The 113,074-nt window shown below is 65.3% G+C and overlaps 4 protein-coding genes across 12 annotated transcripts in view; 2 read left to right on the top strand and 2 right to left on the bottom strand.

The window, feature by feature from the left end:
• The window catches only part of S1PR5 (sphingosine-1-phosphate receptor 5), an 8,736-nt gene extending 7,267 nt beyond the window's left edge, over positions 1–1,469 (top strand). The window contains exon 2 of the mRNA XM_074979766.1: positions 1–1,469. This exon is cut by the window's left edge and continues 228 nt beyond it. Within this exon, the coding sequence (XP_074835867.1) occupies positions 141–1,061 (921 nt within the window). The 5' untranslated portion in view covers positions 1–140 and the 3' untranslated portion in view covers positions 1,062–1,469.
• Positions 1,470–6,192: 4,723 nt separating this feature from the next.
• Positions 6,193–13,573, top strand: KEAP1 (kelch like ECH associated protein 1). Of its 2 annotated transcripts, XM_074980016.1 has the most exons (6): positions 6,193–6,284; positions 8,462–9,110; positions 11,158–11,843; positions 12,113–12,318; positions 12,559–12,735; positions 12,811–13,573. In XM_074980016.1, the coding sequence occupies exons 1-6, from the start codon at positions 6,247–6,249 to the stop codon at positions 12,972–12,974; spliced, it is 1,920 nt and encodes a 639-aa protein (XP_074836117.1). In that variant the 5' UTR covers positions 6,193–6,246; the 3' UTR covers positions 12,975–13,573. The 2 variants fall into 2 exon arrangements, with proteins under 2 accessions (XP_074836117.1, XP_074836116.1); XM_074980015.1 differs by having other exon boundaries at positions 12,559–13,573.
• On the bottom strand, positions 13,506–17,584 carry SPC24 (SPC24 component of NDC80 kinetochore complex). Of its 3 annotated transcripts, none has more exons than XM_074980017.1 (6): positions 17,388–17,584; positions 15,930–16,119; positions 15,319–15,463; positions 14,161–14,250; positions 13,851–13,927; positions 13,506–13,776 (listed from the first exon to the last, which is right to left on the bottom strand). In XM_074980017.1, exons 2-6 carry the CDS (start codon positions 16,093–16,095, stop codon positions 13,670–13,672), a joined length of 585 nt encoding a protein of 194 aa, XP_074836118.1. In that variant the 5' UTR covers positions 16,096–16,119; positions 17,388–17,584; the 3' UTR covers positions 13,506–13,669. The 3 variants fall into 3 exon arrangements, with proteins under 3 accessions (XP_074836118.1, XP_074836119.1, XP_074836121.1); XM_074980018.1 differs by lacking the exon at positions 17,388–17,584 and adding an exon at positions 16,716–17,049 and having other exon boundaries at positions 15,930–16,143; XM_074980020.1 differs by lacking the exon at positions 17,388–17,584 and adding an exon at positions 16,716–17,049.
• A 1,286-nt stretch (positions 17,585–18,870) lies between these two features.
• PDE4A (phosphodiesterase 4A) lies at positions 18,871–98,936 on the bottom strand. Of its 6 annotated transcripts, none has more exons than XM_074980363.1 (15): positions 98,327–98,936; positions 37,093–37,278; positions 36,542–36,578; positions 35,962–36,035; positions 35,655–35,701; positions 35,110–35,222; positions 28,311–28,404; positions 26,687–26,865; positions 26,306–26,404; positions 25,699–25,863; positions 25,235–25,334; positions 24,117–24,271; positions 23,692–23,814; positions 23,116–23,298; positions 18,871–21,698 (listed from the first exon to the last, which is right to left on the bottom strand). In XM_074980363.1, the coding sequence occupies exons 1-15, from the start codon at positions 98,611–98,613 to the stop codon at positions 21,336–21,338; spliced, it is 2,205 nt and encodes a 734-aa protein (XP_074836464.1). In that variant the 5' UTR covers positions 98,614–98,936; the 3' UTR covers positions 18,871–21,335. The 6 variants fall into 6 exon arrangements, with proteins under 6 accessions (XP_074836464.1, XP_074836465.1, XP_074836466.1 ...); XM_074980364.1 differs by lacking the exon at positions 98,327–98,936 and adding an exon at positions 52,452–52,888; XM_074980365.1 differs by lacking the exon at positions 98,327–98,936 and adding an exon at positions 45,964–46,943.
• Positions 98,937–113,074: the final 14,138 nt, after the last annotated feature.

The following is a 113,074-nucleotide window of genomic DNA, read 5'->3' as shown; positions in this document are numbered from 1 at the left end:
CAGGGAAGCTGCAGGCCAGCAGGTACCAGGGGGGGCTGAAGGCGGAGGCGGTGGCCTTCCTGGTCGTCTGCGTGCTCATCGTGCTGGAGAACCTGGTGGTGCTGCTGGTCATCTGGCGCAACAAGAAGTTCCACTCGCCCATGTTCTACCTGCTGGGCAACCTGACCCTGTCGGACCTGCTGGCTGGCCTGGCCTACACGGCCAACATCCTCATGTCGGGCGCCCGCACCCTGCAGCTCACCCCCCTGCTGTGGTTCCTGCGGGAGGGCGGTGTCTTCATCACGCTGGCCGCCTCCGTCCTCAGCCTGCTGGCCATCGCCATCGAGAGGCACATCACCATGAGCCGCATGAAGCTTCACCACGGCGACAAGAAGGGCCGCATGGTCCTGCTGGTGGGGGCCACCTGGGCAGCCTCGGTGCTGCTGGGGGCGCTGCCCATCCTGGGCTGGAACTGCCTGGAGGAGCTGGCTGCCTGCTCCACCGTCCTGCCGCTCTACGCCAAGAGCTACGTGCTCTTCTGCATCTCTGTCTTCCTGGCCATCCTGGTGTCCATCACTGTGCTCTACGCCCGCGTCTTCTGCATGGTGAAGGGCAGCAGCCCCCGCCCGGGCAGCCTGCGCAAGGGGATGCTGAAGCGCTCGCAGAAGTACATGGCCTTGCTCAAGACGCTCAGCATCGTGGTGAGCACCTTCGCGGTGTGCTGGCTGCCCCTCTTCCTGCTGCTGCTGCTGGATGTGGGGTGCGAGGCGCAGGCCTGCGGGGTGCTCTACAAAGCCGACTACTTCCTGGGCTTGGCCATGATCAACTCCCTGCTCAACCCCATCATCTACACGCTGACCAGCAAGGACATCCGCCGCGCCATCCTCAAGCTGCTCTGCTGCCTGCTGGCCCGGCCGGCTGAGGACAGCCCGGCCCAGCGCTTCGGGATCCCCATCCTGGAGTGCAGCACCAGCAAGTCGGAGCGCTCGTCCCACCGGCCTGAGGGGCCCGACACCAGCCTGTCCGCTGGCAACGGGACGCCCACAACCATCGAGGCGCTGGTGCCCGCCCCCGAGGACTGAACCCCTGCAATTCAGGGGGCAGGAGGCCTGGCTGCCCGGGAGGCAGGGACCCTGCAGGGGACAGAGTATGCCCACCAGAGGGACGCTGCCCCGGCGTACCCCCGGCTGGCCTCTATGAAGCTCGTTGCTGGTCTGGGCAGCGTATCCGGGCGCGCGCAGTGTTAGCGCCCGGAGGGGGACCCAGTGCAGCCGCCCCAGTGCCGATCCTGGACCCTGCTCAGAGGCCCAGCACAGCCCACTCTGGACGAGGGCTGAGAAGCTCCTCTGCTGCACAGGCCGGGCCCCTCGCTCAGGGCGCTGCAGGGGGCTCTGGCCGGCCTTGTGCCTGCCTCGCTGTCCCTGCGCTCGGGCCTCGCAGCACCACCTTTAGTCGCCTTTTTTAAAACTTGTTTCTAATAAAAATCTTCTGCAGAGCTCCCTGCACCGTCCTGCCTTTAACCCCTTCCCCGCTGGCACTTCCTGGGTGCCACGTCCCATGGGCAGCCGCCACTTAGTTATTGCCACCGGGGAGGGGTTAGGGGACAGCCCAGCATGCGGGGCAGGGGCACCAGCCTGTGTCCAGCTTGGGGGCGATCATGTCACCCCAGTGAGTGGCAGGGCATGTGGCGGGGGGCGTTGCCCGGCCCGCGCAGGGCGTGGTAACCGAGGCAGGACATAACCGTTTCCTTAGGAAACCGCCTCTCCCTGCAGGCTCCGCTTTGCAGATGGTGCTCGGTGCCGAACCCCGACTGTGTCATGGCTGTGGGGAGGGAGCTTGGGGGATCAGCCCCCCCAGCTCCCTGGTGGTGGCTATTTCTGGGCCCTTCCGGGAGTCTTGGCTGGGGGAGAAAAACCCCATGTGTGGCGTGGGACCTTGTGGGGCGCAAGGGGCGGAGGCTCAGCGGGGGGCTGTGGGCTGCAGCAGGGGCAGGAGCTCGGCAGGTGTGTGGGCTGGTAACCCGCATCTGTGCCCTTCCACGCAGCCGGGTCCTCCAGCCTGGCAGGCAGCTCAGCCGGACCCAGCCGGGGACACGCCCCCCCAGGCTGGCGGGCAGGGTGAGGGGCCTGGCGGAGGGGAGTGGGGGAGCCCGCGCTGGGCCCGCCCTGCGGGGCAGCAGCAGAACGGGGGGGTGCCAGAATGCAGCAGCCTGAGGGGACCCCCCCCCCGCCCATGAGTAACGTGCCCCCACGCTCACACCCCATGGCTATAGCAGGGCTCGCGGCGCCCTCTGGTGGCGAGCCGAGGAATTGCACCGGGGTCTGTGCACTGCGGTCCCCGGGGTCGGGGCCACCCACTTCTCAGCCGCCCGACGGAGGGTTCACCCGCCCCCCCGCAAGATCCCGTCCCCGCCCATCGAGGCACCTTCGCCACGCTGCAGGGAGTGGGGGGGGGGGTCAGCAGCGAGCGCTGTGCCACAGGTAACGGGGCGGGGGGGGCTCAGCAGGGGGGCCCTGTGCCACAGGTAACAGGGCGGGGGGGGCTCAGCAGGGGGCGCTGTGCCACAGGTAACAGGGCGGGGGGGCTCAGCAGGGGGCGCTGTGCCACAGGTAACAGGGCGGGGGGGGCTCAGCAGGGGGCGCTGTGCCACAGGTAACAGGGCGGGGGGGGGGCTCAGCAGGGGGCGCTGTGCCACAGGTAGTGGGGGGCTCAGCAGGGGGCGCTGTGCCACAGGTAACAGGGCCGGGGGGCTCAGCAGGGGGCGCTGTGCCACAGGTAACAGGGCGGGGGGGGGCTCAGCAGGGGGCGCTGTGCCACAGGTAGTGGGGGGCTCAGCAGGGGGCGCTGTGCCACAGGTAACAGGGCGGGGGGGGCTCAGCAGGGGGCGCTGTGCCACAGGTAGTGGGGGGCTCAGCAGGGGGCGCTGTGCCACAGGTAACAGGGCGGGGGGGGGCTCAGCAGGGGGCGCTGTGCCACAGGTAGTGGGGGGCTCAGCAGGGGGCGCTGTGCCACAGGTAGTGGGGGGCTCAGCAGGGGGCGCTGTGCCACAGGTAACAGGGCGGGGGGGGGGCTCAGCAGGGAGCGCTGTGCCACAGGTAGTGGGGGGCTCAGCAGGGGGCGCTGTGCCACAGGTAGTGGGGGGCTCAACAGGGGGCGCTGTGCCACAGGTAACAGGGCGGGGGGGAGCTCAGCAGGGAGCGCTGTGCCACAGGTAGTGGGGGGCTCAGCAGGGGGCGCTGTGCCACAGGTAACAGGGCGGGGGGGGCTCAGCAGGGGGCGCTGTGCCACAGGTAACAGGGCCGGGGGGCTCAGCAGGGGGCGCTGTGCCACAGGTAACAGGGCGGGGGGCTCAACAGGGGGCGCTGTGCCACAGGTAACAGGGCCGGGGGGCTCAGCAGGGGGCGCTGTGCCACAGGTAACAGGGCCGGGGGGCTCAGCAGGGGGCGCTGTGCCACAGGTAACAGGGCGGGGGGGGCTCAGCAGGGGGCGCTGTGCCACAGGTAACAGGGCCGGGGGGCTCAGCAGGGGGCGCTGTGCCACAGGTAACAGGGCCGGGGGGCTCAGCAGGGGGCGCTGTGCCACAGGTAACAGGGCGGGGGGGGCTCAGCAGGGGGCGCTGTGCCACAGGTAGTGGGGGGCTCAGCAGGGGGCGCTGTGCCACAGGTAACAGGGCGGGGGCTCAGCAGGGGGCGCTGTGCCACAGGTAGTGGGGGGCTCAGCAGGGGGCGCTGTGCCACAGGTAACAGGGCGGGGGGCTGAGCAGCAGGCACACTCCTCACAGAATCAATACTGACTCCACTGTACTTGCCCTTTTGGTAGGACAGCTTCAGCCCAGGCCATTGTTAGGAGATTGGGGTCCCCACACCCCACTTGGCCCTGGGCAGACAGGGCAGGAGCTGCTACCGTGGTGGAACTATCTCCTTAATCCCACACCCCTCCTGCCTGACCCAGCACTGCTCGCACTCACCTTGCAGCTTCCATCCTGCACCCCCTGCCCCTGTTAGCTCTGCAAAGCCCACAGAGACACAGGCTGCTGGGGAACCAGACCCAGCTGGCCAGCTCAGCTAGTGGTGCCATTCAGAGGCAGGAGTCAAACCCATCTGGCTTCCACCTTGTACCAAAAGGCTTCCACTTCTGTGGTAACCGAGGGGACACGCCCTCCCTCCAGCCTCGGGTCAGGTCAGGTCAGTAGCACCACCCCATTGAAAATGAAAGGGAAACTCCCCCAAACTGACTGGCGCTCTGGGTCCTCCCCACCCAGAGCCATTGCATTTCCTGTTTCTGCTGTCATAACAGCAGGTTCCTTGGGATTCCAGGGTCACTTACAGGGCTCTCCGGCCTGGTGCAGCACCTAGTGCCGGCTGAGTTCCTGGCAGGCACCCAGAGAGCTGGGGTGCTCCTGGGAAGCAGCCTGGAGGCAGCAGCTGGCACCATTAGTAGGGAGGCTCCAGACCCCCAGGTGGCCTGGGCGGGTGGTCGCTGAGCGCTGCTGTCCTCATCCTGGGGCTGAGCTGAGTTGGGGCGATGCAAGAGGTGGGGGCAGCTAGGTGGGTTTTGAGCTCCATGGCTATTTCTAGCGCATCGCTCAGAGCCCAGCACAGAGGCAAGTATGAAATCCATATCACATGGCCTTCCGGTCACCCAGTGAGATGGCGTTTAATGGAACTCCAGAGTCGTGGCTCCCAGCCCCTCTCCCTCCAGCCACTAGACCCCACTCGCTTTCATGTGACCTGCTACCTCAGCCAATAGTGGCTGGAAATGGCTCCTGCCGCCCTGGCACCTGCTGTCCAGAGTGGGCAGCTGTCACACCAGAGTGCTGTCTACACTACTTCCTCCACTGGGATACAGCCATATACTGCAGTCATCACCCAGTGCTGAGGTGCAGGTGTCATTCTTTCCACCACTGGTACAGTGAGGGCCTGAGTTAAGGCCCCAACCCCTTTCCACCCTGCTCCAGGTACAGCTGGCTTGAGGACAAAGTGCAGGAGCAGCTGGCTCTCATCTCAGTGACTGGGGTCACTCCGCTGCCAGCAGGGTTATTGGGAAGCTACCCTGGAGGACAGGCCAGAGGCCAAGGGTGGAAGAAGGGGCCCAGCTGGCAGGCTGCACACACAGCACAGCCCCAGGACAGCCCAGCCCCAGGCACCTGCTTGGAACCCAAAGGGTGTTAGACCCACCATGGCCCTGGGGCAGGGTCTGGGGGGAGGGGCAGCATCCCAGCTGCTCACCTTTGCTCCCCACCCCTTCAGTCACGTGACAGGCAGCACTGGTGGGGGGCGAGAAGTCTGACAGCCTCAGTTCCTCTCTGGGGGAGGGGGCTCCCTCTTCCTGGCTCATTCAGCCTCCAGTGGAGCAAGCCAATGGCCACTGTACCGGATGTGCTGGGAATGAGACTGAGGCCTTGCAAACTCGTTTCATGTGGGCCTGCAGACAGACGCAAAGGCCAGGCACAGGGTGAGAGCCAAAGCCGCACCCTAAGGGGAAGGCCTCGTTCTCCGTCCTGGACGCGGGTCCCACCAGAAGGGCCAGGTCTTGTGGCCCCTTCCCTCAGCGAGCCAGCTGGGGGGGTTTGGGAACGCAGGCTGCAGGCCTGTCCCAGTACAAAGTCCCCTTACCGGCAGCGGACCAGGACCACCCACGCCACACCAGGGAGCACCGCGGGCGCCGCCCGAGGGAGCTCAGAGCCGGGGAGGGGCTTGAGGGGACCAGGAACCAGGCAGAAGCGAAACCCGCCCCCCAACAGACAAGTTAGGGATCAGCTGGAAGGGCAGGCAGGGGGCCCTACAACCCAGCCCTTTACTCCCCTTCCTGCAATCTTCCCCCTCCGCCCCCCACTCGCCCCCCTGCGTCTCCCCACCTATCCCTCCTCTCTGGTCCCAGGTCTCCCTCCCGCCTCTGCCCCTATGTTCGCCCCACTTCAACACCATTGGACTCCCCCCAGCTCGGCACTCCCACCCCACGCCTCTTCCCCCATTCATTCTCCCCACCCTCCCTCTCTGCCGCCCCGCAGCTCAGCACTCCCGCATCCCTCCCTCCTCCCCCCGGAGCGGATGCGTAGCTTCCGCGCCCCGATCTAGAACCCGAACGCCGGGGCCGCCGCGTTCCATCCGGCGCGTGGCGGGGGTGGGAAATCCGGGGACTCTTATTCTGACAGCGGCCGGGCTGTGCTTAGTCATGGTGACTCCCCCCCTCGCCCTGCTCCCTCCCCCGGCCCCTCCCCCCTGCCCCCGCCTGCGCCATGGAGGAGCCGAGCTGGGCCCGGCCGGGATGAGCGGGCGAACCAGGAGGGCCGGGGCCATGGCTGGGTTAGTGACCCCCCCGCTTTCGCCACCCCCCGGGCTCCGGAACCAGCTACCCCGCCCCCCTCTGCACAAGCCCCCCCCCCCATCCGTCTTCTATCTTGCCCCCCTCCATGGCCGGGCCCCAGATCCCGAGCGGGGGCCGGGAAATTGTGGGTGCGCCACGGAGCTGCGGGGTGGGGTGGGGGGGGGGCTGCGTGGCTGAGCTCCCCCCGCCCAGGTGGCGCTTTGTCTCGGTAGCTGTAGTAGTTGGCGGCGGGGGGAGGGGCCTGCGCGTGTGTTCCCACGGGGGGACCCCCCGGAGCCTCTCTCCTTCGCGCTCGGCGGGCGTGCCAAGGGGCTGCGGGCTCTCGGCCCGGGGTGGGGGGGGGCGGCTGCCGTCGGGGTGGGAGGGGGGATCGTTCCTGGACTGGGTTAACCGATCCCCCTCTCCCCGCCCGCACGCGCATCCGGTGGGGGAGGGGGCGAGGAAATAGCTACGTGGGAGCTGAGCGGGGGAGTGGCGGGAGGCCGAGTCTCTGGCTTTAAGGGGGGACGGAGAGAACCAAGCTTAGGGGTGCGGGGGGCTCAGCCCTGTCCCCCGGACTGGGGCCTTGCTCAGAGCCACCCTGGCCACTCGCCGGGTCCCCGCGGGGGGGCGGGCTGGTTAATGTTTTCCATTTCTGGCCGCATCGGTGACATTAGAACACGTTTCCGTGGCGGGTTGGGCTCCCGGCGTGCCCCCCCGCCGGGCTGCTTCCCCCCCAGCCTGGGGGTGTGTGTGTCGAGCAAGGAAGGGACAAGGAGTCCAGATTTTGGGGTATTCTGGGCGGTGTTGGGCTGGGAGCCAGGATTTCTGGGTCCTGTACCAGAAGCTTATCAGCGCGTTTCCCTTGCTGTGCCTCAGTTTCCCCATCTGTATAGTGAGGGTCATGGTGCTGTGCTAGAGTGTGTGAGGGGGGATCAGGGACACAGAACAGCTCAGCTGGATCGTAGGCCCCACACTGATAGCACGGAATGGAGAGTTCCCTATCGAGGAAGCAGGAGCCCTGCAGAGTGCCCATGTGGCAGGCTGGATGTGACTGGATGCGGCTCCTGTCAGAACTGTGCTGCAGTTTCTCTGGATCGATCACTTCCCTCCTGTCCTGGGAGGTGCAGACCCAGCAGAGACCAGTGCACCCAGCATGGCCTAGTGACTAGGCCAATGGGCTGGGACTCAGGACACCTGGGTTCTGTCCCCAGATCTGCCACCTGCTGCCTGTCCGAACTGTGAGCTCTTTGGGGCGGAGACTATCACTCACATATGAGCTAGGCAGCACCCAGCATGGCAGGGGCCTGGTCTCAGTTGGGGTCTGGGCAGCTCCTGGCACAATGGGGCCCTGGTCTGGGTGGCATCTGGCCATGATGGGGCCTTGATCTCAGCTGTGTTCTAGTCAGCTCCCAGCATGCTGAGGCCCTGATCTTGGCTGGGGTTTCCAAATACAACCATAATGCACAAAGGTGACCTGAAGTAGGGGACAAACTTGCTTCTGAGCCCCTATGTGTAGGCAAAGTTGCGCTGCCAGCTAGCACTGGGTAGTTCTGGGGCCGGGGCTGCCAGGGATGGGATGGACATGGAGAGAACAGAAATGAAATTGTGAGTGAGGGGGATGCTCAACCTGGTCTGAGGTAGGAGGCATTTATCAGTATATGAAGGGAGCTCCTGGGGCCCATGGTGCTAGATGCTGTACGTTATTAGTGTAATACGGTAGGTCCCAGGCAAGGTACTGTACATTATTAGGTGTATTACGGTAGTCCCTGCCTCCCTGCCCCATGTTGCAGGCCTTGTGGTGCAAGGCCCTGTACATTATTAAGTGTATTATGGGAGCTCCCAGGTCTTGTGGTGCTAGGTGCTGTAGCTGTTGGGTGGGTGGGGAACTGCCTGGGGGCTTTGCTAGGGGCAGGGGAGGCAGCACGCAGGACTTCTGGAGGCAGGATGGCCTGTTGGTGTTGGGGTGGCTGGGAGGGGTGGAGCTGTGGCCCTGCAACCTTTTTCTGCACCCCACTCAGGGCTGTGGCTGGCTGTGGGGGGCTCCGCGGAAGTGGAGGGGATCAGGCTGCTGCTGGTCCCATGCAGAGAGAGCCCCCTGGTTCCAGTGGGTGGGATGTGGGGCTGAACTGCGGGTTGCAGGCTCCTCCTAAGCCCGGGTCTCCCTCCTGTGCAGGTGTGGCATTACTGCAGTGTCCCAGGGCTCAGTAGCGCCCCCGGCTGCGGCAAAGCCCCTGCCCTCGGCTCAGTCCCCCTGTGATGCGCCCGGGCCAGCCACAGTGATGTATGCGCCAGAGTGCAAGGCAGAGGTAACGCCCTCCCACCACGGGCACCGCTCCTTCAGCTACACCCTGGAGGAGCACACCAAGCAGGCCTTCAGCATCATGAACCAGCTGCGGCTCAGCCAGCAGCTGTGCGATGTCACCCTGCGGGTGCGGTACCGGGATGCCCCCCCGGCTGACTTCCAGGCCCACAAGGTGGTGCTGGCCTCCTCCAGCCCCGTCTTCAAGGCCATGTTCACCACGGGGCTGCGGGAGCAGGCCATGGAGGTGGTGCCCATCGAGGGGATCCACCCCAAGGTGATGGAGCGGCTGATTGAGTTCGCCTACACGGCCTCCATCTCGGTGGGCGAGAAGTGCGTGGTGCATGTCATGAACGGGGCCGTCATGTACCAGATCGACAGCGTGGTCAAGGCCTGCTGCGACTTCCTGGTGCAGCAGCTGGACCCCAGCAACGCCATCGGCATCGCCAACTTTGCTGAGGAGATCGGCTGCACCGAGCTGCACCAGCGGGCGCGCGAGTACATCTACATGAACTTTGGGGAGGTGAGGAGGGGGAGCACCCCCAGATGGCCCTGGGAGGAGCCCTTGGGGGGCCACACTCCTGGGAGCTATTATCCCTGCAGGGCTGGCCACACAGGCCCCCCCCCCCCCCCCCCCCCCGCCACCTCTAGGCCCTGCCCTGCTGCTGCCAGACGCCAGGGCTGCCAGTGACCCCGGCCAGGCTCCTGGGGCAGAGCAGGGTTCATGTCCCCACCCCAGGAGGGGCCTGTGTGCAGCTGAGCCAGGGCTCGTCCTGGCCAAGCTGCGGCGGGCTCTGTCAGGGCTAGGGCTCCGGCTCCGGTTCAGGTGAGAGCTGCTGAGCCCTCAGGCAGGCTCATCCTCAGCCCCCGCTGGCCTGTCCTGGCCTTGCCCCTCTGGCTGGACTGTACGTGAGCTCCCTCTAAGCTGCGCAGCCGTGCCAAAGCCTATCAGGGTTGCGCATGTGCTCAGGGCTGCAGTGGGGGTGGGGGGAGGGCCCGCTCTCCCCTCTACAGTCACAGCCCCCCCCGCCCCCGAACCCTCATCCCTGCTCCCCATCCTGTCTGCCCTGTAAGCGGAGCACTTGCGTGGCCGTCCAGGAGGGATTCAGCTGCCCCCCAGCTGATTGGCAGAATCCATGACCAGCAGACTGTGTTTCTATGGCTGGTGCACATAGGAACATTTACTCTGCACATGGCTAGAGAAAAGTAGAGGGCCCTTTGGCAGCCCCCCGCCCCCTGGCATCGCCCAGGCCATTATTCGCTTCTGCTGAGCCCTGCCGGGCCTCAGCCTGGGTCCCTCTCCTGCCTGGCCCCAGGAGTGGTGGTGTAACGCTTCCGTATCCCTACAGTCCTGTCCCGCGCACTCCTCCAGCCACTCCCTGCATGGTCGCCCCAGCTATCGGAGAATTCCCACTTTGCCCCTCTCTTCCCCAGCGGGGATGGAGCTGGGCCCCAGACCTACTTGTCCTGCCTGGCCCCCTGCCCTGCCTGCTGCACCGTTCAGAGCAGCAGAGCGGCCTCCCTCCGGGCCAGGAGATGGCCCCAGCACAGGGCGCAGGGAGTTCTGTGGCCCTGTACACGCTGGCCGCTCCCAAAACCTTTGGGTTTGAAACCAGGCTCCTGGAGTCCCCTCCCGCCCGCTCCCCACTGCCCTGCCTGGGTTCTGCTGCCCCTGCTGGCCCAGGAGGGCCTTGGGCCCAGCACCACTCATCAGGGAGGTGCTGCATAGGCCAGGTGACTCACACCTCCCTGTGGAGCTGCGTGGGGGGCCACCTCCCCCTCCAGCCCGCCCAGGGCTGGTGCCCTGCCTTAAACTGCCTTTCCCAGTCCCAGGCCGGGGACCCCTCCCAGCCAGCTGAGCTATTTGCATTTTGGCTGGTGCCCCACTCCCTGGCAGGGCTTGTCCGGCCCAAGGCTCTGCCAGGGAGTGACTCGCTGCAGCTCCGGGGGTGGGTGCCCAGTGTGCAGAGCTGGAGGGCACAGGGTCTGCGAGGGCACGCGCTGGCCCAGGCTTGCTCGTTCCGCTCCAGCACAGTCTGAGCGCAGGAGCCCATTCGCTGGGGCCCAGCAGCATTGGCCATATGGCTGCTCTGCCCCCGGCAGTCAGACCTGTGGGGCCCAGGGAGGGTGAGCTGCCTGCCCATGCCGTGTCCTACCAGGGCTGCCCCAGGGGTCTTTGAGCTCTTTTGGGGAGTGGGGGTTGGGGGTCGTCTGCTCCCCCCATTTCTGGCCAGCTGCTAGTGCTGGGGCTTTGGGCCCACGTGGGGGGGGGGGGTGTCAGCGAGCTGGGCTGGGCCGGGGGCGAGTGAGGCGTATCCCAGGGCTGAGGGGAGAAGGGGGAAGCTGAGGGGCAACCAGCGGCTGGAGCAGGGATCTGGCCCTGGCGGAGGGAACTCCCCCCCCCCGACATATGGAGGCCTCCCCCAGGCCTGTGGCTGACGGGGGGCCCTTAGCACCTGCTCCCTCTCTGGGCAGACTGCAGCCCCCACAGCTGTTAGCAGAGGATCCCTTGTTGTAGCGGAGGCTCAGCCGCGCCCTCTCATGGCTGCAGCTCCCCCCTCCCCCCGCAGGTGGTGAAGCAGGAGGAGTTTTTCAACCTCTCGCACTGCCAGCTGGTGACGCTGATCAGCCGGGACGAGCTGAACGTGCGCTGCGAGTCCGAGGTCTTCCACGCCTGCATCAACTGGGTGAAGTACGACTGTGCCAGCCGGCGGCTCTACGTGCAGGCGCTGCTGCAGGCCGTGCGCTGCCACTCGCTCACCCCCCACTTCCTGCAGACCCAGCTGCAGAAGTGCGAGATCCTGCAGGCCGACGCCCGCTGCAAGGACTACCTGGCCCAGATCTTCCAGGAGCTGACGCTGCACAAGCCCACCCAGGGCCGGCCCACCCGCGCCCCCAAGGTGGGCCAGCTCATCTACACGGCGGGCGGCTACTACCGCCAGTCGCTCAGCTACCTGGAGGCCTACAACCCCTGCGATGGCTCCTGGCTGCGGCTGGCTGACCTGCAGGTGCCCCGCAGCGGACTGGCCGGCTGCGTGGTCGGGGGGCTCTTCTACGCCGTTGGGGGGAGGAACAACTCTCCCGATGGCAACACGGACTCCAACGCCATTGACTGCTACAACCCCATGACCAACCAGTGGTCACCCTGCGCCCCCATGAGCGTGCCCCGCAACCGCATTGGCGTGGGCGTCATCGACGGGCTGATCTACGCCGTGGGCGGCTCACACGGCTGCATCCACCACAGCAGCGTGGAGAGGTGAGGCGCACTGCCGCCAGGGCCCCGCCGGAGTCCTGGCCTGAGTCGCTGCTGCTGCCGGAGGGGGTTGGTGGGTCCCTGCCACGATCACGGCCTGGCCAGAGGCACGGAGGGGCAAAGGGACTTGCCCAGGTCTCCCCCAGGAGCAGTGGCAGAGCATCCCCAATGCTGCTCCAGCCCCCAGGCTGCCTGCCCCCTTTGACAGGGCCTTGTGCGTCCCCGGGGCAGGTGGCTGGAGCCATTTCCCACACTGGCCTCTGGCTCCCCAGGTACGAGCCGGAGCGGGACGAGTGGCAGCTGGTGGCGCCAATGCTGACGCGCAGGATCGGGGTGGGGGTGGCTGTGCTGAACCGCCTCCTCTACGCCGTGGGCGGCTTTGACGGCACCTGCCGGCTCAGCTCAGCCGAGTGCTACTACCCAGAGCTGGACGAGTGGCGCATGATCGCCCCCATGCAGACCATCCGGAGCGGAGCAGGTAAGCTGGGGCCAGGGCCTGGTGCCAGTTGGGCACCTCCCAGGCAGGGCCTGGCCTGGGGGTGCCAGCAGGCTGGGGAAGGGCCCCCATTCCCAGCTGATGTCAGCCCTTGGCCTGCTAGCCCCCGTGCAGCTGGGGGTGGGGTGTGCCGATCCCTGCACCTCCCTGCTCTGCGGTGGCTGGGATCAGCACGCACGGTCCCTGCCCTCTCCCACTCGGCTGCCCCATGTTCCCACCCAGGGGTCTGTGCCCTTAACAACTGCATCTACGCCATGGGTGGCTACGACGGCACCAACCAGCTCAGCAGTGTGGAGCGCTATGACGTGGAGAGCGACAGCTGGGCCTCCGTCGCCCCCATGGGGCACCGGCGCAGCGCGCTGGGCGTCACCGTGCACCAGGGCAAGATCTACGTGCTGGGTGAGTGCAGCCCTCCCGCCAGCACCAGGCGTGGCCCAAGCGCCTTGCTGCTAACGGCCCTTCTCTCCTCGGCAGGCGGCTATGACGGCCACACCTTCTTGGACAGCGTGGAGTGCTACGACCCCGCCACGGACGTGTGGACTGAGGTGACACGCATGACGTCCGGGCGCAGCGGCGTGGGCGTGGCCATCACCATGGAGCCGTGCCGCAAGCAGGTGGACCAGCTTGACCATTGCTAGCACTGGGACGGCGCCTGACACAGCTTGCAGCTGACCTGGGCGGCTGCTCGCATCCTGCCGGGGGAGGGGAGAGCCCCTCCCAAGTGCCAAGGGGGTGGGGCAGGGAAGTCCTGCCCTGGCCCAGCAATGCGCCCGCCTCCCTAGGCTGGCTCCCAAGTGGGTCATCCAAGCTGCCTCCCTCCTCAGGAGATGGGCTGGCCCCACAGGAGCCGCTGTGCGTCTCTTCGGTGATTCGTCCCTGCCTCCCCTCCACTGGGCAGCTGCCCTGCTGGGCTCAGGGGGCGCCAGCAGCCCCAGAGCCCGGCCTGTTCTCTGGTGTCCTGAGGCCCATTGCCCTGGTGGAGTAGGGGAAGGAGCTCTCCCACAGCTGGGAACACCTGGCCCCTAGGGCAGCCCACCTGTGGCAGGAGGAACCGGGATGCAGACCCAGCAGGCCTGGACTGGTTGAAAGGCCCGGCGGTGACTGACTGGCCATCCGAGCGCCATTACGCTGTCTGGTATCTCCTCTGACCGACGCTACTACAGCCCAAGCGGGGAGATTGGTTTTAATTATTGCAGATGCTGATTGTGACATGAATAAAATGCCTTTGTGATTAGCAGCTGGGGCAGGCTTGCCTGGGCTGGGCCTTTCACCCCTCGCTGCCAGCCCAAGCTGGGCCGCATCCATCTAACCCCACGGGCCAGCTGGGGCGGGCTCACCAGGCTGTGTCCACCAGGCTCCACAGGTAGTCGCTGACAAAGCACTTGGAGTGCTGGCTGCCGTCGAGGTTGATGGGCTGAGCAATGGCCGGGCCGTGATGGACTGGGGAGAGACAGCTAAGGAAAGTGACAGCACTGCAGCTGCCCTTCTTGCCTCCCCCCCGCAAAAAAGGATACTGCCTTTGATCTGCGAGTGCTTGCACTCATAGTCCCAGTCGATTCGGCTGATCTTGTAGTACAGCTGTGCCACGTACCTGCAGGACACTGCTGTGAGCGCCTCCTGCCTGCACGGCCCCAGCTGGTTCCACGCACACAGGCTGGGTCCTGTTTATGTGGGACGCCCACCCAGCACTGCCATGGTGGAGGGAGCCAGGCTCTCGAAGGGAGGCTTAGTGCAGCACAGAGGGACCCCAGAGCAGCTGGCTGAGCTGTGCAGTGCAGGACCCCACCCTGCAGGCAGAGCAGCACTGGCCAGACCCACACTCACACTGCAGAACTGACAGCATCACCGTCGTCCTCCACCTCCTCCAGTCGCCGGAGCTCGGCCCTCATTTCCTCCAGCTCTCTCCTCAAGGCGGTACAGCAAGCAGTGAAGGAACCTTGGCTCTGATTGGCTCCCTCCCCACCCTCCAAGCCAGTCGGTGCCTATCCCAGGCCAGGGCCTACTGCCACCCACCGACCCTGGGAGCTCCTGGTGCCTGGGCATGAGCCTCAGGGGTCAGCCAGGGGTGCGCTAGGCTGTGATATTAGCTGGAGACTGTGGCTGGGTGAGCTGGCACTCAGGCTGCCAGGCAGGGAAGGGGATCTGGCGTCAGCCCTCAGGCTGGGTGAGCTGGCACTCAGGCTGCCAGGCAGGGAAGGGGATCTGGCGTCAGCCCTCAGGCTGGGTGAGCTGGCACTCAGGCTGCCAGGCAGGGAAGGGGATCTGGCGTCAGCCCTCAGGCTGGGTGAGCTGGCACTCAGGCTGCCAGGCAGGGAAGGGGATCTGGCGTCAGCCCTCAGGCTGGGTGAGCTGGCACTCAGGCTGCCAGGCAGGGAAGGATATCTGGTGTCAGCCCTCAGGCTGGGTGAGCTGGCACTCAGGCTGCCAGGCAGGGAAGGATATCTGGTGTCAGCCCTCAGGCTGAGTGAGCTGGCACTCAGGCTGCCAGGCAGGGAAGGATATCTGGTGTCAGCCCTCAGGCTGGGTGAGCTGGCACTCAGGCTGCCAGGCAGGGAAGGATATCTGGTGTCAGCCCTCAGGCTGGGTGAGCTGGCACTCAGGCTGCCAGGCAGGGAAGGGGATCTGGCGTCAGCCCTCAGGCTGGGTGAGCTGGCACTCAGGCTGCCAGGCAGGGAAGGATATCTGGTGTCAGCCCTCAGGCTGGGTGAGCTGGCACTCAGGCTGCCAGGCAGGGAAGGATATCTGGTGTCAGCCCTCAGGCTGGGTGAGCTGGCACTCAGGCTGCCAGGCAGGGAAGGGGATCTGGCGTCAGCCCTCAGGCTGGGTGAGCTGGCACTCAGGCTGCCAGGCAGGGAAGGGGATCTGGCGTCAGCCCTCAGGCTGGGTGAGCTGGCACTCAGGCTGCCAGGCAGGGAAGGGGATCTGGCGTCAGCCCTCAGGCTGGGTGAGCTGGCACTCAGGCTGCCAGGCAGGGAAGGATATCTGGTGTCAGCCCTCAGGCTGGCATCATCCACACTGGCTCTCTGTAGTGCCTCTTCCATCGCCTGCACTTTCTGGAGGCGGCTCTGCAGCTCCTCTTCTCCAGCCAGGAGCTTCTGGGCCACCTTCTCCTCCGCTGCCATGAGATCTGCCGTGGAAGAGAGGCAGTTGGTGCCCAGATGACCCTGAGCTACCCCAGGCAACCCACGTGGCTCCTTCTACCCACTGAGGGAGGCACCTCTCTGCAGATAGCCCAGGATCATCTTGGGGGGGAAGCCCTTGGCTCCAGACTGAGGCTGTGCTACCCAGCTGGGATTACTGGTGGCCCACTCCAGGGGTTTTAGTTCTGCAGGGAACGGATCTGATCAGATTCCCTCCTTGTGAGCAGTGAGCGCGCGAGTCTGTTCCTCGGGGGGTGCGGGCCAGAGGGGCTGGATTTCAGCCTGAGGGACAGTAGCAGAGAGAGAACTGTAGCCCCGGAATCCTGGATTGGAAGCCCCCCCTCCCCCATGAGAGGCCCATGTGTGGGGCTGGGGGGAGCCGGCATTAACTGCAGCGAGGACAATGCCTCCAAACCGCTGGGCTCCCAGGGAACAAAAAGCAGCAGCACTTACCTTTAACCAGCTGCTGTGTGGTCAGCTGTGTATCCAGGAGCTTGTCAAACATCTTCTCCTGTTTGTCCAGGCTTCTCTTGAGCAGGTTCCCAGCCCCACCTGCTGCCAGCACCTTCAGCAGCTCCTTGCTCACCTCCTCCATCTCCTGCATTTTTTCGTTCGGCATGGCTGGTGGTGGTCACTCCCCAGACTCAGAAGAACAGCAACAAAAGAGCTGGGTGTGTGAGAGCCCTGTACCCTCTCACCTTTGGTTCCTTTACCTTTGGTTTCCTTTGGTCCTTGCAGGCCTGAGCCACTCCCCAAACCCTCCTGAACTCATGTCAGGGCCTCCTTGATTCCCCCCGCACACCCCAGGCTGTATTGTTCTCAAAATGGCAGGTACGACGCTGCTCCAGTAGGGAAAGCATCCCTGGCTTAGCAAGAGGCAGGAAGCAGCACACACCCTGCCCACAGCTGTGCCCTACCGAGGGTCTCTAGCTCAGTGATAAATCAGGGTCGAGGGGGGCTTTCCTCCTCTGGCGTTAAGCAGCTGCAGCCCTCACTGCAAAGCAAGCTGGTTCCAGCCCTGGTGCTAACCACTCCCCCAGCTGGGTCAGCCAGCCCAGGCTTAAAGCACTGAGATTCTGCTGTGGGGGGAGCTGGTGAGAAGTTAGCCTGACCGCCAGGGTTACCTGGGCAGTGAAGACATACCCCGGGGAGGCAGCATGATCCGGCTATCTGGCCCTACCCCATACCAGTGGATGGGCAGCTGCCTTCACATCAGCCCATAGCCATTAGGTTGCCCACCTCAGCTCGCAGGCACTTTCCAGTGAGTGGCAGGCGGGAAAAGCTGTGCCCGAGTCCTGGCAGCGGCTGTGTCTGCTCCAGGCGGGTTCCTGCCAGGCTGCTGCTGGCCCAGCAGAGCGCAGAGGCCTGCGGTGCGCCAGCCTGCGCGGGCGAGGGCTGCAGGAGCCTTGCCAGGCCCGAGCCAGTCACCCGCCCGCCTGGGCACACAGACGAGGTGGCGGACTGGCCCTGGGGCGCCTCCAGGAGCTGGACACAACTGCACCCAGGCCCGGCCCGCAGGGACCCCCCCCCAGCCGGGCTGTGCCCCCACAGGCTCCCTGTACACGTCTCCCCAGCGCAGGCCAGTGGCCGCCCCACGGGGGGGGGGGGGGGGGGTGTTAGGCTGGGAGGAAAGGCGTGGGGGGGCAGGGTGATGGGCGGGGCTCGTTGGGTTGGGGGCGGGGATGAGGCAAGGGGCGGGGCCAGGGGCGTGGTTAGTCACGGAAGGTCGGGGGCGGGGCTATGCCAGGGGAAGGGCTAGTTCAGAGTGACGGGGCGGGGCTAAACTGGGTCGCGGGGGGCCGAGGCCAGGCTGGCGCGTGAGGGGGCGGAGCTGTGACGGGGCGGGGGGACAGGACCGGGGGGGAGTGGGGGGAGGGGTCCCGGCCCGGCTGCGCCCGGACCCGCGCTCACCTCACGCCCATTCGATCGCGCAGTTCCTCGCTCGCTCGCTCAGCTATGCGGAGGCGGGACTTAGCCGCCCCCTCTTGTCCCGCCCACCCCCGTCGCCACTGGCCTCCGAGGCCGCTACTCGCCGCGGATTGGGCGAGACGCTCCACTCCGCCCAATCGGAATCCGCCCAGCCGGTGCGCGCCAGTTTTGACAAAAGAGCGGTGGCTGGTGATTTTGCGCACGCGCAGCAGGGGGAAACTGCTGCCTTCGCTCCGCCCCCCCCCCCGACCACCGCGCATGCGCCTGTTTCGGTGCCTTCTTCCTGCGTGCTGCTGGTCTGAACCCGCGCCGCCAGCAGGTGGCAGCAGAGAGCGGGCAGAGCGCGCGCCCGCGGGGCCCTGTGCAACTGGGGGCGGGGCTGCGGAGGGGCAGGACCGAGGGGTCTGTGCAGCTGGAGGCGGGGTGAGGGGCAGGATGCGGGGGGGGGGCTGTGCAGTTTGGGGCGGGGCCGGGGTGGAAGGCGAGCTGGCAAGGGGCTCTGTGCACGTGGGGGGCGGGGGGAGGGATTTGGGGGGGCTGTGCAGCTCAGTGGCGGGGCGGCATGTGGCGGGGGGTGTTTAGCTGGCGGGCGGGGCCGGGGGCGGGATTGGGGGCTGTGCACCTGGGGGACGCGGCGGGATGGGGGGGGCTGTGCAGCTCGGGGGTGGGGCCGGGGGAGGATTGGGGGCTGTGCAGCTCGGCGGCTGGGTGGCATGGGGGGGCAGGGCCGGGGGCCGGATTGGGGGCTGTGCAGCTCGGGAGTGGGGCGGCATGGGGGGGGGGGGTTGTGCAGCTGGGGGGCGGGGCCGGGGGCGGGACTGGGGGCTGTGCAGCTCGGGGGTGGGGCGGCATTGGGGGGGGGTTGTGCAGCTGGGGGGCGGGGCCGGGGGCGGGACTGGGGGCTGTGCATCTCGAGGGTTGGAGCGGCATGGGGGTGTGTTTAGCTGGGGGGGGCCGGGCCGGGATTGGGGGCTGTGCACCTGGGGGGCTCGGCGGAATGGGGGGGGCTGTGCAGCTCGGGGGCGGGGGAGGGGGAGGATTGGGGGCTGTGCAGTGGCAGCTGCACCCCTCCCCCCAGGCTGCACAGGGCCTTCTGTTCTGGGCCCATCCCCAGGGCCTTGACACCCCACATGCCCCGTGGGCGGCTGCCCCGTCCCTGTGCGCGAGGGGAGCGGAGCGCGCGTGGCGTGGCCTGGCCTGGGTTGGGGGGCCTGGCCAGGGCAGGCTGATGCAGGCCCAGCATCACCAGCCCTCGTGGGTTTGCGGCCCTGGGAAGAGGGTCCCCAGCAGCCGGGCACGCCAGCTGCAGCCCGGCCCGCTTTGTGCTGCACGGTGGGTGTCCGGCTCTGCAAGCCAAGGGCCCCCTCCTCCCTCCAGCTCTGGCCTGCAGACCTGCCCCCCCCGGCGCACTACCACCCCCCCGCCACCCAGCCCCCCACGTCCCATACAGAGGCCAGAGGCAGGTCCCTTCTGGTTTTATTGTGAGCTCTGCAGCCGGACGGCCGACTGGGCAAGGCGAAGAGGAACAGGCCCAGGCTATGGCCAAGGGGCTTTGTTACACCACATACACGTGGGGGAGCGGGAGCTCAGATCCGGGGAGGGGGGCTCAGCCCCCCCCCAACCACCCTGGCCCACCCGGAGGAATGGGCTGTCTCCGCAGAGGTGGGGGGAGAGTCTTAGGGTCGCTATTCACAGTATGTACAGAACAAACCCGACCCGAGCGACGCACCGAACCGAACCAAAGCGCGTACAAAAATAAAGGCTCTAGGAGGGCGGGCACCACCGGTGCCCCCACCCACGCCCCGGCTGGCAGAAAAGAGATCGATTGCTACAGTACAGGGTCCCGGCGCAGCCCCACCCAGCGCTGGCTGGGGCGACCTGCGTGGCTCACACCTGCCCCAACCAGCCTGCTCGGGTGGGCCCGCCCAGGTGTACCTGCGCCCCTGCCCCTGCCTGCCGAGGGCTTTGGTTGGAGAGCTGGCTGGAGGGGTCACCTCACTCATTATTGCTTCTCTCCTCGTGGGGGGCATGGCAGGGTAACAGTGTGGCCCAGGCCAGCCTGGCCTGCTCCCCACTCCTGCCCTCTCTCACCCCCAGGGAGGGCCCCTTTGCTATAAACCTGCCCCCCACTCAGCGGGGAGAGACACGTTTCTGGGGTTGGGGCTGCGGTGGAGGGGGCCTGGGAGCCATCCTCAGGGCAAGGCCAGAGCTCACCCTTCTGGAGGAGCCCAGGGCCCTGGCCAACAGAACCGGACAGGGGCAGACACAGCTCCTGGGCTGGGGCCAGGCAGCTGCTCTCCCCCGCCAGCCCCCTTAGAGAAAATGGCTCCAAAGCCTCAACTCCACTTGGGGTGCAGGGCTGTGGGGGGCAGCTGGAGCAGCCCAGCCGCCCCGGGGAAGGCAGTGCCAGTGGGCCCAGCTCCCCCATTCCCATCTGCCAGGGCAGCCGTGTTGCCCAGCACAGGGAGCCCTGGGGATGGTTAAAAGCCTCGGGAGCTGGGTGCTCTGGCTTCCCGGCTGCCTCTCGTAGGGCCGAGGCCCTGGAACCGCTGACTCCCACCTGGGTGCCAGGCAGCTGGGGCTCAGGTAGCACCAAACCCTAGGGGGCCTGTGGTCCCTGGCTCCTTTTCCCAGCTCTGGGAGGCCTCCCAGTAACTGCCAGCATGCAGGGTTGGCTCAGGCAGCAGCCAAGCTGGGCCCTGAGGGGGCGGTGGCAGGCACGCTGCTGGCAGAGACCAGCCAGCCAGGTGGCTGTGGTGCCAGGAAGTGCAAACCCAGAGAGTGGCTGCTTATTTGGGGGTGTGGCACATTGCCATGGGGTGCGCCATTACCTGCCACCCGCCCGGGAAGGGGGACTATGCCGTCAGCAGGGGGAGGGGAAGGTTATAGCCAGGCCATCCCAAGGGGGTGGTGGGAGCTGTGGCAACGCCCTCTCCCAGTGCCCAGGCTTGGGGCACCCCCCCACACCATGCCGCAGGCCCTGCACAGTGGAGAAGGGGGTGCAGCGGGATGGGAGGGGGGCACAGCAGGGTGGAGCAGGCTGAAGAGGCCTCCCACGTGCCAGGCTCCCCCATAATCCCCCACCCTTCCCGTCCACAGGACAGTTGGGGCAGCCACACCACCGCGGCCTATGGCTGGGATGGCTCTGGTTATGGCATCCATGGGGCAGGGACGGGGGCACTGAAATGAACCCCGAAAGGATGGGGGAAAGAATCCGATTACAGAAAAATAAAAACTTCTCTTCCCCCCCCAACCTCAACTTTCCAAAAATAATAATTAATGTACAATAAATTACCAGGTGCTTTAAAAACAACCCACAAACCTGCCCCCCGCCCCGCCCCGCAACAATAAATTAAAACAACCCCGACCATGGTCACGCAGTGGGGGCAGCCAGCGGCGCATGCGGCTGGGCGCAGGGCACTGGAGGGGCTGCCCCCTTGTGCTCCCATTCCACTCTGTCTTCGTTCCCAATTGTTTAAAAAAATATATCTATAAAGGTCTGTGGGTGCGAGACCCGAACGGAAGGCGAAAAGCAACCCGCGGCACTGCCCGGCCCCCGGCCTCTGCCCACCCACTCGCCCGCCGGCTGCTCCAAATAAAAAAGAATCCGAATGAATCCGTAAAAAAGCCGGCAGCCCCCCGAGAATTGACATCGCAGTGTCCAGAGGGCCTGGGTGGGGCCATGGCCGGGGGCCTGACCCGCTTCTACAGTGCTGTGTTTTCCCTTTTTCGTGGTTTGCGTTTTTCAAAGTTTTTTTTCCTTTTTTTTTTTTTTTGTAAAAAATACAATAGAAATCCCCCCAATGAACCCAAAATTAAATTAAATGTCATTTTTTGTGGGGCCCCCCTGGAAAGACTCCACGGTGGGGGGGTTGGGTGTGTGTGGCTTGAGTTTCGTATGCCGTGGTGCGGCTGAGATGCAGCCCAGAGTCACGGTGCCACAGGGGCTGTGTTATGTGCCGGTCCATGGTGCCTGCCCCCCTCCTCCAAGGACAGGCAGGGGGGCTGCTCCTCGTCGGCGGGGTCCCCAGGGCCAGGGCTGCTCCCATCCTGCTCCGACTGATCCGACTCCTCACCCTCCTCCTCCAGCGTCAGTTCGAACTGGAATTTCTCCAGGCAGGCCTCCTCGTCCTTGTCGCCCTCGTCGGGAGGCGGCGAAGGGCTCTGTGGGATCATGCTGTGGTACCAGTCCCGGTTGTCCTCCAGGGTGTCCAGGATCTCCTGGGCGTCGGGGTGCACCAGGTCGGCCCACGTCTCCCACAGGGGGTGAACAATGTAGTCAATGAAGCCAACCTGAAAGGCAGAGCCAAAGGGTGAGAACTGGAGAAGCTGGGGTCTGCAGCACCCAGCCTGATGGGGCCCTGATCTCGGCCGGGGTCTGGGCAGTGCCTGGCACAATGGGCCCTGATCTCGGCCGGGGTCTGGGCAGTGGCTCGCACAATGGGCCCTGATTTCGGCTGGGGTCTGGGCAGTGCCTGGCACAATGGGCCCTGATTTCGGCTGGGGTCTGGGCAGTGCCCACCCTGATGGGGCCCTGATCTTGCCCATGGCCTGGGCAGCACCTGGCACAAGAGTCCAGGCTGGAGTTGTAACATTCTTGGATTCCGACACGAACGTGCAAAAAGTTGCAGCCACTGTTCTCTGTTTGCACCAAATCTGGTACAATATGGGCCAAGCGAGGGGCTGTCGGAAGCTGGTGATTCGCCAGTCCTTTCTCTGCTGCTCATATGCAGGTCTGGTGCTGGTATCTGAGCTCATATTTCAAACGTCCGCTTTCAGGAGACCTCAGCAGAAGGCCGGGCAACTCCTCTACTTGGCTGACAAAGGGCCGCAATAGGTGCCAATCCACACCTGAAGACTGCTGGGAGCGCTGAGGCCAGCAGTCAGGCGAGGGCTGACAGCCTAAGGAGGACTTGGACAGGTGACCTACTCATGGGACTTCCGCACCACGAGAACAAAGGGATCCCTCCACAAGGGCCAGGGTCCCAAAGGGACCCTGAGGTGCCTCCACCTTTGTCTTTACTCTGGCCCATCCCTCCTGGAGCAGCTCTGCTCTGAGCTTGGGCTCAGAAGGGTCCACCACTGACCCGGCCTAACAGCAGACATGTTGCAGGGACTTTAAGGCAGCCGCTTGCTCCACTTCTGCGGAGAGCCTGGACCGAGAGCTTTGCCGGCGGCGTGTGGAATTCGGGGGTTTGAACTGTTTTACTCTCCCCAATAACCCCGGGGGTGTTGGATGCTGCAGGCCGGGCCCGGCTGCGCTGTGGGTCAGGCCTGAGCTACCCGTTGACCTGGGGCTGGGGCTGCTCCTTTGGGACCAGAGGAACCTGTGTGGATTCGGTGCGACTGGTTTTCAGACCCTCCCGCTGTGCGGAGGGGAAGCAGGGGGACGTGCGTGTGTGATGCTGGCTGGCCAGGGTGGCGACAGAGGTGCTGGGTTACGGTGGAGGATCCGCAGTTGGGGCTGTGGGCAGCCCTGTGCTAAGGGATTTGCCCTGGTCTGGCTCTCAGCTGTGCCTGGAGAAACCTGCGATGTCACAGGAGTGTCTGGGTGCTCCGGTCCTGGGGCCAGGAGCGGCGCCGAGCTCGGCGTCAGTGGGGACACCGCAAGTGGCATGAGAGCGGCTAAGCGGAGGGCCCGGTGGCAGCTGTCGCCTGCATTCGGGGCTGGGTGCCGTGGGCCCCTCCCCTGGAACAGACCCCCCCGCACCTGGGACTTCTCCACGGAGGCAGTGTGCTTGTCACACATGGGGCTGATCTCCATGCCCCGCTCGCGCTCCTTGTCGCCCTGCCGGAAGAACTCCTCCATGATGCGCTCGGTCCACTGGCGGTACAGCTGCAGCGGCTTGGTGGGGTTGCTGAGGTCGGCACAGTGCACCATGTTGCGCAGGACCTGGGGCGGGAGAATGAGCACTGTGGGGATGGGGCAGCCCCATTGCAGCCAGTCCGGCCACCCCCCATGGGGCAGCCCCATTGCCCTGTGACCCATTGCAGCCAGTCCGGCCACCCCCCATGGGGCAGCCCCATTGCCCTGCGCCCCATTGCAGCCACTCCGGCCACCCCCCATGGGGCAGCCCCATTGCCCTGTGACCCATGGCAGCCCCATTGCCCTGCGCCCCATTGCAGCCACTCTGGCCAGCCCCCATGGGGCAGCCCCATTGCCCTGCACCCCATTGCAGCGGCTCTGGCCACCCCCTACCACACCAGGGCAATGCTGGATGGTCCCTTTGCCCAGCTGATCAGCTCCCCCATGTCCCTGGGTTCATTCACGGGGTCCCCCACCCACCTGGATCCGGTCTGTGTAGTTGTCCAGCAGCAGCACCCCGGAGCTTGTCACCTTCTTGGTCTCCACCATGGTCTTGAGATCGGCCAAGAGGCTCATGTGCTTGGACATGTCGGTGGCCAGGACCTGGGGGGAAACGCACAGTCATGGGGGGAGCAGCCAGAAGCCAGGAGTCCTGGCACAGCGCCCCTGGCTCCAGCCCGTTGCACCCCCAAACCCAGGAGTCCTGGCACAGCGCCCAGCTCCAGCCTCCTGCACCCCAAACCCAGGAGTCCTGACTTCCAGGTCCCTTCGGAACTGGGACAGCCCTGACTGTGCCCTGGCAGGGCTGCGAAATGGGCCCAGACCTGCTCCTGCTGGGTGGGCTGTGACCCCGGGGGCCTGGGGGGGAGGAGGGGGCGGCGGGGGGTGGCCCCGCCCCGACTCACCATGTCGATGACCATCTTGCGCAGAGTCTGGCGCTGACGCTTGCCCAGGCTCTGGAAGATGTCGCAGTTCTCCTCCTGCAGCAGCTTGAAGCCCACGGCCAGGTGGTGGTTCTCCAGCACCGACTCATCGTTGTACATCAGGGCCAGCTCTGAGTCTGCGGGCGAGGGCGCGTCACAGGGGCCGGGGCCGGGCCTCAGCGCCCCACGGCGTGGGCTCCTGCATGGCGGGCGGGTGGGGAGGCTCTGCCAGCCAAGCCTGCCAGGCTGGGGGCAGGGCACGTTGGTAGGAACGCAGGCGGGCGCGGGTGTGGCCTGGGGCACAGCTCCGCGCGCTGGAGGGCACACAGGCGGCGGTGTCCCAGCACACAGCGTGTGCACGGGAGGAGCATGTGGGCGTGTGCCCTGGAGCACAAGTACACGTGCAGCGTGCACACGTGTGTGCTGCAGGTGTGTGTCGGTGTCCCAGCACACGGCGTGTGCACGGGAGGAGCGTGTGGGCGTGTGCCCTGGAGCACAAGTACACGTGCAGCGTGCACACGTGTGTGCTGCAGGTGTGTGTCGGTGTCCCAGCGCACAGCGTGTGCACGGGAGGAGTGTGTGGGCGTGTGCCCTGGAGCACAAGTACACGTGCAGCATACACACGTGTGTGCTGCAGGTGTGTGTCGGTGTCCCAGCGCACAGCGTGTGCACGGGAGGAGTGTGTGGGCGTGTGCCCTGGAGCACAAGTACACGTGCAGCATGCACATGTGTGTACTGCAGGTATGTGTTGGTGTCCCAGAGCACGGCATGTGCACGGGAGGGCTAGTGAGTGTGTGCCCCGGAGCACAAGTACGTGTGCAGCATGCACACGTGTGTGGTGCAGGTGTGTGTTGGTGTCCCAGTGCAGGGCATGTGCACGGGAGGGCTAGTGAGTGTGTGGGTGTGTGCCCCGGAACACAAGTATGTGTACAGCGTGCAAACGTGTGTGCTGCAGGTGTGTGGTGGTGTCCCAGCGCACAGCGTGTGCGCGAGAGGCCTAGTGTGTGTGTGTCCTGGTGCCAGGAGGAGGAAAACCCCACGTGCCCTCCCGCCCCCGCTGTGGGTCACGGGGCCCCAGGCCCAGGGAGCTGGGCACTCACTCGTGTTGATCAGGAACTGGTTGGACACGCCCGGGTGGTCCACGTCATGGATAGCTGCAGCGAAGAGCGCGGCCAGGATCTCCAGGTCGGTGAAGACGGCCTGCCGAGGGCACAGGGAGCACGGTCAGGCCATGCCAGGGGCTCCAGGAGCAGGGACCCTCTCACCCCAGGCAGCCGCCCAGCTGGGACTGGGAGTAGCTGCCACGTGTGCATGCAGGAACCAGGGCCCATCACTCTGGTACCTGCTGCCAGCAGGAAGGTTCTCAGAGGCAGTGATGGCAGGGAGCAGCCCGGGGCGGGCGGACAGACACACAGACAGACGGACAGACACTTGTCCAGCCCCCAGTTCGTTTCTGTCCCTTGTCAGCCCCGCCAGCCGCCGTACCCTCCTGCGCCCACGTGGTGTGGCTGCCGGCAGCTGCCCGCCCACACTGCTCAGCCCCCGGGCAGGGCCTGCCACTCACGTCCAGGGCGGGGGTGGCCAGCAGGACGTGGGTGGACTGCACCACGTCGGCGGCGTGCAGGCTGTTGTGGTAGGCCACGTCGGCGTGGTAGTGCTCCTCCAGCGTCACCACATACGTCAGCAGCGTCTCCACCGGGATCTTGAAGGCCTTCAGCAGCTCCCTCTCCTGTGGGCAGGGGGCATGAGGCCGGGCAGAGGCACGGCAAGGGGCCAGGGCTCACCACACCAACGGGCAGGACACGTGGCCACCCCGGGAATCACCTCCCCCCCACGTGGCGCACCACTGAAGGGTGGGGGCAGGTGGAGTCCTGATATTCTGGCCCCACTCCCCTCCCAGAGCCAGGCAGAGAACCCAGGAGTCCTGGCGCCACACACCCTCCTCCCAGCTCTACCCAGTAGGACCCACTCCCCTCCCAGAGCCAGGCAGAGAACCCAGGAGTCCTGGCTCCACCCGCCCCCCCGCCCCAGCTCTACCCACTAGGCCCCACTCCCCTCCCAGAGCCTGTGAGAGGAGCCAGGCGTCTCGGCTCGGACCAGAGGTGCCCTGGTCAGGCGGGGGCCTGGTCTGCTCCCGCGTGCTGCCGGGGGGGGGGGCACTGCCGGCGTACCTGGAATATTGTGTACATGATGCAGCTGAGCGAGCGGCTGTTGGAATATTCGGAGATGTGAAAAATGTTGAGGCCCCACTTGTTGAGGTTCTCCAGCTCCTGGAGGGCAGGACGGGGGCTGGTGAGAAGTGGGGAGGGCAGCACACAGCCCCCCGAGGAAAGCCTGGCACAGTGGGTCTGCACAAGCCCAGGGGTCGTGATGCCTAGTTCCACAGCCCCCTCCATAGCCCTGACACAACCCTTGCCCCACCCCTCCCCGCTCTGCCAGCGCTGGCTGGGCCCTGCCCTGCTGCCCCCACCCCAGCCCTGCCAGAGCCCCTCGCTGCCAGCCCAGGCCTGGACTTCCCTGCCCCTCCCCCCCCGCAGTTCGCCGGCCCCCACCTTGCTGAGCAGCTCCTCCTGGTCGGTTTTGACGCCGAAGCGGGGGATGCTGGAGTTACTCAGGCCGGAACCGCGCACGAGCTTCTTCACGCCGCTGATCTGGCACATGGGCTGGTGCGTCTTCTTCTTCTCCCGCTCCTTCGGCGTGGGGGCCGGGATCTCCACCTCGTTCTGCTTGTCTGGGGGCAGCAGGGCCGGGCGGGGCATGAGAGAGGGTGTGCAAGGGGCTGCCCGTGCAAGGGGGAGTGTGCAGCAGTCCGCAGGAGCACACAGCTCTGAGCTGCCTGTGCAGGAGGGACTGGGCCAAGGGGGGACGTGTGCGAACCAGCCCTCCGCCGTGGGCCCCAGGGTGCTGAAGGGCGGAGCAGGCCTGGCAGGAAGCTAGGGGCAGTGCAGGGGTCTGGGGCTGCAGCCCAGGGCAGCTTAGTCCTTGCGAGAGGGCTGGGGGTGCAGGACGCAGGGCCCCAGGGGGACGAGGAACGAGGGTGCAGCCCCCAGCACTAGCAGACAAGTGAGGGGTCAGGGGGATCTCAGACATGGGCTGGGAGAGCAGGGGGGGTCACAGGCAATGGAGGGGCGGGGCAGGATTGTGACATCACAGGGCACCCAGCCAATCCATACACAGAGGACTAACTCATTTGCATCACATTGTGCCTTTGGTCAGGGCCCCTCTGGGCAACCCCCTGCAGGGAGCTGTAGTGACCCTCCTCCCCCAGAGTCATCTGAGCTGTGCCTGCTCTAACCACTAGGCACTGCTCCCCCCAGTCAGGAGAGAACCCAGGAGCCCCGCCACCGCCCCCGCCCCCGGTCACCAGCCAATCGTTCTCGAGATTTTTTCTCACCACCCATTGAAGAAAATTGCTGGGCCCAGTTTCTGGGGTCCATGCCCTGTGCTCCCCCCGTGGCACCGCCCCCTCAGCTCCCATTGGCCAGCTGAGAGCCAGCGCACAGAGCCCCCACCTAGAAGCTGGACCTGCTGCTGGCCACTTCTGGGGCGCAGCACGATCTGTGGCTCCCCCCCGCCCCGGCTAACAGGCAGCCTGACTCAGCGCCCCCTCGGGTCACCCCACAGCACAGCCACTCAGGGCCTGGCATGCCAGGAGCCATCCTCTGGAACCCACTCGCTAGACCCTGCTCCCTGTGGGGCAGGGGAGAGAACCCAGGAGTCGGGGCCCCCAGCCCTGTGCTCTAACCACTAAACCCCTCTCCCCCCCCCAGATCTGGGGAGAGAACCCAGGAGTCCGGGCCCCCAGCCCTGTGCTCTAACCACTAAACCCCTCTCCCCCCAGATCTGGGGAGAGAATCCAAGAGTCCAGGCCCCCAGCCCCCTGCTCTAACCACTAGACCTCACTCCCATCCCAAAACTCAGGAGAGAACCCAGCAGTCCTGGGTTACAACCTTCTGCTCTAACCACTAGCTCCCACTTCCCTCCCAGAACTGGGGGCACACCCCAGGAGTCCTAGCTCCTAGTACCCACCAGTGCAGGGCCCCCCCAGTGGCACAGGGGCAGGCTGGGCTGACAGCCCCCTCGCCGGGGCTCCCTCTCCTCACTGCAGCTCTGAACCCAAGCCAGGGAGCCAAGCTGCTGCCAGGACACCCCCCCCTCCGCCTGCTCGGTGCTCACCGAGGAACGTGTTGGAAATGTACTCGGAGACCTGGTTCCCGGAGCGGCTCATCTCGGACAGGTGGGTGAGCTCACGGTTCAGCATCCTCTTGAACTGCCAATGAGAAGGGGACAGGGCTCAAACACGGCTGCCCACGGGCACGCAGGGGACATGCAACGCCCTCGCACTTCTGCACGCTCCACCATCCACGTGTGCACGCACGACTCGCAGGTGTGCTGCTTCCCCGTGGAAGTGAGTGTGAAATTCACTGTGGCCACGTGCACGAGAGCGCAGGATGTGCCGTGCGAGTGCCTCTCCAGGGGCAGGCGGTCTGTGCCGAGTCCCCTGTGATCGGTGCCCTGAGGCCTCTGCTCCCCTCACTCCTGGGTAGCCGACAGACACCAGCAAAATCCTCCCACCCGCCATTCAAATAAATACCAGGGACTTCGATCTAGGACCGAACGTGGGGTACGGTGCACTGAGGGCAAGTGTCAAACCAGCACTTCAGGGCCCAGCCCTGCCGGTGCCCCCACTCCTGACCCACAGCCCCTGGCCGCCCAGCCCAGCCCATCTGGTGCCCCTCACTCCCGACCCACAGCCCCTGGCTGCCCAGCCCAGCCTAGCCCAGCCCAGCCGGTGACCCTCACTCCCGACTCGGCCCCTGGCCACCCAGCCCAGCCCGTCTGGTGCCCCTCACTCCTGACCCACAGCCCCTAGCCGCCCAGCCCAGCCCAGCCTGTCTGGTGCCCCTCACTCCCGCCCCACAGCCCCTGGCCACCCAGCTCAGCCTATGCTCTCCCCAGCCCTGCCAGTGACCCTCACTCCCGACTCGGCCCCTGGCCGCCCAGCCCATGCTCTCCCCAGCCCGTCTGGTGCCCCTCACTCCTGACCCACAGCCCCTGGCCACCCAGCCCAGCCCGTCTGGTGCCCCTCACTCCGGCCCCGGCCCCTGGCCGCCCAGCCCAGCCCAGCCCAGGCTCCCCTGGCTCTGCTCATGGCCAGCCAGGCTCTGGGCTCTAGACAGTAATTCAACCCCCGGCTGACTCCTCTCCAGAGACAGGTCACATCTGGATGGCCAGGCCAGCAGGCACTTGAGATCTGGCAGGTGGCCAGCTCCAGTGTCACTCCTGCAGCCCAGCGCACATGAGATGCAGCGCAGGGACCAGCCCCGGCCTGAGCGAGGAACAGCCGGGGACACTGGCCCTGCCCCAGCATTCCCAGGCAGCCTGGCCAGGAGCGAGGGAGCCAACGGGAGGGGGCGCATGCTCCTGGCACAGAGCCCTCCCTGGAAAGGCTGCGGCTCCAGACGGGAGCCCATCGAGTCAGAAATGGCCAACAAGTCACCCCCCCAGGAGCTCCGCTGAGTTCTGGGAGAGAACCCAGGAGTCCTGGCTCCCTGCTCTAACCACTAGACCCCGCTGCTCTCCCAGCACCTGAGGGAGAACCCAGGAGTCCTGAGAGAGCTGCTGCTGCCAGGAAAGCACTGGTGCCCCCATGCCCCCAAAGTCCCCTTTGTCCTTCAGCAGCTCCCGGATGCCGCCCCCCCCAGAGCCAGGCAGCGGCTGGTGACTCATCTGCAAGCTGGGAGCCGGCTGCGCTCACAGCCAGGGGCCTCTCCTTTTGGTGGGGGGGGGCGTTTTCTCCCTGCCCCTCTCTGCCTGTCCCCAGGAGTCCCTGTGCTGCTCCCCCAGGCTGGGCAATGGGGGCACCAGTGAGCCCAGCTGGGTCAGGAGCATGGGGGATGGGGGGGTTTCTGCAACCAGCTGCAGAATGGGAACTGCAAGGGGGGGCTCCCCCTGCAGCACTGCCTAGGGGCTCCCCCCCAGTTCAGGGGAGAGGGAACCGCGATGCGCCCCACAGCTCAGCCCCCAACAGGGAGCTTGGGGGAGATGCAGGGAGGTCAGCACCCCATCGCACAACCGGCTTAGGGGTCCCCACTCCTGAGGCACGGAGCGGGGAAGTGGCAGAGCTAGAACCCAGGAGTCCTGGCTCCCTGCACCCCCTCCCCCAGCTCTGAGCCCACAGCACCCTCCCAGAGCTGGGGGAAGAGAACCCAGGAGTCCTGGCTCCCAGCCCCGCTGCTCTGAGGCCATGCCAGAGGCTGAGCAGTGGGCAGGATGCTCTGTACCCCATCGATCGCACAGTCCTCTGGCAGGGGCACAGGGACACTCCCTCTGTCCATCCAGGGCCCTCCCCGCATGGGGACACCCCAAAACTCTGTGTCCCCCACGTGCCCAGGATCCCCAGCTCCCCTCCCCCTCCCCCGTCACACAGAAAAACCCACAAATGGAAGAAATAAGAAAGGGCAGTGGGACGTGTGCACCCCCCCAGCCAATCAGGTGCCTCAGCCCAATCTCCATAGCGACAGGAGTCTCCTTAGCAACTGCCCCATCGGCAGCCTGTGCACAGGCAGCTGGGTCTCCCAAAGGGGGGAGCGTTAACCCCTTCCATCCCAGCCTCATGGACCTAGCCCCACCTGGTGTCCCTCACTGCTGACCTGCAGCCCTGGTTCCCCCAGGAGCCCTCGGGTGATGGGCGGCTGGCCACGTCTAGGCAGCTGGGGACACTGGTTCCAACCCCCACATCCATTCATCAACCCACACCTGTGATGAGTTTGTTGGGCCTCAGCCCACAGGCCTCCCCTTCCCAAGGGGCCCCAGTGAAGGCCCAGAGCATGTGGCCAGGGCAGACGGCCCAGGCTCAGTCCCCGCAGCCCAGCCAGGCCAAGGCAGACCCCACATCTCAGCGCAGGGTGCCCCAGCACGCAGCAAACGAGCTCCAATGGACCATGGAACACAGTGGGTGCAGCTGGGAGGCCAGGGCCAGGGAGTGGCCATCGCTCTCCTTGGCTGCGGGATCGGGCTGCTCTCCCCAAGCTGGTGCAAGGGGAAATGCCCATCCCAACCCCACGGCAGGAAGGACAACCCCCTGGGGGAGACCCTGGGCAAGGGGCCGGGGGGCAAGGGAGAAGGGCTGGGTAACCCAGCGGGTTGGGTGGAGGAATTTTAAGGGCCAAATATAAACACAACCTGAGGGTGCGATTCTCCCTCCCCATTGCTCCCCCAAGAGTCACTGAGCCAGGAGGCAGAGCAGGCAGCTGGGAGCCAGGCCTGAGCCAGCTCCCAACAGCTGTGGTCAGGCAGGGTGGGGGGCCAGGGGACTGGCACCCCAACTCGGCTGGCTCCCAGGCTGTGCCTAGAATGCCCCACCCCGGGAACCCAAAGGGGCAGGAGGGGTGGGGAGGTGGCTGAGCCCTGTGCTTGGGGGGGGGTACAGGAAGTGACCCCCCAGCTGGTGCCTGAAGGGGCTGGGAGGTCCCAGTGCAGGAGAAGCAGGTAGGCTGGAGCAACAACCCCCCACACTGCAAGGCAGGACGACACCCAGACACCCTGTGAGGCGGCATTCCGGACACACACACAGGAGTTCCGCACACACATTGCACACAGGGAGGTTCCACACACACAGGGAGGTCACACACATGTTGCACACACGGATGACACACCCCTGGGCGGGGGGTTTCCAGGGACACGCACACATGGCGTGCAAGGGGCTGTCTCACACGCGCACAAGGGGCACCCGGCCCCAGCACCGCTGGCCCTGGGCACTCGAGCACGGAGCAGCAGCTGCGCCAGTGTGACATTGTCGAGAAGGCAGAAGGGCAAAACTCCCCCCTCCCCCGTCACAGGCAGCCCGGCCCCCGCGGCTCTGCCCAGCCCCTCTGACTGGTCCAGGCAGCCGCCAGAGTGCACCACACCCCGCCCCCCCCGGAGAGGCCCCTGAAGCCCCCTCCCCCAAACCGGGACCCCCACAATGCCAGGCCGTGGGCTACAGGCCCCATCCCCAGGCTCCCTGCACGGCAGCAGAGAGTGGGGCACAGCCAGACCCCCCCACACCCCACCCCCCGTGCCCCTGTTACCTGGTCCCACCAGCCGACCAGCCATGGCTTCGCGCACGTCTCACAGAAAAAATCCACTAAGGGCATCTTCTGGCCTGGCCGGTGGCAGCCGCAGGCGGCTCCCCAGCTCCCTCCGGCTCCTGCGGGCCAGGCGCCCAGGGGGGCCCCTCCCCTCACAAAGGGGTCAATATCCCGGGGCCCTCTCTGCCCCTGGCATGGCGAGAGGGGGAGAGCGCCCCCGGGCTCCCCTCACATTGTCCTGGGGGGCACAGGCAGCCGGGAGAGGGGCAGGCCCAGCACGGAGCTGCGCTGCCAGCCGGCCTGCCGGTACTGCAGAGGAGCAGGGAGCTACCCACAGTGCTCTGCTGCCCGGCTCCAGGCCCCTGCGGCCGTGCCCTCCCCGCCAGCCGGGCGGGGGACACCAGCCCCGGCTCACGGGCGGAGGAGGAGGAGCCAGAGCCACCCGCCAGCTGCAGGCGGGAGCACACCAGCCATCCCTGGGTACCAGGACACTTGGCTCCGCCTCCTCCTGTCTCCGGGGCAGCGGTCACCGGGGCGACGGCGCCTCCTCCCGCAGCCGCATCCCTGCCTGGCGCGCGGCTGTCACTGCAGCGTGTGGCGGGGCTGGAATGGGAGGGGGGGAAGAGGAGGGAGGGAGAAGCTGCCGGTGGCGAGATCCTGTTGCTCAGAGCTGGGGACCCCGGGAGATGGGGGGAAAGGATTTCACTGGCGAACGCAGAGCTCCCAGCCCTGCTGTGTTAGCCACTAGGACCCGATTCCCCTTCCACAGCCAAAGAGAACTCAGGTCTCGGCAGCGCCCACCCCTGCTCTAACCACTAGCCCCCACCCCCCTCCCAGGGCCAGGACAGAACCCAGGAGCCCTGATTTGGGGCCATGTTTCGCTCTCAGATTATTGCCTCGTGGCGAATGCAGGGGGAGGTCGGGAGCCAGGACTCCAGGGTCCTAGCCCAGTTCCGGAGGTGCGGGGAGATGTAGAGAACAGGCCCCTCTAGGTGGTGGTGGAAACCAAGCACCCTGAAGACACGGGCAGGAATGCTGCTGATTGCAGCGACCCCTTCCCCCTGCCGGCCCCCCATGCCCCTAGCGCCCCGCGCCCTCCACTGCCACACTCAGCACTCAGCCAAGCCAAGGGACAAGCAGGCATGATCGCCAGCCCTACTGGCCCCAACCCCTCACCCCATGGACCCTTCCACACCCTGGCTCCTCCTCCTCAGGGAGTCCCCATTTCCATGCTAACGCCACCTCCGGGTGCCATGCAGCGCTCCTGTGGTGTTCTTCCACTCGTGCGGAATAACATCTATTCTCCGCACTGAGGCAGGTGCCAATGTGCACCACCAGTAGAAAAGCGTTGTACTGGGAAAGCTGGCACACCGCGGAGGGGAGCCGGCGGGAGGATCCCTGGGGGAGCTGCACCCGCCCAGACGCAGATGACACGTGCCAGCCCTGCGTGCTCACTTCCGCACGGCAGGAGACAGCGACGTACGAGCCGGGCACACGCCCATCCAGATGCCGTCTCTGCTCCCGGCAGGCACCCGTCTCCCTCCCGCCTAGACCCCTACAACCCCCCAGCCGGTCCATCTGGACTGCGTCTCCACAGGACCCCACCTGGCTGCCAAGCCCAAACCTACATGGATGGCGCCAGGCCCACGCTGTGCACGGGGGGGAGCCAGCCCAAGCCCCAGTGCAAACGCTGTGCCTGCATGGACCCCCATGGGCTCTCCAGAGCGCCAGGACACGGGCCTGCAGCAGGGAGTCCCACGGCTGCCCACGCACATCTGGTGCCCAGACGACCACTGCACCCCCAGGGATCTGCCAGGCACAGACCTGCCCCTCCCTGCTCATCGGCCTGCAGCCCCGAGGGACCCCAGAGCCAGCTCACGTCCGAGCCAGGCAGCCGCGGTGAGGGGCACCTTCGAACCTGGGGGGGGCAGCAGGGGGTACATGTGGGGAAGAGCTTGGCTGGGAGAGACGGGAAGAGATTGGGCGGTTGGGTAAATGGGGCAGAGTGACAGGCAGATGGGTTTGTGCAGGGACAGACAGACGGCCGGCTGGCCAGCCAGGCAGACGCGTTTGTGCAGGTACAGATGGCCGGCCGGCCAGGCAGACGGGTTTGTGCAGGGACAGACAGACAGCCGGCCAGCCAAGCAGACGGGTTTGTGCAGGGACAGACAGACGGACAAGACGGCCAGGCAGACGGGTTTGTGCAGAGACAGACAGACGGCCGGCCAGCCAGGCAGACAGATTTGTGCAGGGACAGCCTAGCCAGGCAGACAGGTTTGTGCAGGGACAGACAGACAGCCGGCCAGGCAGACGGGTTTGTGCAGGGACAGACAGACGGCCGGCCAGGCAGACGGGTTTGTGCAGGGACAGACAGACGGCCGGCCAGCCAGGCAGACGGGTTTGTGCAGGGACAGACAGACGGACAAGACGGCCAGGCAGACGGGTTTGTGCAGAGACAGACAGACGGCCGGCCAGGCAGGCAGACGGGTTTGTGCAGAGACAGACAGACGGACAAGACGGCCAAGCAGATGGGTTTGTGCAGGGACAGACAGACGGCCGGCCAGCCAGGCAGACGGGTTTGTGCAGGGACAGACAGACGGACAAGACGGCCAGGCAGACGGGTTTGTGCAGGGACAGACAGACGGACAAGACAGCCAGGCAGACGGGTTTGTGCAGGGACAGACAGACGGTTGGCCGGCCAGGCAGACAGATTTGTGCAGGGACAGACGGCCGGCCGGCCAGCCAGACAGATTTGTGCAGGGACAGCCAGCCAGCCAGCTGGCTGGCCAGACAGATGGGTTTGTGCAGCGCTGGCAAAGGATGGACACTCAAGCGGCGGACACAGGGATGGGCCCCAAGCCCCACCCGGGGGTGCCCAGCTGGGTGCTGGGGTGCAGCCCCACCTTGTTGGAGGCCATCTCACTGACGGAGCGATAGGTCTGTATTGTCTCCAGCTGGTCCAGGCACCAGTCCAGCTCCTCCAGGGTCTCCTTGGCCAGCTGCTGGTAGGTCTCCTCTGCAGGACAGAAGAGCTGCCATCAGCACCGGGCAGGTAAGGACCCAGGGGTCTGAAGGGCTGTGGGGAACTTGCCCCTCAGCTGAGTCCACCAGCACCTACCAGCCGGGGGCTGGGAGTGGTGAGAGCAGGTGGGCAGGACTCCTGGGTTCTCTCCGCAGCTCTGGGGGGCAGGGAGTGGGGTCCAGTGGTAAGAGTGGGGAGGGGGGTCTGGAAGCCAGGACTCCTGGGTTCTCTCCCCAGCTCTGATGCTAACATTTCACACAATCATGGTGGAGCTGGCCCTACCCTTGCCTCAGTTTCCCCCTTTAACTAGCTCCCCTCCACCGTCTCGCTCAAGCTGGGTGACCCATGAGATGCCCCCGAGGTGGTTCCATGTGCCCACGGGCCCCCATCACCCGGGCGAGGCTGGGGGTGCCCATGAGTGGTTACCTGACAGCATCGCCTTGCAGGTCGGCTGGCTGCCCACAGGCGACCTCCTGCGGGGGGACAAGACACAGACTCAGCCACCGGCTCCCCCACGCAGGTGCCTGCGCCACACCCGGCTCCCCCATGGTCCCAGGGGCAGGGGCAGGGCACAGAGACGGGCTGCAATGCAGCAGGGGGGCAGCACTTTGCTCTGAGTATTTAGGGGCTATTCTGCTACTTCTGCCGGGGGAGGCCCCCATGACTCGCCCGCTGACCCCCACGACCCCCAGCCAGAGCAGCAGAAGGGGGCTGGGCCCCGGGGCTCACTCACTTGCTGGACGTGGGGGTCGGCACATTGGCCAGGATGGAGAAGTTGCTCCTCACGCTGCGCAGACTGGCCAGCACCTGTGGGGAGAGGCGGCCCAGGCTGCAGCCAGCACGTGGGGGGCTGACCCCCTCCCTGCCAGGGGCCACAACCCTGGAGCTGGCCACTTTCTGCCCCAAGGGCCCCCCGACCTCTGGCCCCTCCCAGCTGCCCCATGCGCCCACCTGGCTCCTGCTGGAACCAGAGCTGTACCTTGGGGGGGCCCCAACAGCCCCCTGGCTCCCCCCACCAGCTCTGGCTCTGCCGTGGCAGCACAGCCGGGGTAGCAAACTGGGGCTGCCTGCGGGGGTCAGTCAGTCTGAGGTCCTCCAAACAGGCAAACCCCCCACCCCCTGTGGGGCCTGTGACCCAGGCTGGAGCCAGAAACAGGCTGTGGGGTGGGGGCCGAAGAGTAGAAGACAACCCAGGATCAGGCCCCGGCTGCTTGGAGCGGAGGAGAACCGTCCTGCCCTGGGCCCACTGGCGAGGGCCGACGCCCCGAGCCCACAACTACCAGCCCCCAACCCCGCGCCAGAGCAGCACCCACCTGGGCAAAGGGCGTCACTATGAGGTCCTCGGTGTGGCTGCGTGGCAGAAGAGGAGGCCGGTGAGTGACAGGCCCTGTGTCCTGGGCGAGCTCTGGGGATCTGCGGCATGGGGCTGGGCCGGGGGGTGGGTTGGGGGCCCCACTTCCTGGGTGAGCTTGGGGTGGCTGTGCCGGAGGCTCCACATTAGGGCTTTGCACTGGGGGGCAGCAGGGGGCTGGGCTTTGGGGGCAGAGCTCAGGGGTGGCAGTGGGGGTCCGGCTGGGGTAGAGCTCGGGGGCAGTGTGGGGATGGGCCAGGGGCTGCAGGGGGCAGAGCTCAGGGGGCAGCGGGGAGCTGGGCCGGGGAAAGTGGGGTGCAGAGCTCTGGGTGCAGCCGGGGGCCAGGACCAGGGCAGTGGGGGACAGAGCTCGAGGGGCAGTGTGGGGCCGGGCCAGGGGCAGCAGTGGGCTAGGGTTGAGGCAGCGGGGGGCAGAGCACGGGGGGCAGCAGGCAGCAGGGGGCCAGGCCCAGGGCAGCGGGGAGCAGCGGGGGGCCGGGCCGGGGCACTCACGCCTCGCTGGCGACAGAGGAGTTGCGGGACATGGTCTTGGGGGACAGGTCATAGTCGCTGTCCGAGCGGTACAGGAAGGACTCGCGTCGCTGGCCGGGTGGGAAGCTGGGGTGCAGGACCAGGCCGGGGCTGGCCTGGGGGTCCAGGGGGCTCCTGGCCGGGGAGGGGCCATTCTCCACGTCGAAGCTGCAGGAGACAGAGGTGGGTGAGGGGGTCCCAGGCTGGCACCCAGCACTGCCCCCCATCCCCAGCTGGACCCAGGCCGGCACCCAGCACTGCCCCCCACCCCTGGCTGGACCCAGGCTGGCACCCAGCACTGCCCCCCCCGGCTGGACCCAGGCACTGGCTCCCCCCCCCCCAGCCCCTTCCTGCCCCCGCCTCTCCAGCAACCCCTGGCCCAGCCACTCACCTGCAGGGGTGCAGAGAGCTGCAGGGCAAGGCCATGGCTAGTGCAGCATGGCTGGGGGGGCTGGGGGGGGTCGGGGCTGCCCCCCACGGCTGAGAGCTGCCCAGGCCAGAGCCCTGCAGGAGCCGGGCCGCATGGGGCCGCACGGCGGAAGTTGCTCCACCCGGCCGGGGAGAGGCTGGGGGGGCTGCTCCCACTGAGGCAGGCTGGCTTCCTGCCCCCCAGCTGGAGAGGGGCTGGCGGTGCAGGGCGGGCGAGGGCCCCAGGCCCCAACTCCAGGGCCCCCGGAACTGCCGGCTCTGGGCTTCCTGCCCCCGCCACCGCCCGCCTGGCGTCTGCTTTCCCTGTCCCAGCAGGCAGGCGGCTGCTCCCCCCCACCCCGCTGCACCCTGACCCACAGCCCCCACCCCCACGCCATGCTCCCCTCCCGCACCCCAGTGCCCCCAACTCCCCTCCCCCACCCCACTGCACCGACCCACAGCCCCCACCCCCACGCCATGCTCCCCTCCCGCACCCCAGTGCCCCCAACTCCCCTCCCCCACCCCACTGCACCGACCCACAGCCCCCACCCCCACGCCATGCTCCCCTCCCGCACCCCAGTGCCCCCAACTCCCCTCCCCCACCCCACTGCGCCCTGACCCACAGCCCCCACCCCCACGCCATGCTCCCCTCCCGCACCCCAGTGCCCCCAACTCCCCTCCCCCACCCCACTGCGCCCTGACCCACAGCCCCCACCCCCCCACCATGCTCCCCTCTTGCACCCCACTGCCCCCAACTCCCCTCCCCCACCCCGCTGCACCCTGACCCACAGCCCCCACCCCCACGCCATGCTCCCCTCCTGCACCTCCCTGCCCCCCAACTCCCCTCCTCACCCTGCTGCACCGACCCACAGCCCCTCCCTGCCACACCATGCTCCCCTCCTACTCCCCACTGCCTCCTGCTGCTCCCCCACCTTCCCTCCCACACCCTGCTACAACCTCAGCCACAGCCCCCACCCCCCCACGCCATGCTCCCCTCCTGCACCCCACTGCTCCCCCCAACTCCCTTTCCCCACCCCGCTACACCCTGCCCCCCATGCCATGCTCCCTTCCTGCTCCCCAAACTCCCCTCCCCAACTACACCCCACTCCCCTCCCCCACTCTCCCCCACTGCACCCTGCCCCTCTCTCTTCCTCTCCCCCCGTTCCCCACCATCTCCTTCTCCCTTGTCAGGCTCCACCCCCACCCCACCTAGCTCCCCATCCCATTCCCCGCTATGCCCCTCCCCTGCTCCCACCCACCCTATCACACCCATTCCCCTCCCCCACCCCATGCCCCATCCCCCACCGCCCCCAGCCCTGCCGGTGCACCTAACTCCCGACCCGCAGCCCCTGCAGCCCAGCCTGCACTGGTGCCTGCCTCGGCCGCCCGTCAGTGTGCCCCTGGGAGGGGGCTGCCCAGGCCCCGGCCTCAGGCCAAGCTGGCAGTGCCTGTGCCAGGGCTGAGGGCTGCTGGGGACCAGGGAGCTCCGTGCTCACACCCCACCTGCCCCCTCAAGCTGGCTTTGCTGGTCCTCCTGGGGGCTGGGGAGACCTGAGCCCTGCCCCCAGTCGTGGTCCTTTTCCCAGTGCTAGCAGGGCCCCTGCAAGGGCACAGGCATTCTGGAGTGCCCCTGCCCTGTGCTGGGGGCGAGGGCAGGGATGCCAGGCAGTGCCAGCTGCTGCTCCTGGGCTCCCGGAGTTAGTGTGCCTCAGCCCCACCATTTAACCCTTCGGCGGCTGCTGGGCCTGGGGGGCATGAGCACACCTCCCCCCCCAGCCAGAGCAGGAGTCTGGATCCCCTGCGCACCAGCCAGTGCAGGAGTGTGCACCCACTGCGCACAACCACTGTGCACACCCACTGTGCACCAGCCAGGGCAGGAGTGTGCACCCACTTCGCACACTCACTGCGCACCAGCCAGGGCAGGAGTGTGCACCCACTTCGCACGCTCGCTGCGCACCAGCCAGGGCAGGAGTGTGCACCCACTTCGCACGCTCGCTGCGCACCAGCCAGGGCAGGAGTGTGCACCCACTTCGCACGCTCGCTGCGCACCAGCCAGGGCAGGAGTGTGCACCCACTTCGCACACTCACTGCGCACCAGCCAGGGCAGGAGTGTGCACCCACTTCGCACGCTCGCTGCGCACCAGCCAGGGCAGGAGTGTGCACCCACTTCGCACGCTCGCTGCGCACCAGCCAGGGCAGGAGTGTGCACCCACTTCGCACGCTCGCTGCGCACCAGCCAGGGCAGGAGTGTGCACCCACTTCGCACACTCACTGCGCACCAGCCAGGGCAGGAGTGTGCACCCACTTCGCACGCTCGCTGCGCACCAGCCAGGGCAGGAGTGTGCACCCACTTCGCACGCTTGCTGCGCACCAGCCAGTGCTAGCAGGGCCCCTGCAAGGGCACAGGCATTCTGGAGTGCCCCTGCCCTGTGCTGGGGGCGAGGGCAGGGATGCCAGGCAGTGCCAGCTGCTGCTCCTGGGCTCCCGGAGTTAGTGTGCCTCAGCCCCACCATTTAACCCTTCGGCGGCTGCTGGGCCTGGGGGGCATGAGCACACCTCCCCCCCCCAGCCAGAGCAGGAGTCTGGATCCCCTGCGCACCAGCCAGGGCAGGAGTGTGCACCCACTGCGCACAACCACTGTGCACACCCACTGTGCACCAGCCAGGGCAGGAGTGTGCACCCACTTCGCACACTCACTGCGCACCAGCCAGGGCAGGAGTGTGCACCCACTTCGCACGCTCGCTGCGCACCAGCCAGGGCAGGAGTGTGCACCCACTTCGCACGCTTGCTGCGCACCAGCCAGTGCAGGAGTGTGCACCCACTTCGCACGCTCGCTGCGCACCAGCCAGGGCAGGAGTGTGCACCCACTTCGCACGCTCGCTGCGCACCAGCCAGGGCAGGAGTGTGCACCCACTTCGCACGCTCACTGCGCACCAGCCAGGGCAGGAGTGTGCACCCACTTCGCACGCTCGCTGCGCACCAGCCAGGGCAGGAGTGTGCACCCACTTCGCACACTCACTGCGCACCAGCCAGGGCAGGAGTGTGCACCCACTTCGCACGCTCGCTGCGCACCAGCCAGGGCAGGAGTGTGCACCCACTTCACACGCTCGCTGCGCACCAGCCAGGGCAGGAGTGTGCACCCACTTCGCACGCTTGCTGCGCACCAGCCAGGGCAGGAGTGTGCACCCACTTCGCACGCTTGCTGCGCACCAGCCAGGGCAGGAGTGTGCACCCACTTCGCACACTCACTGCGCACCAGCCAGGGCAGGAGTGTGCACCCACTTCGCACGCTCGCTGCGCACCAGCCAGGGCAGGAGTGTGCACCCACTTCGCACGCTCGCTGCGCACCAGCCAGGGCAGGAGTGTGCACCCACTTTGCATGCTCGCTGCGCACCAGCCAGGGCAGGAGTGTGCACCCACTTCGCACGCTCGCTGCGCACCAGCCAGGGCAGGAGTGTGCACCCACTTCGCACGCTCGCTGCGCACCAGCCAGGGCAGGAGTGTGCACCCACTTCGCACGCTCGCTGCGCACCAGCCAGGGCAGGAGTGTGCACCCACTTTGCACGCTCGCTGCGCACCAGCCAGGGCAGGAGTGTGCACCCACTTCGCACGCTCGCTGCGCACCAGCCAGGGCAGGAGTGTGCACCCACTTCGCACGCTCGCTGCGCACCAGCCAGGGCAGGAGTGTGCACCCACTTCGCACGCTCGCTGCGCACCAGCCAGGGCAGGAGTGTGCACCCACTTCGCACGCTCGCTGCGCACCAGCCAGGGCAGGAGTGTGCACCCACTTCGCACGCTCGCTGCGCACCAGCCAGGGCAGGAGTGTGCACCCACTTTGCACGCTCGCTGCGCACCAGCCAGGGCAGGAGTGTGCACCCACTTTGCACGCTCACTGCGCACCAGCCAGGGCAGGAGTGTGCACCTACCAAGCACACCCAGGCTGTGCACAGCTGCACACACACCACACCACACAACTGCTCAGGCTGGCACCTGCCTGAACAAAGCACCTTACAGAGGGTTCGACACCAGAAGCCCTGGGACAGGCCCTGCTTCCTCAGCACCAGGCACAACCCCCTGCCCCATATCCCGGCCCCCCGAACTAAACCGCCAGGGAAAGGGAGGTACGGGGGGGAGCAGGGTCTCTGTCAGGGTCTCAGACTAGGAGAGCAGCAGAGCTGTGGAGAGAAGCACCGTTCCATGGGCACGGGGGTGGCCGCTCGTGGCAGATGCAGGGACTGCCCAGCCAAGCGCCCACAGCTGGGTGTGGAGGTGCACATCCACACGGGCCTCAGGGCACCCAGAAAAAATATTCCACATTGCAGAGAAACAATTAGAGGGAACATTGGAGAGAACCCAGGAGTCCTGGCTCCCAGCCCCCTGCTCCAACCTAGAGCCCACTTTCCCCTGGAGCAGAGAACCCAGGAGTCCTGGCTCTGGACACCCAGGGAGGGGAAGAGGCTCAGGCCAGGGGCTCCTTGGGAAGAAGAACGGAGGTGTTGGGTGCATCCTTGTGCCCTCTGGCTGCTGGGGGCACTGCTGTGTTACACAGGCAGGGTTGTGCGCACCCCCCAGGGGCACATGCAGCATGCACAGAATGTAAATTGCACTGAGCACGTGCACATTGCACTACACATGTACTGAACTGCTCACACACAACCTGCACTGCACACCTGCATTTGTGCATACACGCTGCATTGCACTGCACACCGACATACTGAACTGCACACACAACTGCATTGCACACCTGCATTTGTGCATACACACTGCATTGCACTGCAGACATACTGAACTGCATGTACACACTGCATTGCACACCTGCATTTGTGCACACACACTGCACTGCACTGCAGATATACTGAACTGCATGCACACACTGCGTTGCACACCTGCATTTGTGCACGCACACTGCATTCCACTCCACACAGACATACTGAACTGCACATGTGCAATCGCACATTCTCTTTCACACACACACACGCATGCGTGCATGTGGAGGGCTGGCTCACAGGTGCTGATGTCACACGGGAGGCTGGGGGGCTGCAGGAAACGATAAGATTAGGGAGCCCTGGGGTGAGGCAGGGAATTATCAGCCGAGGGCGGGAAGGGAGCAGCCTGGGGAGTAGGGCGCTGGGTCCCCTCAGGCTGGCATCAGCTGGCCACGCACGATCAGGAGAGGACCAGTAGACAGAACATGGGACTGGGGCTCAGGAAACTTGCTCTGCCACTGCCATGCTGGATGCCCCAGGCAAGTCCCAGCTCCTTGCCTCAGTTTCTCCCTCTGTAAATGCTGAATGCCTTGGTACCTGCGGGGGCTGGGTACGGCAGAGAGGGATTTCAGGCAGACAGAAATGGGGGAGGGGCAGGAGAGGTACCAGCTGACACTGTGCTGGGAAGCTCGGGGCAGGGGACCGACCTGGCAACATGCAGCCAGAAGGGGGCTGCCCAGCCGCCCCCGGGCTGGGTGTGGTTGGGATTTCCAGAGGGAGGGGCCCATCGGCTGTAGCTCAGTTCAGGGCAGTGGCCCTGGCCAGATGCAGCTGTGGGGGGATGGGGGACTCCTGTACCCCTGTGGCAGCCCCCCTACTGGGGATCCCTTACCCCACTGAAGCCTGAGAACCCCTCCCTCAGCCTGGCCCATCTCCCCTGCTCAAAGCTGCTAAACCCAGGCAGGAGCTGAAGGCACAGGACCCAGGGAAGAAGCACAGGACAGACCCACAGGCATCTCTGGGAGGGGAGGGGAGGGGAGGGGAGGGGAGTCCAGCGGATAGAACAGAGGCTGGTGGACAGGGGCCGGGGTTTCAGTCTCCTCCACGGACTCTCTGTGACCCTGTCCTGTGCCTCAGTTTCCCCACCCACTGCACAACCATGGTCCTGTGTGTGCTGCACCGTGAAGCTGGCTGCCTGGATATTTGCAAAAGGCTGCAGGAGAATAAACAAGGCTCTGCTCCTCCCTCCCCGGAAGTCAGACGGCCCATGGGCGTCCCCTGTCCCCCCCTCCTCGGGGCGTCCAGGGACAGGCTCGGACCTGGCGTTGAACATGGGCTACGCTCCTGGGAGCTGGCTGCAGGCAGGACTGGGACGGAGGGAAACCCAGGGTGCGGAGTGGGAGGACGGGTCTGCTTGGTTCTGCCAGTCACGAGCGGGTCTGGTCTCAAAGCTACAGAGACACGTCCCGATAGGCGGAGAACAGCCAGGAACACGGGGCGGGGGCAGTTCTACCTGCTCCAAGCCCAGCGGTGCCTCTGGCTCCCCTCCAGCCCCCACAGAACCTGAACCGACCCCCGCAACCAAGCTCACTAAGCACCATGTAGGGGGATAGCCACAGCACCAGTGCAACCCCCCGTGCAAGAACTAGTGACTCCAGGACACTAGTGCAGGCCTCGTCACACGCTGGTGAAGCTGCAGCACTACACACTCTCCTGCCCTGCTAGAAGCAGGTCTCTGCCCACCAGCACCAGGGGCACAGGGCAGACATGAACCAGCAGGGGCTGGGCCCTCGGGCACAGCCGCCCCCACTTGAAGGCATGGGGCAGGGAGGCAGCTTTGGGGAGGAGAGAGGAGAATCCAGCTGCACCCTCCATGCCAGAGCCCCTCAACACCTGATCAGGTCACAGTACAACAGCCCCAGAGGAGCCAGAGCTGGGCGCTGTCCAGACCCTGTCCAGGATCAGGGCCCCGTTGCACCAGGCGCTACCCAGACCCTGGCTGAGATTAGGGACCCGTCATGCCAGGCGCTGCCCAGACCCTGGCCGAGATCATGCCCCCATCATACCAGGCGCTGCCCAGACCCTGGACCGCATCAGGGCCCCATAGTGCCAGGCACTGCCCAGACCCCAGCCGAGATCAGGGCCCCGTCCTGCTGGGCGCTGCCCAGACCTGGAGTGACAGACAGCTCCTGTCCCATCTAATAGGGAGGTGGAAAACTGAGGCGCGGCGCAGCAGAGTGATTTGCCCAAGGTCAGTGGCAGAGCTGGGAACAGAACCCAGTGCCAGGCCCAACCCCTGCCCAGCCTGGCCCACGCTGCAGCTAACCCCAAGGTCCTGCCTCCAGTCAAATGCTCCCTCTGCTCTCCACGTCCGCCTAGAGCTGGTCCCGTCCAGCCCCTGCGCCAGGGCTGCAAACAGGGGCTCCCACCTGCCACCCACACTGGGGGGAGGTGCGTTTGGCTGCTCCAGGGCATCCTCGCCGGTTCTGTCGTCAGGTGCAACGGGCAGCTGACCTGAGCACCCCGAATGCTCCCTAAGTCCAGGGCAGTGCCTGGGACCGAGCTCCCGGCTCCTGGAGAGCACAGGAGCAAAAAAGGCATCAGAGCACCCCGGGCCATGGGGCAGTGGGGCACAGAGCCAGGACGTGATGTTATCCCCAGGCCAGGTGAAAATAGAGCTCCGGGTTCCTGCTTCCTGCTTGACATTTCAGGGCCGGAGGCTCCAGCAGTGGCTGCCTCCTGGCTCCCAGCCCGAGCAGGAGCCAAGCCCCAGAGCCCCAGGTCCCCCGCTCCCCAGCCCTGCATCGGGTCCTCCTATCAGACAGGGTAGGGAGCAGGGGAGCCTGCTGCAAAACCAGCCAGCCCAGAGCCTGGGCCGGGGCTCGACACCATAGCATGAAAGTCCTGCCCCTTGGCGTCCCAGCGCCCCTCAAGGACCACTCCAGGGGCTCCGCGTCCTGCGCAGACCTCATCTGCCCAGCAAGAGGCCCGTGAACTTGAAGCTGAGACCTGGCAAACTCAGGTCACCGAACAGCCTCAGAAAGAGGGGGCAGGGCCAGAAGCTAGAGGCTGTGAGCTGCTCTCCAGCTGATGCCCCTTGGTCAGGCAGCAGAGCCTGCAGGAACCCCAGGCCCAGCCCCAAAGGTAAGGGGGTCACCAGGCCCCAGCCTGCACAGGCAGGGTCATGGGCACGGAGCCAGGCCATGCCGCCCTGAGTGCAGCCCCTGGGGCAACAGTGCACACAGTCCCCTGACACAAGCGCTACTCACAGACACACCTGAGTGTGCACACTCAGTCACCTGGCAGGAGCGCTACCCACACACACACACCCACACACAAGCGTGCACACTCCATCCCCTGGCACAAGCACTACCCATGCACACACAAGTGTGCACACTCACTCCCCTGGAACAAGTGCTACCCATGTGCACACCCGAGTGTGCAGACAGCCCCCTGGCACAAGTGCTACCTACATGCACACGCAGTGCCCTGGCACAACCACTACCCACGTGCACAGCCGAGCGTGCACACTCAGCCCCCTGACACGAGCACTACCCACACGCGCACTGGAGTGTGCACACGGAGTCCCCGGCACGAGCACTACCCATGTGCACACCCGAGTGTGCACACGCAGCCCCCCGGCACGAGCGCTAAGCGCGGGCGGGCGCACCCTCAGAGGGCACAGACACAGCCGGGTGTGCACACGTGCAAACGCCCCCGCCCCGCGGCGCTCACCGACCTGCTCAGCCGGGGCCGGCCCAGCTCCGCCTCGCCGAAGGAGAAGTGCATGGCCCGGGCGGGACCCAGGAGTCCGGGGCCGCACGAGGGGGAGCCCCGCGCTGGCATGAGGCAGGGTACGGGGCGCCGGCGGGCAGGGGAAGGGCCGCGGCCGCCTGCAAAGCCCGGCGGCGGATTCGGGGCCGGGCGCGGCCCGGGGCACTGGGCTCGCCCACGGGCCGGGCTGCGGCTCAGCGCCAGGCATGTCTCCCCCACCCCGCCTGGGCCTGAGGGGGCTCCAAGCGAACCCCGCAGAGCTCTGCCAAGTGCCGCCCAGACACGGAGCACACACGCGTGTGCACACCAGCACCTGGGCCAGGGCCTCCACACGGGGGCAAAGCCACGGTCACAGCAGGGACCGGTGCCCAGGGCAAGGGGGTGGGAGTCAACCGGGGAACCCAGGAGTCCTGGTGCCAAGCCCCTTGCTCTAACCACTAGGCCCTTCTCCCCACACAGCACGCCGCTGTGCGGCACGGGGGGGTTGTCCCTGTAGGGTTGCTGAGGGGGGGCAGGTGGGTTGTTATTGTAGGGTTGCAGACAAAGAGGAGGGGGGCGCCTGGGGAGTAAAGATCCCGGCTGTCCCACCCGTTCCCATCTCTGCCAGCTCCGGCTCCCTTCCACCTACTCCGGGTCTTCCCGGATTCCCCGGCTCCGGGAGGGGAGGGGACCAGCCCCGCCTCCTTATTTACCGACCAGTGACGACAGAGCCCCACAGCTCCAGGAGCCCCGGGGAACCAGTGGCACCAGTCCCTTGTGGGGAGGGGCCGCACTGCGCAGTGCTCCGCACGCCCTGCCCGGCCCGGGGAACCCAGGAGTCCTGGCTCCCAGTCCCCTGCTCTGACCACCAGCCACGACTGCCCTCCCAGAGCCAGGAGGGAACCCAGGAGTCCTGGCTCCCAGTCCCCTGCTCTGACCACCAGCCCCCATTGCCTTCCCAGCACCGGGGAGAGAACCCAGGAGTCCTGGCTCCCAGCCCCGCACTCTCACCACCAGCCCCCATTGCCTTCCCAGCACCAGGGAGAGAACCCAGGAGTCCTGGCTCCCAGCCCCCTGCACTAACCCCCAGACATACGCCCCACAGATCCCTGTGCCCCTCTGCACACCACACTTTTCCCACATACACCCCCCCCCCATTAGAGAAACATTCCAACAAGCCCCCCCCCCGCTGTGTGCAGTGGGGACACTTGGGGGCTCCCCCAGGGGTGGGGCTGTCAGGCCCTGCAGTGGGGAGCTTGGCTGAAGAATGGATCTGGGACACAGCAGAACTCTCCCCCCGCCCCAGTGCCAGCCCAGCCTCCCGCACACCAGCCAGAAAGAAACAGACCAGAGCAGGAATTCGGTGTCTCCCTCCTGCTCCCCGAGTCTCGCACAGAGCAGGGCGGAGTAACGGACCCGGGCGTCCCAGCTCTCACCTGACCTCACTAACCATTGGACCTCACTCTCCTCCCAGAGCTGGGGACAGGACTCAGGCACCTCCACGCCACAGCTGCTGTCCTCGAGGAACACGTCAGGTCTGTGCACTTAACAGGGTGTCAATTGACTCACTCCATGGAGACGGCGGCCTGACCCCAGCTGAGGGATCTGCCCCAGGGAGTTGGCAAACCCCCGTCACCCAGGGTTGTCTGCCAAGGAAAGGGCAGATCCTGTCCCCTCAGCCTGCACCGACTTCAAGGGAGGCCAGAATTGGTCTCCCTGGTCTGGCCCTGGCACTGGGTGGCCTGACATGAATCCCATCGCTGCTACCTGGCCGGCAGCCTGGGACTCTCCCAGCACAGGGGTGGGGAAGGGGCTACTGCAGGCATGTCAGGAGGTGGGCCAGGCCTCAGCCCCCAATGCTCCAGGGGAATCCATCAGCCCCTGAAATGCGGCCAGTTCTGGGGCAGGACGTTGTGGAACAGCCCACTGCAGTTTAGGACAGGAAGTGCAGGGGAGGCAAGGCTGCGGTGCAGGAGATCGACTCCCAGCCACAGTCGGTGCCCCCGGCCTGCTGTGCCAGCCACCACCCAGACAGCAGCTGAGATCAGGGTCCCCTTGTGCCAATCCCTGCCCCAAAACCACCCCGGCCCAAACAGCCATCAGGTGGCCCCACCGCCACCCGGGCATCGAGCCGGAGACTTGCCCAAGGTCACACACGGAATCAGTGGCAGTGCAGGAACTGGGCCAGATCCACAGGGCTGTGCACGGCACCGGCCTCTGGCCCTGGCAAAGAGCCCTAGGAAACCATTAGCTTCCCCGCAAACTGCAGCCACTTCTAGGTGGGGCAGAGCGGATCCCGACGGCCCACAGTGATGCCACAAGGCGCTTTCGGACAGGAAGTGAGAGGGAGCCAGCGCGCACCAGCAGCAGGGGAGGGAGCCTCAGGCTGCTCGCCAGCCGGCATGCCGGGGACAACGTCCCAAACGGGCCGGGTTAGGTCTGCCCCTATGGCCACGCTGCACCCAGATCCCACCTCCCTTCCCCTCGAGGGACCGGGCAGCGCTCCAGGGGTCTCTCGGCCCTGCAGGGTCTGGGCCAGGGGCTGAGCGTTTAGGGTCTGGGAAGCATCCAGACGTGCCCAAGCCCTCAGCCACTGTGTCCCAAGTTACCTGGGACATGCAGCAGGATGCCAGGCTGGGGCGCGACCAGCCTGGTGCCAAGGACTGAGACGGAAACAGCCCTGGGGCTCATACAGGCCCCGGTGCACAGGCCCAGGAAAAGTGAGGCCGTACTTACCTAGAGAAGGAGAGACAGGGGAGCACAGGGTCAGTTACGGGCACTGCCAGGGTCTGTCCTGGGCCCTAGCCCCCAGCCAGTGGCAGCGTTTCAAGCAGGGGTTGGACTAAGTGATGGCTCTTCCCACCCTAATCTCCTTTGATGCTCAAGCGCATCTCCGAAGCCCTGGGACCGGCTGAGGAGCAGGGGGCTGGGAGCCAGGACTCCTGGGTTGTCTCCTGGCTTGGCCACCAACGCCCCAGACGCTGGAGGAAACGGCCACTTCCTGGCCGCTGAAGAGAAATGGCCAGTGCCCAAAACAGCCACCCCTCACTGACTCTGTCCCAGACCGGGGTGGGGGGGCACTGCTCTGAGAACCCCCTCCCCGACCCCAAGACTGCAGGGATGCAGCGTCACAGTGCCCTCTTGTGGGCACTGCTCAGCACTGCCGCGTCTGGGCCAGGGAGTGGACACCAGCAAGCTGGGATCGGGCTTCACCGTCCCCCACCCCAGCTAAGGACAGAACCAGGAGTCCTGGCTCCCAGCCACTCCTGCTCCGCCCCTGAGATCCTGCCTCTGCGGCCCCAGCCCATGTCCTAGTCGGGGGGGGGGGTGTGCAAAGGAGGGGCTGGACTCCTCTTCCCCCCTCCCCCAAACTAGGGGAGCTGCACCAGGGAACGCCCCCCGGAGACTTTCAGCCACTGAATGCCAAGCCCTGGGGCCCTGTCCCTGGCAGGACTTGGAGCCGGCGGCAGAGCTCCCTGGGCGGGCAGCAGCAGTAAGTTGTTCAGCTCAGGCCCCACAGGCTGCGAGCGCAGCCTGGCCGAGCATCTGCCTCCCCCGCCTCAACCCAGACACCCCTTGCTCACCTCCTGGTGTCTGGCCCCTCCTCCCCTTTCCCGGGGACGGCGATGGGGTGTCAGGCTGGGCTGAGCGAGGGTCCAGCCTGCCAGCCCCAGCCATGCCCAGAGTGGCAAGGCCCTCCCAAGGCGCCTGACGCCCCCGAACGCAGCTGCGGTTTAGGCCCCGCAGCTCCCTGAGACCACAGGAAACCTGGGCTTGGACCTGCCAGCAGCAGGACAGGGGGGCGAGAGGCCTGTGTCTCACCCTGCCTGGTCCCCGCTAGATGCCCAGCCCAGGGGCCTGGGGGCAACCTGGCTACTTCTGCCCCCCAGCCAGCTCCAGGGTGCATCCGGCTGCAAAGAGCCCCTGCAGCCTGGCCCGGCCCGGCTCCCTCCCCCCTCGCAAGGCTCCTTATCAGCTGCGCTGCAGTTTCCTGTGCCACTTGCAGCATGTCCCACGCTGGGACGCGGTGTCCCTGGGGATGGGGGAAGGGAGGGCTGCAGTAGCCAGCAGCCAAAGCAGCACCGGGCTGGGGAGATGGGCAGCCGGGGGCGCAGGGGGCACCAGGAGCAGTGCCAGCGCCAAGCCCCGTCGGACGCGCCCTGCTGGGAGCCCAATGCAGGAGTTCAGCTGGGGCTGCCAGAGAGAAACCCGCAGTGGGTGACTCAGCGCAGCAGCTTCAAACCACAGAGAGGCAGCGGGGGGCAGGGGGACGCATGGGCCAGTCCTGGCTTGCGCGGCCCCGCGGGCAGGATCGGGCCCCCCGGCCCTTCACGAGGAGCTGGCGGCAGCGCCGCCTTCCCGGCCGGAAGCAGGAGCTGCTCTCCGGCTCACGCCACTTTCAGTTCCCCTGCGGGCAGGCGGGCGGGCGCATGGCGGTGCAGGGCTGTGTTCCCAGAGGGGCCAGGTGCAGGCACAGCAGGGACTGGGCCCACACAGCCACTGGGCTGGCGTGAAAGGAGCTGGGACCGGCCCAGGCTGGGCCAACGGGTCAGGGTCCCTGTCCGCCCGCTCCGGGCCGGGCCAATGGGCCAGGGCCTCTGCTTGCCCGCTCCGGGCCAGGCCAATGGGCCAGGGTCCCTAAACATGCACTCTGGGCCGGACCAATGGGCCAGGGTCCCTGCCCGCCCGCTCTGGGCTGGACGAATGGGCCAGGGCCTCTGCTTGCCTGCTCCGGGCTAGGCCAATAGGCCAGGGTCTCTGCCTGCCCGCTCCGAACTGAGCCAATGGGCCAGGGTCTCTGCCTGCCTGCTCCGGGCTAGGCCAATAGGCCAGGGTCTCTGCCTGCCCGCTCCGAACTGAGCCAATGGGCCAGGGTCTCTGCCTGCCTGCTCTGGGCTGGGTCAATAGGCCAGGGTCTCTGCCTGCCCACTCCGGGCTGGACCAATGGGCCAGGGCCTCTGCTTGCCCGCTCCGGGCCAGGCCAATGGGCCAGGGTCTCTTCCTGCCCGCTCTGGGCTGGGCCAATGGGCCAGGGTCTCTGCCAAGGCCAAGTCAGTCTCACAGACCCATTTTACTGTGGATCTAGCCCTTCTGCCTCTCTTGACCCCCCAGAATCTCCTCCTGTTTCCAGCTAGGGTTGTGCCGTGCCCAGCTGCCCATCCGACTGGGGCTGGGGCTTCAGTGGTTCACTATATTCGCAGTCTCATCTCCAGAGGAGCCCAGATGGGGCATTAGAGCGACTAGCACCTGGCAGCTCAACCCTCCTTCTCCCTCCCGCCCCACACCCCTTGGGGCACCAATGGCCCTGCCATGCCAGGTGCTGTGCAGATCCCACCCACCTGAGACCAGGGCGCCCCAAGGCCAGGCGGCGCACTGCCCCAGAGACACCTGCTGCTCCGAAGAGTCAAAACCAGGGGAACCGTGGTGCAGAGTGGGGAGGGGCCTTGCTCAAGGTCAGGGCCAGAACCCGGAACGCGAGGCCACAGTCGGAACCCCCACTGCGCTCACCCGGCTGGCCCGGGGTGCTTAGCCTGATGCTGGCCTGGTGGAAGGGGGCCAGCCCTCTCATGAGGCACCCACCCCCTCTGTTTACATGTGGCCCAGCGCTGTCTCCTTCGCAGACCTTTTATGGCGTGAGACGCACTCGAAAGGCCCCAAGTCACGTCCCTCCCGCAGGCCTGGCTGCAGCAGCTGCACTGCTGAGCACTGTTGGCCCTGGAGCCAGAGGGGCTGTGACGGAGCAGGAAGGACATTGAGGCTGTGCATGGAGTGTAGCGTCCCGCAGCCGGAGGGGAAACTGAGGCACGGAGCAAGCTGTGGCTGAGGAGGGCGCAGAATGCTTGTGCCCAGGTTCCCACCAGCCATGACCCTGGGCTGCCCCTCGGCCAGGTTCTGCCCCCATGGCCCCCTCACGTGGCTGCCACCTGGCCCTTCCAGGAGCTCCCACCAGCACAGGCTGCTGGCAAAGGGCAGCCCCTGTGAACCGCGGATCAGAGCTGTCCCAGTCTGGACAGTCTGCACCGGGGGGGAGCAGTGTCAGACATGGGGCAATGCAGGGCCCACACTAGGGCAGTATCTCACGGGAGACGAATGGAGGATGGTGGTTAGAGCTGGGGGTGAGGAGCCTGGGAGCCAGGACTCCTGGGTTCTTCCCCAGTTCTGGGAGGTGTATTGAGTCTACTGGTTAGAGCAGGGAGCCAGGGTGAGAACCCAGGAGTCCTGGCTCCCAGCTAACCACTAGGCCCTGGGGAGGCCACGGCAGCTCCTGGGAGACCCCCAGCTGCTCTGGGGCAGGAGGGGGGCGCTGGAGTGCAGTCGCGCCCTACAGGGGTCCAGCCTTGGCAGGGGCAGGGCCCGGCTCTCGCTGGAAGTGCTGCCCTGTGCCGGGGCCCTGCCCAGGCTGGGGGCAGGGGGCACAGGAGGCTGGGCTGGGGCACAGGGCCCCGGGCTGGCAGGCAGGTGCCCGCTCCTTACCCGCCTTTGAATTTGCGGTGATGCTCCTGAATGCTCCTGTTCACCCGCAGCCTGCGCAGAAAGGTGGGGGAGGTGCTGGGGAAGAAGACGGGCGAGTGGGGGGGCCTGGCGGCCAAGCCCGGCTTGGCCCGGCCCGGGGGGGCGCTGGGGCAGCTGGGCAGAAACGCCTCGTCGTCCTGCCGGCTCAGCAGCTCCAGCTCGGGGATCCGGGGCAGGTTTCTCCTCTGCCTCTGCTGCGCCATGGGGCTGGTGCCAGGGCGGCCCAGGGGCTCCGGGCCGGGCGCAGGGGACCCCAGAGCCAGGGGCCGGTGCCAGCCCCTGCCGCGCCGGACCGCGAACTCCTGCCCAAGTCCAGCAACTCGGCGGCGGCGGCGGCGGCGGGGCGGGTCCGTGTCCCTCCCTCCCGCGGGAGCGCGGCGGCGGCCGGAGGGCAGGCGGCTCCCGTCGGTTCCTCCCTCCCTCCAGCCCGCAGCGCAAGCAGCCGGGATTGTGGGTAAGGGGCAGGGCCAGGGCCAGGGCCAGGCGCCCCGGCGGCCGGGCCCGCGCTTGGCCGCTCCGTGCCTCAGTTTCCCCGGGGGGGTCCCGTAGCGCACCGCCCGCGCCGGCGTCCCCGGCTCCTGGTCCCACCGCCGCAGGCTGACCCGGGCCGGTCCCGCCCCCCGCTCCGCCTGTCCCGGGTCCTGTCTGGCCAGACCATTGGGCCCCACCCCCCGGCCTCCCTGGGGCTGCACAGGCCAAGCCCCAGCCCTGCCCCATCTCCCCGGCGCGCTTCCAGCCAGCAGCTCCGGCCCTGGGGGCGGCTCCAGCCCTCCCCAGTCCCCGCTGTGGGCACCAGCGCCCCGGCCCGGCCCGGCCCTCCCCTCCGGCACACACAATCCTCCGGCGCTGGGGCACCACCGGGGTCCTGCTCGGCGGCTGCCGCTGCCAGAGGCAAGGAACAGAGCAGGGCGATCTGTGGGACGACCCAGACCCTCGCCTGCTTCGGGCACAGGCAGGAACACCCTAGCCAGCAGCCCAGCTCTGCAAAGCCCCTCTGCAGCCCCCCAGGCGCCACCTTAATACCCCTCACACAATGTACAGCACCGAGCACAATGGGGTCTGGGACTTGATGGGGGGCTCCCAGGCATTACTGTAATACACCTAATGAACAAAGTACAGCGCCTAGCACAATGGGGCCCAGGACTTGACTGGATTGCCTGAGCACTACTCTAATACACCTAATAAACAATGGCCAGTTCCTAGCACAATGGGGCCTGTGCCTTGACTGGGGTTCTCTCCCAGGTGCTACTGTGATATATCTGATAAGCAATGTACAGCACCTAGCACAATGGGGCCTGGGCCATGACGGGGATGCCTGAGTGCTACCATAATATGCCTAATAAACAGCATAGAGTGCCTAGCACCATGAGGCTTGGGCTATGAGTGGGGCTCCTGGGTACTATCATAATACACCTAATAAACAATGTGCAGCGCCTAGCACAGCAGGGGCTGGGCCTTGACTGGGGCTCCCGGGTGCTACCGTAATACACCTAATAACTATTGTACAGTGGCCAGCAGGCCCTGGCTAAGACTCACAACACTACCATAATACACCTAGTTAGTAATTCTCTCTACTGGGAAGGTGCTACCATAATACGCGCAAGAGTCCCATGGCCCAGGGTTTATGGGTAGGTGTTGGGGGCTTCTCCCCTGGGCGATTAGCCTACCTGACTCCCACTGGGACAAGTGATTCTTTGCCCCAGCTTCCCCCCTGCCCACTGACCTCACCCCAGGAGCTGGGCAGCAGCTGTTTGACCAGGCACAACCCGGCTGGGGCAGGAGCTGGAGGCAGGGGCAGCAGGAGGCAGGGCGCTGGCATGCAGCCTTGGGCTCTGCATGGAGCAGCGCCAGGGGGCCTCAGCCAGGCACTGGACTCACCACCAGCTGGGAACAAGCAGGTGCCCGCAGAGCAAACCCAGAAGGGACCTGGAGCAGATTTCTTGGGCTGTTACAACCATGTGGGAGTGGGTGCAGGACTCCTGGTTCTCCCCCGAGTGCTGGGAGGGCAGGGAGGCCAGTGGGTCGAGCGAAGGGCTGGGAGCCAGGACTCCTGGGTTCTCCCCCGAGTGCTGGGAGGGGAGTGGGGAGCAGTGGGTCGAGCAAAGGGCTGGGAGCCAGGACGCCTGGGTTCTCCCCCGAGTGCTGGGAGGGGAGTGGGGAGCAGTGGGTCGAGCAAAGGGCTGGGAGCCAGGACGCCTGGGTTCCATTTCTGTCTCCGGATGGGGGCTGGCTCAGACGTCCCAGCTCCTTGCCTCAGGGCTGGCCCGACTGAGGCAGTGGGTGCTCTCGAGGGGACCCCGGCCCTGCTGCTGTCCAGCGCTGAGTCTCCCCCGTGGAAGAAAGGGGGAAAAAAACCCACGAGTGTTTCCCTGAGCCACTGCCGCCACCTGCTGGCCACTGCCCGATGCGGCGCCGATGGCCAGACAGCCGCCAAGGCCAGTACCAGCTGCAGGGCAGCACCCAGAGGCACGGGCTGAGCGCCATCCCGGGGGTTACGCACGACCCCCGCGGGTAGGAGCCCCTGTGCTCCTGGGGAGCCGTGTGGGAGGGAGGCTGGGAGCCAGGAGCCCAGGGGGTCCCTGCCATGCCTGGCAGCCAGAGCTGGGAGATTCCCCACCAGCCTGAACAGCGGGATGGAGCCAACCCCTGGGCTATCAGCGACGCTGCTGCCCTCCACCCCCAGGGCGTTCGGGGGGGAGTTGGGCCCCAGTGCGTCCCAGACCAGCCCCCACAGAGACAGCAGGGCCTGGGGCTGAGGGGAGCGGGGCACGTGCCCTGGGGAGCTGTTGCTGCAGGCCCGTGGGAGCCCCAGACAGGGGTCATTGGCTCTGAGTGGGGGATTCCAGCATTTGAGCTTCCCTGGCTGCGCGGCAATACGTGTGGGGGGCTCTTCTGTGGGGCACGGAAAAGTCGAGAGGGAGGGGGAGAGGCTGACGACCAGCAGGCCCAGCCGGACAGAGCAGGAAGAGGGGCTAATTGTCCAGAGGCTGGGAACTGGCTGTGGGGCTGTGACGAGTGGTGGGGGGGATCCCGTACCCCTGGTTGGGCTGCACGTCTTTCCTGATCCCTGTAGGTCGCTGCTTTCCATTTCATTGCGCAGCATCTGTGCATAGGGGTAACGTGAGGCCACAGGTGACCCCCCCCTTCCTTCCCCGGGGAACAGGGGAGGGGCCTGGCTGGTTGAATGGGAACCGGGCGCTGGGGTGGGGCAGTCTGGTCTGGCCGGAGAGGAGGGAAGGGGCCAGGGCCCGGCTCGGGGACCCCTCTGGGCCCCTCTCCCCAGGATGGGTGGTACTGGCGGCTTCTGGGCCCTGTGCCGACCAGTCTGTTCTGCGCTGTGTCCCTGTCGCCCCCTAACCCGTCTGTTCCCCCCGGGGAGCGAGAGCCACGTCTGGCTGCGAGGGGGCAGGGCCTGGGGACCCCCCAGCTCCGTGACACCCAGGCCCCTCCAGGCCTGGTGACAAAGGGCCCTGGCACTGGGCAGAGGAGCTGAGTGCCAGGTACCTGCCTCTGCCTGGTTTGTGGGGCAGGCTTTGTGATGTGGAAAGGGTCCACGCACATCCCATGAGCTGCCCCCGCAGTCCCTGCACCCCAACCTCCATGCTGCCCTCCACTGCGTGTGAAGATGTGTTCCAGCATCCACCCACACAGGGCTGTGGCAGGGATACGGCCAGCCAAACCCCCAAGCAAAAGGCCAGGAACGAACCTGTCAAAGCTCAGCTCAGCTCAGTCCCTGTCGGGCCGGGGGCTGCACAGACCGACTCCACTCAGGGCCCCGTCGGGCCGGGGGCTCCACAGACCGACTCCGCTCAGTCCCTGTCAGGCTGGGGGCTGCACAGACCAACTCCGCTCAGGGCCCCATCGGGCCGGGGGCTGCACAGACCGACTCCGCTCAGTCCCTGTCGGGCCGGGGGCTGCACAGACCGACTCCGCTCAGGGCCCCGTCGGGCCGGGGGCTGCACAGACCGACTCCGCTCAGGGCCCTGTCGGGCCGGGGGCTGCACAGACCGACTCCGCTCAGTCCCTGTCGGGCCGGGGGCTGCACAGACCGACTCCGCTCAGGGCCCCGTCGGGCCGGGGGCTGCACAGACCGACTCCGCTCAGGGCCCTGTCGGGCCGGGGGCTGCACAGACCGACTCCGCTCAGTCCCTGTCGGGCCGGGGGCTGCACAGACCGACTCCGCTCAGGGCCCCGTCGGGCCAGGGGCTGCACAGACCGACTCCGCTCAGGGCCCCGTCGGGCCGGGGGCTGCACAGACCGACTCCGCTCAGGGCCCCGTCAGGCCGGGGGCTGCACAGACCGACTCCGCTCAGTCCCTGTCGGGCCGGGGGCTGCACAGACCGACTCCGCTCAGTCCCTGTCAGGCTGGGGGCTGCACAGACCGACTCCGCTCAGGGCCCCGTCGGGCCGGGGGCTGCACAGACCGACTACGCTCAGGGCCCCGTCGGGCCGGGGGCTGCACAGACCGACTCCGCTCAGTCCCTGTCGGGCCGGGGGCTGCACAGACCGACTCCGCTCAGTCCCTGTCGGGCCGGGGGCTGCACAGACCGACTCCGCTCAGTCCCTGTTGGGCCGGGGGCTGCACAGACCGACTCCGCTCAGGGCCCCGTCGGGCTGGGGGCTGCACAGACCGACTCCGCTCAGGGCCCCGTCGGGCTGGGGGCTCCACAGACCGACTCCGCTCAGGGCCCCGTCGGGCCGGGGGCTGCACAGACCGACTCCGCTCAGGGCCCCGTCGGGCCGGGGGCTGCACAGACCGACTCCGCTCAGGGCCCCGTCGGGCCGAGGGCTGCACAGACCGACTCCGCTCAGTCCCTGTCGGGCCGGGGGCTGCACAGACCGACTCCGCTCAGGGCCCCGTCGGGCCGGGGGCTGCACAGACCGACTCCGCTCAGTCCCTGTCGGGCCGGGGGCTGCACAGACCGACTCCGCTCAGGGCCCCGTCGGGCCGGGGGCTGCACAGACCGACTCCGCTCAGGGCCCCGTCGGGCCGAGGGCTGCACAGACCGACTCCGCTCAGGGTCCCGTCGGGCCGGGGGCTGCTGTGATGGGGTTCTGGGGTCCCCCAAGCTCTGCACCCTGTCCGCAGGCAGGAGAGTCTCTCACTCAGCAGGAAAACAGCAGGTTTATTAGCCGACAGGACACAGCATCGTACAGAGGAGTCAGTGCAGCCGGCAGAGACAGCCAGTCCAATCCATGTTGGGGAGAGGAAGCCCCGAGGGGCCCCCAGAGCTGGGGCTTTGCCCCCTCCTTTGTCTCTCTCTCCCTCAGCCCAGACTAACTGCTTCCAACTCCCAATTCCAATTCAAACCCCTCAGGCTCCACCTCCTCCTTTGTCTGCAGTACAAAGGTGTTACCTGGTCATCAGGGTTACCCTCAGCAGGAGCCCCACACCCTCTGTGAGCCACTCACACACACACAGGTATCCCCCACTCCATCACATCTCTCCCCCCTTCCAGACCGAACTGAGTGGGGTCACTCAGCCAGTGACCTGGGGAAGTTCGGGGCCCTCCCCTCGTGATTGGGCATCGGCTGCACCCTCAGTGCTCCCCTTGATGTGCACCACCTCCATGTCATAATCCTGCTGGGAGAGGCTCCAACTCAAGAGGTTGGTATTGGCCCTTTTCATGTGATGCAGCTGGACAAGTCCCTTTAGTTCCCTCAGGTTGGTCGGTCTCCCTGCTTCTGTCTCTGGTCCATCAGCCACGTTCTCAAGTCGGGCAGGCAGAGCCCATACAGATGCTGCAGCACCAACAGATCAAATAGTTCTTTTCTGGTCTGGGCCCTGCCCTGTCTGACCCCCAGCCCATACAGCTGCTCCGGCCAATGTCCGGAATTCAGTTACAGTCCAGTAAAAGAAGGTACAAATGCTTCCACCCTTGGCATTTAGCCAGACCACCAAAATGGTTGTGTGCCTCAGTTTCCCCTTCCATGCCACACAATAGGTTTGGAATGTTCCTCCTCATGTGAGAGGTTGCAAGACTAGTTACAGGGAACAATGGTGACATTTCAGAGTTACAGACTCCTTCAACATACAATTCATGCTTCTACATCAATGTCATCATGTCACATGGCTCTTTTCAAACATTCAGTGCATGGTACAATTCTACAGCTTTTGGTAGCAGCACCCCTTGGTTACAGCAGTTAGCGTGAGTAACAGAACAAACCCATTGCAACTGCACATTTACGTTGCTCTTTGGTAGACCACAACCTTTGTGCAACATCCTTGAGAATCTGGTATTTTGGGGATAAATGGCTGAGGCCTTTCTTAGCATCATCAAGTTCTAATCTTCTCCCTTGCCCCCTGGGGTGGAAATTTGACCTCTCTGGCTGTGCCATCCCTTCTAACAAGAGCTGGGCCATTGATGATCTCAGGGAGACTTCCTGCTCCCAGCCAGCCTGGAAATTTGCAAACCAAACTGGTTTTTAAAAGTTGTTTTGTGAGTCCCAGATGCAGAATCCACATGGAGGAATCCCTGTTTATCCCTTATTGGCCCACCAGGCCCAAAGCTCCTTTGTCCTTCCACCTCCAACTACTGCCTCCCCATGGAATCAGAATTGGAGTTCAGTGTGAGAATATAAGTGTTTCTAGCATCTGGAGATGGGGAATTGCTGGCCCTCTCCTGCATCCTACAGAGATTGACTGTGCAGCCGTTTTACTTGGTTCTCACAGGGCTGCTCACATTTCCTGATAGTTTTTACTTTACTTGCACCAACTTCCAATTCCTGAGAAACTTTTACCCTGCCTGCTTTGGACCCTTCCAGAGCACAGCCAGTGGTTTCACACTCAGGCAGGTCCTGGCCATCAGGAGCAGAAACAAACTTCTCCCCAGGCAAAGGATTGCTCTGGTGCTTACAGACAAGCACCTTTCCTGTTCACTCTCCTCCACCTCACTCCCATTTTCTGCAGTCCCCACAGACGGGTCAGGAAAAGTTTCAGGGAAATTCTCTTCCTTAAGAGCTTCCCCAAACAATAACTCACCCCTGTCTGCCTCCACGGGGGCACTGCTCCCTTGAGCCACAACCAGCTCCTGGGTTTCACCTACACCCAGGATCACTTCTGGCCTGTTAGGCAGATTCCCACGAAATCCCCCTCCAGGCAGACAGCCAGTACCACTGGACAGAAGGTTAGGGTCCCTTTCCTCCCTTCTGCTACCAGCTCCTTTATCTTCATTAGTCAGCGTAACTCCATTGCCCGTCTGTTCTTGTGTCCTGGCGAGAGGATGACTCTGGTAGGACAGAGTCCTCTCACCCCCTCCCAGTAACACCTCAGCATCAGGCAAAGAACAAGTACCAGAATCGTCTGGTCTCTGGGATTCCCTGATGATACTAACTGGATTAGACCAAGTTAAAGCATTATCCCCCCTGAGAGACACAGAGGCAGGCCCACTTCCCATCTGGGCTTCAGCTGCCCTCAGATCCAGCTCTGGGATCTTGGCTCCATCTCGAGCCCCCACAGGCTCAGGCAAAGGATTCACTTCCCCAGAAGCAGAAGCACTTTTCTTGCACCAAGGACCAGCGTCCTTAGCAGGGACACCACTGCCCCATCCCGGAGCCATTCCCTCTGCTCCAGCCCCCATGGCTGGATTCAGAGACACACCTGGAATGCTCTTTTCTGGTGGATCCTTCTCCAGCCACCCCAGGCTGGGGAATCTTCCTCAGACAATGGGCTAGTTTCCTCATTGGCACCTTTTCCAAATGCAGGCTCTGCTCTCTCCCCAGGCTGCTGCTGCTGTTCAACACAGACAGACAATGGGAGACACTCTCTCCTTTGTCCCAGCCCCCCGGCTGGTCTCCACACACACACAGAAGGTGAAGCAGCTTCTCTTACAGACAACTTGCCATTCCCAGTGGACCAGCTGCTTTCCTGCACAGACACACAGGCACCTTCCTCGGCCCAGGCCTGGAAAACTCTTCGCAGGTCTGTCTTGGCCACTAGTAGATGATGGGTTGGAATCGCTCCTTCCCTCCTTGAGCTGTGGCAGGCCACTCGGTTCAGAGCTCCATGCAGTCCAGGGTTCCCTGCCCCGATCCGGGCTCACCTCTGCAGGATTCTCCCCAGCCCTCAGCTCTGCCACTGCACATCCACGCTGCCTTGTCCCGCTTCTTTAACCTCGATTCAGTTTCCAGGTGCTGCCACTTCACAGCAGAGTTGCTCAGCATGGTTGCAGGCTCTCAGGCTGATGCCCTCTGCACCCCACGCTTCCTGGAAGAATCCCTTCAGTGTGCCAGGCTCCTTGCGGGTTACAAGCTGCCCGGGGTTAGGCCGTAAGCTCCTCCGCCCTCTGGGACCGACTCCAACAGACTACCAGCGGAACCCCTTCTTCAGTGTGACACCCGCTCTCAGGGACCATGAGCACACTGTCTTGGGAAGGACTCATTCAGCGTCAGCCTCCTCAGGGGTCACTTGTTCCTGGGGGTTGGGCTCTCGGCCCCTCCACCTTCTGGGACCGACTCCAACAGATTCCCAGGAGTAACCCCTCCTCGGGTGTGACACCCCCTCTCGAGGACCACGACCGCAGTTGCTTGGGTTTGGCCACAGGCCCCTCCACCTTGGGGAACTGCACCTCACTGCCCTTCAGCACACCTGGGTCTCGCAGGCCCCACTTCTTCCGGGGCCCCGGTCGCTTACTGCTGGATGCTCCATCCTCGGGGTGCAGAACATCCCACTCCTGACACCAGTGTGATGGGGTTCTGGGGTCCCCCAAGCTCTGCACCCTGTCCGCAGGCAGGAGAGTCTCTCACTCAGCAGGAAAACAGCAGGTTTATTAGCCGACAGGACACAGCATCGTACAGAGGAGTCAGTGCAGCAGGCAGAGACAGCCAGTCCATCCATGTTGGGGAGAGGAGGCCCCGAGGGGCCCCCAGAGCTGGGGCCTTGCCCCCTCCTTTGTCTCGCTCTCCCCCAGCCCAGACTAACTGCTTCCAACTCCCAGTTCCAATTCAAACCCCTCAGGCTCCACCTCCTCCTTTGTCTGCAGTACAAAGGTGTTACCTGGTCGTCAGGGTTACCCTCAGCAGGAGCCCCCCACCCTCTGTGAGCCCCCCCCACACACACAGGTATCCCCACTCCATCACAGCTGCACAGACCGACTCCGCTCAGGGCCCCGTCGGCCAGCAGGGCGCTCCGAGCACGACAGGTGTTGGCTTCAGGCCAGGGGCCCAGCTGTGTAAGCAGCAGGTTGGCTGCACTGGGGCTGGGAAGTTTCCCTTCCTGGGAACTGCAGGTCTCCCTTCTGCCAGGGCAGGCAGCAGCAGCCGGGCAGCTTCAATGGCCCTGGTTCATCAGCAACCAACCAGCACAGAACGGGCCCGAGCTGCCATCCAGAAGCCCAGGAAGCTGAGCCGCCAGGCGCCTCGGAGAGGCTGAGAACCGGCCCTCGCCAGCCCAGCGTCTGCGCGCCGAGAAGAGAAGTAACAGGCTGAATTCGGGAGAACACCACGACCCGGAGTGAAAGTCGCCCACCCCCCTCGCAGGCTGGGTAGTGGCTTCTTCCTCTCCTCTTCCTCGGTCCAGCACCCAAAGTCCCTCGACTGCACCCGGCCCTTCTCTGCCCCCTCACAGCTGCTGTCCATGGTCGGTGCAGACCCAGTGCTCAGAGACGCACCTGCTAAGTGCACCTGCCGCCCAGCAGGTTACAGAGGCACCGTACTTGTGGCTGCAGCCGCCTGCTCAGCACTGCTGCCGCACCTCTCTGCCAGGCACCCTGCTGGCCGCTCCTCCTGCCTCTGAACCACACCAGCTGCCTCTCTGCTCTGGCCTCTGCCCCTCAGCTGCGTGGCCATTCTCCACTCCCTGCGGGCAGGGCAGGGGCACTGCCCCACCTCCAGCCATCGCAGCCAGTGGAGAGTTCAGCTTGCACTGGCCCAGCACCTCCTGTTCTTTGCACGGTGGGGAGGAGCGGGGGGGACCCTTGGGGAGGCTGTGCAGCTGGCACACCTGCCCCGCTCCTCCCCTTCCCAGGGCTGGCTCCCCGGGGCCAGGGTAAGGCCAGTTCTGCTTCACTGTATTCCCACAACAACCCCAGCACACCCAGGCCCAGCTGCCAGGGCAGGTTTCACTCTGCAGACCTGCCAGCTGTTCACGTCTCCTCCCTGTACCCCCCAGTGGCAGGTTGATTGCACAGCCCATAACAACCTCAGCTTGTGACAGGAGGGATGGTCATAGCCCACCAGCCCAGATGCTCTTCAGGGGTTTGCTGTTAAACCCTCACCCCTGAAAACAGCCGCTCTCTAACAACACCAGCACCGACGTGCTCCCAGTGCCTTGCTGCCTGGCTATGCAAATACCGCCTCGTTAGAGCCAGCCTTGCAGAACGGCTGGTGGTATTAATTATGGTAGTGGGCCAAAGGCCCCATCCTGGCTGTCCCAAGCTCAGCACAGCACAACAAACACATCACATAGCTTGAAATCTGGGCAGGCAGGGGAAACTGAGGCACGGGGGAGGACGGGACTTGCTCATGGTCACAGGCAGATCTGGGAACAAAACCCAGGCTGCAGAGTCCCAAAGTGACGCACTACCCACTGGGCAACATGGCCTCTGCCAAGGGCTGCACCTGTTCAGCATGAGCTCCCTGCCCTCTGCATTCTGCATCCATTGAGGTTTTTAGGTCCCGGCTGGACAAGGTGCTGGCTCGGATGACTTAGCGGGGGCTGATGCTGCTTTGGGCAGGGGGCTGGACTAGATGACCTCCTGAGGTCCCCTCCAGCCCTGGGATTCCGTGATTCAGAGCGCAGCTCATAGGGTCCAAAGCACCTTTGAGCAGTTCAGCCAGGCCATCCTCAGCTTGTGTCAGCCCAAAAGGTCTGGGAGGCCCTTCCTCCGCCCTTGAGCAATGCTGGGCCCCCCTGGGCCCTGCACGCCCTGGGGGTGCCAGGGTTCTGGGGTGGCCCCAGAGGCAGAGCAGCCTTGGGGCTGCTCTAACTCACGTTCGGCTCTGGCAGGGACCAGCCAGAGCCCAGTGAGCTCCTGTGCTGTGTGCTGGGAGCAGGGGGCTGCAGATGTCAGCCCTGCCGCACTGGGGGTCTGCTGGGGCTGCTACCACCCACTCTCAGGCCCCCAGGGAAGAGAAGTGGTCTGTGCAGCAGACAAGTGCTGCCTCTCAGCAAGTGATGCCGCGGCTCTTTGGGGCAGGGCTGTGCAGCACCTGACACAGCGGGGGCCTGGGCATGACCAGAATACACCAAAGAAATAGCATACAGAGCCTGGCCTGCCAGGGCCCTGATCTCAGCTGGGTCTGTGCAGCACCTAGCGCACGATGGGGGTGTGTGTGCTGTCAGCCGGGGGGCTGGGCAGCACCTAGCGCGCGATGGGGGAGGGGTGATCTCAGCCTGGGGGCTGGGCAGCACCTAGCACGTCCTGGGGGTGCATGTGTTGTCAGCCGGGGGCTGGGCAGCACCTAGCGCGCAATGGGGGAGGGGTGATCTCAGCCTGGGGGCTGGGCAGCACCTAGCACGTCCTGGGGGTGTGTGTGCTGTCAGCCGGGGGCTGGGCAGCACCTAGCGCGATGGGGGAGGGGTGATCTCAGCCTGGGGGCTGGGCAGCACCTAGCGTGCGATGGGGGAGGGGTGATCTCAGCCTGGGGGCTGGGCAGCACCTAGCGCGCGATGGGGGAGGGGTGATCTCAGCCTGGGGGCTGGGCAGCACCTAGCGCGCGATGGGGGAGGGGTGATCTCAGCCTGGGGGCTGGGCAGCACCTAGCGCGCGATGGGGGAGGGGTGATCTCAGCCTGGGGGCTGGGCAGCACCTAGCACGTCCTGGGGGTGTGTGTGTTGTCAGCCGGGGGCTGGACAGCACCTAGCGCGTGATGGGGGAGGGGTGATCTCAGCCAGGGGCTGGGCAGCATCCTGCTCGCTGGGCCCAGGGTCGTGGCCTGACCATGTCTCTGGAGTAGCAAACAGGGAGGAGATGAGATTCCTGCACCAGCAGCCTGGCAGGAGGGGCAGGTCCAGGGGGGCCATGGAGGCTGCGTCAGAGGAAGCCGGCGAGTGACTCACCAGCCTTTAAATTTAGAAGCAAAACACCTCGGGGAGGTTTTGATTTCCTGCCTTTGGAGGCGCAGCCCCTGCCCGGCAGCACCAGTGACCCTCCCCCTGCCCAGCTCCACCGGTGACCCTCCCCCTGCCCGGCTGCACCGGTGACCCTCCCCCTGCCCGGCAGCACTGGCGACCCTCCCCCTGCCCGGCAGCACCGGTGACCCTGCCCCTGCCCGGCTGCACTGGCGACCCTCCCCCTGCCCGGCAGCACCGGTGACCCTGCCCCTGCCCGGCTGCACTGGCGACCCTCCCCCTGCCCGGCTGCACCGGTGACCCTGCCCCTGCCCGGCTGCACTGGCGACCCTCCCCCTGCCCGGCAGCACCGGTGACCCTGCCCCTGCCCGGCTGCACTGGCGACCCTCCCCCTGCCCGGCAGCACCGGTGACCCTGCCCCTGCCCGGCTGCACTGGCGACCCTCCCCCTGCCCGGCAGCACCGGTGACCCTGCCCCTGCCCAGCTCCACCGGTGACCCTCCCCCTGCCCAGCAGCACCGGTGACCCTGCCCCTGCCCGGCTGCACCGGTGACCCTGCCCCTGCCCGGCAGCACTGGCGACCCTGCCCCTGCCCGGCTGCACTGGCGACCCTCCCCCTGCCCGGCTGCACCCAGTCCCATCTGGACCGATCAGTAGGCTCCGTGCTCCAGCACCCAGCACCTCCACTCACACCCGTGGGTGCTGGGTAACACCGGCCAGGAGAGCAGCGTGTACACAAGCTGGGCTGGGGCACTGGACTAGGACTTGGGCTCCTGGCTCTGCAGCAGCCCTGCTGGGTGACCTCGGGCAAGCCCCCACCCTTCTGGGTGCCTCCACTTCCCTGTGTCCCCTGCCAGCCAGCCTGGTGAGCTGGGGAAGGTGACCTGGAAGGCCTGGAACCTGCCTTCGCTCCACTGGCTTAATGTGCATTAAAGGCCCCTTGTCTGCACTGCAGCCCTGGGAGGGAAACGGGAGGAGGGAGCCAGCAGGACCCCTAGGATGGGGGGTGGGGTAGTGGTTCGAGCGTGGGGGGTAGGGGGTGCTCCCAATTATCCAGACCCCAGTCATGCTGCTCTCCCAGGCGAGGGTCCGGCAGCCCAGCACCAGCTGGCAGGTGACGTGTGGCCCTGGCCCAGCTGCGCACGAAGGCTGCTCTGCTGCCTGGAGTGATTAAAGCTGCTGGCCAGCTCCATCCCCAGCGGCCGGGGACTGGGAAAAGACTGTCTGGATTCTGAGGCACGGACAAGTCCCAGCGCACAATGGGCTCTGACAGCTGGAAATCGGCACCGAGCTTGCCAGGCCCATCCTCTGTCATCCCTCCCAGGCGGCCTGGGAGACGTGACAGGTTTCCCCAGCGGGGCATGGACACAGAGCGCCCCCCCACGCGCCAGCACCCCTTCCCCTCTGCCTAGGATGTGCCTCGTGGTAGCCCCGGACGACTCCAGCCCAGGTGTGGGGACAGGGCACATGGGTTACTGCCTGTGCCAGCTGGTGCCCAGCCCTGCCGGGGAGGCCAGGACAGCACCAGGGTCCCTGGCCAACACCCCTGGCAGCTGCCATGCAGGGCTGGAGGGTCTGGCACAGCCGCTGCCCAGAATGTTTCCCTTGCCAGGGCTGGACCCCTTGCCAGATCCCTCTTGCCCCATTGCCCCAGCCACATTGCCAGTGTCGGCGCAGCCAGAAACCAGAGAGCTTGCCCGGGGCGGCAGACAAAGAGCCCAACCAATGGGCTGCAGCCGGGCTGGGAGCCAGGACCCCCAAGTTCTCTCCCTGCCCTGGGAGGCGACTGATCTCCTGTGGTCGGTGCAAGGGGGCTGGGAGTCTGTGCGGTGCTTTGAGATCCACGGCCCCCTCCATGTGGGAGCCACGTCAGAGCCAGGCGTCTCCTGCAGAGCAGGCGGAGCAGCTGGCTGCATCCCTGTTTGTTTGTTTGCTTTTGTATCTATTTATCCGGAGCCCTAAAAAGCAGCAGATTGGAAATGAAAAGCAGGACGCTCCCACTGCAACAGTGCCAAAACCCACCCAAAAGCAGCGCCCGGCCTGCGCCCGCGGGAACCTGGCTCTTCTGTCGCCCGCGCCTGGCTCGAGGCTCTGCCCAGGGCTGAGCTGTGTTCCCAGCCTCCTGGTAATCACTGGCTGGTTCCGCCCAGCCGCCAGCCAGACCCACCCAGGTGCACATGGGGTCCCCGAGCCAGGGCTGAACCCCCCCCCCACACACGCATCAAGTACCCAGGAGTCCGAAGGAGACCTGCCTAGGAGCAGATCACCCTGCGTGAGCTCTGGGGGGGTCTGACACCTTCCTCTGACCACCTAGACAGGGTCAGATTGCGTCCAGACGTTCTCCCACGCCAGGGTCACGCCTGGAGCCACCCAGCGACTGAGCAAACGGCTGCCTCATGCAACAACCCCCACAACATGCTAGCCCCGACCAGACCCCTCAGCCCCGTTCCAGCCTTTCTGCAGGATGCTACCTAGAAGACACCCGGCACTCGCTGCCAGCTCTGCCTCGGGAGGTCTCCTGGCCCTTTGCACAGCAAGAGGCCTAGACTTTATTCCACACCCACCGTTCCTGGAAACTCCCTTTTTTCTTCCAAGATGGGTAACTGTACTGTCCCCTCTCCCGGTGTCCCTAGACAGCCCCACATGGCGCGGCAGAAGGCACCAAGGAGAAGGGAAAAGAAACGGGAGCCAGTAATACAAACCTTCAAGCTCCAGGGCACGCCTCAACCTCTAAGTAACGGGCCAGGAAGTGGCCCTTGCCGGTTCCTAACACACCTGTGGCAAAGGATCCAGGGAACAAGGGAAATCCCCTGCCCTGCACGGCTCACACCACCAGTGAAAGCAGAGGCTCCCTTTCAATCTTTTGCACTGGTAAAAATGAAGGCAGGGGATTGTCACAAGCGAGTGCGGGGGGGGGGTCCCCCCAGGCCCTGCCCCACCCCACAGCCAGACGCGGCTCTCGCTCCGCGGGGGGAACAGGCGGGTTAGGGGGTGACAGGGACACAGCGCAGAACAGACTGGTCAGCACAGGGCCCAGAAGCCGCCAGTACCACCCATCCTGGGGAGAGGGGCCCAGAGGGGTCCCCGAGCCGGGCCCTGGCCCCCTCCCCGGCCAGACCAGACTGCCCCACCCCAGCGCCTGGTTCCCTTTCAACCAGCCAGGCCCCTCCCCCGCCTCTGTCTGGTTCCCCAGGGAAGAAAGGGCTCACCTGGTTGCCTGGGTTACAAAGGCCATGGGGGGGTCTGGCCTACTTGCAAGATGTCATCATATGAAAACTCCCCTCACCACTGTGCCCAGGGAAACTGAGGCGCCCACCTGGGGTTACTACAGGACATCAGGAAACACCTGTAACCGAACCCGGGGACTAAAATCCCACCCCCATTTCATCACAGGGTACGGAGGAATCACCAGCCAGGACGAGCGGTGGGTCCCCGCAGCCTGGCATCCGGCAAGGAGCAAGCCACCCCCTGCGGAGGCGGGGACGTGATAACCTGCTCCGGGGGACGGCTCCCTGTGGCGAAGGGGGGAGGCCCAGATTCCGCAGGCAGGGAGCGGAGTTCTTCAGCACCAGTCACCCATGTGAAGCTGGCACTCGCGCTGCGCTGGTGCGAGGTGCCAGGCTGCGGGGGAGCAGCCCCATCTGGGCTTCCCTGGCGCCCAGAGGAAGCAGCTGGTTCCTGTGCACAGAACCCACGCGCCAAGCAGGGAGCTGCAGATGTCAGCCGGCCTCGGTGCAAAGCAGCTGCTCGGTCGCTTCCTCTGCCAGTCGTCCCTCGGAAAGGGCACCTGGCAACGCCACCGGCCAGGCTTTCCCCACCCTCCACGGTGGGGACCCCCACTCCTCCCCACCCCCAGGAAAGCGCTTCCCCAGCAGGGGTGGCTGTGTGTGGTTCGTAAGCTCGCATGGCCCTGGGAATGTCAGCTCCTATCTGCCCCCATCCTTCTGCAGAGCTCAGCGATGGGGCTGGTGCGCTCACAGGCCTCGTCTGCACAGGAAAACCACACCAGCCCTGGGCTTTGGCTTTGGGCCTCCTCTGCACCACTCCTGGCACCCCTGTCTGGACCCATCGTGTCGGCACAGGAGCCCACATGGAGCACTCCCAGCAAAGCTCTTTGCTTCGGCGCAGGTGGGGAGCGCAGGGGCAGGGGCTCCATCCCGGCCACCCCAACTCTGGTCACCTCTCCCCGGAACCGTTTGGGCGGTGCGCTGGTTCAGGTGCTAGCTGGGACCTCAGGACACCAGCTGCTCCCGTCCAGCCGGAGGGCTCCCAGCCACGTCACGCAGCCTGTCCAACAAGCTCCAGCAGCCCCATGCGAGGTTGTGTCCCCTACAGGCAGAGGGAACAGGATGAATGAAAGCCCCTGTTCCCCCGGCAACCATCCCCTGCAAACGAGCGAATTTCTAGAGGGTCGCTCCCCAGCATCACAGGCCAGGAACCAGCCCAGCCCTCCTGACCTGTTCCTCTGGGGGTTTCTCTCTCCAGGGATGCTGAGCCTGGTTTGCTTCTGCAAATCCTGCTCCCACCCCTCCAGGGTAAGCTCCCTCCAGCTGCGGCTCTCTGTGCAAACGCAGCGCACGCAGCAGTCGGAGCCACCAGCAGAGGGACTGGCACTTCTCCACAAGAGGTACCCCCTGGCCATTCAGGAGGCTTTGAAGAAGCAGGGCTCTGTGTTCGTACAGCACCTGGCACGGTGGGGTGTTGTCCTGGACGAGGACAAAGATGTAAACCCCGCCCCTGGACGCATTACAGAGACAGGAGCCACTCCAAAAGCAAGGGCGCATTTGACTCACACAAAACCAAAGGGCTCTGCTGCACGCAGGTGGGACCAGGAGTCCTTTCTCCAGCCTCACCCCTTTCCAGCCTGTGCAGACTGTGGGGGACTGGGGAGGGCTCAGATAACGTTTCCCTGAGTGCAGTTACAAAGGCTCAGGTCGGACGGCTGCATGACAATGGCAGACCCCTCCAGCTCTGTCACCGATTTCTTGTGAGCCTTGGGCAAGTCATCCAGCCCTGGTCCCCAAGCAGAAGCTGCAGCTGGTCACATACCAAAGCTGGGCCCATGGCCAAACCAGCCTGACTTGCTCCAGTTACACAGCAGCGGCCCAGGTGCAAAGCTGTCTGGTGTCCCGTGCTGTTGAGGCAGTGCGCAGAGCCCCGAGCTGAGTGCCGCGAGCAGACCTGACGGGTGCTCAGGAGCAGAAATCTCACTGGAAGCTGACAGAGGCGCTTACATCACTGAGATGCTTCTGAACAGCACACCCCTGCTTTCTACGGGCCCGTTTCCCTCCTGGGCCCTGGAGCTGAAGCTCCCTTCCTTTCTCCAGCACGACTGTCTCTCCCACTTCCCTGTGCCGTGCCGGGCAGCAGGGAGCTCAGCGCCAGTGCGAGGGGCCTTGATCTCAGAGCCTGTACGGCCAGAACAGAACAGACCCTCTCAGTCGGCTGCTCCTGTCTCCTGCCCAGAACCTCGTCACCGCGCCCTGCACCGGGCTGAGCCCCTGCAAAACCCACATCTGGCTTCACAAGGCACAAAGGTCAAGAGGAGGGAAGTTCTGGGTGAGCCTCTAGTCACTCACGGTCTGGGCAGCAGCTGGCATGATGGGCATGATGGGGTCCTGATCTCGACTGGGGTCTGGGGAGTGCCAGGTATAAGGGGCCCGTGATCTTGGCCGGGGTCTGGGAAGCGCCCAGCACAACGGGGCCCTGATCTCAGCCTCACTCTCTGGTATAATGTCCATAAGAATAAACCCCCCCAGCAATAGCGCCCAGGCCTCCAGGCGTGGGGCACAGCGCAGTGAGGAGGGGCAGCCTGGCAGAGAAGTGTGTTCTGCCAGCCCTCAGACCCGGGAGCAAAGAGAGTCACTCGGGTCAACGTTTTCTGGCCCTGGGGGGGGTCTTCCATCCAGCGCAAATGTGCTGAGTGCCCGTACCCCTGGCTGGGTGACTCCTGCCCCCAGTGAAGCGCATGACGGAGCTCCCCTAGGGCCCCAGGGCCCCCCTGCCTCAGCGGGGCCACAGGACAACCCCTCCCCCACCTCCTGCTAGGTTTGTGAGCGCAGGGCCCAGATCGAGCCGATTGTATTCAAATCTGGAGCTGAGTACCCAGGTCCCACACAAGCGCAACGGACTCTGCGCCCCTAAATCCCTCAGGCTGCTTAACCCTGACAAGCAGGTTGGGCGAACGCTGCCCCTTTGTGCAGGGGCCGAGGGGGCACCCGCCAGGCCTGGCTGCGCCACCTTTGATGCCTTTTGTTGGCAGCCGGCGGGGCCGCTCCTGGCGCGTGGGGTGGCGTTATCAGACCAGGAGGAAATATGCAAATGGCAGCTATTAGCTGCGCCGCCCCGGCTGCCAGACGGCTGGAAAGCGCAGCGCAGCGCCCCATGAGAAAGGGGCCGTCGCGGCCCACGGCGGAGATAAGTGGCTGCAGAGGAGGCTGGTTTGAAATTAGCTTCTGATGCTACTTAGCTCACCGTGAAGCACTGAGATGACTCCGGCTCCGCATTGCTTGGGGCTGCATATCAGGCCGTGCAGAGGCGGGGCTGGCTGGGTTTGCTGTTCTGACAACTCGGGCTTGAGCAGCTGCCAAACAAGGCTCCCTAATTCTTTCCAAGGGTACAATAAATGTTCTGTGCATGGGGCAGTGCGGACAGGCATCACCCATAGAAACAGAGGTGCTCTGCTAATCAGCTGGGCAGCACCTGAATCTCTCCTTGGCGGCTGCCAAGTGCTCAGCTTACAGGGAACGCTGCACCCACGGTACCTGTCACGCCCCTTAAACACCCACCTGGGAGTCGGGCCACACAGAGGAACTGTGTCCCCCCCGCCAGCTGGCAATGAGGCGCCGGGCAGGCCAGGTGGCCCGCTCTGTTCAACCCTCTGAAGCAGCAGGTGCTGGGCGGGAGCAGCTGTTGCTCCAGGACAGACAGACAGACAGATGGCAGGGCCGGCTCTCCAGACAGGGACGGAAGGATCCAGAAGGTGCGGAAGGAGCCGCGCTTGGTCCCGGCTAGCCCGTCTGCACCGCCGTGAGGAAGGCTCTGGGTAACACGGCAAGGTCCCTGTGCACGGGCCTGTTCCCACCACGGCTCGGCTGGAACAAGATGGGGGTGTGGAGCTGTCAGGCAGGATCAATTTCCCTGTGCACGCTGAACCCTGGGGAGCCCCCATCCTGGATGCATGACGGGTCCCCCCAGGGCTTCCCTGGAACTGGGGCACCCCTGAGTCCAGGCTGGCAGCACAGAAGCCTGAAGGCCGGCAGGTGGGTTCGCCACCGTTGTAGCCCCTAGGACAGGCCCCTGCCCCGTAAGGTGCTTTGGTCAGACATGTGCCAGAGCGGTTGTGACAAGGCCGAGGCACGCTGGCCTGTACAGCCTGTGCCAGCCCTGGACTGGGTATGGATGTGTGTCAGGCGGGCTTGGGGCAGTGGTACCACGAGCAGGGCCAGGCAACACGAGGCCCCCAGCTGCCTCTGCCATAAGTAGCTGTCAGCCCCCGAGCACAGTTCTGCTGCCATGGGGAGGGCGAGGCGAGAGCCAGGGCGCCGGGGAGCACCTTCTCCGGCAGCTCGGTGAGCAGTGAGCTGACAAGTGCCCTGCGACTCCTTCCTGCACACACCAGACCCACTTGGCGCGAGGAGTAACCGGTCCTGCCAGCTCGGGGCGAGCCACAAGAACAGACAGACGGGCTCAGTCCAAGGTCTGCCCAGCCCAGCAGCCTGGCCTGTCTGCGGACAGTGGGCAAGGCCAGGTGCCCAGTCCCAGCTTGTGGCAAACAGAGGCCGGGGCACCCTCCCTGTCCAGCCGGGCGAAGAGCTGTTGACGGACCCATCCTCCATGAACCGGAGCCCTGGTTTAGTCGGGGCCTTCCCAGCATCCTCTGGCAGGGAGTTCCACAGGCTGACGACATGTTGGGGGAAGAAATATTTCCTGCCGTTTGTTTGAAACCTGCTGCCTGTCAATGTCATTGGGTGACCCCTCGTTCCTGTGTTGGGGGAAGCAGCGAGTGACTCTTCCTTACTGACTTTCTCCAGCCCAGTCATGACTTTATAGCGCTGTCCTATCCCCCTTCGCTGGCGCTTTTCCCAGCTGAACAGGCCCACGACGCAGCCACTCCAAACCCCTCTGTCGCCCTTGTCTGAACCCCTCCCGATCTCCATTTGTCATTTGGACAGGTGATCTCACCTGCACACGGATTCAAGCTGTGGGCGTCCTACGGCTTTGTAGAGAGGCAGTAAGCCATTTCTGAACGCTGCCCAGCACTGGGCTTGCTTTTCTGACGGCTGCTGCTGCTCAGCCAGTGGCTGTTCTCAGAGACCTGTGCACAGTGACCGAGGTCTGGCCCGGGAGCAGTAACAGCGCGCTCAGACCTCCTCCTTTCAGGGGTGCAGCGGGGCAGATGTTTTCCAAGGTGCACTACTTTGCACTTTTCAACGCTGAATTTCATCTGCCGTTTTGTTGCCCAGTCACCCCTCTGGAGAGACCCTTTGGTACCTCTTCCCAGCCTGCCTGGGGCTTAACCTCCCTGAGCAGTTTAGTACCAGCAGCACCTTTTGCCATGTCCGTTTACGCCTTTATCCAGAACACTTATGTATGTGTGGAACAGGACTGGTCCCAGCACAGACACCTGGGGACACCACCGGTTCCCTCTCTCCATTCTGAACACTGACCCCTTTGTCTCCTGCCTTCTCACCAGCTACCGAGCCATGCGAGGCCCTTCCCCTCGCAGCTTCCTTTGCTTGCGAGCTCTGCGAGGGACCTTGTAGGGATCGGGGAGGCCGGGGCTCCCTCGGGGCTCCTCCCCCACCAAGTTCTGTCCATTGCTGCATCTGACAGGTCTGTGCTTTGCTGTAGCTCTGACCAGTTCGCCCAGTACCGAGGTCGGGCTCAGCAGTCTGCAGTTTAACAAGTGGCGTCCCGTTGGCTGGCCTGCCGTCATTGGGCCCACAAGCTGATTTAAAGGGCTGGTTACAAACCCCGGTCAGCAGCTCTGCAGTTTTGCACTGGAGATCCTGCCAAGCGCTCGGGGGGTGAACATCATCCGGCCCCGGGGAGCTCTTGCTGTTCAGTTTATTCCAAAAGCTCGTCTCATGGCGCCTCAGTCTGGGACAGTTCCTCGGGAGTGTGACTAATGAGTCACCTCAGAGACACTGCGAGGTTTAAAATGTTACTATCGCGTCTGACTTTCTCCCTGACTCTGCAAAGAGAAAGAGACCCCACCAGCACTCCCGGGCTCTCGCTCAGCTCTGGGAGGGCCGTGGGGACTAGTGGGTACAGCAGGGGGGGGCACAGATACATCTGGGTTCATGCATGAACATCAGACTGGGTCAGACCAAAGGTCCCTCTAGCTCAGTGTCCCATCTGCTGACAGTGGTCAACGCTGGGTGCCCCAGAGGGAGTGAACGGAGCAGGGAATTGCTGAGGGACCCTTTCCCTGAGGCCCATTCCCAGCTTCTGGGAGAGGTGAGGCCCACGCAGAACATGGGGCTGGATCTCTGCCCACAGCAGGTAGCAGCCGTCAAGGGACCTGTTCTCCACCAATTTCTCCAGCTCTGCTTTGAACCCGGCCACAGACATGGCCTTCACACCATCCTGCGGCAGGGAGTTCCGCTGGTTGGCTGCGGGGCGTGGAGGAACACTTCCTTTTGCCGGTTCTGACCCTGCTGCCCAGTAGTCCCACTGGGCGGCTCCTTGCTCTTTGTGCTTTGACTAAGGGAATAACACAACCTGATTCCATTTTCCCACCCCCGTCCTGACCAGAGCGGCCTCCATCACCTCTGTTCCAAACCGAGCTGCTTCTCCCCTCCCCTCCCCTCCCCTCCCCGGGGCGCGTGGGCCAGACTCCGCACCAGTCGGCTTGCCCTGCTCTGTACCTGTCCCAAGTGTAATACCTCCTTTCCGACGTGGGCTGCCACACCCGCCCACAGCCCTCGTTTCGACAGAGAGCCGTCTAGCCCCTTCCTCAGGGGTCCTGCCCATCTGTGGGTGCGCGATGGGTGCTAGACACAGAGCCGCCCTCCGCAGAGGACACTCCAAGATCTCTTTCTGGAGAAGTGCGATGGGGGTGTGATGGAGTGGGGGGAGTGCATGTGTGAGTCAGGCTGGATGTCTGAGGCTAGCAGCAGCTCCCAGTGGCTAAGGATGACCCTGGGGCTACAACTGGCAGGTAACACCTCTGCCTGAACAAAGAGCAGGGAGGAGCTGAGCTGGGTTTTTGAATCGGGGGTGGCAGTTAGAGGCTAGGAAAAGGGAGAGCTGGAAGGCGCCAGCCTGAGGAGGGGGAAAGCTACACCCCAGAGGGGCACCCCTCGGGGTCTTCTCCCCAGGACGGGCTGGAAGGACTGTCTCTGACTGCTGTACTGACGCTTCTGTGAGAAACTGGACATCTGTTGCCTAATAAACCTGCGGTTGTACCTGCTGAGTGAGAGTCTCTCCTGCCAGCGGACGGGGTGCAGTGCAGGGGGACCCCTGAACCCCATCACAGGGGGCTGTTGGGGGTTCCCAAGGGTTTGGCTGCGCAGAGAGCGGCACTCAGTGCCCCTGGGGGTTACCCTGTAAAGAGGGGAGGGGGAGGGAGCTGGGGGTGCAGGGACCAGCACAGAACTGGGGACCCAGCCAGCGCCTGGAGAATGGAGACCCCAGCAACGGGTGCCCACAGACCCATGGTAGCAGCTGCAGATTGTGCCAGCTCTGGCTCACTGTCTTCCCAGATCAAGTGTGAATGTGGTGGGCAGCCCCGGCCAGTGCGGACCCCGGGGGGTGCCCCCTGGCACGCTGCCCTCTGTGCCCTGTCTTCTGACTGCAGGGCCCGGCCATGCTCCCCGGTCACCTCAGGATCCTTCACTTACTTTAATCACCAGCACGGCACCCCTATTGCGCCCCCAGCACAGCGCCTCCCACTGCCCCCCCAGCACAGCGCCTCCCACTGCCCCCCAGCACAGCGCCTCCCACTGCCCCCCCAGCACAGCGCCTCTACTGCCCCCCAGCACAGCGCCTCCCACTGCCCCCCCAGCACAGCACCTCTACTGCCCCCAAACAGCACAGCGCCTCCTACTGCCCCCCCAGCACAGCACCTCCTACTGCCCCCAAACAGCACAGCGCCTCTACTGCCCCCCCAGCACAGCACCTCCTACTGCCCCCAAACAGCACAGCGCCTCCTACTGCCCCCGCAGCACAGCACCTCCTACTGCCCCCCAAACAGCACAGCGCCTCCTACTGCCCCCCCAGCACAGCGCCTCCCACTGCCCCCCAACAGCACAGCGCCTCTACTGCCCCCCCAGCACAGCGCCTCCCACTGCCCCCCCAGCACAGCGCCTCTACTGCCCCCCCAGCACAGCGCCTCCCACTGCCCCCCCAGCACAGCGCCTCTACTGCCCCCCCAGCACAGCGCCTCCTACTGCCCCCAAACAGCACAGCACCTCTACTGCCCCCCCAGCACAGCGCCTCTACTGCCCCCCCAGCACAGCACCTCTACTGCCCCCCCAAACAGCACAGCGCCCCCTACTGCCCCCCAGCACAGTGCCCCCTACTGCCCCCCCAGCACAGCACCTCCTACTGCCCCCCCAGCACAGCGCCTCCCACTGCCCCCCCAAACAGCACAGCGCCTCTACTGCCCCCCCAGCACAGCGCCTCTACTGCCCCCCCAGCACAGCACAGCGCCTCCCACTGCCCCCCCAAACAGCACAGCGCCTCCTACTGCCCCCCCAGCACAGCGCCTCTACTGCCCCCCCAGCACAGCGCCTCCTACTGCCCCCCCAGCACAGCGCCTCCTACGGCCCCTCAAACAGCACAGTGCCCCCTACTGCCCCCCCAGCACAGCGCCTCTACTGCCCCCCAAACAGCACAGCGCCTCCTACTGCCCCCCCAGCACAGCACCTCCTACTGCCCCCCCAGCACAGCACAGCGCCTCCTACTGCCCCCCCAGCACAGTGCCTCCTACTGCCCCCCAAACAGCACAGCGCCTCCTACTGCCCCCCCAGCACAGCGCCTCCTACTGCGCCCCCAGCACAGCGCCTCTACTGCCCCCCAAACAGCACAGCGCCTCCTACTGCCCCCCCAGCACAGCGCCTCTACTGCCCCCCAAACAGCACAGCGCCTCCTACTGCCCCCCCAAACAGCACAGTGCCCCCTACTGCCCCCCCCAGCACAGCGCCTCTACTGCCCCCCAGCACAGCGCCTCCCACTGCCCCCCCAGCACAGTGCCCCCTACTGCCCCCCAAACAGCACCTCTACTGCCCCCCCAGCACAGCACAGCGCCTCCTACTGCCTCCCAAACAGCACCTCTACTGCTCCCCCAGCACAGCGCCCCCTACTGCCCCCCAGCACAGCGCCCCCTACTGCTCCCCCAGCACAGCGCCCCCTACTGCCCCCCCAGCACAGCACAGCGCCTCCTACTGCCCCCCAAACAGCACCTCTACTGCTCCCCCAGCACAGCGCCTCTACTGCCCCCCAGCACAGTGCCCCCTACTGCCCCCCAAACAGCACAGCGCCCCCTACTGCCCCCCCAGCACAGCACCTCTACTGCCCTCCAAACAGCACAGCGCCTCCCACTGCCCCCCCAGCACAGCACCTCTACTGCCCCCCAAACAGCACAGCGCCCCCTACTGCCCCCCCAGCACAGCACCTCCTACTGCCCCCCAAACAGCACAGTGCCCCTACTGCCCCCCAAACAGCACAGCGCCTCCTACTGCCCCCCCAGCACAGCGCCCCCTATTGCCCCCCCAGCACAGCGCCTCTACTGCCCCCCCAGCACAGCGCCCCCTACTGCCCCCCCAGCACAACACCCTCTGGCACCGCACCAGGGCACTAGGGTCAGCAGTGACTTAGAGGGGGCTGTGACTCCTGCTGAGCCACCCACCCACTGTGCCCCAGGATCTCCTTGGGGCTGGGGCTCTCCCACGCCAGGCCTAGCCCAGCTGTGCTCTGCAGGTGCGCTCAGAGGCCTGGCTGCCTGAGCCTTCGGGCTGCAGCTCGGGAGGGGGAGCTGTCCCCCCATCCAGCCTGTCCTCGGTCCCTGCAGGGCCCAGCAAGAAGGCGGGGTGGGAAGTCCCTGGGGAGCCAGGGGGCTGCGTCGCAGCAGGAGCAGCTGCTCCAGGGCCAAAGGTCCCTCGTCTCCAGCCCACGCTGCTGTTGCTGACTCCGCCCCTCACTGCAAACAGTCCGTGGGCTGCACCCCAAGGGCAGCAGCAGCAGTGGGACCCGCTGGGCAGTGGCCTCAGGACACCTCTGCCCTCTGGGTGACCTTGGACACACCCCTTTCCCTCGCTGGGCCTCAGTTTCCCCTGCCACCCTGGGTCCGGTTGCTCAGTGAGGATCTCTCACTGCATGTCTGGGCAGCGTCAGGCCCCGATCCTGGGGCTCTCCCAGGGATCCCTGTAATTTTTTCCATCCATGGGTGGAATAAATTTTACTGTGTGCGCCGAGGCAGGAGAGGATGTGCACCACCGTAGAAATGCTGCCAGCTGGGAGCACTCTGCTAACCAGCTGGGTGGCACCTGAATGCCCCCTGGGCAGCCGCCCCAGCGCTCCACACACAGGGAACACTGCTCTCCCCCTTTGCTGCAGGGGGCCCTCCGAGTGGCAGGCAGACCCCCAAGTCGGGGGGCGGGGGGGAGATATTGCCTGCTGCAGGCCATGCCCATTAGCGGGTGCTGGGGAGGGGAATTCCCAGGCTGCCTTGCGGAGAAGCCATCCATCCACGACAAAGCGCCTAACGATCAAGCTGTTAATTATCTCCCAGCAGCGGGATGGGAACAGAACAGCGCCTCTGGTTAAACTTCTGGGAACTGTAATTAAAATCATTGACGGAACAATAAGCTGCAAACTGAAATGTTAATGCAGGAGCCAAGGTTCTGCAGAGAAGCCAACGGATTCTCGCCCTGCTTGGGGTCCTGAGAAACGACAGACATAGACACTGGGGAGTCCAGCCAGAGCTCCTACGTCCAGGCTGGGGGTCAGGGGCTCTGAGTAACCAGGCCCAGAGGGGTCAGGGGTGTCTGGGTCACCAGGCCCAGAGGGTCCAGGACTTGGTGCTGGCAAAAATCAGCCCTTCCCCACAGCCACCTGGTGCTGGCAGAGGCCCCTGTGCAGTTGAGCAGTGGGGAGAGAGCAAATGGGCCTGCAGGGAGCTGCGGGGCCTTCGGAGGCTACTGAGCACCAGCCCAGGGGCCCTAGTGTGGCCCGTCTGCCCCACGCAAGGGGCAAGGCCCCAGAGCCCCAGGCGTGGTTCCCAGCTCCCACGTTCACCCAGTGCTTCAGTTTCCCTCCCCCCATGCCTACGAGACGGTGAGCTGTGGGGGCAGGGCCTGGAGCAGCTGGTGCAGTGGGGCGCTGCTGCTCTGCCAGGTGGGAGGAGTCCTGGGGGTGCTGCAGGGCCCACCTGGAAGGTTAGAGACCGGAGGGGAGCCCCCGGCTGCAGCTAGCAAGCCAGGCCCAGCGGGAAGAGGCTCGCCAGCTAGCAGTGCTGCTTTCTGGATCGCAGTCACCCGGCTGCTCCCACCACTCCGGCCCCCAGCTCCCAGCTGGCCCCTGCTGAGGGGTCCGTCTGGCCCATTTCACAGGTGGGTGGGGGAAGAGACTGGGGGGAACTGAGGCACAGCAAGGCGCAGGCCGAGTTTTCCCACAAGCTGCTCCAGGAACACCCAGGTCCGGAGTTGCCGGGGGGCAGAGGCCTGCGTTCAGGACCCCCCCAGACCAACCTGATGCTCCCAGACACAGGTTTCACCTACGATCCTGCTGTGACTCAAGGCAACTGTTTGACAATTAGTGCTAATTAACAAGATTGGGTCAAAGCTCACTGGGAAGGGAGGAGCTGAATGAAGCCTCTGTACTCCCCCTCGCCAGACCTGAGCTCCTCTCTCCCAGCTCCATTCTCATCTCCTCCCATCAGGGCCGCCCCCCAGAGGGGCCTGAAAGGGCCACGGCTGCTCCAGCCCCACACGCCGCTCAGCTGTGAACGCGGGTTTTGTCCCCACTCAGCAGTCCTGCCGCCAGGAGGGGAAACTGAGGCAGAAAGCGACAGGCAGCGGCAGAGATGGGTCTAGACCACGAGCCTCCTCCGCCTCAGACCGGCGTCCCCCACGCTGGACCACACGGCACCTGCCGTGGAACAGCCTCTGACGCTGCCTCAGTTTCCCACCTCTGGAGTCCTGCACCGTCCTTGGACGTGGGGAGAGCTGTGTCTGTACCGCACCGGGGCCGGGGCCGGGGCGCTCCCTGGGCGGCTGAGCAGGAGAGCCCCGGCCTAAGCGGGGTGTGAGCTGCCAGGTGGGGGGTGGGCTGTTAGCCGCAGCCGCTCCGGTGCCTGGGAGCGCCCAACGCCGGCGCAGCGGTGACAGTGCAGGGGAAGGGAGAGTTTTACTCCCGGGTCGGCTGCAGCGTTTCCTACTGTCCTGTAGCAACGCCATGGGGGTGCCTCAGTTTCCCTGGGCACAGCCTCTGCACAGCGGGGAGGGGAGGGGAGTTTCAGTGTGACGACTGCTCCCATGTAGGCAATGGGCTTCCTTTGCTATTCGTAACCATGGCAACCAGGTGACACCTGCCCCCCCCAGGACAGAAGCGGGGGAGGGGCCTGGCTGGTTGAATGGGAACCAGGCGCTGGGGTGGGGCAGTCTGGTCTGGCCAGGGAGGGGGGCCAGGGCTCGGCTCGGGGACCCCTCTGGGCCCCTCTCCCCAGGATGGGTGGTACTGGCGGCTTCTGGGCCCTGTGCTGACCAGTCTGTTCTGCGCTGTGTCCCTGTCGCCCCCTAACCCGCCTGTGCCCCCCACGGAGCGAGAGCCGCGTCTGGCTGCAGGGCCCGGGGACGCCCCGCTCTGTGACAGCAACACCTAGTGCCCACCCAGCTCCTCTCCCCAGGCCAGCGTGATCACCCCGTCACAGTGGGGAAACCGAGGCACGGAGCCTGCGACTAGCTCGGTGATTGCACTCGGCGGGCGGCCGTTCCGCTGCCACTTCCTGATGGGCCACGCTGCCAATCCCCCGCCCAGGGGAGCATCCGGCGTTGTTACCGCACAGCCAGGAACCGTGGGGGAGCGAGGAGAACTATCACCGCTCGCCTCCCTCCGCGGCTGCTATTTCTGGCAGGCAGCGAGTGCGCCACGCCGGCGGGCGTGGGATTGTCTAGTAAACTGCCTATTATCCAGCAGCTCAAGACAAACGTGAATCACTTTTCGTGGACGCAGGTGACTCATCGGGGCTGGGGACAGATTAAAGCGACGTGCGAAGGGGTTTTGAGCAGCTCCGGCTGCGGCCCTGGAGGAGTGTCCCCGGGCGGCGTGCAGCTGGGCTCAGGCACAGGAGAAATCAGCTCCCGGGCGCAGGTACCAGCCCGGCCATCGCCAGCACGTCAGGGCGGGGGAAGGGAAGGAGGGCTGGTGCGTTAAACGAACACTCTCTAGCCCCAGTTAACGAGGTGGCACAACGAGCCCCCGCCGAGGCCCAGGCCCAGTGACGCTGAGTGCGCCAGACGCAGGGACGAGGAACCGGCGCCCATGAAGGATGCTGGTGCAGTGGGGCCGTTCCCAGCTGCGGGAGAGGAGTCAGATCTAGTGGTTTGGGGCAGGGGCAGGGGCAGGACCCCCGGTGTGAGCTCAGGCAAGGCCCAAGCTCCTGCTCTGCGGCATTTTGGCTTCTACCTCCTTGGCCTGGGCCAGTCACATACACCCCTCCTCCCCTGGCGCGCTCCCAGCCTGGCAACAGAACCGGGGAGCCTGGGGTCCCAGCCACGAGCCCCCTCTGCAGCAAGTCGTGCTGGCCTCAGCCACCGTGCAGCACGGCCCCCAACTGAGGATGCCCCAGCAGAGGGGGCAGGGAGCCCCTCGCAGCGCCCTGAGCAGGGGAAGTGGTGGCAGCAGCAGGCCCAGGCAGCTGGCAGTGAGAGGCAGTGTTCCTGGCGCCAGCTGAACTTATTAGCAGCTGCAAACTGCTGCCGAAACAGCACATTAGCTCTTTGAGCAGCGTGTGAGTCTAATTACACTGGTGCCTGCACACGGGATGTATTTACAGTCGCACCCAAGGGTGGGGGCTGGGCTGGCTGGGATCTCCTTCATGGGGTGCAGAGGGCCTTCCCGCCAGCCACGGGCCAGGGGCACAAATGGCCCCGGCGAGGGTGCAAGGGGCTGTCCCTCACTTCATGCCTGGTTGAGCTGGATCAGCAGAGGGCCTGCCACTGCACCTGGGCAGCGCCTGCCTGAGGGGACCCCAATCTCGCGGGGGGGTCTGGGCAGTTGCTGGCCTCAAGGAGCCCCCTAATCTCATTGGGGTCCGAGCAGCACCTGGCCCCGGGTCCCCAATCTAGAGCTATTCACACAGTCACCCACGCAGTTCGTGGCAGAGCTGGGAAGGGAACCCAGGAGTCTGAGGCCTCGCCCACAAAGCCAGCTCTGCAGCAAGCCAGCGTGGGACTGAGCGAGGCGGGAGCGAGGAGCCCAGGGCTCGGGATTCCCATAGCCATGTCTCAGTGGGGCTTTTCCGGCACTGGAGTGTAACGAATGGCACATCCATCTGCCGCGGGGGACACGGGCACTTCGGTGCCGGCTGGCTGGCGCCTCCGGGGCCATCACAAAAGCCGTGTGCTGGAGCCTAGGGACATGCCCCATGCAGGGAGCCAGGGCCCCTGCTCAAACTCTGCAGCCGCCCAGGGCTAGGAGGACGACTCTCCGGCCAGCTGGCGGGTGACAGCGCCAAGCCCAGGCGAGAGCAGGCGGAGGCAGAGGTTGGGCCTCTGATCTATGATGGATCGAGCTACCTTGGACTTGCGGCACGACTCGATTAGTGCGAACGAGCTCGCTTTCATTACCAGTCAGGCGCGGGGCAGAGAAACCCGATTAATCGACCTGGCAAGTAAGCGGGGAGGGGAGGAGACTCTTTTTAGAAAGACAAAGCTGGAAAATTCCTTCCCCGGGTAAGTCCAAAGGAGAACAGGGCCGTCCTGCCACTGCCCAGGAGCGCACGTCACCACGCTGGAGAAGGAACTACAGGCCGGCATCTCTCCGGCTGCCGGCAGCTCCTAACCCTGGCTGGCCACCCAGCTCTGCAACAACACCCCCCCCGCCACGCCCGTTCTGCCAGAGAGAACCGACTGCTAACGCTAACGACACATCAGCCCCCGGCCTCGCCCGGCGCAGGCTGCAGCCCTTGCAGAACCCGGCACCAGAGCAAGCCAGACCCTCGCTCCTGGCCAGGTCCCCCCCGGCTCCAGGGCCCCCGGGATGCTGAGCATGTGGGCGGCAGCTCAGGAGAGATTCAGGGGCCGCCCGGCTGGCAGTGTGTGTCTATGGGTGGTGCTCAGCCGCACACGCCTCAGAGCACAGAACAAAATGTATTCCTCCCCCGGGTGGGAAAGCGTAGCTGGAACCCTGCCCAGCCCTTGGAGTGAATCCAGACGCAGGACCAGCCCAGCTGAACAGCCGTCTTCGCGTCCCAATTAATGGCAGCCTCTGCTGTGCAGGGCCGTTCTGGGCCAGTGCTACACTCGGGACAGCACCTAGATCTCTGGCCCAGCACGGGTCAGCCTCAGCCCTCCCGACCCCAGGCTGGGCCGGGCTCAGCTCTCAGGACGCCCCACCTGGGTTGAAAGGGGCAGGACCCACCTCACCTTCTGTCACTGGGATTGGCAGCTGAGGCTCCAGCCTGGTTCCCCAGAGAACTGGCTGCTGCTAGTGCTTTAGGGACAGGCCAGGGAGCTGAGACAGGGCGGGACCGGGACCAGGACCAGCTCCCCAAGTGCTGAGTTTGTAGCCCAGCTGGAACAGACGGCTCCCACCTCAGGGCAGGTGGGTGGGGGGAGGGTATGGTTTGTTCTCAATGGAAGCTGATGAATCCTGCTGAAAACTCTACCCCATCATTGGGGGCCTCAGCTTCCCACCTTAATACAAGGACAACAACCCTCCCGCTCCACCGACCCCTGAGCCGCCTGGGTATTGGGACTCTGAACTTGTCAGTGCAGGAACTGTCTCTCACTCTGTCTGGGCAGCACCCAGCCCAACGGGGCCCTGATCTCAGCCGGGGTCTGGGCAGTGCCTGGCACAACGGGGCCCTGATCTCAGCCGGGGTCTGGGCAGCACCCAGCCCAACGGGGCCCTGATCTCAGCTGGGGTCTGGGCAGTGCCTGGCACAACGGGGCCCTGATCTCAGCCGGGGTCTGGGCAGTGCCTGGCACAACGGGGCCCTGATCTTGGCTGGGGTCTGGGCACTGCCTGGCCCAATGGGGCCCTGATCTTGGCTGAGACCTCTCACCTACGAGAGGTCAGGAAGGATGGAGGACACACAGCATTCTGTGGACATTGTCCATGGCTTGGAGTCATTAGCCAGCCAGATTTGACCTTGCTCCAGGAAATCGAGGCTAACTCAACCACAAGCTATGGGCTGGATGAGAGAACTACTGGGCAGGTACCTTTGGCCTGCACCACCGGTTCCTAGACTGTCTGGGCAGGAGGGCCCATGGTGATGCCCTGGTCTGCCCCTTGGCACGCAAGCTGTGGACTGCCCCGAGGCACACAGAGTGGGGCCCAGAACACGAGCATTGGTGCCAGGAGCAGGGAAAGGGCCAGAGACCACACCACCCGGGCAACAGGCTGCGTCTCACCCGTTTTGCAGCCACGCAGCTGAAGCAGGGAGGCTGGGCTGCTGCAATGGCCGGCTGGTGGTCTCTGTGCGGCCCTCGTTCAGCACCAGGCTGTGGCTGCCCCCTGCCTGCCCTCCCCACGCTTTGCAAATATCCGCTAGTGAAGCTGCCTGGGCAGTGGTCAGGGAGGTGTCAGCCCCCGTTTCCAAGGCACTGCACTTAACAGCCACTTGCTAAACACACAGCGCTTTGTGGCCGGCGCAGCTTCCCACAACAGGTGGGAGCAACGGGCAGAGTCAGAGCATGGGCCGACGTACCCACTCCTGCGCCAACGGGCTCCAGCCAAACAAGGGCACCGAGGTGCACAGGGCCCCCTAATACGCACCGCCAGCTTCACGTGCTCTTACGCTGGGCAGCTGCCTCCCCCCGCCACAGCAACTGGTACAAGCCGGATATTACACCTCCCCCTGCAGCACAGACGGACCCCGAGGGGGCAGTGATCAGACGAGTCTTGCCAAGGCTAGCCGGCCCTGCTCTAAGCACTGATCCACACTCCCCTGCCAGAGCTGGGACTGCCTCTCACCCCCTCCTCTGACTACCAGACGCTATTCCCCTCCCAGAGCAGGGCACAGAACCCAGGAGTCCTGGCGCCCAGCCCTAACCACTAGACCCCACTCCACTCCCAGCGTCTCTCTTCCCAAGACAGCAGCAAGAGAAGGCTCAGTTCTAACACCATGCCCATGTGAACACAAGGAGCCCGCCCGGGTGCAGTGTTTGAGACAAGCCTCCCTTGCTGCTTCTCTGTCTCATGGAGCAGGGCACGACCCTCCTGTTCACATGGTCCCGGTGTTTGAAACTCTGCTGCTGTTCTGCCATGGCCAGCGTGACGGAGCGTGGGGGTTCCCGAGCCGCGCCCTGGCCACCTTCCCCTCTCTCCCGTCAGACCAGACTGCCCCACTCAACAGCCCGGTTTCAATTCAAACCAGCCAGGCCCCTCCTCCCGCCTCTGGCCGATCTCCCAGGGTCACCTTGCCCCTGCCTCAGTTGCCCCTTCCAAAAATCAGGACATTACAGCAGTGTGAAAAGCATTAACTGCTCCACCCCCTAATTAGAGCTCCCGAATCCAGCCTGGGAGGGTGTGGAAGCCGAGCGACCTATTTTGGGATCTAGCCCCTCTCCTGCTGCCTCCCAAGCTCACCGCCGAGGCAGTGCCCAGGAACGCAGAGGGCTCCGTTACGCCGCAGACGGCACAAGCCGCGTGCTCGTCTCCCTCCCCAGCCCACCCGGAGAAAGGCTGCGCTGGTGCCGAGCACCCCACCCTGGGGCCCCAGAGGAGCGAGCAGCCAGGTGTTGCGTGTGGCCGTGGCTGCTCCGAGACAGGCAGCATCGCCCCAAGGGGGATGGCAACGCGGGCTGAATTAATGCCTCCAGCCTGTGCATTTCCAGCCAGGAGCAAATGTCTTGGGAAGATAGGGGTCCTGTGCTGTCTGGTCTGTGCCCATCCCTGGGCAACCACACCCCTGCCCAGGCTGTCACACCCACCCCGGGCAGTCACACCCTGGGAGCAACACCACCTCAGCCCAGCTGGAGAAGCAGCCCCAGCACAATTAGGACATCGGAGACAAAGGACTGGAGCGGTCACCAGCATCTTGCTTGGCTCTAACCTTGCAGCTCGCTGCAACCTTGCCACCGTACGCTGCTTCTCCAGTCACCAGACCCCCTCCCCGCTCCCATCCTGACCTCCAGCCCCCACTGTTCTAACCACTAGACCCCATGTCCCTCCCAGAGCTGAGACTGGATGTAGAGGTCCAACAGAACCAATCGGCTCCTTGGCAGATGAAAGTGTGAGGCCCAGCGGAACCACCCATCTCTGTGAGAAGCCATCTCAGGCAGCGTAAAGCTCCCAGTCCCCCCGCCCAACACACATCCTCTGAGCTCACCAACAGGCCGATGACTCACCCGCTCTGCAGCAGAGCTCTGCCAGCAAACAGGGATGCTGGAGCTGGGTATTTACCTGCCTGTGCACAGCACTCATGGCCAGGGTCCCAGGCTGCCCTGGGGGAAGATGAGCATGTTTGCGGGCACAGGGGGCAGCCGGGTGCCTCCAGGCCCAAGGAAAGGAGCAAAGAGGGAATTACAGGAACAACAGCCCCTGTCACCTCAGCCCTCCCCACCTCTTTACCAACGTTATCTCTCTGGGGAGGGAGGCCGCCACACCACCTCTCACACCTCCAAAATGCAGCTGCCTCTGGGGTGGAACCGGCACAGCAGCACACCAGGAGCGCATCACTTCTGGTGGAGCTGCAGCTGCTGGGGGAAGTTAGAGAGGTGGGATGTAATTACCCAGGTTGGAACAGGGCCTCGTGGTCTTCTGGTTTGCTGGTACCGCGATCCCAGCACCGGGCTGTCTCCAGCGGGTTTAGCCACAGCCAGGCAGGGTGACTGTGCCCATGGGGCACAAAGAGGTGAAGCGACTTGGCCAAGGTCATTCAGAGTGTGTGGCAGAGCTGGGCTCATGAACACACCCCAGCCAACAGGCCCATGCAGGTGCTGGAGTTAACTCCTGAGTGCACACCTTCACCTAAGCCCGAGAGGCAGGGTATGGGGCACCGAGGCCCAGGGGTTAAATGTCTGGGCTAAGGTCACGCAGGTAGCCTGTGGCGGAGCTGAAATCACTAGGCTGAGCAGAGGGAGTCCTCGTGTGAACGGGGGCTGAGCCCAGCCAGGTCACACAGACTAGTTCTAAGCCAGCTGGCGAGCCATCACTGCACTCCATGTTCTGCCTTTCTCCACCTCCCCGCAGCCCTGCGGAAGCCCTTGGCATACCCGGCGCCAGCGCCCAGCATGCCGGTGCGGAATTCTCTTGTGGGAAGCGGGTCCGTGCATTAGTACCTAACTCCCTCGGGCCCTGTTCAGAGTGGAAATTCCCCCTCCCCACAGCCGGTTCCCCTGGAGAAACACAGCGCTGCTCAGATCAGTGCAGCAGGGTGCTAGGAGCAGCCAGCCGCGAGCTCACCCGTTCCCTGCTCAGAGAAAGAGCCTCCCAGCAGCTTGGCCACTGAGGTGCCGAGACCAGAAGGGCCGGCTGGGGGCAAACGGCGGCACGGCCTGCTCACTGAGGCTTTATTTTACACCGATCTGTATGTGGATCACGGGGTTAGTTTACAGATTACTGCAGGGTGTGGGGTGCGCTCTCCCCCAGGATTCTGGGGCGGGGGCTGCAGACAGACCCCTCCCCATGGCTCCGGAGTCCCAGCTTCAGCTGTCCCACTTAGGAGGAAAACCTGCTAACCACGACCCACGTCTGCCGGAGAGTGGAGAGCCTGGCCCCCAGCTCTGGCTGCGCAGACACCTGCCTGCCTTGCCGGCTGCCCGTGGCTATGCCTGCCAGCTGGGAGAAATGCCTGGAAGCACTGGAGGAGCCAGAACTGCCCTGTGCAGAAGAGACAACTGCGGTGCTAAGATGCTGGTCCGAGCCCGTCCCATGCGGCGTGGGGGCTGAGCTCGGCACGAGGCCCCGCTGCTCCGGCCCCTGCACAGGGACCTTCCTGGGGCTGTTGGAGCGCAGTTAGCACAGGGCCTGCTCCTGGGCCACATCCCAGCAGCTCCCCGGAAGACAGCCCGGGACAGTGCACCCACCCTCCCCGAGGAGTCAGTCCCAGTGGGGTTCTGATGGCCTCTGGGGGGCTGCAGGTCCCCGCCCTGGCTCACCCACCCCTGGAAGGCACCTCACACCCCCTCTGGGGTGCCTGGTGCCTCTCACTCTCGGGCGGTTCACGCACCTCTCTGGCCTTGTCTGCACCCTTTGTACACCGCGCCCCCCAGAGCTGGTCACAGCAACACCGCACCCTGGTCGCCTCCCTTCACTGGCTGAGCCCCTGGCCCCGTGGCCAAGGCAGGGAGAAGGAGAAGAGAGTCATTCTCCTCTCGAGCCGTGCGGCTGGGCTTGTGACACGCGTGGCTTAGGTGGGCCAGCAGGGAAAGCTGCTGCCTGCCTGCCAGGGTGGCTGAGCACCGGAACCAATTGCCCAGGGAGGTCAGAGATGCTCCAGCGGTGGAGATTTTGCAGAGCAGGCGGACAAACCCCGGCCAGGGACGCGCTGGGTCTAGGGGGCTGACGCTCATTCTGCGGGAGGCCAGGCCACCAGTTCTGGTGTGTTGTCAGGTGCCGGGTCCAGGCCCCTGTGCCACGGGTGTGAAAAGTGGGGGGTGGGCCCCCTCGGGGGGCAACACAATCATCTGCTGGGTCTCCGGCTCGTCCAGCTCATCACAACGTTGAAATATGGCCCTGTTTCCACGTAAGTGCGTTCACACTGGCCCACCAAACCCGAACGTTTTCACTCTCTCCGGGCACCGTTCCGGGCATGCGCCGAGGGGGGTTTCACGCGACCCTAGAGGAAATTTCCCACAGGTTGGGTCGCACTAGGCAGGTCGGGGGGCTGCTGATTGCCCAGAGGAAAAGTGGGGCTCAACACAAAACACCGCTCACCCCTGACCTAGAAGGGGCAGGGCCGGGCTGCTGGGGAGCCTGGGGGAGAGAGAAACTCTGCCTGGGCGCAGAGAGACAGAGGCTTTGTGACACAGATTGCGTGTGTGGAGCACAGGGACTGGGAGAGCATGTGTGTGCATGTGTGCGCGTGTGTGCGCGTGTGTGCGTGCTTCCTGCTGGGGACTTGGCTGTCCTGCCCTGTTGTCTTCCCTTCCCTGGCTCTGCACAGACGAGGTAGCCAAGGAGGAAGTGTTAGAGAGCGAGAGAGTGTGTGTGCGTGTGTGACAGAGCGCGCACATGCACCGGGGGCTGGGGAAATCCTGGAACCAGAGCACCACCTCTTGAGACAGGTCACCACCATCTCAGTCACTCTCCACGCAGCCCCTCAGGTGTCCCGACCCCAGCTCTGAGCGTGGGGCACAGGCCGTCCCCAGCCGGCAGGAAGGTGCTGGGAGCAGCACAGCCGTGGGACAGAGCAGTGCGGGGCTGGGGCCGCTGAGCACTGTTAATCAGCTGAGTGGACAGGATAGAAAGGCTGGCGGCCGGATTCAGCCCGTGGGCTGAATCGTGCCCATCTCTGGTCTGGTTCACCCGTCACCCTGCGGCAAAGTGAGTGTTGGGGGGACAGAATGGGGCCCTTCTTCAGATGCCGTCCAGCCCTCCGGTTTTACACATAGCCCCGATGCACAGGCACGTTCCCCCACACCCCGACATCCCCCAGCACCCCGACATCCCCGTTCAAGGTGGCTGCACTCGACTGGCTGCCAGTGCTGGGCCCGGTTCCCTGCCCACCCGCACAGCTGTCCTGACACCATCACCGTGCACCAGCCCCACTCGCCATCATCTGCGACGAGCTGGGCCCTGGCTGTGGGGCTCACACTCCACCGGGGGCTGAGCAGCAGAGGAACCCACAGCCCCGAGCTCTGGGCTGGTCTTTGCTGATGCCCCTAATCCCAGGCAATTCCCACAAGCCACGGAAATGACCAGACTGTTCTGGGGTCCTAGAGCTTGTGGCCATGAATCCCACAAGCCAGTGGGGGGCCCGGCACTGGGAAAGGGTGTTTCAGAGAATCCCAGAATCCCAGGGCTGGAAGGGACCTCGGGAGGTGACGGAGTCCAGCCCCCTGCCCAAAGCAGGCCCACCCCAGCCCCAGCCCCAGCCCCAGCCTGAGCTTTGTCAGGCCGGGACCTAAACACCTCCAGGGACGGAGATGCCACCTCCACCCTCCTGGGGAAACAGATGTTTCCAATCTCCGACCTACTCCTCCCCCTCTGCAACTGGAGACCTTTGCTTCTTGTCCGGCCATCCGTCACCACCGAGGACAGCCTCTCCCCGGCCAGGCCGCCCTCTCTGGACCCCGCCTGCAGGAAGCTGAAGGCTGCTGTCAGATCCCCCTCAGGAGTTCCTCAGCTCTGATTTAAATACTGCCCCCCACGCCCTCCGGTTCTCGCGTGATGTCACACAACTCCCGGTCTTGTCTCTCCTGCCCCGGTCTGGCTGTGTATTACTGGGGGCGGCGCGGCCACGCGGGGAGAGACGCAGCCCTTGCCCCGAGGAGCACACAGTGGCTTGGCCACGCTTCCTGACTCGTCGGCTCTCTAAGGCGAACCAGCCTGATCTCACCAGTCCCCCCGCAGCCTCCCGCTGCGCCGGACGCCTGTTCGCCAAGAGTAATGAACGATTAGACCGCAGCCCCGACGAGTGCCCGGCACGTGTCCACCTATCCTGGCACCTGGAGAACGACCCCGGACAACCTGTTCGTTCCCTTATTACCAAGAGGCCCCCGGCACATGAGCCCCCGCTCGTTAGGCCACTGCAAACCCAAGAATAAGGGGCACTGCACGCAAGCTGCACTAACAAAGGGGGCAGCTGGGTTGCCCCTCCCTGGGAGGGAGGCTTCCATGTCAGCGACAGGCAGCGCTGGAACGCCACGTCGGCACGGCCAGTACACAGGAGGGCGCTGCTGTGAGGTTAAGTCAGGCAGCGATCGATGGATCGTCAATGAAATGACAGTCATGTCCCCCCAGTCACTCTGCCGCGAACTAGGGGAGCCAGGGAAAAGCTTCCCAGAGGGAACTGCCTGGCTTTGTACAGCGCCTGGCGCGGCGGCACAGATGGCCCAAGCCGGGGACACGCAGGGACACACCAGGCTGCTCCCTGCTCCGCTTCCCACCCAGGGCCAGGGACCCGCCGGGCAAGGCGAGCGTATGCCCAGCAGGACACTCCCAGGGAAGCGTGACCGCAGCAGGCACAGGAGGGAGGGGGCTGGCTGGCCCCAGACCGGCTCTTGAGCTCAGCCGCAGAGGGGGATGGGTGTCACGTGGGCAGCAAGGGGGAGTCGTGTGCACACAGGATCCCCTTGCTCCTGAGCCTGGATGCATGTGCCAGGGGATTCAGGCCCCTGGTGCTCCGGAGACACCTCCTCCCTCCCTCCCAGCCTCCCACCCACTGCCTTCGCCAGGAGCCCAAGGCTGCCGGGGTGGGGGGAAGGGGGCTGGCTGCTGAAAGTGAGGCTTGGTAAACAGGGAAGACAAGGAGTGAGTCAGAACCATTGTCTCCTGCCTTTGGCTGCTACAGAGCTGGGGGCTAGGACCAGGGCTTGGCCAAGCTGCAAGGCTGGTGGAAGTCAGACTCTCGCCAGGATCTGGCTTTCTGGGCCTGAGTCGCTGTCTCCCAGGTCTGGGGGGGGCGAGGGCAGCTGGAAGCAAGTGCTGCCTCTGTCCTGGGACCTCCCTGGGCCCTGGCCGGAGCAGCTCTGGGGCTGCTCTCAGTCACGCAGTGCAGGGAACAGCCACCGCGAGCAACTCTCCTGCCGTGCCGCAGGGGGCAGGGAATAGCCACAGCTCTGCCCCTGCCCGGGGGTGCTCCTCTGCCAGCTCTGCACCAGCCAGGGCAGCCCCCAGCTCTGCTCACCCTACACAACAGCCAGAGGGGCCTGATTCGCTGGGGGGAGGCGAGAGATCTTGCAAGCCACCCCCCCACCGCCCCAGCACAGCAGGAAGCTGCTAGGGGTTCATCGGGGAGCAAATCCCCTTGGCCCTGGGGAGTGCGGGCGGGCGGCTCGGAAGGGACTCAGCAGGAACCAGGCAGAGCCCAGCACAGAAGGACAGAAACATCCAGCCCAGCCCGGGGCGACTCGCTTAGGCCTCGGCGTCGCTTGTGCTTGGGGTGGACCCCAGTCACAGGGACTAGGCTCAGTTTCCCTCAGCACTGGAGCCTCCGCAAAGGGCCCTCCAGGGTTCACTGACTCCAGCTGGGAGGAGACTCCAGGGTCGCTGTGCAGACAGGCCCCTGGCGCAGGCTCGGAGCAGGGCTGGGTCAGGCCAGAGCGTCACACACCACTACCCCGGCTCACAAGCAGCTCTGCCCTGGTGAAACCGCCTCCCAGCCAACACCGGCCGCACCAACAAGCAGAAGCTCCATGAGACTCACTGCAGGGGCTCACAGGCGGGGCGACCCTGTCCCTTCCGCTTCGGCACTGCTGCCATCCCCCTGGCCTTTCCCAGGGCCCCCTCACACGACAACCCCATCACTCAGGGTCCTGCTAACTTTTTCATCCATCGGTGGAATAAATTTTGCATGTGGGGATGTGCACCAGCAATGGAAACCACCGGCTGCCGGTGCTCAAGTAATCTCTGCTCTAACCAGTAAACCCCTCTCCCTTTCCAGAGCTGGGACCAGAACCAGAGACTCCCTGGCCTGGCCCAATCCAAGCAACAGCTCTCCTGCACTCCCTGGGTGGAACGTCAGCTGGACAGAGGGGTGACCCTGCGCCCCGACCCGCTTCTGGCTGGAACGCCGGCTGGGCAGAGGGGTGACCCTGCGCCCCAACCTGCTTCTGGCTGGAATGCCAGCTGGGCAGAGGGGTGACCCTGCACCCCAACCCGCTCCTGGCTGGAACGCCGGCTGGGCAGAGCGGGTGACCCTGTGCCCCGACCCGCTCCTGGCTGGAACGCCAGCTGGGCAGAGGGGTGACCCTGCGCCCCGACCCGCTTCTGGCTGGAACGCCGGCTGGGCAGAGGGGGTGACCCTGCGCCCCGACCTGCTCCCTGGCTGGAACGCCAGCTGGGCAGAGGGGTGACCCTGCACCCCAACCCGCTCCCTGGCTGGAACGCCGGCTGGGCAGAGGGGGTGACCCTGCGCCCCAACCCGCTCCCTGGCTGGAACGCCGGCTGGGCAGAGGGGGTGACCCTGCGCCCCAACCCGCTCCCTGGCTGGAATGCCAGCTGGGCAGAGGGGTGACCCTGCGCCCCGACCCACTCCCTGGCTGGAACGCTGGCTGGGCAGAGGGGTGACCCTGCGCCCCAACTGGAACGCTGGCTGGGCAGAGCAGGCTAAACCAAACACACTTCTAAGGGCACATCGCAGGACTTGTAACGAGTCAGCTCTCTAGTAGCTCTGCAGCCCAATAACCACGCAGCATTCACTGGCCGACTTCCCGCGAGGTGTTCCTGTAACCCCCTGGCTGTCACGCCAGCCCCGGTGCTGGGACAAGCAGCTGACCAAGGCAGGGGCCAGGCCGGTCTCCGGCGCCTGGATGGCATTAACTCACTTTGAGCAGCGGCTGATGGGTCCGTGCAGCAGAGGACAGGCAGAACCCACCAGCCGGGCCCTCGGGCTGCCCGGGAAGCCAGCAGCATCCAAAGCAACTCTTCTTCTCTGGCTCCAACGGGGCGATGCCGTAAAGAACTGGGCTCAGCACAATTCCACCCGAAAACGCTCAAGCTCAGGAAGAGTCAGAGTTTGTGCTCAAGGAAGAGAAACAGGAGGAGTGAGTCTAAGGGCTAGAGCAGGGGGCTGGGAGGCAGGACTCCTGGGTTCTCTCCTCAGCCTGTGGAGGGAGGGCAGTGGGGTCTAGTGGGGGGCTGGGAGCCAGGACCCCTGGGTTTTACCCAGGCTGGGGGTTAGAGTGGAGCAGGTCTTGTAGTCAGAACCCTTCCTGCTTCTTCCACTAGCTGTGAGCCTTGGAGCGAGCGAGTTCCCCTCCCTGCCTCTGCTCTCACAGATGGGAAAGCGGGGGGGGGGGGGGGGGGGGGCGGCGGTGAACAAGCACAACTTCCTGGTTAATTAGCTGTTCCTGACGTGTTGTCCCTGGAGAGGACACTTGGGACACACAGGCCAATGCTCAGAGGAGGCCCAGGCCGGGCTGGGGCCCGTGACCCATCTGGAGCCGATAAGCGTGGTGTGGGGAGCTGGACGTCGCTGCCCGGCGAGCTGGTTCCGCTCCCTGGGGCTGGCTGGAGCAGGCAGGCAGAAGCAGCGGGACGTCGGGGGCGTTGGGCGAGCGCTGGGGGCTGGCACCCACAGGGCAAGGCAGGAAGGGTCCCGAGAACCAGCAGGGCAAGGGGGTGGGGCAGGTTTAACAAAGGGGTAGCAGCTGGGGGGCCTGCCTGACCCCTAGGCCTGCTGGGGGGGGTCCTGTTAAGCCAGGCCAGCCCTGCCTGCCCCCAGGGGGTGAGAACCTCAGGGAAAGGGGAGACAGGCTGGGGGGCTGAAAATCCCGTTCCCCCCATGCGTTGTTCCCCTGCTCGCTAAGCAGCGCGTGGGCCCCTCCTTTCACAGCTGGGCCGGGCCCATGGGAGACCCGGGGGCCAGGCAGGGCAGAGCTCCAAGCTGGCACCGTGGAGCTTTCAAAGAGGCGGCTAGGCAGAGGAGCCAGGCCCGTCACCGGAGCTCTCCCAGGGCAGCCTCGCCACAGAGTTCTGGTGAATTACTCAAATCGCAGACCTGCTGGGCCCAGCCGAGGTTGAAGGGGTGCCCAGCCGATGAGCAGCGCGCCCGCAGCCAGCAGTGTGTGGCTGTGGGCGGTGCACACCCACTCGGGCCTCGGTGCACAGAACAACATTTATTCCACACATGGATTGAAAAATTCAAGAGCCCTGCCTGGGACCCAGCTGTGCATGGTGCTGGACGGACACAGAACTGTAAGTCTCTGCCCCCAGGAGACAGCCATCTGGGGAGGCTCAGAGGTCCTGATCTGGGGCCTTCAGATACCCCACCCCCATTTCAGTGCCCCAGTGTTGGGTGCAAACCAGCAGCAGGCAGGTTGGTGACAGTCCAACCCCCACCCTCCGCACGAGGCCCAGCCAGAATCACCTCCCCCAGCAGGGCCAGTCCCGGGGTTGGGCTGCGTGGGGGCCAGAGCACGTCCAGCCGGCAGGGGCGTGAATGACACAGGAAAGGTCCCCAGCAGGGCAGAGCACAGAACCCAGGTGTCCGGGGGCTGAGCGCCAGCCCCAGCCCCAGCTCCAGCCCCACAATGGGGCCCCAACAGCAGTAACTAACACACAGTAGTGGGAGTCGCCAGTCACTGGGCCGAGCTCTCCCCGTCCCAGGGGCTCCCGCTCTGAGCGGACAGCCAGAGCCCACCCAGGGGTGCTGGTGAGCCAGGCCCCAGGGAGGCGGCTGCTGCTTCACCCGCCCGGCAGCGCCTCTTCCTCCTGCGCGCAGAGGGAGGTGCGCTGGGCCCGACAGAGCCCGCTGCCTGGAGGTGGCACCGGTGGCAGGCATGGTGGGGCTCTGAGCAGTGGCGCTGGGAACGAGCCAGTGCCTGTTAATCCCCATGGTAGCTCTGCCTGCGCCCGGGGCTGGAGGTCCTGAGCAGCTGCGGGGCATGGGGGACAGTCAGTCACCCAGATGCTCTGTGCTCCCCAGAGGGAGGGGACTAGGCCAGGTTAGAAACCCCTTTCCAGCTCCCATCAAAGCCAGCTGCTGTACGCTCCGGCCTCGGGCGGGATCTACCAGCTGTGGAAGTCCCCCCAGCACCCCCGCCACAGACCTTGGCGCTATCGCCCCTGCCCCATGGACGGGGAGCTATGGCCCCTCCCACGCAACAAGCGGGGGCCCACTGATGCAGTCCTCACCTTGGCCTGGCGCACTCAGATCCACCCCTCCCCGCCACAGAGCGAGGGCTGCCTGAGTCACCAGTGACCTCCGGGATCGGGGCTAGCCCAGCCCCCTGGCTTCTCCAGAGATCCCTGTCCCTGCTTTTGGAAGGCAGCACCGACAGGTATAGAGCAGCAGCTTCCAGCTCCCCCAGCCGAGACCGGGCCCAGCACAACGACATGCCAAACCACAGCCTGTGCCCTAAACGCCAACTGCCCCAGGGCTGGGAAGGGGAGAGCTGTCTACAATCACAAAGCACAGCCAGGACCAGACCCCCGGGTCTCCTGTGTCCCAGTACAGCTGCTAGCCACTACAGCACACAGCCATCAAAACACCCACGGGAGTGGAAAAGCAGGCGCCGTCCCAGGGCACAGCCTCACGATGCGAAGCCGCCTTCCCCGGTCCCATCCAGAGCAGACCAGAGATTTGAGCCCAGGGGCCCCTGGGCTGCATGATCAGACAGCACCATCAGATTGTCCTGTCCCACCTTCCAGCCAGGGCAGGCGGTAGCGTTCCCTGTGAGCAGACTGCTTGGGCTGCTGCCCTGCAGAGATTCAAGAGCTGCCCAGCTAATTAGCAGAGCGCCCACAGAGGCTGCTGGTGGGGTACACTGGCACCTGCCTCGCAACACACAACAGAATTAAGGATGGGAAAAGCAGAGAGACCACTAGCAGCTGGGCCTCTGAGTTTCTTGCCCGGGGGAAAAGAAAATGCAGCCAAAGCCAAGGGCCCAGAAACAGAGCCGGAGCAGGAATTCATCCCAGGGAGCAGGTTTCTAGTGGTTCTCGGAGGGAACGTTCTGATTACCGAGGCCCCGTCCGATGCCGCTTTGATTGGCTCAGCAAAGCCGGGTGAACTTTCGTTCAAAGGTAGGACTTGAAAAGAAACTCTTCATTCCCGTCTGGTCTGAGGAACCGCCGTGTTTTCAATGCCACCGGCATTCTCCCGCAGATAATGACCGTCCGCAGGTAGCAGATTTCTCAGATTAGCCAGCCCAAGGCAGGAGATTTCAAAGGGTTCTTTTTTAAACACCACCCACTGCTCCAGGAGACAAGAAAGGGCCCTCGGCCCTCGCGAGAGAGGATAGAGATGCTGCCTGGAAAATCACAATCAGCCTCCCGCAGCAAACATGGCTTTGCACGCCCTAGCGTGCAGAGGGGGGCCAGCATGGCACCACCAGGGAAGGGCTGAGCCAGAGCCCCCATGGCCAGCCCACAGCTCGTGCTTCCCTAGAAGACTTGCACGTCTGTAGGGCAGGCCAGTTCGGGCAGTGAGGGCCTGGACAAGGGGCTTCTCCATCTAGGCAGCACACAGTCCAGTCGACTGCCTGATGCTGATCCCAGTGTGGGGGGCCTGGCTGGCTCGGGGGTGGGAAATGGGGTGGGGGGACCAGCTCCAATTCAGTCCGAGGAAAGGGGGTCTGGCTGACTCCCAAGGCAGGAGGTGGGGGGACTGTCTGGCTCAGAGAGGTGGGAAGCGGGATACTAGCCCTTCCCCCACAAAGAAGGGGGCAGCTCCCCTCCAGCCCCACGGCTGGAGACAGTGGGTCTGTGCAAGGAGAGATAGGGCCCAGCCCAGGGCATCCCGGTTGTGCCGTGCGGACACAGCGCAGGCCTAAGCTCCTCCAGACAGTTGCACGGAGAGCAGCTATCAATCCAGTTCCCTTAACCCGACGCCACCCCCAGGCAGAGGCGCTGATGTCCTGCGGTGAGATAACCCTGCCACAGCCACTGGCCCTGAGCGGAACCAAGCTGTGTTTCTCCCAAACCCGCCGCATCTTGGCTCCTGCGGCCGCTGCCCTGGCCCCAGCAAGGCCCTGGAGAAGGAGCATCTCTGGTGCCCAGAGCCACGCTACGCAGGGGGCCAGAAAGGCCGACAATGGCTGTGCCACGCTCTGGTTCCTCGGGGTGGGGAGCAAATCAGGGTCCCGTGGCACAGAGGCCTGCAGGGCAGAGGTCAGTGGCTGGCTCTGCGCCCCCAGCCCGTTCCTATGTAAGGGGACGACAGGGGGGCCTGCCTCGGGTCCTGCTCCCCAGACAGGAAGAAGAAAGGGTAAACGCAGCCAGACCTGAGTCCCCCCTGGGGTCGGTGCACAGCCCTGCAGGGGGCTGGGGCAGGAGGCCCTGCCATGGCTCACAGACCCTGCAACTAACCCCTCCGGGCTTGGCCGGGCTTAGCGCTCAGCAGCTTCATGCACCAGCGACGGAACTTGCACCCCCCAAAACACACATTGCCCCAGCACTGGCTCTCACAAGCGGCAGGTGCAACCCCCTCTCCTGGCGGGAATCCAGGGCTCTGGTCCCTCTGGATCCTGGAGAAGCCTGTGGGTTTAGGCTGCCCTCCCCTGGCTCTCCAAGCAGGACTTGGCTGGTGGGATTGAGCAGAGGCTCTGCCTGCCCTGGCAGCGGCGTTGCACCCGGCGTGGCACGGCTTGGCACAGAGCGGCGCGGCACAGCTCCTGCGGGCTCACCCCCTGGCAGGCAACAGCCGGCAGGGAGGAAGGACCCTTGTGCCAAGGCTGAGGATGGCAAAGCAGCTACATCGTTTCTGCCCCAGCCCCAGGCTCTGGCATGGTCTGGCGCATCCCCCAGCACCCCCGCTAGTTAACAACAAAGTGGCTCTGCCCCAGACCGGGCCAGCAGCAGGGGGGGGGGCTTTCTGCTCCCCCGCAGCCTCACCCAGGACCTCAGGTCCCAAGACACACCGCAGAGCTTGGCGCCAGGAGAGGGGGAGCCGGGAATGCGCCCAGCCGGCAAAGCCGAGGCCCCAGGGCTGGGAGCCTCCGAGGGGGGCAGATTTCCACAGCGGCGCGCCCGATCTCGGGTCTGCTGCGGGGTCCAGCGCGCCGGGGGAGCCCCCCTTCCCCGCCCGCAGCGGCCGCGGCACCTACCGCTTGCTGGCGCCCTGGCAGCCGTGGCTGGGGGTCCCGTGGAAGGAGGAGGGCCACGACATGCGGGATTTGCTCAGCCCCGGCCGGTCCCCGGTGTCCATGGCGTCGGCCCGCTCCATGTGCCGGCCCGGGGGCCGCTCCGTGTCCGAGTAGCCCCGGTGCTTGATCCGGATGGGGGTGCGCGGCTGCCTCCACAGGTGCTGCGGCGGCTTGAGGGTGGCCTGGCCCTCCCGGGGCACGGGCAGGGAGAGCGCCAGGCTCTGCGGGGCGCGGGGCGGCGGCTCCATCGGGGCGGCCCGGGCCGGGGCTGCGGAGCTGCGCGCGGAGCCGGTGAGGAGCGGCGGCAGCCGGGGCTGGAGCCGAGCGAGGCACAGCCCCCCCCCGCCCCCCGCCGGGTCACAGGCGAGCTCGCCCCCGGGCGCCCCGCTCGCCGGCTCCGGGCGCGCTCTCCATGGCGGGCAGCCCGGCAGGGGCGGGCGGGGAGCGGCGGCAGCTCGGAGCCGGCTCCCGCCGCATGTCACGGAGCGGCGCGGGGAGCCCCCCCGGACGGCTCTGCCCCGCGCCGGCCCCCTGCGCCCCGCAGACGGGGGCGGGGCGGGCGGCTCCGAGCGCGGACCCCGGCGCCCAACGGCTGCCCCGCCCCCCGGCTCTGCCACCGCCCCCGGCCTGCGCGCACGGCCCCCCAGCCCCCCGCGCACGGCCCCCCCGCAGGGCCCCAGCCCCCTCGCGCAGCCCCCCCAACGCCCCCGCGCAGCCCCAGCCCCCCGTGCACCCCCCAACCCCTCCGCGCAGCCCCAGCCCCCCGCGCACCCCCCAACCCCTCCGCGCAGCCCCAGCCCCCCGTGCAGCCCCCCCAGCCCTCCTGCGCAGCCCCAGACCCCCGCGCAGCCCCCCACACGGCCCTCAACCCCCCCCCGCTGCCCCCCCGCAGGGCCCCCAGACGCCCCGCACAGCCCCAGCCCTCCCCCGCGCAGGGCCCCCTGCCAGCCTGTCCGACCCCCTCCTGCAGACCCCTACCTCCCCTCCCTGCCCACAGCCCCAATCTCCCCCAGGCACAGCCCCCTGCCAGCCCCATCTGCTCCTCCCGCTCTGAGCACCCATCTCTGTCCCCCCAAGATCTCCTCTCACCCCATAACAAGCCAGTCCCCCGGCCCTGCTCCTCCCCCCCCCACGAACAGCCCCCCCCCCCCCCGCAGATCCCCCAGGGGACTTTGGGGCAGCCAGTTACATGCTGCCCACAATGGCCCCTGCCACGCTGCTGCCAGCCCCAGGGCCCAACCTGGCCCCTCCTTGCCCACCCCATTCAGGGACAGAGGGCTGGAGCAGCCATTGGTGAGAATGCCACGCTGCTGCGCTGGGCAGGGGTGTGGGCCCTGGGCTTGTGATGTGTGTACTGGGGTAACACCACAGATCCCCACCGAGATCAGGGCCCTGTCGCTGCCAGACCCTGGCTGAGATTAGGGCCCCGTTGGGCCGGGCACTGCCCAGACCCTGGCTGAGATCAGGGCCCCATCGGGCCGGGCACTGCCCAGACCCCGGCCGAGATCAGGGCCCCGTCGGGCCGGGCGCTGCCCAGACCCCAGCCGAGATCAGGGCCCCATCGGGCCGGGCGCTCCCCAGACCCCGGATGAGATCAGGGCCCCGTCGGGCCGGGCGCTCCCCAGACCCCGGATGAGATCAGGGCCCCGTCGGGCCAGGCGCTCCCCAGACCCCGGATGAGATCAGGGCCCTGTTAGGCCAGGTGCTGCCCAGACCCCAGCTGAGATCTGTCCTCCATTCCATGCTGGGTGCTGCATCGACGCACTCCCTGCCCGGAGCTTGCAATCCACAGGGCCTAGAGCCCATGCTTGTTGGGCTCCCAAGCAAGGCACCGCCTCATACACCGATGCTCAAGTTGGGGCCCTAGGCTCAGCCCAGGCCAGGAGGGGCAGGGGCAGAGCTGGACTGTGCCAGAGAGAACAGGTGCATGCTGCTGCAGGTCTCCCCGGCGGCAGTGCAAGCCAGGGTCTCGTGAACCCTGTCTGCCTTGTCCCTCTTTAACTTCCCTGCCGGTGCCGGGCTGCATTAACGCTGCCAAGCCGCCCAGCCTGGCCCAGCGCAGCCCAGCTCAGCTCAGCCCAGCCCTGCTGCTGCCAGCCAGCCGCCCTGCTGCTGCCAGCCAGCCACCCTGCCGCCCAGCCCAGCCCAGCTCAGCCCAGCCCTGCTGCTGCCAGCCAGCCACCCTGCCGCCCAGCTCAGCTCAGCTCAGCCCAGCCCTGCTGCTGCCAGCCAGCCACCCTGCCACCCAGCTCAGCTCAGCCCAGCCCTGCTGCTGCCAGCCAGCCACCCTGCCGCCCAGCTCAGCTCAGCTCAGCCCAGCCCTGCTGCTGCCAGCCAGCCACCCTGCCGCCCAGCTCAGCTCAGCTCAGCCCAGCCCTGCTGCTGCCAGCCAGCCACCCTGCCACCCAGCTCAGCTCAGCTCAGCTCAGCCCAGCCCTGCTGCTGCCAGCCAGCCACCCTGCCACCCAGCTCAGCTCAGCTCAGCCCAGCCCTGCTGCTGCCAGCCAGCCACCCTGCCACCCAGCTCAGCTCAGCTCAGCCCAGCCCTGCTGCTGCCAGCCAGCCGCCCTGCCACCCAGCTCAGCTCAGCTCAGCCCAGCCCTGCTGCTGCCAGCCAGCCACCCTGCCACCCAGCTCAGCTCAGCTCAGCCCAGCCCTGCTGCTGCTGCCAGCCAGCTGCCCCACTGCCCCGTTCAGTGCAGCCCAGCCCAGCACAGGGGTCTCCAGCCCAGTTGCCTTGGCTGGCCCTGTGGGGGGAGCTGGAGAGGCTGCACGGCAGGACCCAAACGACGGCGTCGGAGTAAACAAGTGAAAAGCGCCGTCTGGCTCCTGGCTGCCTCCCCTCCCCCATCCCCCAGCAGGAGCAGGATTCGGGAGCCTCCCTGAGTCACCAGCTGCGGCTGCCGCGCTGCACAAGGCCTGGGTCAGAGCCCAGCTGCAAAGCTCAGCTCGAAGCCGCTTCCGGGACTCCCACTGCCCCAGGGGCTGCAACGGAGCCCCAGCGCGATGCCTTTGCCGGGGCCACAGGCTGCTGCTGTGGCAGGGTGGGGGGGACCCCTGGTTCAGGGGACACACATCCCAGCCCCATCCACCAGAGCTCACCCCCCTCACTGTGGTTGCTGTTAGTTCTGCCTCCTCCCTGTCCCAGGGTCGTGCCCCCTCCCTGCCGGGGCCCTGGAGAGTTGGCCGGCTGGCACGGCACGGCACGGCACGGCACGGCACGGCACGGCACGGCACGAGGAGACTGAGGTGCTGCCTGCACCCTGAGCAGCAAGGTCCATCGACACTACACGGCCAGAGTGGCCCCAGCCCTGGCAGGACAGCAGCACAGTGTGGGCCTGGCCTCTGGCCTCACAGCCGCAGGCTCTGGCGGGGCCGGGGCAGGGTCTGGAGAGGGAGTGTGGGAAGGCCTGGCCTTCCGCCCACCGGCCATGCCAAGCCCCCTTCGGGCATGGGCTGCACCCAGGCCTGGCGGGCTGCTTGGCCCCTCAGAGGGCTTTTCCCAGCTCCCCTCTCCCAGCACACCTGCCCACCCCACTGTGCTGAACGCAGCAGAGTCCCCCAGCCCCATGAGCTGCCTCCCACTGGCCGGCGCCCGGGCAGCGCTTTGCTGAAATGGCAACAATGGGGGCACAGCCCAGCAGTGCCCAGGGGCTGGCAATCCATGAGCCCTGCTGCTGTGTGAAGGCCGGCGGGGAGGGAGCCAGCCCAGCTCTGTCCAGAGCAGCAGGTGCCCGTTTCAGCAGGCCTGGGGGTCAGCAGAGCATCCCTGGAGAAATTGCCGCTGCCCTGCAGGAGTGCCAGGGACCCACTCTGCCCAGTACCCAACTGCCAGGCTCCAGGGGTGCACAGGGCTGGACTGGGGGTCAGACCCAGCCCTGCACAAAGGGGTTGGTGTGACTCTGGCACCCTTCCCCCGCACAAATTTATTACGATGACCACAAGCGCCATCCAGCAGTGAAGGGGGCAGAGACACCCCAATAACTGCCCCCCCATTCTAGGGGGTATCTCTGCACACACTGTCACCTGGGGGCAGAGATGAAGGGGCACCCTTCCCCCCATTACCTGCGGGGGGGCCAGCGATAACCTGGCCACAGCAATTAACCCTAAGGCAGCACATGGTAGAGGGGGCAGAGAGCTGGGGCTAGGCCTGGGGGCCGGGGAGGGGCTTGGTGGTGTCAGGTACTCTCTCTATGCCTGAGCAAATCACCCTGCCCGGAAGTCCCTGTCTGTAAAAGAGTAGTAATCCTGCCCTCCCCTCCATAGCCGGTCCAGTCCGGTCCGGCAGAGACAGAACCCAGGAGTTCTGGCAGCCAGTCACCACACTCCGGCTGCGTTAAGCTCTGAACTCCACTCCCCACCCAGACCCAGGGTCCTGGCTCCTGGCCTGCTGGTGGGCCACTAACAAGACGTGCCCATGAGGCTTTTCACGCCACTCAGGTTTTACTAATTCCCTCCCCCGCACCACGTCACCCAGCACGACGCCTACGATAGCACCGGCCACGCAGGAGCCCAGCACACGGGGATGGCAGGGGAAAAGTGCACGCCCTGGCAGAGGCTCAGCATGTGGGGAAGGCCCCCCAGGAAGCTGGGCTGTTGGCCAGGGCTGTGCCACGGCCGGGGTTCTTGGGGCGAGCGGGTGCTGCATCGGCCCAGGGCCTGTCCTGCTCCATGAACCTGGCTCTCTGGCGCCAGGTCAGAGGTCACCTTCAAGGGAGGGATGACCGCAGGGCCATGGCGCTTGCCGCAGGCTCCTGGCTCCGGGCTGGGCACTTGCCGGCACCACCCAGGCCAGGCCAGGCCACCTGGGTCCCATCCCTGGCTCGCCCTGGGAGCTGGCACTGTCACTCCCTGCTCTGGCTGCTTTGCCCTCTCCCACCCTTTGTCCATGGGCTGCGCAGCTGCCTCTGGGAGACACCCAGGCAGCCCAGCTCAGCCAAGTGTTGCCTGAGCTCCTGGGACCCCACCTCTGGCGCCGCTGAATCCAGCCGCACAAGTCCCAGGCCTCAGTTCCCCCAGCAGCGAGGCAGAGAGTCATGGGGGCACTGGCTGTGCCTGGCCCGCAACGGAGTGCAAGAGTGATGCACCCTCTGCACGGGCGTCTGGGGGTGTGGGGCCAATTCACTATTTACCACTTGACTGGCCCGACGGGGCCCTGATCTCGGCCGGGGTCTGGGCAGCGCCCGGCCCGACGGGGCCCTGATCTCGGCCGGGGTCTGGGCAGCGCCCGGCCCGACGGGGCCCTGATCTCGGCCGGGGTCTGGGCAGCGCCTGGTACGATTCCACCATTCACCCCATTTTGAACCAGAAGCCCTTTTCCCGTGGGCATCCCTGGACAGTACCGCAGCATGTTCAGGATGAGATGGGAGACCCCAGCAACGTGTGCAGCGCTCAGCCCCTGCTGGGTGATCTCGCATCCTCCCTGCAGCCCCAGCAGGGCTGGACTGCCCAGTGTGCAGAGAACCGTGAGTGGCCGACCTAGCACAAGGGTTGCCCTGGATTCCCCTGGCTGCTGGGCAAGGAGGAGGTTCTCTGCTCTGCCCCCCTCTGCAGAGAGCTCCCCCTCCCTTCCAGCCGTGCAGCAGGCCCGCGGCTCCAGCACAGAGCACAGCTCCCTAGTACCCCTGCCCCAGCCAGCATCTCATTAGTAAACCACTTTCTCCTGAGCTGAGCCCCGTAAACCTTCTTTTCTCTTCCGCGCCACCTGCGCCGGGGCTGGTCCCTGGGTGGATCAAAGCGATACCTGCTGGCCAGTCAGAGCCAGCGCCCAGCTGACGGCACACCTGCTCCTCCAGGTTTGCACACCTGAGCCCAGCCGGGTCCAGGAGAAGAGCCTCTGGTGACCTGGCCAGTCGCTTGTGCCCGGCTGCCTCTATTCTGTGGGAGTGTCTGGCCCACGCAGCCCCTGTCTGCTCAAGGAAAGGTCACGTGGGCCTGTGTCCAAAGCCTAGAGCCAGGCTGGATCCCGTCCACCCGCAGGCCAGGGACCTGTCCCAGGAGGGACTGAGCTGGGTTTGGCCGGCTGTGTTCTCCACAGCAATTCCTTCCAGCCCTCATCTGCTCCGGGTGGGACAAGCCGCGGGCCCCTCCACCCCCAGGCCAGGGACCTGTCGCAGGAGCGACTGAGCTGGGTTTGGCCGGCTGTGTTCTCCACAGCAATTCCTTCCAGCCCTCGTCTGCTCTGGGTGGGACAAGCCGCGGGTTTAATTTGTGCCAGTGTCTCTCCAGCACTGGGAGTCAGGCTGGCTGGGCTGGCATTCCAGGCCCCGTTGTCTCCCCTCTCACACACAGGGGCTGGGTTTGCCCTTGGGCATTTCCCCCAGACATCACCTGGCCCCCGGTGGCTGACAGCTAACCACTAGCGGTTGCAGATTTCACAGAGCAACTTTACTGAACTATCCCGTGACCTGACCTCCCCCTTGTTCGGCTGCACTCGTAAACCTTCGGGGCCTTTCGCAGGACGGAAGTCTGGTTTCCCAACCAGCCCTGCCACCAGGCTCATTGTGCGCCAGATTTACGTCACCATCTCTGAGCCAAACGCCTCCTCAGCCGCCAGTGCCAGAACCGATCTCACGCCCTCTCCAGCTGCACCGCTGGCGTCCCAGAGGGGCTGCGTTCCTGCTCGAGAGCCAGAGGAAGCTGACAGAGCCAAGATCTGCACAAGCACCACAGCAGAACAAGACCTACATCCTGAACTGCCGGAGCCCCAGGCTGGGGAGGGTGTCATGGAGCTGGGGGTCCCCAGTCCCTGCCCCCCCCCCCCCCGCAGCCAGATGCGGCTCTCGCTCCGCGGGGGGAACAGACGGGTTAGGGGGCGACAGGGACACAGCGCAGAACAGACTGGGCAGCACAGGGCCCAGAAGCCGCCAGTACCACCCATCCTGGGGAGAGGGGCCCAGAGGGGTCCCCGAGCCGGGCCCTGGCCCCTTCCCACCTCCCCAGCCAGACCAGACTGCCCCACCCCAGTGCCTGGTTCCCATTCAACCAGCCAGGCCCCTCCCCCGCCTCTGTCCTGTTCCCCAGGGAAGAAAGGGGTCACCTGGTTGCCTACCTTACAAATGGCAAAGGAGGCCTATTGTGTACCCAGGCAAAGTCAACACACCAGAACTCCCCTCATCAACTGTGCACCACAACACAAGCAGTCCTGTAACACCTTAAAGACTAACAATTTTATTGATTAGGTCATAAGGCCCACAGTGGGTCTTTCCCACGGATGCTCATGACCTACTAACTACAATTGTTAGTCGTTGAGGTACTCCAGGACTGCTTGATGTTTTGTGAAAATACAGACTAACACGGCTGCCTCTCTGCATCTGTGCACTGATGCTGTGCCTGGGGAAACTGAGGCACACGTCTTGGGTTACTACAGGACAGTAGGAGAAACATGGAAGCTAACCTGGGGTCTCAAATCCCCACCCACCTCACTTTGCCACTGCTGTCTCCTCAGGGGCACAGCTGCTCCCCAAGCTTTCCAACGTCTGCACGGAGCCATAGCAGCACACCCTGGCTGACAGCAGCCTGGTTGTCAGGACACCGTGCGTGACACGCTAGCCCCACTGGCTGTGTGCTCTTATCCAGCCCGAGAGCCCGCAAGGAGGCGCTCGACGGTGCAGGACCAGGCCCAAGTGGGAAATTCCCAAGACTCTGGAGATGGCAAATCATCTCCCAGGGCTAGCGGGAGCCAGCTGCACCCCGCCAGAGGTTGAGAGAGAGCCTGGGTTACGTGCGAGCCAGTGGGAGTTATTGGGATAAACGGACAAAGGAAACAGGCAGGAAAGAGCAGCTGGCGAGTGGTGGAGGCAGCGGCGGGGGGGTGGTTCCTGCCCCTCCCTGGGCGGCAGAGCTGGGCTCAGAGCCTCAGCTCCCTCTGAAATCCTGCAGAGCTGCAAACCACTTCCAAGATGTGGCCTCTGGGCTGGGGGCAGCAGCCAGTGAGGTCTGGTCTGATCCCAAGGCCCTGCAATGCCCCAGCACATGTGGGCTGGTCAGGGCCTGAACTGGGGCAGAGAGCTGGGGAAGAGGCGGCTGGACATGTCTCTGTCTGACCCACTCTGGAGTGGCTTTGTTTGCTGGCGCACAGCAGCTAATGGGAGTAAGAGAGATCCAGGCTTGCCTGTCCTGCATGCTGCTCCCTGGCCCATGCAGCTGGCTGGGCTGCGTCTCTGTGACGTTCTTGTGTGGTTCCCATACGTATACAGCCATTTCTGCGAGCGCTGTGTTACGTTTGTACCAAATCTCGCGCCGGGTGGGCCAAGGGATGTGTCTAATGAAAGCTGGTGACTCACTGGATCTGCTTCTGCTGCTTGTACGTCTGGGCCAGGCTTGTGTGTAAGTTAAAGATCTCGGCTCTACCCCTGAACTAGGAACGAGCTGACAGTTGACCTGGGCTCAGCAAAGGGACAGAGGCCCAGACGCCGAGTCCACACCTGTGGAAATTGATTAAGACTGGTCATCTGGGATGTGGCCAAAGGCAGAATGACCCACTGGGGCACCTGGGCAGGTGATCCTCCCTCCTCTGCCTGCACCAGTGTGTCCCACATTTAAAACTTTCACGCACACCTTTTGGGACATTGGCCATATCAGCGATCCCCAACTCCCAGTGCCAGCCTGTGATGGGGTTCAGGGGTCCCCCTGCACTGCACCCCGTCCGCTGGCAGGAGTGACTCTCACTCAGCAGGTACAACAGCAGGTTTATTAGGCAACAGATGCCCAGTTTCTCACAGAAGCGACAGCACAGCAGCCAGAGACAGTCCTTCCAGCCCGTCCTGGGGAGAAGACCCCGAGGGGTGCCCCTCTGGGGTGTAGCTTCCCCCTCCTCAGGCTGGCTGCCTTCCAGCTCCTCTTTCCCCCTAGCCTCTAACTGCCGCCCCGATTCAAAAACCCAGCTCGGCTCCTCCCTCCTCTTTGTTCGGGGCAGAGTTGTTACCTGCCAGTTGTAGCCCCAGGGTCACCCTTAGCCACTGGGAGCTATTCTGCTTGTCTCTCACATCCAGCCTGAGTCTCGCATTTGCACTTCCCCCACTCCATCACACAGCCCTATCAGCGTTCCCCGACTCCCAGTGCCGGCTGTATCGGCGTTCCCTGTCTCCCAGTGCCGGCTGTATCGGCGTTCCTCTTCTCCCAGTGCTTATCTCCTGAGTTTTAGGCATTTATTTTCTGCTGCATGCCCTGTGGACTCTTTTCACGTACCCCGGGTGGGACACTGGCCTCTGGGAGGAAGAAAGGGTTTTTCCCTCCACGGGGCAACTCTATAAAGACGTCCCAGGCAGCAACCGTCTTCTTCAGTCCTCATGAACTAAGCCTGCGAGGGCCACGAACCCGTCCCTCGGGGCGGGGGGGTGGTGGTGCAGAGACGCTCAAGAACCATTAGCTGCACCTGCATCATCAGCTATACCTGATGTGATGTATAGAATGTGCCACTTGAACCACTTTCCTCTCTCACCCCATTCGTTCGTTTGTTCTTTGTTAACAAACCTTTGGAGTTTAGATCTCAAGGATTGGCATCGGCGTGGTGACTTGTGTCAGATCCAAGTATATACTGACCTGGGACTGCAGCTGGTCCGTTTGGGGCTGGAAGACTCTGTGTGGAGCTGGTGAAACGGGGGTTCACAGCTCCTCACCTCAGTCGGAGGGTTGCTGGTTTGGGCAGCTAGAGAATCTGTGGGTTTGCTCGTGCGGCTTCTGGCTGGCCAGGGGGGCTGGCAGAGGTGCTGTGGTGGCTGGCTTGGTTCGCCTTAGTGAGAAGGAAATCCCAGCCTGGGCCGTAAGTGGCCCGGTTGTAAGCAATTTGCCCAGGATTGGTTCTCGGCTTGGCCCAGAACACCCTGTACTATTCCAGGTTTGGCCGAGCAGAGATATACAGGTAATTGCAGCAGATTACCGACAGCTCTGGCTGTGGAATGAAACTGGCACCAGCCACATGGCTCTGCCACTTTGCAACTCCCTCCGCTGATCACTCGCCAGGAACCAGGGCAGAGCAGCAGCCACCAGGGTGGGGGCCCACGAGGGCCCTGCGGAGACGCTGGGAGCAACTCCTGCATGGGAGCCCGGGGCGCAGTCAGAGGCACAGCAGATGCGGACGGCGCTGTGAGCCCTGCATGCCAGGCAGGGAGAGAACGAGGCAGAGACTCCTCCAGGCAGAAGCAGCAAAGCCAGGCTGTGAGCCCAGAGCTCCCACACGCAGCCCCCTCCACCCTGCCACTGCCCCAGTCAGCTCCCCTGTCCCCCACCGTGGGGTGGGGCCCTGCGCACAAAGCACACGCAGGCAGCTCCCAGCCCTGGGTGGACAAGGAAAGGCCACCGCGTCCTCGAGCTGCCCTTCTGCTCGCATGTCTGCTCCATCACTTCAGCCCAGGCGACACGGTGCGGTTCCCCGCTGCTTCCTCGCCCTGGCGGCTGTGAGAGCCCCAGGGAGGGCAAGGCCAGCTCCCTTCCCAGCAGCCAGGCCGGGCCGGGCCGGGGATTTCCCAGCTGGCTGCTCCCCAGGGGCCCTGCGGAGGGTGGGAGGGAAGCGCTGGGCTTTGCACAGCAGACTGGATCCCCCGGGGGATGCAGAGACTTCAAGGTCACAAGCAGATGAAGGTCTAAGTCCAGTGCTCAGGAGCCATGCGGCTGAGCAGCGTGAATGCGCACATGCATGCACACACACACACACGCACACGCACGCACATGCACACTCACAGGCTGCCAGGCCCCGTGATGCTCACTCATTGTGAGGTCACCAGTTCTGCCCCACGTGCTCCCCGGCCCTTTGCTGGGATGCAGGGTGCACCGACGCCCAGGAGACATGCAGCCCCAGCGCGGCAGGACGCCTGCACATCCCGCCAGGGGTGCCAACCAGGGAGAAGCACCAAGCCCCGAAGAGGCAAAGCCGCCGAGGCCTCTCCTGGCTCTCGTGAGCCACTTGCATCTCCTGGCCCTTGTGTCACGTCAGCGCCATGCAGGCCTGACCCAGGCCCTGTTGTGTGGGTGCTGCCTGAGAGAGGGCACGATCTGGGCTCCCCTAGGTCCAGAATGGGCCCTGTTCTGCTGTGCGTGGGGCAGGACAGGAATGCCCATAGTAAGAGACTATCCCTGCCCTGAGGCTCTCCCAGTTCCCCAGGACAGGACAAAGGGTGAGGGGGACAAGGCAGGGATGTGGCTGGCTCAGATCTCCCAGCAGGTCAGAGGCAGGACGGGAGCCCAGCTCCCCTGGGCCCCAGTCCCATCCGCGACCCGCTAGCCCACAGCGTGGCCCTTGCTTGTCTGCCTCTCCCCTCGCAGACTCCACGAAGCCGTCGTGAAGCAGGATGTGCCCTGGCCAGGCCCCGCACACCCTTCGGCAGAGCATGACAGCAGTGCCTGGGGGAGCAGGAGGTCTAGGGCCGCCTGCGGGGAGTGAGTAACACGCACGGATCTGTGGCTCACCCGGGATCCGGCCAGAGGAGCCACTTCTTACCTGCCAGGCGCTTGGCAGAGCTTATAGCAAGGCCCTGCCTGTGCAGCTGTGGCGGTCCCATGAGCTGGCCTGGCCCGTCAGGGCCCCAGAGCATGGAGGAGCTGTGTCCTCCCCGCGGACCAGCTAGATGCAGGCGGGTTGTCTCCGCTGCCCACAAGGAAAGGGGCCGTGGAGGCGCAGCAGCTGCCTCTCCGAAGAGCGAGCGCCCCCCGAGCGGCCAGGTCTCCAGAAGGGCCCAGCAGGCGTGTGCGGATCTGCAGCCATTGAATGCGCCGGGCGCCGGGAGATCCCAGTGTCGCAGGCCCTGGAATCCCACCTGGCCCCCCGCGACGAGCCCGGAGCCTCAGCCCCCGAAAGCAGCCTGTCACACAGATGTCACAGCACTGAGGAGCAGCAGCTCTAACGGCCTCTTCCGGCGACATTTTGCTGCTGAGATCTTACCTATAATTCCCGAGCAGCACCTGGGTCCCAGTTACCGCGCTCCCGCTTAGCAGAACGCTAACTCGGCGTCATTAGCTGGGGGCTCGCAGCTGACAACGAACGGACCAGACGGCTGCTCCCGCTCCAGCAAACCCCGGCCCACCCAGACCAGGGGAGGAGGCCGCGGGTGGCTTTTGGTGGCTGGGCCAGGGCCCGGGGAGGGGAAATAGGGACCCAGAACCATCCAAGGAGGTTCAGTGCTCACCCCACGGGGGCCCAAAGCCGGCTGGGGGGCTCCCCCAGACCCCACCCAAAGCCCTGGGGTGAGCGTGGGGCTCCACAGGATGCTGGGCCAGGGAGGAGTGGGGCGGGGACCCTGGGGTGCTAAGGGGGTGATAGTTTTAGGGAGATTTCCGCCATGCTGATCAATCTCGGTTTGAGCCAAATACACCACTCAGAGCAGCTGCTGCTCAGAGCCAGATTAAATTGCTGCCCTGGGGACCCCCGGAGCAGCCCCCAGACGCAGGGGAGCTGTCACTGGCTGGTCGGGGAGCACTGGCATCGCAGCCAGGCTGCATCGCCTGCGGGCGAGGGCAGGGCACTGCCCCTGGGTACGCAGCCCAGGGCACAATAGCCAGCCCCTCCCTCTGCCATTTGCACACTCAGGACACAACAGTAGCCAGGCCCTCCCTCTGGCATTTGCACACTCAGGGCACAACAGTAGCCAGCCCCTCCCTCTGGCATTTGCACACTCAGGGCACAACAGTAGCCAGGGCCTCCCTCTGGCATTTGTACACTCAGGACACAACAGTAGCCAGGCCCTCCATCTGGCATTTGCACACTCAGGACACAACAGTAGCCAGCCCCTCCCTCTAGCATTTGCACACTCAGGACACAACAGTAGCCAGGCCCTCCCTCTGGCATTTGTACACTCGGGGCACAGTAGCCAGGCCCTCTCTCTGCCATTTGCACACTCAGGACACAACAGTAGCCAGGCCCTCCCTCTGGCATTTGCACACTCAGGACACAGTAGCCAGGGCCTCCCCCTGGCATTTGTACACTCAGGACACAGTAGCCAGGGCCTCCCCCTGGCATTTGCACACTCAGGACATAATAACCAGCCCCTCCCTCCAGCATTTGTACGCTCAGGACATAATAACCATCCCCCCTCCCTCTGACATTTGCACACTCAGGACATAATAACCAGCCCCTCCCTCTGGCATTTGCACACTCAGGACATAATAACCAGCCCCTCCCTCCAGCATTTGTACGCTCAGGACAATAGCCAGCCCCTCCCGGTGTACTTGTGCGCACACATGGTAACCCTGCCACGTTTGCCCTGGCATGTGCTGCCGGGCACCCTACCTGTCCGGCTCCGCGTGGGTGATGGAGATGCGGGGTGGGATACGCAGGGGCAGGGTGGTCGGCCTCTGGATGCTGTCGGGCTCTGGCGATCGTGCCCGGTCCAGGGGCTTCCATGGGGGCACCTGCAGGCTGGAGGAGAGGCGTCGCCGGCTACGCCGCAGGTCCGCACCCAACATGCTGCCAGGGGTGTAGGAGCGGCTGCAGTACCTGGGATCCAGCAGGTCCTTGGGCTTCTGCCAGTGAGAGAGCAGAGGGCAGGCGTCAGGCCCAGGGGCAGAGCAACACCAGCCTGGGAGGTGGGGGACCCCCACCCTTCCTCAGCTTCCAGCCTTGGGGAAAGGCTCCTACCCCATTCCCTGCCCCCTGCACCTGCCAGGCCCTGCCCTGGGCCGAGGGGAGCCAGCACCCCTACATGGGACAGGCCCTGCCCCATTCTCTGCCCCCTGAACCAGCCAGTCCTGCCCTGGGCCAGGGGGAGCCAGCACCCCTAGAGGGGACAGGCCCAGCCCCATTCCCTGCCCCCTGAACCAGCCAGGCCCTGCTGTGGGGCCGGATGGCAGCTGGCATCTCCAGAGAGGACAGGCCCCCAGCTGGTCCCTGGCACCCCCAGAGAGGACAGGTCCTGGCCGGTTGCTTTGTGCTTGTGTTTACCAGCCATCAGGCAGGCGGGGGGCGGCTGAGGCAGCGGTTTAGTGTATTTTCAGCCTCGTCAGGCTGGGCTAATCAGCCCCCTGCCCCCCTGACCTGCAGGGGGTGAGCCGAGGAGAAACTCTGCTCCGGGCTGCGACTGCTCAATGGATGGGACCGACAACACGGCCCCTGCGCTACGCAACCTGGACCTCCGAGCCAAACCGCCCACAGGCTGCGAATGGGGCAGGGCCTGTCCCCTGTAGGGGTGCCGGCTCCCCCTGGCCCAGAGCAGGACCTGGCTGGCTCAGGGGGCAGGGAATGGGGCAGGGCCTGTCCCTTCAAAGGGCACTGGCTCCCCCGGCCCAGAGCAGGACCTGGCTGGCTCAGGGGGCAGGGCCTGTCCCCTCAAAGGGCGCCGGCTCCCCACAGCCCCAGGGCAGGGCCTGGCTGGCTCAGGGGGCAGGGAATGGGGCAGGGCCTGTCCCCTCTAGGGGCGCCGGCTCCCTACAGCCCCAGGGCAGGGCCTGGCTGGCTCAGGGGGCAGGGAATAGGGCAGGGCCTGTCCCTTCAAAGGGCCCCGGCTCCCCACAGCCCCAGGGCAGGGCCCGGCTGGCTCAGGGGGCAGGGAATGGGGCAGGGCCTGTCCCTTCAAAGGGCCCCGGCTCCCCCTGGCCCAGGGCAGGACCTGGCTGGCTCAGGGGGCAGGGAATGGGGCAGAGCCTGTCTCCTCTAGGGGTGCTGGCTCCCCCTGGCCAAGAGCAGGACCTTGCTGGCTCAGGGGGCAGGGAATGGGGCAGGGCCTGTCCCCTTTAGGGGCGCCGACTCCCCACAGCCCCAGGGCAGGGCCTGGCTGGCTC

Source organism: Carettochelys insculpta, chromosome 29 (assembly GCF_033958435.1).
Source record: "Carettochelys insculpta isolate YL-2023 chromosome 29, ASM3395843v1, whole genome shotgun sequence".
Classification (NCBI taxonomy): Eukaryota; Metazoa; Chordata; order Testudines; family Carettochelyidae; genus Carettochelys; species Carettochelys insculpta.
This window is presented reverse-complemented; position numbering and strand designations above follow the sequence as displayed.

Excerpts from the sequence above, each read along its gene's own strand:
- KEAP1 (XM_074980015.1), top strand. The coding sequence starts at position 6,247 with ATGAGCGGGCGAACCAGGAGGGCCGGGGCCATGGCTGG. Across the intron at positions 6,285-8,461 it reads AGGGCCGGGGCCATGGCTGG|GTGTGGCATTACTGCAGTGT; the intron begins GTTAGTGACCCC and ends CCTCCTGTGCAG. Across the intron at positions 11,844-12,112 it reads CACCACAGCAGCGTGGAGAG|GTACGAGCCGGAGCGGGACG; the intron begins GTGAGGCGCACT and ends CTGGCTCCCCAG.
- SPC24 (XM_074980017.1), bottom strand. The coding sequence starts at position 16,095 with ATGCCGAACGAAAAAATGCAGGAGATGGAGGAGGTGAGCAAGGAGCTG. Across the intron at positions 14,251-15,318 it reads AGCCTGAGGGCTGACACCAG|CGCCTTGAGGAGAGAGCTGG; the intron begins ATATCCTTCCCT and ends TGCTTGCTGTAC. Across the intron at positions 13,928-14,160 it reads GATGCTGTCAGTTCTGCAGT|GTACGTGGCACAGCTGTACT; the intron begins GTGAGTGTGGGT and ends AGTGTCCTGCAG.
- PDE4A (XM_074980362.1), bottom strand. The coding sequence starts at position 37,264 with ATGGCCCCTCCCCGGCCAGGAGCCCCCTGGACCCCCAGGCCAGCCCCG. Across the intron at positions 23,299-23,691 it reads ACTACACAGACCGGATCCAG|GTCCTGCGCAACATGGTGCA; the intron begins GTGGGTGGGGGA and ends CTCCCGCCCCAG. Across the intron at positions 21,699-23,115 it reads CCTCCGTGGAGAAGTCCCAG|GTTGGCTTCATTGACTACAT; the intron begins GTGCGGGGGGGT and ends TCTGCCTTTCAG.